We start from the raw sequence: 142604 nt of genomic DNA on the forward strand, positions 1-142604 counted from the left end.
AGTTAAATGCGTAGTCCAGAGCTTTTTAAACCTAGTTATCCAGGCCCCTAAACGGCACAGGAAAATGGAAGCTAACTCCTTACAATTTGCGAAAGAGACAAAGCAGCTGCTGCTTTTTTGTTGCTTATGTCGGATTAAAGTGACATCTTTTTTATCTTCTTTCTTATTTAAAGATTAAAAAACAGGTTGTGTTGACTTACACACTTCTCCATAAAAATACAATATATTGATTCAACATGAAATCTCTACTTTAGTGCCAGATAAATTGAGAATTTGTATGCCAAATTGTAACAAATTTGATGTTCTCAAAAGAAACAGCATTATTCACTTTATTTCAGATGAGACCGGGCTTATGTTCACAACGACACACTCACAGAGATATAATTCCACAGGCACACGTGGTAGAGTGGGCCAAGATCATCACAGACAGTAATGACTTGCAATGCCATTGGACAAATCCTCCAACAGAGCTCTATAAAACCACTAGAAAATGCGCACAATAGCACAACCATCAAAATGAAAACAGTTGTTGTATAGATTTGTATAATAGTTGTAGAGCTGTTAGTAGTTGTATGGAGCATCCTTGACATAAGTAACTCCATCTTAGAAAAAGACTCCATCTTACATTTCGTGGGTCACTTTGCCAACAGGGACAAGATGTTTTGCTTAGTAAATAAATAAGAAGGACTGCATCCAAGCAGATAAGGACATAAACAAGCACATTCTTCCACTATCAGTCCTCCCCAGAGGACTCTGGCCATAAAAGAAGCTGGGCTTCAGCAGCTCAAAATGGCCATCTTAACTGCCAACCGTCCTGCTGTCATTTGTCATAAGCACTTGACATCTGCTGCCAACGTTTCTACCCACATCAAAGATTCTTCCTTGCAAGATCAACAGATGACTCAGCCCAGACCAGGAGACTGTTTATGTTCTCACTCTCCCTAAGCAGGTTCAAATCTGCTGAGATTTGGTTTATCTCTAATTTTTTAGGGAGAATTTGCTCACACAATCACAAGGCAAAGTCCCATGATAACCCATCTGCAAGCTGAGGAAGAAAGAAGCCAGTGGTGGCTTGGTCCGAGTCCAAAAGCCTCAGAAGCAAGGAAGCCAACAGTGCAGCCTTCAGCCTGTGGCCAAAGGCCTGAGCCCCCAGCAAACCACCAATGGTCCAAAGATAACCAGGTCCACACACATTTGTATCTTTCCACAGTGTCAGGCTTTGATTGATGCTATTTCAATCACAAAAGCCATGAGTTGCCTGGAGTTCCCAAAGAGGCATGTGATGGTTAATATTAAGTGGAAACTTGCTTGGATTGAAGGAAGCCTAGGCAGCTGGTAAAGGTTTCTGTGTGTGTCTGTGCGGGTGTTGCCAGAGGAGACTGACGCTTGAGTCAGTGGATGGAGAGAGGAAGACCCACCCTTGATGTTGGTGGACACCATCCAGTTGGCTGCCAGCTCGGGTAGAACATAGAAGGCAGAAGAAGGTGGGATACCTTTGCTTGCTGAGTCTTCTGGCTTTCATCTTTCTCCTGTGCTGGATGCTTCCTTCCACTTCTCCTGCCCTTGGACATCAGATTCCAGGTTCTTTGGTCTTTGGACTCTTAGACTTACAATGATGGTTTGCCGGGGGCTGTGTGGCCTCTGGCCACAGGCCAAAGGCTGCACAGTTGGCTCTCTTGCTTCTGAGGCTTTTGGACTTGGACTGAGCCACTACTGGCTTCTTTTTTCTTCAGCTTGCAGATGGCCTGTCATGGGACTTGGCCTTGTGATCATGTAAGCCAATTCTCCCTAATAAACTCCCTTTCGTATAGACACATATCCTATTAGTTCTGTCTCTCTGGAGAACCCTGACGAGCAATTCTTTTTGGTACTGCCCCTTCATTTGCTAGTCAGAGCCGTAAGCACACAGGTTCAAGACACTTCACGAGTCAGTCAATATTGCAAACCATACATAGTAGTGTACTTAATCAATATATATAAATGTTATAGATTAAACATTTCACAATAAACAAAGTAATGTTTAACACCAAGAGAAAAGAGATAGGAGAAAGGGTTAACAAATCAATCTAGGGAGAGGAACAAAGACAAAAAGAATCTCTTGGTCAGGGCTGGGCAGGCCCATTGGTTTCACAAGGAGAAGTCTTTGAGGCTTCAGCAGCAGATGCCAAGTGCTCATCACAAATGACAGCAGGATGGTTGTCAGTTAAGATGATTATTTCAAGCCACTCCTCCTTTGATGGCCACAGAGTCCTCTGGGGAGGACAGATGGTGGAAGAATGTGCTTGTTTATGCCCTTATCTGATTGGATGCAGTCTTTATTATTTATTTATTAATCAAAACATCTTGTCCTTGTTGGCAAAGTGCCCTGTGGAATACAAGATGGAGTCTTTTTCTAAGATGGAGTTACTTATGTCAAGGGTGACTTATACAGTAGTCTTACCCACACATTCATAGAAACATACAATCTCATCCATGTCATAATCATGGCCAAAAACCTCACAGGCGCCCTCCCTTTCCTCAACTCCAGGAGGCTCCCTGATGAGTCCACACAATCACAAATCCAGTCACACCCACCAATGCTTCTCTCCCAACAACAGCATATATTTTTGAGGACAAAGCACCTCCCACCCCAGTGTTAGTCTAAATTGCACCATTTTGTAAGCCTCCTGCTCTTTCACAGACCTTGGTCAAAGTGAAACATTTCACAGGGGTTCGGGCAGTGAGAAACATCCTGCCTATCGACCTGACTACAAGGCGGACAAAGACCCAATTAAAGAAATATTCTCATCATATCCTACCAGGAAAAGGACCAACTAAAAAACCATCTCTATCATATCTTTCTGGGCAAAGGTCCAAGGAACACCCTGATGACATCCCACCGGAAAAAAGGCCAAACCGCCTGATCCTAAGAACATCTTGTCAATATCCTACCGGGCAGCAAGCCATACAGCCCAGGCCCCTTCCGCCCATACCAAGATAACACTCACAGAGACATTCCAAGAGCCAGGCGGTGCTCTCAAGCCTGGGAGAACATCAGAAAAAACGCAAAGTCCTGCCCTTACAGAGACAGCCTTGACACAGACCCGGTCAGGACTGGGTCACTCCCGTGGGACCTACTCAAGGTCCCTACACACGCGCCTGGAGCTCCCCAATCTACTTGGGGGGGGGGGAAGGGCAGTACTGAAACGTCCCCAAAATCTCACGCGTGAATACCCTACCTAACACTTTCTAGAGGCATTTCCAGCTTGTGGCTGTATTTCCAAGAACCCTCTGGAGGCACAGCTCTTTTTGAAGGAGGGCCGTGTTGCTTGCTGGGAAATTTTTGAACTTTTCCCAAATCAGAGCTTTTAAGCTTTCTGGGTGTATTATTACTATTTTGAGACAGAGTTTTGCTCTTGTCGCCCAGGCTGGAGTGCAGTGGTGCGATCTCGGCTCACTGCAACCTCTGCCTCCCAGGTTCAAGCTATCTCCCTCAGACTCCCAAGTAGCTGGGATTACAGGCACACACCACCATGCCTGGCTAATTTTTGCATTTTTAGTAGCGATGGGATTTCACTATGTTGGGCAGGAGGGTCTCGAACTCCTGACCTCAGGTGATATACCTGCCTCAGCCTCCCAAAGCGCTGTTACAGGCGTGATTTCTGGTCGTTTCAGACTACATTTCCTTCCCAGCAGGACGCGGGGACACGTCTTCCCTGTGGACGGATCCCAAATGCAAGTTGTAAGCAATTAGAACTGTAGTCTCCCAGAGCCTGAACCACTTTTCCCAGGAATTTTTTGTGGTGCGCCTTAGGACAAGCAAAATTTCAGGGGGAGAGAAGGCCGACAGGGCTTCCAGCATTTGAAGATTCTCCCAATCTGAAATACTCTTCCCCAGAAGTCTATGGGGAGCAGCTGCTCTAACAGTGGAAGGAAACACCGACGAAGTGCATTCTGAGAGCAGCGCTTCAAGCGCTGAGGATTCCAGGGCAGTGGGCATTTCCCAGAGGTCTCTGGGGCATGGCTCCATTAGGGCCGTGTGCAGTTGCATGCTGGGAAACACTGATGGGCGCCTTTCCAGATACGTCGATTCCCGGGTTATGGGCTACATCTCCCAGAAGCCCTCAAGGCACGCCGTCCTTAGGGCCGCGTAGAGTTGCATGCTGGGAAACCCTGACGGCTGCTTCCAACTCTGTGGATTCCCGGGTTACGGACTACATTTCCCCGAGGCCTCTGGGTCACGTCTCTATTAGGACCGTGTAGAGTTGTATGCTGGGAAACACTGACGGGCGCCCTTCCAGCTACGTCGAAGCTTCTCTGGTTACGGACCACATTTCCCAGAGGGCCTTGGGGCACAGTCCAATGAGGAGCGAGCCAGGTGGCCGGCTGAGGCGTGCTTCATGTTCGCGGGATATTTAAAAATGGTTTTGGGCCAGGCGCGGTGGCTCACGCCTGTAATCCCAGCACTTTGGGAGGCCGAGGCAGGCGGATCACGAGGTCAGGAGATCGAGACCATCCTGGCTAACCCGGTGAAACCCCGTCTCTACTAAAAAAGACAAAACATTAACCGGGCGCGGTGGCGGGCGCCTGTAGTCCCAGCTGCTCGGGAGGCTGAGGCACGAGAATGGCGTGAACCCGGAAGGCGGAGCTTGCAGTGAGCTGAGGTCGCACCACTGCACTCCAGCCTGGGTGACAGAGCCAGACTCCGTCTCAAAAAAAAAAAAAAAAAAAGAAAAGAAAAATGGTTTTGCTAGGACCATATCCCACCTGCGCCTGAGACTTTGTTTCACCTCCTGATGTCCTGGGTGTGGTTAGGCCTCGAGCCGGGAGCTATTTGCCTCCCAGGAGGAAGCCAGGGCAGGGTTCCGCGGGGAATGGCGGTGAGGGAGCCACTCGGGACGAGGAGGCCCTAAAATGAAAAAGCTTCAGCCTGAGGCTTCGGGAGCGGCGGGCAGGGAAGTGGGAGTGTGTGTGTATGTGTGTGTGAATGAGTGAGAGGCTGCCTGGCGGGGGCCCCGCCGTGGCCCAGTGACTGAGATAATTGTCTTCATCTGTGGGGGTAATGCGAACAAGCCCCTTTCCCGTAGCTGTGATGCATGCAGGGTTGACGCGGCTGGGCTCTGTCCCCTTAAACTGTGACACAGGTGTGTGTGGACGTCTATGAGGGCCATAGCGCCGGGCTGTAAGGGCATCTGTAGGGGTGACGCAGCCGGGCTGTGTCTCTGCACCTCCGCTCAGTGCGAGGTCAATGCTGGTGGGCTCTGCAGGGGTGACACGGCCAGGACGGGTCTCCGTGTCTCTGAAATGTGCCTTTGCACTTCTGTCGGGTTGACCGGGTCAGGCAGTGTCCCTCTGGTGTGAGCGTTCGTGGGTGTGAAAGGACCAGCGAGTGTGTAGCTGTGATGGGTTGGGATCGGGCCTGGATGCATAGCCTTTTGAGTGAGCACAGGTGTGTGCGACCGTGTCTTTCTAGTGTCTCCGTGGCTTCCTGTGCCTTTGCCTTCCAGCCACGTGGTACCTGCTAGGGAGCAGTGGTTGCAAATTGACGTGAGAGCCTCGACGCTGTTGTGAAAATGACCAAGAAGAAGGCTTCACAAGTAGTCACGAGATGACAATTTTGGAGCCAGAAGTGCTCTCCATGCACCCTACCTGGACGACAAGAGGAAGTAACCTCGGGAATAGAATTCCTTTTGGGGAAGATAGAGGTACCTGACATGGGAGGCGGTGAGAGGGGCAGCTCCGTGTTTCAGAACCCCAATTCCTAGAGTTTTCCAGCATTTCTCTGAAAAACTCAGATGCCTGTGCTCTCTTATTTCTGATTGATTTTAACTGTGGTCTGGGGACAGGTGTGCCCTGTTTTCTTTCTTTCTTTCTTTTTTTTTTTTTTTTTTTTTGAGACATAGTCTTGCTCTGTGGCCCAGGCTGGAGTGCAGTGGTGCGATCTTGGCTCCCAGATTCAAGCGATTCTCCTGCCTCAGCCTCCCAAGTAGCTGAGACCACAGGCGCAGGCCACCACACCCAGCTAATTTCCGTATTTTTAGTAGAGACGGGGTTTCACCATGTTGGCAAGGATGGTCTCCATCTCTTGACCTCATTATCCGCGCCCCCTCGGCCTCCCAAAGTTCTGGGATTATAGGCGTGAGCCACCGCGCCCGGACGTGTTCGCTATTTTCTAACGTAGCTTGTGATCCAGAAAGGTCCTGGTGTCTCATTCTTATCTTCCTTTTCCCCTCGGGCCAACTTGCCTTCAGGAAAAGCATCCCGGAGGAGGAAGACGAACTGTATCCGTCCTAAAGTCAAGTTTCAGGTGAGTTACCTTTTTGTTCATTCAGTGATTTGTGTTTATACAACTTAAGACTATTTACTTTCCCTGGGCCCTTATCTTCCCAAATAGCCATTTATCCCACTAATTCTTCCCCAAGGGAGGGACAGGGCTGTGGAGGTCATTCCTCCGTGTATTCTCCCTTGACCCACCCTCTTCTAAAGTGTCTACAAATTGTCTAAGAATCTGATGGTATAGAAGAGATTAATTCTAGCACTTTATATTCCAGTGTGGTTTGGTCAGGAAGGGATTTATTTTTGGGTGGAAGGAAACACCGGATATCTTTGGTCTTTTGTTTATTTTTTATTATTGTAGTATTTATTTTTTTGACATGTTTTTTAAAATTTTTATATAATTGGCAAATACAAATTGTATTTATTGTGTACACGTTTCGATATTTGTATATATTATGAGATGATTAAATCAGGCTGATGAACGTATCCATCCCCTCAGTAATTATTTCTGTCATGAGAACATGTAAACTCTATTCTCTTAGCAATTTTCAAATATACTCTCTCTCTATATATATATTTTTTTTCTTCTTCTTTTTTTTTTTTTTTTGAAACGGAGTCTTGCTCTGTCGCCCAGGCTGGAGTGTAGTGGCCGGATCTTGGCTCACTGCAAGCTCCGCCTCCCGGGTTTACGCCATTCTCCTGCCTCAGCCTCCAGAGTAGCTGGGACTACAGGCGCCCGCCACCTCGCCCAGCTATTTTTTTGTATTTTTTACTAGAGACGGGGTTTCACTGTGTTAGCCAGGATGGTCTTGATCTCCTGACCTCGTGATCCGCCCGTCTCGGCCTCCCAAAGTGCTGGGATTACAGGCTTGAGCCACCATGCCCGGCCTTTTTTTTCTTCTTCTTCTTCTTTTGGGATGGAGTTTTGCCCTTGACCCCCAGGCTGGAGTGCAATGGCATGATCTCAGCTCACTGGAACCTCTACCTCCCAAGTTCCAGCTATTCTCCTGCCTCAGCCTCCCAAGTAGTTGGGATTATAGGCACCCGCCACCATGCCCGGCTAATTTTTGTATTTTTAGTAGAGATGGGGTTTCATCATGTTGGCCAGGCTGGTCTCGAACTCCTGACTTCAAGTTATCTTCCCATCTCAGCCTCCCAAAGTCCTGGGATTACAGGTGTGAGCCACCATGCCCTGCCTTTGTCCCAATTTTTAATCACATTTTTTTTCACACTCTTGAGTTGTGTGAGTTTCTTATATATCGTGAATATTAACTGCTTATCAGATGTATGGTTTGCAAATATTTCCTTCTAATCCATAGGTTCTCTCTTCACTCTGTTGATTGCTCTGCTGTGCAGAAGTTTTTTAATTTGATGCAATTCATTTGTCTATTAGCCACCATGCCCAGCCTCGATTTCTTTTTCAAATAGTTGTTAGTGTATAGGGATACTACTGATTTTTTTTTAATATACTTTAAGTTCTAGGGTACATGTGCGCAACATGCAGGTTTGATACATAGGTATACATGTGCCATGTTAGTTTGCTGCACCCATCAACTCATCATTTACGTTAAGTATTTCTCTTAATGCTATCCCTCCCTCAGCCCCCACTGTCCAAAAGGAGGGTGTGTGATATTCCCCGCCCTGTGTCCAATGATCTCATTGTTCAATTCCCACCTATGAGTGAGAACATGCGGTATTTGGTTTTCTGTCCTTGTGATAGTTTGCTCAGAATGATGGTTTCTGAGGGACAGCTTCATCCATGTCCCCGGAAAGGGCATGAACTCGTCCTTTTTTATGGCTGCATAGTATTCCATGGTGTATATGTGCTACATTTTCTTAATCTAGTCTATCATTGATGGACATTTGGGTTGGTTCTAAGTCTTTGTTATTGTGAATAGTGCCGCAGTAAACATACGTGTGAATGTGTCTTTGTATTAGCATGATTTATAATCTTTTGGGTATATACCCAGTAATGGGATTGCTGGGTCAAATGGTGTTTCTAGTTCTAGATCCTTGAGGAATCGCCACACTGTCTTCCACAATGGTTGAACTAATTTACACTCCCACCAACAGTGTAAAAGCATTCCTATTTCTCCACATCCTCTCCAGCATCTGTGTTTCCTGACTTTTTAATGATTGCCATTCTAACTGGCATGCAATGGTATCTCATTGTGGTTTTGATTTGCATTTCTCCAATGACCAGCAATGATGAGCATTTTTTCGTGTGTCTGTTGGCTGCATAGATGTCTTCTTTTGAGAAGTGTCTGTTCATATCCTTGGCACACTTTTTGATGGGGTTGTTTTTTTCTTGTAAATTGTTTGAGTTCTTTGTAGATTCTGGCTATTAGCCCTTTGTCAGATGGGTAGATTGCAAAATTTTTCTCCCATTCTGTAGGTTGCCTGTTCCCTCTGATGGTAGTTTCTTTTGCTGTGCAGAAGCTCTTTAGTTTAATTAGATCCCATTTGTCTATTTTGGCTTTTGTTGCCATTGCTTTTTGTGTTTTAGTCCTGAAGTCCTTGCCCATGCCTATGTCCTGAATGGTATTGCCTAGGTTTTCTTCTAGGGTTTTTATGGTTTTAGGTCTAACATTTAAGTCTTTAATCCATCTTGAATTAATTTTTGTATAAGGTGTAAGGAAGGGATCCAGTTTCAGCTTTCTACTTATGGCTAGTCAGTTTTCCCAGCACCATATATTAAATAGGGAATCCTTTCCCCATTTCTTGTTTTTCTCAGGTTTGTCAAAGATCAGATGGCTGTAGATGTGTGATGTTATTTCTGAGGCCTCTGTTCTGTTCCATTGGTCTATATCTCTGTTTTGGTACCAGTACCATGCTGTTTTGGTTACAATAGCCTTGGAGTATAGTTTGAAGTCAGGTAGTGTGATGCCTCCAGCTTTGTTCTTTTGCCTAGGATTGTCTTGGCAATGCGGGCTCTTTTTTGGTTCCATATGAACTTGAAAGTAGTTTTTTCCAATTCTATGAAGAAAGTCATTGGTAGCTTGATGGGGAGGGCATTGAATCTATAAATTACCATGGGCAGTATGGCCATTTTCATGATATTGATTCTCCTGTCCATGAGCATGGAACGTTCTTCCATTTGTTTGTGCCCTCTTTTATTTCGTTGAGTGGTGGTTTGTAGTTCTCCTTGAAGAGGTCCTTCACATCCCTTGTAAGTTGGATTCCTAGGTATTTTATTCTCTATGTAGCAATTGTGAATGGGAGTTTACTCATGATTTGGCTCTCTGTTATTGGTGTATAGGAATGCTTGTGATTTTTGCACATTGATTTTGTAAGGGATACTATTGATTTTTTTTAATGTTGATGTTGCGTACTACTACTTTACTGAATTCATTTATTATTTCTAATCATTTTTTGGTGGAGCTTTTAGGGTTTTCTATATGAATAAGATCATGTCATCTACAAACAGGAACAGTTTAACTTCTTCACTTCCTATTTGATTGGCTTTTATTTCTTTTTCTTTCCTAATTGCTCTGCCTAAGGCTTCTAGTACTACATTGATTAGAAGTGGTAAGAGTGGGAATCTTCGTCTTGTTCCTGATATTTCAACTTTTCACCATTGATTATGATGTTAGCTATGTGCTTGTGTTATATCACATTTATTATATTGAGGTACATTCCTCAATACCTAATCTGTTGAGAGTTTTTATTAGGAAAGGCTGTTGAATTTTTTCAGATGCTTTTTCTGCATCTATTGTGATGGTCATATGGATTTTATCCTTCATTCTGTTAATGTGCTATATCAGATTTATAGATATGTATATGTTGAACCATACTTGCATTCCTGGGATAAATCTCACTTGATCATGGTGAATGATCCTTTTTATATGCTACTGAGTTCAGTTTGCTAGTATTTTGCCGAGGATTTTTGCTTTTATGTTTATCAAAGGTATTGGCCAGTGATTTTTCTTGTCTTGCAGTGTCCTTGTTTGGTTTGGTCATGCTGGTCTTATAAAATGAGCTTGGAGATAATCCCTTCTCCTGAATTTTCTGGAAGAGTTTGAGAAGCATTGTATTAGGTTTTCGAATGTTTGGTAGAATTCACCAGTGAGGGCATCAGGTTCTGGTCTTTCATGGGAGATATTTTATTGCTTATTCAACCTCCTTACCTGTTGTTAGTGTGTTCAGATTTTGTATTTCTTCATCATTCAATCTTGGTAGATTGTATATTACTAGGAATTTATTCATTTATTCTACATTATTCAATTTTTTGGCGTAGAAATTTTCATAGTAATCTCTGTGGTCCTGTGTTTTTCTGTGGTATGAATGGTAATGTCTCTTATTTCCAATATTTTTATTTGAACATTCTCTCATTCTTTCACTGTTAGTCTAGTTAAACATTTGTGAATTGTTTATATTTTCAAAAATCCACTCTTGGCTGGGCGCGGTGGCTCAAGCCTGTAATCCCAGCACCTTGGGAGGCCGAGACGGGCAGATCACGAGGTCAGGAGATCGAGACCATCCTGGCTAACATGGTGAAACCCCGTCTCTACTAAAAAATACAAAAAACTAGCCGGGCGAGGTGGCGGGCGCCTGTAGTCCCAGCTACTCTGGAGGCTGAGGCAGGAGAATGGCGTGAACCCAGGAGGCGGAGCTTGCAGTGAGCTGAGATCCAGCCACTGCACTCCAGCATGGGCAAGAGAGCCAGACTCCGCCTCAAAAAAAAAAAAAAAAAAAAAAAAATCCACTCTTAGTTGCATTGATGTTTTTCTATTTTTATCCTACTCTTATTTCTGCTTTTACCTTAATTATTAACTTTGTTCTTTTTTAGGCTTAGTTTGATCTTCTTTTACTAGTTCCTTTCGGTGTGATGTTAGGGTGTTTGAGGTCTTTCTTTTTTAATGTAGATGTTTACTCCTTTAAACTTCCCTTTTAGAACTGCTTCTGCCTCATTCCATAAGGATTGCCAAGACACAGTGAAAGGACGTTCACAATCAGGGAGGTGACATTTGCATCAATCACTTTGTTTTTCCAGTATTAGGCTTACCGTAAGTTTCTTTCTGCTGCTGTAACAATTAAACCATCACAGATTTAGTAGTTGAAAACAGCAAAATTTATCTTAAGCCATCAGAAGTCAAGTAGGTCTCACAGGGCTAAAACCGAGGTGTAGCCGGGCACGGTGGCTCAAGCCTGTAATCCCAGCACTTTGGGAGGCCGAGACGGGCGGATCACGAGGTCAGGAAATCGAGACCATCCTGGCTAACACAGTGAAACCCCGTCTCTACTAAAAAATACAAAAAACTAGCCGGGCAAGGTGGCGGGCATCTGTAGTCCCAGCTACTCGGGAGGCTGAGGCAGGAGAATGGCGTAAACCTGGGAGGCAGAGGTTGCAGTGAGCTGAGATCCGGCCACTGCACTCCAGCCTGGGTGACAGAGCGAGACTCCGTCTCAAAAAAAAAAAAAAAAAAAAAAAAAACAAAAAACAAAAAAACCCGAGATGTAAAGGCTGTTTTGCTTTTTGGAGACTCTAGGAGGCATTTTCTTTCCTTCCTTTCCTGGCTTTTAGAGGCTGGCACTCCTTGGCTTCCAACCCAACTCTGCATCACCAAAGCCAGCAAGGACAAGTCATTCTCACATCACCTCACTTCATCTCTGCCTCTGTCCTCACCTCTTTCTCTTCTTCTGACCCCCCTCATCTACTTCTAATACCCTGTGGTTACATTGGGCCCACTGGCACAATTCAGGATAATCTCCCTGTCTTACCGTTAGCTGATTAGCAACTTCAGTCCAGCTGCAACTGAAATTTCCCTTGTCGTGCCACACCACATATTCCCGCATTCATGAATTAGGGTGCGGACATTTATGAGATACACTTATTCTGCTTACCACAAGCCTATCCATTCAAACATTTATTAATAACTGCAAAGTACCAGCACCTTCATAACTCTGATTTTTTTACCTTGAGTAATCATTTTTTTTAATTTAGAACTTCCTTAAGTTATATTTCTTTTTTTTTTTTTTCCAGATGGCATCTCACTCTGCCACTCAGGCTGGAGTGCAGTGGCACAATCTTGGCTCTCACTGCAACCTCCACCTCCTGGGTTCAAGTGATTCTCCTGCCCCAGCCTCCTGAGTAGCTGGGATTACAGGCACATGCCACCACATCTGGCTAATTTTTGTATTTTTAGCAGAGACAGGGTTTCACCATGTTGGTCAGGCTGGTCTCAAACTCCTGACCTCACGATCTGCCTGCCTTGGCCTCCCAAAGTGCTGGGATTACAGGCATGAGCCACTGCGCCCAGCAAGTTATATTTCTTATAATGCAATTAACGCAGGCCTGGTATAAAAAAATTAGTCCTCTAGGAGCTCATAAAGAAGACACTCAAAACTACTCCTAACTGTACCATCCAGATATACTTACTGTTAACATTTTCTAGGTATGTGTCCTGTCTCCCACTCCCCCACTAAACACGTGTGTGTGTGTGTGTTTCTGGAGCATTAAATCCTGCTAATTGATCATGTAAATGAGTTAAAGACACTTTAAATCTTAGTTTGTGAAAGAAATCCAACTCAGCCATGGGTCACATTACATTTGTGTACATGTGGGGAAGAGAGAGGCAGACCAGTTATCTTTCTCTTGCTTTGAAAAGCCTCACATATTTACACCTTATAGGATTAGAGATACACCATTTCAAACTAATCCCATGACAGCAGATTATAAAGAAAGAGGCCGGGCGCGGTGGCTCACACATGTAATCCCAGTACTTTGGGAGGCCGAGGCGGGCGGATCACAAGGTCAGGAGATCGAGACCATCCTGGCAAACACGGTGAAACCCCGTTTCTACTAAAAATACAAAAAATTAGCCGGGCATAGTGGCGGGCGCCTGTAGTCCCAGCTACTTGAGAGGCTGAGGCAGGAGAATGGTGTGAACCTGGGAGACAGAGGTTGCAGTGAGCCGAGATCGCGCCACTGCAGTCCAGCCTGGGCAACAGAGCCAGACTTTGTCTCAAAAAAAAAATAAAAAAAGAAAGAAAGAGAGCCTTTGAGAATTAGATTTTCAATGATTTTAATGTTTCTTTGACAGAGAATGATAATCAGTGACGTCTAATGCCTTCCAAATATATACTATTACAAGTAACATTTCCATGATTATATGTACAAGTAACAAATCCAAGATATATGAAATCCAAATACATGAAATGACTAAGATGGCAATAATTTGAAATAATTACGTAAGTCTCCCATATGACGTAGAACACATGATTCAGTCTTTTGCTAATATTCTCAATTTGGTATCTCTTCTCAGATTAGATTCTTTAAACTTGATTTCTGATGCAGAATCATGTCTCTATTTCCCTAGTTGCTGGGAAAGAGGGAACATTTTCTTCTTATGTGTCTTAGAATCGTTTTTGCTAATTTTGCTGATTAAAATAAATTCATGCTTAACATCAGGCTTGGAAAGTTATTTTTAGTTAGCATTCATGATTACAGGCTCATGCCTGTAATCGCAGCACTTTGGGAGGCCGAGGCGGGCGGATCATGAGGTCAGGAGATCGAGACCATCCTGGCTAACACGGTGAAACCCCGTCTCTACTAAAAATACAAAAATTAGCCAGGCGAGGTGGCGGGCGCCAGTAGTCCCAGCTACTCGGGAGGCTGAGGCAGGAGAATGGCGCGAACCCGGGAGGCGGAGCTTGAAGTGAGCCGAGCATGCCACTGCACTCCAGCCTGGGCAACAGAGCGAGACTCTGTCTAAAAAAAAAAAAAAACAAATCTGACAGTAGAGGACAGAGTAAATTAAAAAAAAAATTATTCTCTGGAGAAGTGGAATAATATCAATTGACTGCATCAGTGACAGTGTCCTAGTTGTGGTATTATACTGTAGTTCAGCCATCACTGGTGTGAATCAGGTAAAAGGTAAACAGGATTTCTCTCACTGTATCATCTCTTACAACTGCGTGTGAATCTTTATCTCTATTCTAAAGAAAATTCACAGATAAAAATTTCCTGAATATTCTTGCACAAACACTTGTGAATGACTGTAGTTGTGTCCTTCAGATAAATTTTGAAGACCAGACTTTTGAGTCAAAATCAGACTTTTTAAGTGTCTGCAGTACACCAAACTCTGATATTAGCACAAAAAATGAGAGAATAACTAAAAGGACACAGCTGCTACCTGTATGTTGTTTATAACCCAGCCGGCGGGGGGGGGGGAACTGAATAGAAGCAGCTCAGGGCAGCCTGTGATCAGGGATTGTGGAGAATTCCAGGTGCTATGCCCTGAGAGGTGCTAGGAAGGGAACATCATTCTGACCGCACCCACTCGGGTGGGCCATTCTTACATTGCTATCAAGAAATCCCTGAGACTGGGTCATTTATAAAGATTATATTGGCTCGTGGTTCTGAAGACTGATAAGGAAGCATCAACATCTGGCATCCGCTTGGCTTCTAGGGAGGCCTCAGGAGCTTTTACTCCACTTTACTTGGAAGGTGAAGTGGGAGCAGGCATGTCCCACATAGCAAAAGGAGGGGTAAGGTTGGGACACAGCGGTGGCGGGAGGTGCAGGGGGGTACCATGTACTTTTAAATGACCAGATTTTGCAAGAACTCACTCACCATGGCCAAGACAGCACCAAGCCATGAGGGATCTGCCTCCATGACCCAAACACATCCCACCAGGCCCCACCTCCAGCACTGGGGGTGACCGCTCAACTTGAGATTTAGACGGGGCAAATATCCAAGCCCACGGATGTTGAGTTACAACCAATTAATTCTGAATTCACAGGTTCCATGTGTGGGTAAATACAATTTGTTTTATGACTTGTTATTTTTCCAAGAATGTTTGATGCAAAGGGAAGACCAATAGGGTAAGGTGAATTAATGCTTCTCTGCTGGGCCATCATGGCTTGAAGGACAAGTTCAGAAGTAAAATTCACACTCCCCTCAGACGTAAAAGGATGCAACCTCAAAACAACTGTCGGTATGTACAAGCATCACTTGGCATTTTGGCCATTTTTGCCAGTCAGTGCTCCAGCACATGTGGAAATACGTGTCTATGTGTACATGTGCGTTGACATCAGCAGAGGTACCCGGGGCCTGATGTGTGAGTAGAAGACGCACTTGCATGGGCGTGTGTGAGATTGATGTGCCTGCTCTGTCCCCATAGTTGTGACAGGTGTGCAAGTATCTTGGCAGCAATGGGACCCATGCAGGGTGACCATCCATATACAGGGAGGACAGCTACACAATCTACAACCTGTTAATACAGTGTAGACCCCAGGAATCTCTGAAACACTCTCTCCCAGTGCCCTCTGACTTCTGATTGTTATAGATATGGCCTGAGGGCAGGTGTGCCTTATGAGGTATTTTCTAGTGTAGGCTGTGCACCTAGAAAGACCCTAGCTTCTCCTTCTTATCCTCCTCTTTCCCCTAAACCAACATCCTTCCGAAAAAGCACCCCTTGAGAGGAAGAATCATTTACCCATCTTAAAATCAAAGTTCAAGTGAGTTAAGCGATTAGTGTTTATAAGCCACGACTACTTTCCTTGCCCCTAAATATTCTCACTATAACAACTTATCCCAGTCATCCTTTCCAAAGAGCTGTGGGGGTTTCATACAGGGATATCCCTCAATGTACTCCCCATTGACCAAGTCTCTCTTCTGAATGTTATTCACGTGCCCCTTTGGCAAACTGTGTAGCTCTTTCTGTGTGCCCTGCTCTTCTAAGAATCTGATGATATAGAAAAGTACCTCCGGGAGCTTAACATTAGTGCTTGATATTAGAATGTGGTTTGCCGAGGAAAGGATTCTTTTTTTTTTTTTTTTTTTTTTTTTTTTTGAGACGGAGTCTCGCTCTGTCGCCCAGGCTGGAGTGCAGTGGCGCGATCTCGGCTCACTGCAAGCTCCGCCTCCCGGGTTCACGCCATTCTCCTGCCTCAGCCTCCTGAGTAGCTGGGACTACAGGCGCCCGCCACCGCGCCCGGCTAATTTTTTGTATTTTTAGTAGAGACGGGGGTTTCACCGTGGTCTCGATCTCCTGACCTTGTGATCCGCCCGCCTCGGCCTCCCAAAGTGCTGGAATTACAGGCGTGAGCCACCGCGCCCGGCTAAGGATTCATTTTTTAAGTGGAATCAAACACCACCTATCTTTAGTCTTTTCCCTAGGCCTGATTTTCATATCACAGCCAGAAAGTAGACGGTTTGACTATGTGACAAGGTTGTCAGCTTTGTGAGGCTTGTAAGAGTGGAGTTTGAGCAAACTTCTGTGTCATCAAAGGTATAAATGTTTTCCAAGTAATCAATACATTGAAATTTGTTCTGTGTACTAGGTTTTCTTTGAAGCCGACAGCTTCAGAGTTTTTTTTTTTCCCACTTGTTTTGCGTGCACAGTGAGAAGCAATGTGGTTTGATTTTGAATATGAGTTCTGGATCTAGGACGGAGTTGGCAAATTTTTTCTGTAAAAGGTTTGGCATTAAATATTGTGATTTATGGGCCACATATAGTTCTGTATTTTTCCTTTTATTTATTTGGATTGTTGTTTTGTTTATTAAAATGACATCCTTTTTTATTTTTATTCAATAGATAACAAATTATGTGCTTATTATGTACAACATTATGTTTTGATACGTGTTTGCATTATGGAGTGATGAAACCAAAGTGAATAACACATCCTTCACCTTACTAGTTATTTTTGCGATTAGAACATTTAACATCTCTCAGCAATTTTCAAATACACATTGTTATTCATTATAGTCACCAGGTTATAAAATAGATATGCAGAATTTATTCCTCCTCTCTAGCCTTTGTAGCCGTTCATCTCCCTGTTCCCACCCCTGTCCAGCCTCTGATGACCATCATTCCACTCTTCACTTATATGAGTTGAGCTTTTTGACACTTAAATAGGTGAGATAATGCAGGTGGACCTTTCTATGCCTGGCTTATTTCACTTAATATAATGTCCTCTAGGTTCACCCATGTTATCACAAATGACTGGATTTTCTTGGTTTTTAAGACTGAATAGTATTTAATTGTGATATATACCACATTTGCTTTACCCATTCCTCTACTGATTAACATGTAGGTTGATTCTTTTTTTTGTTTTCCCCTTGGGTATTGTGAATAATACTGCAGCAAATTGGGAGTATTCCTTCCTCTATAACTTTTTGGAAGAGTTTCAGAAGTGGCATTTTGTGAATATTTGGTAGAATACAGCAATGAAGCCATCATCAAGTCCTAGGCTGTTCTTTGATCAGAGATTCTGTATTACTTATTCAATCTTTTTACTCATTACTGATCAGATTTTTCTGTTTCTTCATGATTCCATCTTGGTAGGTCGTGTGTTTCTAGGAATTAATCTTCTAGGTTATCCAATTTTTTTGGCATCTAATTGTTCATTGTAGTCTCATGATTCTTCGTATTTCTGTGGTATGAGCTGTCTCCATTTTCATTTCTGGTTTCATTGATTTCGAGTCTTCCCTTTTTTGTCTTTCAAAGTCTCATGGTTTTTTCAATGTTGTTTATCTTTTCAAAAAATCAACTCTTAGTTTAGTTAATCTTCTCATATTGTTTCTCTAGTCTCCATTTATTTTTACTCCAACTTTTATTCTTCCTTTCATTAACTATGAACTTCATTTGTTCTTTTTCAGGTTCTTGAGAAGTAATGTTTGTTTAAGGTCTTTCTCCTTTCTTAATGTAGGTGTTTATTGCTATAAACTTCCCTCTTAGAACTGCTTTTCCTGTGTTTCTCAAGATTTGGGATGTTGTTTCCTTTTGCATTTATTTCAAAATATTTTTAAATTAAACTTTTAATTTCTTCCTTGACCTACTGGTACTTATTATCATGTTGTTTAATTTCCACATATTTGTGAATTTACCTAAATTCCTCCTGTTATTGATTTCTAGCTTAATACCACTTGATTGAAAAAGATGCTCGATAGGATTTCAGTTGCCTTAAATTTCTTAAGGCCTGTTATTTGGCCTAATATGTTATCTGTCTTGGAGAATGTTTCATGTGTGCTGGAGAAGAATGGAGAAGAATATGTATTCTGCTGCTGTTGGGTGCGATGCTCTGTATACATCTGATAGGTCCGTTTGGTCTAAAGTAAAATTCATTTCCAGTGTTTCCTTATTGATTTTCTGCTGAATAAGTTGTCCTTTGTTGAAAGTAGGATTTGAAGTCCCCTTCTGTTATTGTATTGCAGTCTATTTGTCCCTTCAGATCTTGTAATGTGTGCTTTATATATTTACCTGATCCGATGTTGGGTACATACGTATTTACAATTGATACATTTTCTTCATTAATTGATCCCTTTATAATTCTATAATGACTTTCTTTGGCTTTTCTTATAGCTTTTGACTGAAATTCTATTTTGTCTGATATACGTACAGTTGACCCTTGAACAACATGGAGCTGGGGCAACAACCCACCATGCAGTCAAAACTCCACGTTTAACTTTTGACTCCCTAAATATTTACTAGCCTACTGTTGAATGGAAGCCTTATTGATTACATAAAGTCGATTAACACATATAAAGAATGGTATATGTGTTATATGAAATACTCCTACAATAAAGTAAGCTAGAGAAAAGAAAATGTTATTAGGAAAATATGCCAGGCGCAGTGGCTCATGCCGGTAATAGCAGCTATTATAGCAGCCAAAACGGACTAAGACAACTGTATTGCTGAGACACAGTGAAAGGTCATTCAACATCAGGGGGTGGCATCTTAAGTCCTAGAAGTCAGAAGTCTAAAGTGGGTCTCACTGGGCTAAAACCAACAAGTTGAAGACTATGTTGCTTTTTGGAGGCTCTAGGAGGAATTCTCTTTCAGGCTTTTCCCAGCTTTTAGAGGCTGCCCAGACTCCTTAGCTCCTGACCCCATCCTGCTTTTTTTTTTTTTTTTCTTTTTTTTGATACAGAGTCTCACTCACTCTGTTGCCCGGGCTGAAGTGCAGTGGCACCATCTCAGCTCACTGCAACCTCCACCTCCCAGATTCAAGCAATTCTTCTGCCTCAGCATCCTGAGTAGCTGGGATTATAGGCGTGCACCACCATGCTCGGCTAATTTTTGTATTTTTTTAGCAGATGGGGTTTCATCATGTTTACCAGGCTGGTCTCGAACTCTTGACCTCAAGTGATCCACCCGCCTCGGCCTCCCAAATGCTGGGATTACAGGTGTGAACCACTGCGCCCAGCCCCATCCTACACCTTTAAACCCAGAAAAGACAAATCAGGTTCTTCTTCTATCACCTCAGTCCCCACCTGTTTCTGTCATCACATGTTTCTCTTCTTCGGAACTCCCTCATCTACTTTTAAGGAACATTGTAATTGCACCAGGCCCACCTGGATAATTCAGGGTACTCTCCCTGTCTGAAGGGTGGCTGGTTAGCACCCTTTAAGTCCATCTGCAACCTTATTTATCTTGCCTTGTAACATAACATATTCCCAGCTTCCAGATGTAGGATGTGGATATATTCTGCCGGTAACAGGCCTGTCCATCAAACTTTCCTGAATAACTAGAATGTACCCACTCCCCTACAACAATGGTCCTTTTTCCTTGCTAATCTTTTTTTAAATTTGGGGCTCCCTATAATTATGTACTTTATAATGGGATTAATGAAAGCCTGTATCAAAAAAAAAAAAAATTATTCCCCTGAAAGCACACAAAGAGGAAACTAAAAATTACCCTTATTTATTTATTTATTTATTTATTGAGACAGAGTCTTGCTTTTATCACCCAGGCTGGAGTGCAATGGCGCAAGCTCGGCTCACTGCAACCTCTGCCTCCTGGGTTCAAGTGATCTCCTGCCTCAGCCTCCTGAGTAGCTGGGATTACAGGTGTCTGCCACCACATTCAGCTAATTTTTGTGTTTTTAGTAGAGATGGGGTTTCGCCATGTTGGCCAAGGCTGGTCTCGAACTCCTGACCTCAAGTGATCTACCCGCCTTAGCCTCTCAAAGTACTGGGATTACAGGTGTGAGCCACTGTCCGGCTGTAATTACCCATATTTATAGCATCCAAAGATAATTCCTGTTACCACTTAGTATGTATGTTTATTGTCTTCCCCTCCACCTCTAAGAATGTGTGTGTTTTGTTTCTGGAACATTGAATCCTATTAATCATGTAAATGAGGCAAAAACTCTCCAAATCATAGTTTGTAAAAGAAATCCAGCCCAGCCATGGGTCACATTATGTCTGTGTGCATGTGGAGAGAGGAGAGATGCCAGTCATGTTTCCTTGCTTTGAAAAATTAATCATTGATGAATATGAAAATACTCACTGGATACCTTACAAATATGGACTTTGGAAACATTCCCAAGGTTATATGTGCAAGTGACAAATATTGACTGTAACATTTCAAAGGTATATGAAATAAAATTAGATAGCAGTAGTTTAAAATGTTCTTTTTTTTTTTTTTTTTGAGTCAGAGTCTTACTCTGTCACCCAGGCTGGAGTGCAGTGGCACAATCTTGGCTCACTACAACCTCTGCCTCCCAGGTTCAAGCGATTCTCCTGACTCAGCCTCCTGAGAAACTGGGATTACAGGGACCCATCACCATGCCCGGCTAACTTTTGTATTTTCAGTAGAGACAAGGGTTCACTATGTTGCCCAGGTTGGTCTTGAACTCCCGACCTCAAGTGATCTGCCCACCTCAGCTTCCCAAAGTGCTGGGATCACAGACCTGAGCCACTGCGCCCAGCTGATAAGAATCTTTAAACTAGATTTTTAAAGGAACTATCATGTCTCTGTCTCCCTAATTAAAAGAAAATAGCAGACTTGTTACTTTTATGAAAATGGATTGAGATACGTTGTTGATTTTTAATAATAACAGCTACCTTATCTTAATTGTTATATATGACTGTGTGTTTCATGTAGATGATGCTATTCAAACAATCATACATTGTACTATCTTTCTTGCAGTTTTACCAGTGAGGAAATTTTACCACACTGTGAAGTTAATAACTATCAGAGCTCAGATTAATACCCTCAAATCAGACCACAGAGCCTGTGTTAATTTCACCAAACCATCTCTGCTCAAATTATATGTACCTTTCTAACCTACCCTTTTCACTTGTTGATTCATCAGAACTTTTCTCAATTAATGTCAGTATTATTAGGAAATGTAGTATATGTGTCATTGTATAACAGACCATGATTTAATCTGATTTTCCTTTACCCTCCACTGCAAGATTTTCATTTTTAAAAATTATTCTCTACCGGGTGCGGTGGCTCACGCCTGTAATCCCAGCACTTTGTGAGGCCGAGGTGGGCGGATCACCTGAGATCGGGAGTTCGGGACCAGCCTGACCAACATGGAGAAACCTCATCTCTTAAAAATACAAAAAAAAAAAAAAAAAAAAAAAAAAAAATTAGCCGGGCGTGGTGGCGCATGCCTATCATCCCAGCTACTAGGGAGGTTGAGGCAGGAGAATCGCTTGAACCCGGGAGGCGGAGGTTGCGGTGAGCCGAGATGGCACCGTTGACTTGAGCCTGGGCAACAAGAACGAAACTCCTTCTCAAAACAAACAAACAAAACATTATTCTCTAGAAATTCTGGGTAACGTCAGTGGATTACATCAATGTTAACCTTCCGGTTGTGGTATTATATACTACAATCACCAGCCGGGGTAACCAGGTGAAAGATACACAAGATCTCTCAATTTTATTTCTTGTAACTACATATGAATCTAAAGTCTATCTAATTAAAAGAGAAAAACATTTTCAGAAAAAAAGTATTTTGTGAATATACTTCAACATTGTGTACGACTATAGCTACTTCCTTGGCATAAATACCAAAAAGTGGGATTTTGAGTCAAAATGAGGCTGTGGTTAAGTACCTGTAACATCCTGTAGACCCTGTGACATTAGTACTTGGAATGAGAGCGTGACTAACCGGGCATAACTGTGGCCTGCACATTGTTTACAATCCAGCAAGCAAGAGACACCGAAAAGCAGCTCGGGCAGCCTGTGCTAGCTGGTGGCCTGCAGAGAATTCCAGGTGATGCTCCAGAGGGCCTAGGAGAGGATACCCTTCTGAGGACAGCCATGGCTCGCCCGGCATCACCCCACTCAGAGGCCAGACGGGGTCCCAGCTGGGGTGACACAGCCCGTCTCCCAGTCGGGAAGGGGCGTCTGCAGGGAGCAAGATGGACTCAGTGTGGGGCTGCCTGCCTGGAACGCGCCCCGAGGCCCTTGCCTGGGACCGTCCCGGACTACGTTTCCCAGAGATCATCCAGGAGTACGCCGTGCTGCATGCTGGGACATGGGGCTTGGGGCTCTGGTCCCGCGTCCTCCTCTAGCCTCACCCCCCTCCCCAAGACCCCAGCACTGGGGGACCACTGGGTGCGTCTGCTGCTTTGGGAGAGGCGGAGGAGGGAAAGAGATGGGAGGGGTGCACACACACGTCTCAGTGTGTCCGCGTGTCAGAGTCTGTGCACGCGCACATGTGTGTCGGGCTCTGTTGTGCCTGCACATGCGTGTCGGGCTCCATGCACACATGCGTGTCGGCGTCTGTGCATGCGCACACGCCTGTCAGGGTCTGTGTGCCCGCACAGGCACCGCAACGGCTGAGCACACTATGTATCGGGGGTCTGTCGTCGCTCACATACGTGTAGGGGTCTGTGCACACATGCGTGTCCGGCTCTGCTGCTGCTTGCGCGCTCCGGCAGCTCAAAGCGCGAGGCCCCGCCTGGGTCCGGGGTGCGCATGCGCGCTGGCCTCCATGGGTGGCGGGACCGAGTGTGTGACGCACTTGCGTGGGAGTACGAGGCTGACGCTGCGGCCCTGTCCCCGTAACTGTGACACGGGTGCACGCGAGCGTCATTGGGGGCAATGGGGGGCGTGCTCGGTGCGTGTTTGCACCAGTGACGCAACCGCTGCATCTCCGCTAGTCCGCGCAGGTGAGATTGGCGCCCATGGCTCCCAGGGGAGACGGGCACTGAGCTTCTGACGGTGACGCACTTGCTGGAGAGTGTGGGGTGACACAGCCGGGCTCCCCCCATAACTGGTGACCGGGGGTGCCCCAGAGGCTTTGGGTCGACGGAGCCCACACCTGTGAACCTCGGCGGTGCGTCCCGGGGACTCTGCTCTGTGAGGTGCACTCTGGGGGTTGTGTGGGGCGGCGGTCAGGACGGGTCTCCGTGGCCCACGGATGCACCTTTGCACTGTGTGGGGTGGCGGGGCCCACAGCGTGGCCGTGCTGGGCGTTAGTGTGTATGAGGGGCGCAGATGTGTCTCGGGATAGCGTGTGCTGTGGTGAGGCTGAGCCGTCCGTGCAGGCTTGTGCTGGGATGGGTGATCGGGCCTTCTGGGTGACGCAGGTGTGTGTGACAGCGCAACCTGTGGCTCCAGCGCCTCTACTGCTTCACCTCCTAACCAAGTGGTACCTGCCTGAGAACAAGGGCCACGGAGGGACATGAGCCCCTGAGCCCCGCCGGGAAATTCACCAACAACAAGGCAGAAACAGCCATGAGGTGACGCTTTCAGAGCCAGAAGTGCTCTCCATGCAGGCCTCATGAGTGACCTCAGGAGGAGATGGTGGCCTCAGGAGTAGAATTCCTCCTATAGAGGAACACGTGCCTGATGTGGGAGACAGGGGGAGGGGCAGCTCCAGCTTCATCATCTCAGTCATCTCAGCTTGCTCTTCAGGAATCTCCCAAAAACTCCATCTCGGGGCCTTGTATTTCTCTTTGGTTTTATTAGATATGGCAGGTGTTACCCTTCTGGTTCTGTTTCCCCCAGGCCAGCATCCTTCAGGAAAAGCATCCCCGAGGAGGAAGACAAATCATTAAACATCCTAAAGGGTCAGGTGAGTATCCTTTTTTTTTTTTTTAATTAAATGATATGTGTTTATAAGACTTAAGACCAAACATTAAATGTAGATGACCAAGATCTGAGTCCTGTTTCTGCCTGTTAGCTTTTTGAGCCTTCTGAAGATAGGCTTGTGAGGAGGGTGAAATGCGTTAACATGTGTAGAACCATAGACCCGCACGCTGGAGTGTGAGTGCGCAGTGAGTGCTGCTGTTATGTGATGTCTGTACATGAGGAGCAACGTACCTATGAAGGTAACTGGGATGGGTGTTTGCAAGTTCACAAAATGAACCACAGCCTCAAATGGTCTAGAACTATTCTCCTTAAACTGAGGGCCTTCCATCAAGTGAACCACAACCTCAAATGACCTAGAACTGTTATCCTTAACCTGAGGGCCTTCCTTTAACTCCACTTACAACTTTCCAAGGGACGTTGTGTATATATTGACTATATGTGTTTATCAGTGTTAGTGTATTGGTCCCCCACCACCACCACCCTAGGGAGATACTCTGTAATTTCATGGCATTAAGAAGAATGTACCTGCCCCAAAGACATTTAGACCCATTGGTCTAGAATTGAAGACTGTACCTTGACCACAGTTATTGTTCAGGATGGTGGAAATGGTTAAGTAATTATACCACATTCATTTCATGGAATACTCTGCAGCTACAAAGAAGTAACTTTAGTTATAGCCATAAGAAAGAAGAATGCACCTGACATAATATTAAACACTACTAATAGTTATTAACAACAGTAAATGAAGGAAATCCTTCGATTGCCTAGAAATTCCATTGAATGAGATTTTTGTAAATACCTTATCCAACATGACATTTTAATATATTATTTAGGATTATTCATGAGTCCTTCAGAAGAGAGGAGCCTGGCCACATTTATTGAGCACATGTTTGTACCATAGTCTCTTGTGTTTTGCACACACTCCTTAATTTATTCTTACGTTAGTCTGTTTCAGTTGCTATAACAAAGTACCATAGACTGGTGGCTGAAACAACAAACATTTATTGCTCACAGTTCTGGAGGCTGAAAGTCTGAGAAGAGCGTGGTCAAGTTCTGTTGAGGGCCCTCTTCCAGGTTGGAGACCTTCACCATCTTGCTGTGTCCTCTCATGGAGGAAAGAGATGCGAGCTCTCTGGGGTCTTTTTCATAAGGCACTAATTCCATTCCTGAGGGTTCCACCCTCATGACCTAATCACCTCCCAGAGGCCCCACCTCCTAATAGTATCGCATTGAGGGATAGGATTTTAATGTAAGAATTTGGCGGGGAGGGGACAAAATGCTCAGTTAATTAAGATGCCTACAGAGGCAATTTAGCTACATTATTGTGTTGAGGGTCTGATTGTATTACTGAAACCGAGCGAAAGCATGTTTTAGAACAGGAAGGTTGTACCTGTTTCAGTGACACTTTTTTCAATACTAAGCCTTATATCAGTTTATTTTTCCTGCTTTAACAAATTACCACAGATTTATTAATACAACACAAATATATTATCTTGCTATCCTAGACGTCAGAAGTCTGAAGTGGGTCTCACTGGGCCAAAACCAAGATGTTGGCAGGGATCTAGGAGGTGTTTGTGCTTGGAGGCTCTAGGAGATAGTCTTTTTTTATTTTTATTTTTTTTAATTGAGATGGAGTCTTGCTCTATTGCCCATGCTGGAGTGCAGTGGCACAATCTTGGCTCACTGCAACCTCCACCTCCCAGATTCAAGTGATTCTCCCACCTCAACCTCCCGAGTAGCTGGGATTACAGGGTACGCGCCACTATCCGCAGCTAATTTTTGTATTTTTAGTAGAAACGGGGTTTCTCCATGTTGATCAGGCTGGTCTTGAACTCCTGACCTCAGGTGATTCATTAGCCCACCTCAGCCTCCCAAAGTGTTGGGATTACAGGCGTGAGCCACCACCAAGCCCGCCCTGTAGGAGGTGTTTTATGTCCTTGCTTTTGCTGGCTTCTAGACGCTGCCCACACTCCTTGGCTCATGACCCCTTCTTCCATCATCAAAGCTGCAAAGACACGTCAAGTCCATTTTCCATCACATTACTCTGACCCTACTTCTTTCTGTTCATCTGACCCTCTTCTAATTTTGAGGACCCTGGTGATTACATTAGGCCCACTGAGGTAACTCAGGATAATCTTCACTATCTTAGTGTCAGCCCATTAGCAGTTTTAGTCCATCTGCAACATTGATTCCCCTTTGCCATGTAAGGTAATATAATCATAGGTGCCAGCATTACCATATTGACATATTTGAGAGGCAGTGATTTTGCCTCTCATAGGCCAATCCATTCAGAGTTTCCTTCATGACAACAATGTACTAGCTCCCCCATAACCATAATCCTTTTTTTTTTTTAATGTGGTATAATCATAATCATGTCCTTTTTTTTTTTTTTTTTTTTTGAGATGGAGTTTCGCTCTGCCCAGGCTGGAGTGCAGTGGCGTGATCTCGGCTCACCGTAACCTCTGCCTCCTGGGTTCAAGCAATTCTCCTGCCTCAGCCTCCTGAGTAGCTGGGATTGCAGGCATGCGCCACCACACCCAGCTAATTTTGTATTTTTAGTAGAGACAGAGTTTCTTCATGTTGGTCAGGCTGATCTCGAGCTCCCGACCTCAGGTGCTCTGCCTGCCTTGGCCTCCCAAAATGCTGGGATTACAGGCGTGAGCCACCGGGACGCCTGGCCTACATTTCTTTTTTTATATGTTTTTGTTTTGTTTTGTTTTGTTTTGTTTTTTCCTTATAGACAGGTTGTGTTCTGTTGCCCATGCTGGAGTGCGGGGGGTTGATAATAGTTCACAGCAGCCTCAATCTCCGGAGTTAAAGTGATCTTCCCACCTCGGCCTCTCAAGTCCTTGGGGTTACAGGCACAAGCCACTGTACCCTGCTCCTATCTTGTTATATTTCTTATAATAGGATTAATGCAGGCCTGCTGGAGGCAAAAAAAAAAAAAAAAGTCCCTGAGGAGCCCTTAAAGAAGAATCTCCAAATTACCTATAATTGTACCCTCCAGAGATAATCACTGATTAACATGTTAAATGGCCAGCACTTTGGGAGGCCAAAGCGGGATGATGATCACTTGAGGTCAGGAGTTTGAGACCAGCCTGGGCAACAGTGAGACTCCATCTCTACTAAAATAAAAAATTGAAAAAAATTAGCCAGGCATGGTGGTGCATACCTATAGTTTTAGCTACTCAGAAGGCTGAGGTGGGAGGATCACTTGAACTTAGGGGTTCCAGGCTGCAGTGAGCCATGATTATGCCACTGCACTCTAGCTTGGGTGACAAAGGGAGACAATGTCTCAAAAAACAAAACAAAACAAAAAACAACAAAAAAAAAACATTTGAAACGGTATTTATGTTTCTAGTCCTCTCCTTTGCCTCTAAGCATGTGCGTGTTTTGTTTTTGGAGTATTGAATCTTGCTAATTAATCATAAGTGAGCCAAAGACTCCAAATCTTCATTTATAAAAGGAATCCAACCCAGCCATGAATCTCATTACACCCGTGTGTGTGTTGGGAGGGGAAGGGCTATGCCAGTGATCTTTGCCTTGGTTTGAAATATCTCTCACATATTTCTACCGTATAGGATTAGAAATACATCATCTGAATCTAACCTATGGCAACAACTGTTCAACAAAGACAGCCTTTTAGAATTAGATTACAGAATGTTAATGTTCCTTTCCCAGGACATCACAATAATCACTGATGAACACTAATCACGGGGTGCCTTGCAGATACGGACTTTTCATGTAACATTAGCAAGATTATTTGTACAAGTAACGAATATGGGCTGTATAAGTAACATTTCCAAGATAGAAAAAGAATTAGATGACAGTATCTCATATGTATCTCCCTTATCCTGTGGAACACAAGATTCAGCCTCCTGCTAATGTTCTCAAATTGGCATCTTCTCAGATTAGAGTCGTTAAATTAGATGTTTTTTATGCAGAACAGTGTCTCTGTCCCCCAGCTGCTGATGGAACATTTCCTCTTTATATTTCTTAGAATCTCTTTTGCTAATGTATTCGTTTTGTTAAATGAAATGAGTTTCATTCATAACATCAGACTCTGAATGTTATTTTTGGTTAATATTGATTACGCAGACAGCGGGTTCAAGGAAGGCACTTTTGTTTTTTTTGAGATGGAGTTTCGCTCTTGTTGCCCAGGTTGGAGTGCAATGGCAAAAAAAAAAAAAAAAAAAAGTCAATATTATTAGTATTCCTTGCCATCACATAGCAGACAATAATTTAATCTATACTGTGAGATATTTCTGTTTTTTCATTGCTGAAACAATAGTCTCTGGAAATCATAGATAAGATCAAGGATGGAATCTATGTCAGTATCCTGGCTGTGATACTGTACTGTAGTTTTGTTTTTTTCTTGTTTGTTTTTCTTTGTTTGTTTTTTGAGATGGAGTCTCTCTCTGTCACCCAGGCTGGAGTGCAGTGGCGCAATCTCAGCTCACTGCAACCTCCACCTCCCGGGTTCAAGCAATTCTCCTGCCTCAGCCTCCTGAGTAGCTGGGATTACAGGCTCCCAACACCATGGCCAGCTAATTTTTGTATTTTTAGTAGAGACAGGGTTTCACTGTGTTGGCCAGGCTGGTCTCAAATTTGTGATCTGCCTACCTTGGCCTCCCAAAGTGCTGGGATTACAGGCATGAGCCACCGCACCTGGCCTGTGCTGTAGTTTTATAAGCTATCACTACTGGTGTAAGTCAGGTTAAGGGCATACCAGATCTGTCTCTATTATTATTTACAACTACATGTGAATCTACAGTTATCTCAGTTTTTTAGAAAAAGAAATAACTTTCCTAGAAAAACATTTTTCTTGATCACTCTGTCACATACATTTGTGTACTTCTGTTTTCTTGTCTTTCTAACTGTTTCCTCCTCCTGGACCCATAAATTCCAAATGTGGAATTTTGAGTCAAAATTAGATGTTTGTGAGGGGCCCGCACTATACCACACCCTGTGACGTTAGTACTTGGAATGAGAGCGTGACTAACCGGGCATAACTGCTGCCTGCACATTGTTTACAATCCAGCAAGCAAGGGACACGGAAAAGCAGCTCGGGCAGCCTGTGCTGGCTGGCGGCCCGCAGAGAATTCCAGGTGACGCTCCAGAGGGCCTAGGAGAGGATACCCTTCTGAGGACAGCCATGGCTCGCCCGGCATCACCCTACCAGAGACTAGACAGGGTCCCAGATGGGGTGACACAGCCCCTGTCGCATCCACGACACAATAGGCCACGCTCCCAATCACCTAGCCACAGTCGTAGACCAGTCACTGACTCACAGTCTGCCACTTGTATTTCCATTGTCTCTGGGCTTCCTCTGCCTTCACCTTCCAACCGTGTGGTACCTGCCTGAGAGCAGCAGCCCCTAGTGGGACATGAGAGCCAGGACCCTGTCATTAACTGAACCAGCACAAAGGGCACAGCCATCGCCATAGATAACAGTGTTCAAGCCAGACGTGTTCTCCATACAGGCTCCTGTGTTGCAGTAACAGGAAGCCTCGGGAGTGGGAATCCTTGTGGAGGGAGAGGTGACTAACTTGGTAGGTCAGTGTTGGGAGAACGACATGTTCTAGAATCCAGTAAATACAGGTTAGTCCCCAAGAACTCTGAAACTCACAAATGCCAGTGTCCTCTCAGTTCAGATCGGTTTCGGCCATGGCCTGGGGGCAGGCGTGCCCTGGAGGGCATTTGTTCATGCAGCCAGTGCTCCAGAAAGACCCTAGGGTCTTGTTCTTCCTTTCCCCTAGGCTGGCATCCTGCAGAAACAGCATCCTGAGGGGAAAAAATTATTATTTAGGTTGGTGCAAAAGTAATTGGGGTTTTTGCCATTACCTTTAACGTCAATTACGTTTGCACTGACCTAATATATTACATGTCTTCAAGTCAACTCTCCACATGAGGTACCTTTTTTGTTCATTAAATGATTTGTGTTTATATGACTTAGGACTCTTTACTCTTTATGGCCCCAGATACCTTCCCTAATAGCGGCGTATCCCAGTAATTCCTTCCCAGGGGGTGTGGCAAGAACCAGGCAGGTATATTCCTCCCCGTACCCCTGGTTGACCAGCCCTCTCCTCTGAGTATCCACAAACCCATTTGTCAAACTGTTGACGTTCTGCTGCGTGCTCTGGTTTTCTAAGATCTGATGCTACAGAAAAATCCCTCCTAGAGGTTCATGTTAGCACTTTATTTTACGGCGTGCTTGGGTAAGGAGGGATTCGTTTTTAGGTGGAGTCAAACACAGATATCTTTGGTCTTTTCCATGGGGCTGATTTTTAGAGCACAAGAAAAGAGAAAGTTAGCTTGTTTAGTCTGTACCTGGCAAAGTTGTCAGTTTTGTAAGACTTTTAAGAGTGGGGTTTGAGCAAATTTCTTTGTCACCAAAGGGAGGGATGTTTTTCAATATGCAGTAAATCGAAATTTGTTCTATTGACTTGGACTTCTTTGGGCGGACAGCTGCTGTATTTTTTTCAGTTCCCCCTTTGTGTGAGCTGTGAGAACCATATGGTTTAATGTTGAGTATGAGTTGCCGAGGTTGGCACATGTCTTCAGTGACAATTTATGTATGTTTATGGTCTACAGAGCCTTTGATCTGTGTATACACTGCGGATTAAATCAAGCTGACTCACATATCCCTCAACTCACTGATAATCATACTTGCAATGAGAACATTTAAATCTACTCTCTTGGCATAAAGTACACAATACTACTCATTATATTGAGTCACCATGCTAGACAATAAATCTCCAGAAATTATTCCCACTCCTTTAATCTTCTCATTCCCCATCACCCTCCCAGCCCCTAACAACCACCTCTCTTCTTCTGTAAGTTTGATTTTTTTTTTTTTACCATGTAAATGACATCATGCATTTGTCTGTGTCTAGCTTATTTCACTGAGTACAATGCCCTCCAAATTTATCCATGTTGCCACAATAACAGGATTTCCCTCTTTGTAAAAGCTGGATAGCATTGCATTGTGTTGTCTTTACCACACTTTCTTTATTCATTCCTGATGAGTATGTAGGTTGATTCCTTATCTTGACTACTGTGAATAATGCTACTGCAGTGAACATGGGAGCACAGGTATCACCATGACATACTAATTTCATTTTCTTTGGATATATACCCAGAGTGGGATTGCTGCGTCATCTGATAGTTTTAGTTTTTTGAGGCATCTCCATAGTGTTTTCCATACTGGCTATACTAATTTACATTCTGACCAACAGTGTACAAGGATCCTCTTTTCCTCACAGCCTCGCCAACATGTTATTTTTGTTTGTTTGTTTTTTAATAAAAGCCATTCTTACACGTATGAGGTGATATCTCATTGTGGTTTAACTTTGTGTGGCCCTGAATAATAGTAGTGATCTTGAGCAATTTTTCACAGACTTACAGCAATTTGTATGTGTTCTATCAAGAAATAGCTGTTCAACTTTTCTGCCCATTTATTATCAGGGTTATTTGGTTTTTTGCTGTTGAGTTGTTTGAGTTCTATGTTTTGTTGTTTTTGTTTGTTTGTTTGTTTTCTAGACAGGGTCTTGCTCTGTCATCCAGGCTGGAGTGCAGTGGTCACAGCTCACTGCAGCCTCTACCTCCTGGACCCAAGTAATCCTACCTCAGCCTCCTGAGTAACGGGACTACAGGCACATGCCATCATGCCCCGCTAATTTTTCTTTTCTTGTCTACTCTTTTTTTGAGATGGAGTCTCTCTCTGTCACCCAGGCTGGAGTGCAGTGGCGCAATCTCGGCTCACTGCAACCTCCGCCTCCTAGGTTCAAGTGATTCTCCTGCCTTAGCCTCCGAGTAGCTGGGACTACAGGCGCATGCCACCACGCCCAACTAATTTTTTTTTTTTTTTTGTATTTTTAGTAGAGACAGAGTTTCACTGTGTTAGCCAGGATGATCTCGATCTCCTGACCTCGTGATCTGCTCGCCTCGGCCTCCCAAAGTGCTGGGATTATAGGTGTAAGCCACCACGCCCAGCCCATGCCCAGCTAATTTTTCAATTTTTTGTAGATATGGGGTCTCACCATGTTGCCTAGGCTGATCTTAAACTCCTGGGCTTAAGCGATCCTCCCACCTTGGCCTTCCAAAGTTCTGGGATTCCAGGTGTAAGCCACCATGCCCAGCCCTATTTTGGATATTAACCCCTTATCAGATATATGGTTTGCAAACAGTCTCTCCCAGTCTGTAGGCTACCTTTTCATTTTATTGTTTCCTTTGCTGTGCGGGACATTTTTAGTGTGACGCAGTCCCATTTACTTATTTTTGCTTTCGTAGGATGATCTTCTGGTGCGATAGCCAAAAACTCATTGCCAAGGGCCATGCGAATAATTTTCCCTATGTATTCTCCCAGTAGTTTTACAGCTTCTGGTCATACTTTTATGTCTTTAATCCATTTTAACTTCATTTTTCTTTTTTTCTTTTTTACTTTTTTGAGACCGAGTCTCACTCTGTCACCCAGGCTGGGTGTGGCACAATCTCGGCTCACTGCAACCTCCACCTCCCAGGTTCAAGTGATTCTCCTCCCTCAGCCTCCTGAGTAGCTGAGACTACAGGCTCCCGCCACCACACCTGGCTAATTTTTGTATTTTTAGTAGAGACGGAGTTTCCCCCATGTTGGCCAGGCTGGTCTTAAACTCCTGACCTCGGGTGAGCCACCACGCCTGGCCTCATTTTACTATATGAAGTAAAAGAAGGGTCCAGTTGCTTTCTTCTGCCTGCAAGTGTCCAGTTTCCCAACACCATGTATTTAAGAGATCGTCCTTTCCCCGTTGTGTGATTTTGGCACCCTTGTCAGAGATCATTTGACCATGAGTTTGGATTTCTTTCTGGGCTCTATTCTTCCATTGTGTGTTTTCGTGCCAATGTTATAACCGTAGTAGGTCTGTTGCCCCGTGAGCACGGCATGTCTATACAGCAGGTTGCAGCAAAGAAAGAAGGTTTACTGTCAGGCTGCAGAATAAGGAGGTGGGATGAAAATGAAATCCGTCTTCCCAAGGAGTTTGGAGCTGGGGTTTTTAAGGGTTTTAAAGTGTGGAAGTCACTGGTTGAAGAGTGCAGGGTGCAATCATGAGAAAGGAAGATGAAGAAACTATTCTCATGCTGATTCTGTTGCTCTGTGGATGTCTTCAGACTGCTTGGCATCAGCTATTTTGCTGGAATTTGGGACCTGAGAAACATCTTACGCAATTCTTTAAAGCCTAATGATTCCAACATTAGAAATTCTGTCTATGGGAACAGTGGGAACTCTGTCTCAAAAAAAAAAACCTTAAAAATCTTTTCATATTGTTTTTCAGTCTGTATTTTACTTATTTTTTGCTCTAATCTTTATTATTTCCTTCCTTCCTACCGTTGGACTCCATTTGTTCATTTTCTGGTTCCTTGAAATGTTTGTTTGAGATCTTCCTTCTTTCGTGATATAAGTATTTATTGCTATAAACTTCCGGCTTAGAACTGCCTCTCTTGCATTCTTCAAGATTTGAGAATGCTGTGTTTACATTTACGTTTGTCTGAAAATATTTTTACAGTTTCTTCCCCGGCCCATGGGTTGTTTAGCAGCACGTTGCTTAATACCCACATATTTTTTAATTTACCTAAATTTCTCCCGTTATTGATTTCTAGCTTTATGCCCTTGTGGTTGGAAAAGATCATTCATATGATTTCAGTCATTGTAAATTTCTTAAGATTTGTATCATGACCTAGCGTGATCTGTCCTGGAGAATGTTTCATGTGTGCTTGAGAAGAATGTAATGCTGCTGCTGTTAGAGAGATGGTGCAGAATACAGCCATTAGGCGTATCTGGTCTAAAGTGTAATTCAAGTCCAGTGTTTCCTTGTTGATTTTCTGTCTGAATGATCTTTCCTTTGTTGAAAGTAGGATCTGAAGTTCTCTTCTATCACTGTATTAAAATCTAACCCTCCCTTGAGATTTCTTAATGTTTGCTTTATGTATTTAAGAGCTCCAGTGCTGGATGCATACATATCTATAATTAATGTATCATCTTGACTGATGGACTGATTTTATTATATAATGACATTCTTTGCCTCTCTTTACAGTTTTTTATTTAAAGTCTATTTTGTCTTTTTTTTTTTTTTTTGAGATGGAGTCTCGCTGTGGCACCCATGCTGGAGTGCAGTGGCCTGATCTTGACTCACTGCAACCTTTGACTCCCAAGTTCAAGCGATTCTCCTGTCTCAGCCTCCTGAGTAGCTGGGATTACAGGCGTCCCCCACCAAGCCCGGCTAAGTTTTGTATTTTTAGTAGAGATGGGGTTTTGCCATGTTGGCCATGCTGGTCTCAAACTCCTGACCTCAAGTGAGCTGCCCACCTCAGCCTCCCAAAGTGCTGAGATTACAGGCGTGAGCCACCATGCCTGGCCGTTAATCTTTTTTTTTTTATTTTCTTTTTTTGAGACAGAGTCTTGCTCTGTCGCCCAGCCTGGAGTGCAATGGTGCAATCTCGGCCCAACCTCCGCCTCCCGGGTTCAAGCACTTCTCCTACCTTAGCCTCCGGAGTAGCGTGTACCACTATGCCTGGCTAATTGTTGTCTTTTTTAGTAGAGATGGGGTTTCACTATGTTGGTCAGGCTGGTCTCGAACTCCTGACCTCATGATCCACCCACCTTGGCCTCCCAAAGTGCTGGGATTATAGGCTTGAGCCACCGCGCCTGGCCAATCATTTTTAAAAATTAGGACACCCTTAACTTTCATTTCTTGTAATGGGATTAATGCAGGCCAACTGCAAAAAAATTCAGTCCTTTAAGGAGTTCATAAAAAAGAATCTCAGAATTAATTACCCATAATTCCATCTAGAGATAATTACTGTTAATCATATTTTGGTATATATGTTTGTAGTCCTCCACTTCCCATCTAAACATGTATGTGCTTTTGTTTCTGGAACATTAAGTCCTTCTAATTGATAAAGTAAATGAATCAAAGACTTTCCAAGTGGTGGTTTGTAAAAAGCATCCAGCCCAGCCACGGGTCACATTAGACCTGCGAGCGTGTGGGGACGGGAGGGACGTGCCAGTGATCTTTGTCTTGTTTTGGAAAACCTCTCATATGTTTACACCTTACAGGATTAGAGACACATCATCTGAAACTAATCCCATGGCAACAAATTATTAAAAAATATAGTGCACCCTTGGAATGAGTTCTGTATCTGTGGATTCAACCACAGATGGAAAATATCCTTGGCCAAAAAAATAGGATGTTTGCATCCTATTTTACAGACGCAAACATCTGTATTGAACGTGTACAGACTTTTCTTCTCATTATTCTAAACAATACAGTATGAAAATTATTAGCATTAGATATTTATAAAGAATCTAGAGATGATCTAAAATGTACAGGAGGATGTGGATAGGTTATGTGCAGATACTACACCACTTTGTCTAAGGGTCTTAAGCATTCAAGGATTTTGATATCCAGGGGGGTTCTGGAGCAAATCTGGTTCTGGAACAAATGGCTCTACAGCCTTTCAGAATTAAATTTTCTATGATTTTAATGGTTCTTTCAAAGACCATGACAGTAATCACCGATGCCTGTTATCTTACAAATATGCTTGTACAAGTAACGTTTCCGTGATTATATGTACAAGTAAAAAATACCCACTAGACAAATAACAAATCCAAGATAAGTGAAACTGAGTACGATGGCAATTAAAGTGGTTTGCGTGAATGTCCTGTAACACATAGAACACATGATTCATCCTCTTGCTAATGTTCCCAGTTTGGCATCTTCTAAGATCATATTATTTGAGCACAATTTTTGATGCAGAATCATCTCTCTTTTCCCCTGCTTGCTTGTCAGAGGGAACATTTCCTCCTTATGTGTCCTAGAATCTTTTCACCTAATGTGCTTAAACAAGACGAATTTCGTTCTTAACATCAGGCTCTGAAAGTTCTTTTTGGTTAGCATTCACTATATTGACAGCTGGTTTGGCAAGTACATGTTTTAGTATAAGGAAGAAACAGCAGGCCAGGTGCAGTGGCCCTTGTTTGTAATCCCAGCACTTTGGGAGGCCAAGGAGGCAGATTGCTTGAGCTCAGGAGTTCAAGGCCAGCCTGGGCAGCATAGTGAGACCCCATCTCTACAAAAAAAAAAAAAAGAAAAAAATTACAAAAACTAGCCAGAGGTGGTGGTGTGCACCTGTAGTCCCAGCTCTTGGGAGGCTAAGGTGAGAGGATGACTTGAGCCTAGGAGGCAGAGGTTGGAGCCTAGGAGCCTAGGATCAGTGTTTGAGATCGTGCCACTGCTCTCCAGCCTGGGTGACAAAGCGAGACCCTGTTTCAAAAAAATTAAAATAAAAACTGCAGATGAGTTTCTTTTTTAAAACTGGATTCAGGATCAGTGTAATGTTACTGATCTTCAATAGTAACCGCAAACTTAAAAAATCTTTACATATTACTGTATGTATTAGATAGTCTGATAATTAATAGTTGAGACAGTCATACCTTACAGTATTATTATCCCAATTTCATTAGTGAGGAAACCAGCAGTTAATAACTGTTAGGGCTCAGATTCACATTCTGAAAGTTATACTATAGAGCCTGTGTTCTTAGTTTCACCAAAATATCTCCTCCCAAATTATACATACCCTTTCAAACCTACCTTCCTCTCAGTAATTAATGATACATTCTTTCAATTTACATGAATCAGTATCACTATTAGTAAATGTATTTTATGCCATTATATAGCAGACTAATTCATTCTGTACTCTACTGTGATATTTTCCTCTATCTTCTGCAAGATTTTCATTTTTAAAAATTACTGTCTTGGCTGGGTGCAGTGACTCATGCCTGTAATCCTGGCCTGGGCAACAAGAGCGAAACTCCGTCTCAAAAAAAAAAAAATTACCGTCTTGAAATTTGCATAACATCTATGGATGGTGTGAATGTCCTGGAAGTGATGTTATACTGTATACTGCAATCACCAAATGGGGGTAACCAAGTGAAAGTTACATAGGCTTTCTCAGTATTATATGAACAACTACCTAAGACTCTACAATTGTATCAATTTCAAAGAAAAACTTCCAACACACAAGATAATCTCCAAACATATTGGGCATACATGTGTGTACTACTATAGCTGTTTCCTTGGGATAAATTCTAAAAAGTGGGATTTTGAGTCAAAATGAGGCTGTGGTTAAGTACCTGCAACATCCTGTAGACCCTGCGACATTACTACTTGGAATGAGAGCGTGACTAACAGGGCATAACTGTGGCCTGCACATTGTTTACAATCCAGCAAGCAAGGGACACTGAAAAGCAGCTCGGGCAGCCTGTGCTGGCCGGTGGCCTGCAGAGAATTCCAGGTGACGCTTCAGAGGGCCTAGGAGAGGATACCCTTCTGAGGACAGCCATGGCTCGCCCGGCATCACCCCACTCAGACGGGGTCCCAGCTGGGGTGACACAGCCCGTCTCCCAGTCGGGAAGGGGCGTCTGCAGGGAGCAAGATGGACTCAGTGTGGGGCTGCCTGCCTGGAACGTGCCCTGAGGCCCCTGCCTGGGACCGTCTCGGACTACGTTTCCCAGAGGCCCCCAGGAACTTAAGGCGCTGCATGCTGGGACACGGGGCTTGGGGCTCTGGTTTCCCCAGACATGGTCCGGCGTACTCCTCAAGCCTCTCATCCCTTCCTGAAGCCTCTGTGTGTTTGGGCCTGAGTAGGGCATTCGCTTCCTGGGAGGAACCCAGGGGTACATGCCAAGCACTGGGGTAGGGGGACCGCCGAGTGCGCCCGCGGCTTCGGGAGAGGCCAAGGAAGGAAGGAATGGGAAGAGTGCGCGCACGCGTGTCAGTGTGTTCATGTGTCAGCGTCTGTGCACGCGCACATGTGTGTCGGGGTCTGGTTGCACATGCGTGTCAAGGTCTGGCCACACACATGCGTTGGGGGTCTGTGTGCACGCACACATGCGTTTCGGGGTCTGGGTGTACATCTGTGTCGGGATCTGTGTGCACGCACATGCGTGTCGGGCTCTCCTGCTGCTTGCGCGCGCTCGCAGCTAGGTGCTCGAGGCCTCTCCCGGGTCCGGGGTGCGCATGCGCGCTGGCCTCCATGAGTGGCGGGACCGAGTGTATGACGCACTTGCGTGGGAGTACGAGGCTGATGCGGCGGCCCTGTCCCCGTAACTGTGACACGGGTGCACGCGAGCGTCATTGGGGGCGATGGGGGGCGTGCTGGGTGCGCTTCTGCACTGGTGACGCAACCGCTGTGTCTCCGCCAGTCCGCGCAGGTGAGATTGGCGCCCATGGCTCCCAGGGGAGACGGGCACTGAGCTTCTGACGGTGACGCACTTGCTGGAGAGTGTGGGGTGACACAGCCGGGCTCGCACCATAACTGGTGACCGGGGGTGCTCCCGAGGCTTTGGGTCGACGGAGCCTACACCTGTGAACCTCGGCGGTGTGTCCCGGGGACTCTGCTCTGTGAGGTGCACTCTGGGGGTTGTGTGGGGCGGCGGTCAGGACGGGTCTCCGTGGCCCACGGATGCACCTTTGCATTGTGTGGGGTGGCGGGGCCCACAGCGTGGCCGTGCTGGGCGTTAGTGTGTATGAGGGGCGCAGATGTGTCTCAGGACAGCCTGTGCTGTGGTGAGGCTGAGCCGTCCGTGCAGGCTTGTGCTGGGATGGGTGATCGGGCCTTCAGGGTGATGCAGGTGTGTGTGACAGCGCAACCTGTGGCTCCAACAGCGCAACCTGTGGCTCCAGCGTCTCTGTGCTGGGATAGGTGATCGGGCCTTCTGGGTGACGCAGGTGTGTGTGACAGCTGCAACTTGTGGTTCCAGCGTCTCTACTGCTTCCCCTGCCTTCACCTCTTAACCAAGCGTTACCTGCCTGAGAACAAGGGCCACGGAGGGACATGAGCCCCTGAGCCCCGCCGGGAAATTCACCAACAAGGCAGAAACAGCCATGAGGTGATGCTTTCAGAGCCAGAAGTGCTCTCCACTCAGGCCGCCTGAGTGACAGGAGACAGTGGCCTCAGGAGTAGAATTCCTCCTATAGAGGAACACGTGCCTGATGTGGGAGACAAGGGGAGGGGCAGCTCCACGCTTCATCATCTCAGTCATCTCAGCTTGCTCTTCAGGAATCTCCCAGAAACTCCATCTCGGGGCCTTGTATTTCTCTTTGGTTTTATTAGATATGGCAGGTGTTACCCTTCTGGTTCTGTTTCCCCCAGGCCAGCATCCTTCAGGAAAAGCATCCCCGAGGAGGAAGACAAATCATTAAACATCTTAAAAGGTCAGGTGAGTATCCTTTTTTTTTTTTCAATTAAATGATATGTGTTTATAAGACTTAAGACCAAACATTAAATGTAGATGACCAAGATCTGAGTCCTGTTTCTGCCTGTTAGCTTTTTGAGCCTTCTGAAGATAGGCTTGTGAGGAGGGTGAAATGCGTTAACATGTGTAGAACCATAGACCCGCACGCTGGAGTGTGAGTGCGCAGTGAGTGCTGCTGTTATGTGATGTCTGTACATGAGGAGCAACGTACATATGAAGGTAACTGGGATGTGTGTTTGCAAGTTCACAAAATGAACCACAGCCTCAAATGGTCTAGAACTATTCTCCTTAAACTGAGGGCCTTCCATAAAGTAATTCACAGCCTCAAATGGTCTAGAATTGAAATCCTTAACCTGAGGTCCTATTTTTTTGTTGTTGTTTGTTTTCATTTTGTTTTGTGGGATTGTTTTTGGAGACAGGGTCTCACTCTGTTGCCCAGGCTGGAGTCCAGTGGTACAATCACAGTTCACTGCAGCCTTAACCTCCCAGCCTCAAGTGATCCTCCCACCTCAACCTCCCAAGTAGCTGGGACCAATTTTTGTATTTTTTGTAGAGATGGGATTTCACTATATTGCCGAGGCTTATCTCGAATTCCTGAGCTCAAGCAACCTGCCCACCTCAGTCTCCCAAAGTGCCAGGATTAGAGGCATCAGCCACCATGCCCAAGCTGTTTTGTGTGTGTGTGTTTTTTTGTTTTTTTGTTTTTTTTTTAAAGAGATGGGGTCTCACTTTGTCACCCAGGCTGGAGTACAGTAGTGCAATCACAGCTCACCATAGCCTTGAATTCCGGGGCCTAAGGGATTTTTTTCTCCTTTCCCACCTGAGTAGCTGGGGACTATAGACGTGTGCCTACAGGTCCAGCTGATTTTTTTTTTTTTTTTTTTTTTTTGAGACGACGTTTTGCTCTTCTTGCCCAGGCTGAGCTGGAGTACAATGGCATAGTCTCAGCTCATTGCAACCTCTGCCACCCGAGTTCAAGCGATTCTCCTGTCTCAGCCTCCCAAGTAGCTGGGATTACAGGCACCCACCACCACACCCAGCTAATTTTTGTATTTTCAATAGAGACAGGGTTTCACCATGTGGGCCAGGCTTGTCTCGAACTCCTGACCTCAGGTGATCCTCTCACCTGGGCCTCCCAAAGGGCTGAGATTACAGGCATGAATCACTGTGCCCTGCAAGGTCTAGCTGATTTTTAACTCCATTTATAATTTTCCAAGGAATATTGTATATACACTTACTGTGTATGTTTATCAATGTCCTTTTTTCCCCCCCCCGAGGAGATACTCTGTAATTTTGTGGCATTAAGGAGGCCATGAAAGACATTTAGACTTTTTACCTGTCCCAAAGACATTTAGACCATTGCTATAGAATCAAGGACATTTAGACCACTGCTACAGAATCAAGGACTGTGTTACCTTGACCACAATTACTGTTCGGGATGATTCAAATGATTAAGTAATTATACCACATTCATTTCGTAGGATACACTGCAGCTACAAAGAAGTAAATTTAGAGATAGCCATAAGAAAGAAGAATGCATACTGCATAATATTAAGCACTGCTAATAATTATAAACAACAGTATGTGTCAAAATTACCTAGAAATCCCATTGAATTAGACATTGGAAATATCCAACATGACAATTGATTATTCAGTGAAGGAAGAGAGGAGCCTGGTCACATTTATTAAGCACATCTCTGTACTCAACTGTCTTTTGTCTATTTTGCACACACTTCTTAATTCTTGTCTTGGTTGATTCAGTCTGTTATAACAAAGTACCACAGACTGTATGACTAAAAGGGCAAACTTTTTTTTTTTTTCTTAAGAGACAGGGTCTCACTATGTTGCCCAGGCTGGTCTTGATCTCATGAGCACAAGCTCTCCTCCCACCTTGGCCTCACAAAGTGCCTGGATTACAGGTGTGAGCTACCGCGTTGGGCCTTTTTTGTTGTTTTTGTTTTGTTTTGTTTTGTTTTGAGACAAGGTCTCACTCTGTCATCCAGGCTGGAGTGCGGTGGCGTGATCATAGCTCACTGCAATCTCAGCCTCCTGGGCTCAAGCAGTCTTCCCACGTCAGCCTCCCAAGTAGCTGGGGCTCCTGGTGTGTGCCACCACACGTGGCTATATATTTTTATTTTTATTTTGAGGCGGGATCTCGCTTTGTCATCCAGGCTAGAGTGCAGTGGCACGATCTCGGCTCACTTCAGCCTCTGTTTTCTGGGCTCAAGCAATCCTCCCACCTCAGCCTTCTGAGTAGCTGGGATTATAGGTGTGAGGCACCAAGTCTGGCCTTTTTTTTTTTTTTTTTTTTTTTTTTGGTAGATACGGTGTTTCACCATGTTGCCCAGGCTGGTCGTGAACTCCTGAGCTCAAGCAATCTGCCTACCTCGGCCTCCCAAAGTGCTGGGATTATAGGCGTGAGGTGCCACACCCAGCCAATTTTTAAATATTTTATAGAGACAGGGTCTTGCCATGTTGCCCAGGCTAGTATCAAACTCCTGAGCTCAAGCAGTCCTTCCATTTCCACCTCCCAAAGTGCTGGGATTACAGGCATCACCCACCATGTCCCGCCACAACAAGCATTTATTTCCCACAGTTCTGGAGTCTGGAAGTCTGATACCAGGGTGCCAGTGCAAGCAGATTCCGGTGAGGCCCTCTTGCAGGTTGCAGGCGACCCCCCGTCGTGCTATGTCCACACATGGTGAAAGGGAGCCAAGAGCTCTCTGGGATCCTTTTTATAAGGCACTAATCCTATTCCTGAGCACTCCTCCCTCACGTGCTAATCACTTTCCAAAGGCCTCATGTCTTAATACCATCACACTGGGGTACAGAATTTCAATATAGGAATCTGGGGAGGAATAAAATACTTAGTTTATCCGGTATCTTCAGAGGCTATTTAGGTACAGTATTGTGCTCAGGGTCAGTGTGTATAAAACCAACTCATTTTTCTTCTCTCACGCCACAACAATAATCAACACAGAAAACTCCGTGACTTGGCCAGGCGCGGTGGCCCACTGCCCACCCCTGTAATCCTAGGACTTTAGGAGGCCGAGCTGGGTAGATCACTTGAGGCCAGGAGTTCAAAACCAGTCTGGCCAACATGGCGTAACCCTGTCTCTACTAAAAATACAAAAATTAGCTGGGTGTGGTGGCGCATGCCTGTAATCCCTGCTCCTCAGGAGGCTGAGGCAGGAGAATCGCTTGAACCTGAGAGGCTGTGAACCTGTGATGAGCTGAGATCACGCCACCACACTCCAGCCTGGGTGACAGAGCAAGACTTTGTCTCAAAAAAAAAAAAACAAAAAAAAAAAACGCTTTGTGACTAAATGTGTGGGGGAGAAGCAAGCTGTAGTGGGCATCAGCTGGTGTCCTGCAGTTCAATTCTGACACCGTCTACCTGGATGTGGCATCAGATTCCACAGGTTGTGAGCAAGACTGTCCCACTCTGCCCCACTAGCCACAAGACCAGGCCTCTGGGACATCTTGCCAACCCTCTGCAGGTTGGGGTTCTTATAACATACTCTTTGGCTTCTATTAATGTATTTGATTGACTCATAATTCAGGGAAACACATATACCAGTTTATTACAAAGGATATTTTAAAGGATACTAATGAACAGCCAGATGAAGAGATATGTAGGGCTAGGGTTGGAAGAGTCCCAAGCACAGGAGCTTCTGTTCCCGTGGAATTGGGGTGTGGATGAGTTCTTTTGTACCTTCCTATCAGACGCCTCTTGTTCAGCTGTCCAGAAGCTCTCCTCACCCTGTCTTCTCAGGCCGTTTATGGAGACTTCATTGGATCGTTGTGACTGAAGCATGCACGAACGTGTTGAAATGTGATTGGACAAATAGAGTTGATCTAATGCTAATAGACTGAGGGGGGAAACTCAAGGCCCATCTATTCAGATTCTTCTTGGCCTCTCAGTGCAGCATTCCTTCCTACAGGTATAGGGCAGGACCCTCTCTGGAGTGAGAGTCCTGTTTTGGGCAGGTGAAAGGAGGGCAAGAGAAGATGAGAGAGAGAGACTAGAGATTCTGCTTCCTGAGGCTTGCTTCTGAGGCTGAAAGTGCCCTAACATTAAGATTGTACGAAGGGTTATGGGATTATGAGCCAGGAACCATGGACAAGAACATACACACACACATATACCCCATATATACACACCTACATATATATACATCATACACACATATACACACCTACATATAACATATACACACACCCCATATACACACACATACACACCTACATATATAGACACACATACACACCACACACACCCCATATATACACTACATATATACACACATATATACACATACACACCATATATGTACGTATACACACCTATGTATATATACACCATACACACATGTACACACACCCTATATACACACATACACATACTCCATATGTGCATATACACACCTATATATATACACACATATACATGCCATTCACACATACATACCCCATATACACACACACCCCATATACACACATACACATCCCATATATGCACCTATACACACCTACATATATACACATATGATATAAAAACCATACACACACACATATACACACACCCCATATATACACAAATATACACACCTACATATACACACACCCCATATATACATATACACACATATATACACACATATACACACGCATGCATATACACACACCATAACGCACATATACATATACACACTATACACACATGAGCATATACACACACATGCCATACACACACATACATACACACCATACACACACCATACACATACACACCATACACATATATACACCATATATATACACACATACACATACCCCATACACACGCATACCTCATATATACAAACATATACACACCTACATATACCCACACACACACCATACACATGCATATATACACACATCTATATACCCACACCATACACACATATATACACACCATATATATATGCACATATACGCACATCCACACTGTACACACACATACACACACCATATATACACACATATGTAAATACCATACATACATATACATATACACCATACACACACACCATATATACACCCATACCATATACACCATATACACACAATACATATCATACACTATATACACACACACCGTATGTATGCACACATATATGCACACCCACAGATAGACACACATATACACAAACATACACACAATTATATCACAAGGTCTGATTGTATTACTGAGACACAGTGAAAGGGTATGCCATAACAGGAAGGTTATGCCTGTTTCAGTACACTGCTTTTTCAATATTAGGCCTTATATCAGTTTAGTTTTGCTGTTTTAACAAATTACTGTAGATTATTAGCTTAATACAGCACAAATGTATTATCTTACTGTCATAGAGGTCAGAAGTCTGAAGTGGGTCTCACTGGGCTAAAAGTCTGAAGTGGGTCTCACTGGGTGTTGGAGGCTCTAGGGGGTATTCTATGTCCTTGCTTTTGCTAGTTTCTAGATGCTACCCATACTCCTTAGTTCATTACCCCTTCTTCCATCACCAAAGCCTACAAAGACAGGTCCTCGGCCGGGCGCGGTGGCTCAAGCCTGTAATCCCAGCACTTTGGGAGGCCGAGGCGGGCGGATCACAAGGTCAGGAGATCGAGACCACAGTGAAACCCCGTCTCTACTAAAAATACAAAAAATTAGCCGGGCGCGGTGGCGGGCGCCTGTAGTCCCAGCTACTCAGGAGGCTGAGGCAGGAGAATGGCGGGAACCCGGGAGGCGGAGCTTGCGGTGAGCCGAGATCGCGCCACTGCACTCCAGCCTGGGCAACAGCGTGAGACTCCGTCTCAAAAAAAAAAAAAAAAAAAAAGACAGGTCCTTTTTCCTTCACATCACTCTGACCCTCCTCTTCCAAGTTTAAAGACTCTGGTTGTTACATTGCGCTTGCTTCTTCTTTTTTTTTTTTTTTTGAGACGGAGTCTCGCTCTATTGCCCAGGCTGGAGTGCAGTGGCATGATCTCGGCTCACTGCAAGCTCCACCTTCCAGGTTCACGCCATTCTCCTGCCTCAGCCTCCCGAGTAGCTGGGACTACAGGCGCCCGCCACCATGCCCAGCTAATTTTTTGTATTTTTAGTAGAGACAGGGTTTCACCATTTTAGCCAGGATGGTCTCGATCTCCTGACCTCGTGATCCACCCATCTCGGCCTCCCAGAGTGTTGGGATTACAGGTGTGAACCACTGCGCCCAGCCTGCGCTTGCTTCTAATAAGAGAATCTTCCGTATCTTGGAGCCAGCTGATTAGCAATTTTAAGTCCATTTGCAACCTTAATTTTCCTTTGCCATGCAAGGTAACATATTTGAAAGTACTGAAATTACCATAGAGACACATTTGTGAGGTGGATAAAATGGCAAGATCCCATCTCTACAAAAATACAAAAGTTAGCCAGCCATGGTAATGCGCAACTGTGGTCCCAGCTACTAGGGAGGCCGAGGTGGGAGGATCTCTTGAACCCAGGAGATCGAAGCTGCAGTAAGCTGTGTTCACGCCACTGTACTCCAGTGGCAAGAGCGTGAGACCCTGTCTCAAAACATATGTACACACATACACCCATTTGAGAGGTAGGCCTATCCTTTCAGAGTTTCCTAAATGACTACAGTGTGCCTGCTCCCCCATAACTATGTTTGTGTTTGGTATTTTGTTTTAATTTGGGACTATCTCGTTCAATTTCCTTTTTTTTTTTTTTTGAGACGGAGTCTCGCTCTGTGGCCCAGGCTGGAGTGCAGTGGCGCGATCTCAGCTCACTGCAAGCTCCGCCTCCCGGGTTCACGCCATTCTCCTGCCTCAGCCTCCCAAGTAGCTGGGACTATAGGCGCCCGCCACCTCGCCCGGCTAGTTTTTTGTATCTTTTAATAGAGACGGGGTTTCACCATGTTAGCCAGGATGGTCTCAATCTCCTGACCTCGTGATCCGCCCGTCTTGGCCTCCCAAAGTGCTGCAATTACAGGCGTGAGCCACTGCGCCTGGCCTTGTTCAGTCTATTATAATGGGATTAATGCAGGCCTGCTCGCTGGGGAAAAAAAAAAAATTGGTCCCTGAGGAGCTTTTAGAGAACACTCTCTAAATTACCCATAATTGTATAATCCAGAGGTAATTACTGTTTCTAGTCCTCGTTTTTGTAATTAGTGTTTGTAGTCCTCCTTTTTGCCTTTAAGCATGGATGTGTTTTCTTTCTGGAGCATGGAATTTTGCTAATTAATCATGTGAATACACCAGAGACTCTTTAAATCTAGTTTTAAATCTAATCTATAGCAGCAAATTATCAAGAAAGACAGCCTTTAAAATTAGATTCTAAGGCAGAATGATTGCTTGAGGCCAGGAGTTTGAGACCAACCTGAGCAACATAGTGAGACCTCATCTCTCCAAACATTTAAAAAACAAGCCAGGCATGGTGGTGTGTGCCTGTGGTCCTAGCTACTTAAGAAGCTGAAGTGGGAGGATCCCTTCAGCCCAGGAGGTTAAGGCTGCAATGAGCCGTGATCCCACCACTGCCCTCCAGCCTGGGTGAAAGAGTGAGACCATCTCAAAGAAAAAAAAAAAAAAACTAGAAGGCCAGGTGCAGTGGCTTACACCTGTAATCCCAGCACTTTGGGAGGCCGAGGTGGGTAGATCACTTGAGGTCAGGAATTCAAAACCAGCCTGGCCAACATGGTGAAACCTCGTCTCTACAAAAAATACAAAAATTCGGCAGGCATGGTGGCGCACACCTGTAATCCCAGGTACTTGGGTGGCTGAGGCAGGAGAATCGCTTGAACCTGGGAGGTGGAGGTTGCAGTGAGCCTAGATTGTGCCACTGCACTCCAGCCTAGGTGACAGAACAAGCCTCTGTCTCAAGAAATAAAATAACTGGAGATTCTAGAATTTTAATGTTTCTTTCCCAGAACATGACAGTAATCACTGATAAATTCTAAGTAATCATCGGGTGCCTTACAAATATGGACTTTCCAGATGACATTAACAAGGTTATAGATACAAGTAACAAAAACTGTATAAGTAACATTTGCAAGATAAAAGAATAAGGTGATAAGATGACAATAGTTAAAAATGTTGACATGTGCCAGGCACGGTGGCTCAAGCCTGTAATCCCAGCACTTTGGGAGGCCAAGACGGGCGGATCACAAGGTCAGGAGATCGAGACCATCCTGGCTAACACGGTGAAACCCCGTCTGTACTAAAAATACAAAAAAAACCTAGCTGGGCGAGATGGCGGGCGCCTGTAGTCCCAGCTACTTGGGAGGCTGAGGCAGGAGAATGGCGTGAACCCGGGAGGCGGAGCTTGCAGTGAGCTGAGATCCGGCCACTGCACTCCAGCCTGGGCTACAGAGCGAGACTCCGTCTCAAAAAAAAAAAAGTTCACATGTATCTTCCATTTCACATAGAACACAAGATTCACGCTGGGCGCAGTGGCTCACGCCTGTAATCCCAGCACTTTGGGAGGCCAAGGCGAGTGGATCACTTGAGGTCAGGAGTTCCAAGACCAGCCTGGCCAACATGGCAAAACACCGTCTCTACTAAAAATACAAAATTAGCCGGGCATGGTGGCACATGCCTGTAATCCCAGCTTCTTGGGAGGCTGAGCAGGAGAATCGCTGGGACTCGGGAGGTGGAGACTGCAGTGAGCTCAGATCGCGCCACTGTACTCCAGCCTTGGCAACAGAGCAAGACTCCATCTCAAAAAATAAAATAAAATAAAAATAAATAAATAAAATAAAACAAGGTACATATAATGTGGAAAGAGATGTTTTGGTGAAATTAAGAACACAGGCTTGGATGAACCAGCCCAGGTCAGAAATAGAGGAGGTCAAAACTCCTGTGCTGATCAGTAGTGGGATGGTACCTGTGAACAGTCACTGTACTGCAGCCTGGGCAACAGTCAGACCCTGTCTCAGAAAAAAAAGAAAAAAGAAAAAACAATGTAGGCTCTGTGGGTTTTTTTTTTTTTTTTTTTTTTTTTTTTTTTTTTTTTGAGATGAAATCTTGCTATGTCACCAGGCTGGAGTACAATGGCGGGACCTCGGCTTACTGCAACCTCCACCTCCCGGGTTCAAGCAGTTCTCCTGCCTCAGCCTCCCGAGTAGCTGGGACTACAGGTGCATGCCACCGTGCCCAGCTCATTTTTGTATTTGTAGTAGAGATGGAGTTTCACTATGTTGGCCAGGATGGTCTCGATCTCTTGACCTCGTGATTCGCCCGCCTCGGGATTACAGGCGTGAGCTACCATGTGAGCCACTGCGCTCGGACTATACATAATTTTTTAAATCTACCTTCTTCCCTTGGTATTTCATCATAAATTTTTTCTCAATTAATGTGCATCAATATCATTAGTAAATGTATTCTGTATCATTATATAACATTATTTATGTATGTGTTCTCTACCATGAGATATTTCAGTTGTTTTCCTTTTTAAACATTATCTGCTGGAAAATCTGGAGAAGATCCATGGGTTATCATTGTCCTGGTTGTGATATTTTACTGTTGTTCTGCAGGGTGTCACAGTTGGTGTAAATCAGGTCAAGGGTACAAAAGACCACTCTCTATTATTTCTTATAACTACGTGTGTCTACATTTATCTCAGTTTAAAAGACAGTCTTTCCTAGAAAAAAGCTTATTTTTTTTTAACATTCTTAGGCATGCGTTCATATACTACTATAGCTATTTCCTTGTCATAAGTTCTAGAATGTGGAATTTTGAGTCAAAATTAGACATTTGTTCAGTGCCTGCGATAAGCCACATGCTGTGGCTGGTAGTACTTGGAATGAGAGTCTGATTCAGTGGACTCAGCTGCTGCCTGTACAGCATTGATAATCCAGCAAGGGAAACTAAATAGAAAAAGCTCAAGGCAGCCTGCGGTCAAGGCCGGCGGAGAATTCCAGGTCACACACTCAGAGAGGTGCCAGGAAGAGGACATCATTCTGAGGACAGCCCCTGATAATTCACGACCAGATAATTCTGAATATACTGACTCTTTGTTGGGATAAATGGAATTTGTTTTCTAGGCTTTATACTTTATGTCATTTTTTTCCTTTAATTTTTTGTAGAGATGGGGTCTTGCTGTGTTGCCTAGGCTGGTCTCAGACTCCTGGCTTCCAGCAGTCCTCCCACCTTGGCCCCACAAAGTGCAGTGTTGGCATTACAAGCATGAACCCCTACGTCTGGCCTTTTTTTGTCCTTTATCCTTTTTTATTTTTATTTTTATTTTTATTTCTGAGACAGAGTCTCACTCTGTCACCCAGGCCAGAGTACAGTGGCGTGATCTGGGCTCACTGCAAACCCCACCTCCTAGATTCAAGCAATTCTTGCGCCTCAGCTTCCTGAGTAGCTGGAATTACAGGCACGCACCACCACACCCAGCTAATGTTTGCATTTTTCTCGTAGAGATGGGGTTTCGCCATGTTGGCCAGGCTGGTCTCAAACTCCTGACCTCAAGTAATCCGTCCGCCTCAGCCTCCCAAAGTGCTGGGATTACAGGCCACCGTGCCTGGCTAGGAGTAGACTTTTTTTTTTTTTTTTTTTTTTGAGACGGAGTCTCGCTCTGTCGCTCAGGCTGGAGTGCAGTGGCCGGATCTCAGCTCACTGTAAGCTCCGCCTCCCGGGTTCACACCATTCTCCTGCCTCAGCCTCCCGAGTAGCTGGGACTATAGGCGCCCACAACCGCGCCCGGCTAATTTTTTGTATTTTTAGTAGAGACGGGGTTTCACCGTGGTCTCGATCTCCTGACCTTGTGATCCGCCCGCCTCGGCCTCCCAAAGCGCTGGGATTACAGGCGTGAGCCACCGCGCCCGGCCGAGGAGTAGACTTTTTAAGAAAAAAAAGAAACCTTCTTTGTCTTTTGAGAGTCTAATCGCCTCTGACTGCATTTCAAATCAATACACATTTGTGTATGATAAGGGAATGCGGCCGGGCGCGGTGGCTCAAGCCTGTAATCCCAGCACTTTGGGAGGCCGAGACGGGCGGATCACAAGGTCAGGAGATCGAGACCATCCTGGCTAACACGGTGAAACCCCGTCTCTACTAAAAAATACAAAAAAAAACCTAGCCGGGCGAGGTGGCGGGCGTCTGTAGTCCCAGCTACTCGGGAGGCTGAGGCAGGAGAATGGCGTGAACCCGGGAGGCGGAGCTTGCAGTGAGCTGAGATCCGGCCACTGCACTCCAGTCTGGGCAACAAAGCGAGACTCTGTCTCAACAACAACAAAAAAAAAAGATAAGGGAATGCATGCCTGTTGTTGCAACACATAGGTGCACTTAAGAAACTCAGGATCTCAGGGTGTGTCAGGAGTTGTCAAGACCACCACCAGGTTCCTTGTTTCTCTAGATGGACTCACAGGACCCACCATCTAGATCTACTCGTGGCTGATTTATTCCAGCGAAGGGATACAAAGCAAAATCAGCTGAGGGAGAGGTTGCCTAGGACAGGTTAGCAGGAAACCAGGCTCCCCCTTCCTCAGTCCTCTCCCAGGGACATCACACCGGATGTGCCTGGCTCATCCAGCATCGCATTGTGACAACACCTGTTCCATGTTGTCAACCAGGGAAGCGCACCAGAGTCCGTTGGTGCAAGGTTTGGTTTGGTTTGATTTGGTTTTGAGTCGGAGTTTTGCTCTTTCGCCCAGGCTGGAGTGAAGTGGCCTGATCTCGGCTCACTGCAACCTCTGCCCCCTGGGTCCAAGTGATTCTCCTGCCTCGGCCTCCCAAGTAGCTGGGATTATAGGCGCCCGCCACCATGCCCAGCTAATTTTTGTATGGTAGCGAAAGGTTTTGATCAAGGTTCATGCACACACTGCCTCGCACAATCTGAATCTTCTGGACACCTGGAGGAAACCAGGGGTTCTGTGTAAACCACTTCGTCGTCTATACTGATTTATTCCACTGAAGGGATACAAAGCAAAATCAGAGGGAGAGGTTGCACAGGACAGGTTAGCAGGAAACCAGGCTCAGTTTAGGTGCAGCGAGCCACTCTTACACGTGAAAGAAGAGCGCGAACACTCAGATCTGGTTTTCAGACGCCACGGACCAGTGTTGTGAGCAGGCCGAACGATGGCAGTTTCCAGTTCACTCTGTTAACTGTTCTGCATTGGGGTCGTAGAACTTCCCAGCTTTTCCTTTCTGTTTCTCTGCTTTCTATTTCTCTGTTTTTATATCTCTATTTTTTATATTTTTCTACTGATATCTTACTGTTGGTTTGCCAGCGTGTATGTGTCTGCATTCCCTCCTTCCCTCTCTCCTCCTCTCCCTCTCTCTCCATATATATACATGTGTGCATATGTGTATATATAGACAGATGCGTGTGTGTGTTTTTATATATGGCATTTTACAAATGTTATTGTGTCATTCTGTTTTGGTAACCTAACTTTTCTACTAAGAATATGTCTGAAATATCTCTCATGTCTTTAAATAGTTTTTCTTTTTTTTTTTTTTTTTTTTTTTGGAGACAGAGTCTTGCTCTGTCACCCAGGCTGGAGTGCAGTGGCCGGATCTCAGCTCACTGCAGCCTCCGCCTCCCGGGTTCACGCCATTCTCCTGCCTCAGCCTCCCGAGTAGCTGGGACTACAGGCGCCCGCTACCTCGCCCGGCTAGTTTTTTGTATTTTTTAGTAGAGACGGGGTTTCACCGTGTTAGCCAGGATGGTCTCGATCTCCTGACCTTGTGATCCGCCCGCCTCGGCCTCCCAAAGTGCTGGGATTACAGGCTTGAGCCACCGTGCCCGGCCTTTAAATAGTTTTTCTAACTTAACATTCAGTAACCATTTACTATTTTACTTGGATATTCTGTGTGTAATTACGCTGTCAGCTTTTCTGGACCCAGAAGTGCTCTCAGATATCACCTCTGGTATACAAAAAAAAAAAAAAAAAAAAAAAAAGTTGGGTATATTGCCTGAGCAGTTCCTTGTCCACCTGCCATGTTTTGAGTAACATCACCCAATCTAGAGGCCAGAAGAGGTCCAAGTTTGGAGAATACAGCCCCTCTTCACCCTGGAAGCTTGTCTGGAGGGACCAGGGTGGGCTCAGAATGAGACTAAATACTCTTAAACACCCACTCTCAGATCCTAGAGCACAATCCCCCCGTCCAGTGTTAGCTGATCGATGAGGCTCATGGGCACACCACCGTCACTTCTGACACCACTGCGAGGTTGGGGAGATTCCCCAAAGCACCCTCAGCTTGAACAGTTCACTAGAGCCAGGCATGGTGGCTCATGCCTATAATCCCAGCACCTTGGGAAGCTAAGGTGGGAAGATCACTTGAGGCCAGGAGTTCAAGACCCGCCTGGGAAATACAGTGAGACCCAATCTCTACAAAAAAAAAAAAAAAGCAAACAAAATTAGCCAAGTGCAGTGGTGCGGTGCAACCTGTAATCCCAGCTGCTCGGGAGGCTGAGGTGGGAGGATTGCTTGAACCCAGGAAGTCAAGGCTGCAGTGAGCTGAGATGGTACCACTGCTCTCTAGCCTGGGTGAGAGTGAGACCCTGTCTTAAAAAAAAAAAAAAATTCTCTAAAAGTACCCACAGAATTCACTGAAAGATGTTATGCTTATGGTTACAGTTTATTACAAGGAAAGGATACAGATTGTCATCACTCAAGGAAAGAAGTACGTGGCCAGGTGCGGTGGCTCACGCCTGTAATCCCAACACTTTGGGAGGCCAAGGCGGGCAGATCACAAGGTCAGGAGTTCAAGACCATCCTGGCCAACACGGTGAAACCCCGTCTCTACTAAAAATACAAAAAATAGCTGGGCATGGTGGCGTGTGCCTGTAGTCCCAGCTACTCAGGAGGCTGAGGCAGGAGAATCACTTGAACCCGGGAGGCAGAGGTTGTGGTGGGCCGAGATCATGGCACTGCACTCCAGCCTGGGCAACAGAGCAAGATCCGTTCAAAAAAAAAGAAGTACGAGGCCAAGACGGGCGGATCATGAGGTCAGGAGATCGAGGCCATCCTGGCTAACACGGTGAAACCCCGTCTCTACTAAAAAATACAAAAAACTAGCCGGGCGCGGTGGCGGGCGTCTGTAGTCCCAGCTACTCGGGAGGCTGAGGCAGGAGAATGGCGTAAACCCGGGAGGCGGAGCTTGCAGTGAGCTGAGATCCGGCCACTGCACTCCAGCCTGGGCGACAGAGCGAGACTCCGTCTCAAAAAAAAAAAAGAAGTACATAAGTTGAAGTCCAGGAGAGTTCCAGACACAGAGCTTCTGGTGTCCTTTCCCCGTGGAGTCAGGACTCATTACTCTGCTGTCTTCGGTGTGTGACAACAGGCGCCAACTATCGCCAACTAGAGAAGCTCACCTAAGCTCTGATGTTGGAAGTTTTTATTGGGCTTCAGCATGTAGACATGATTGACTGGTTGGTTGATTGATTGTCTACATGGTTAATGTCAGTTTCCAGGTCAGCTGGTACCGCATGACCGAAAGCTCCTACCCTGAATCACTTGATTAGTATTTCTGGCGTAGCAAGCCCCCATCAGAAACAAAGACATTCCTCTTAGATGTAATATTGATTAACTTTCAGCACCAGAGGGCAAAGGCCAGACTACTTTTTGGGCAAGTCCACATTCTTTACTACATCCCACCCATCAGTCCCCAATAGGGAGCTGGCCAGAAATGAAGTCCTCCTGTTAAATTGTCTGGGCCTGTCTTTGAGGAAAAAAAACAAAAAAAAAAGTGAAGCCTCTTCTGCCGTGTGCAGCTAGGTTTCCTGAGGTTTCATTGAGAGCTTGGTTTAGGTTTGATCCATGATGCTCTTTTTTTTTTTTTTTTTTTTTTTGAGACAGAGTCTTGCTCTGTCGCCAGGCTGGAGTGCAGTGGCGCGATCTCAGCTCACTGCAACCTCCGCCTCCCGGGTTCAAGCTATTCCCCTGCCTCAGACTCCCAAGTAGTTGGGACTACAGGTGTGTGCCACCACAGCTGGCTAATTTTTTGTATTTTTAGTAGAGACAGGGTTTCACCGTGTTAGCCAGGATGGTCTCGATCTCCTGACCTCGTGATCCGCCCACCTCAGCCTCCCAAAGTGCTGGGATTACAGGCGTGAGCCACCGCGCCCAGCCTGATCATGATACTCTTAACCTTTCCCAGATATGTCACGGTTATGTGTTTGTTTTGGGAAGCCAAGACAGGAGCCAAAAGGTCATATTACATATTACATCCCCGGGGAATATGGGGACCCCGGGTGCACCTGGTTTTAATCTCTCTTTTTCCGCCCCTAGCTCTAGCCTCTCAGAGTTTGTGTCTTCTTCAGTGGAAACCCCAAGAAGACTGATCAGTTCTTCAATTCTAAAACAATGGCCCAGGTAAGTGTGTATTTCTCTTTCCTTCTTGAGCTGTGAGATTTGCGTTTGGTGTATCTGCTTGTGAATTATCTGAAGCCTTTTATCTAGTCAAGCCCTTCATAATTACCTATTTCCCAGTTCTTTCTATTCCAGTGAATGATAATGCCATATAACTCCGCATTGCCTTTTGGGGAAATCACAGAGCACGTGATTCAGTATCTCCTATTTGCTCCCTTTTGGGGCCAGGGTAATGTTGGAGCAGTGAAGTAGCAAAGTCCATTGAGGAACATATTTAAGTCAAGTCCGTGGTTCGATGAGTTAGATATGTTGGTCCCATTTGACCACGTGAGAAACGAATCCTCCACTGAGCATGCTTTCTGCGTAGATAAGAGGGGACGCTCATATTCACTGGTCTGTCTTAGTATGTGCTCAGATCCCAAGCTTGATGGGACTTTTGGAAGGAGTTGGGGCTGTGATTAGGACCTTTGAACAGAGGTCGTGTTCCTGCCGGGGAAGCTGGGGGGTAAATTTTATTATTGAATGGATCTCTCAGACTGCAAGATGATTCTAAATCATCTGACATCCTTATCCTCTAATTCAGGAACAGGGGGCCAGGCGTGGTGGCTCACACCTGTAATCCCAGCACTTTGGGAGGCTGAGGCAGGCGGATCACAGGGTCAGGAGTTCGAGACCATCCTGGCTAACATGGTGAAACCCCATCTCTACTAAAAATACAAAAAAAAGTCTTTCCCAGGGGAAAGACTGGGTTGGGGATGGTAAGAAACATGAAGATCTTCCAGTATGGAAGTAGGAGATGATTGCGTACCCCAGAATTGGAGAAAGCCTTAGGTGTTTTGGTCAACCTAAGTGAATAACTATAATGAACAGTCTGACTTAACCTGTGTGGGAATTTTTTTAAATGCTTAAAAGGAAGACTGCTTAAAATGTAGTTTGGCATGATGAACCTGAGGCTTGAAAACATTCAAACATGCGAACCCTATTTTCTTTTTCTTTTCTTGGGATAGAGTTTCACTCTTGTCGCCCAGGCTGGAGTGCAGTGGCACAATCTCGGCTCACCGCAACCTCCGCCTCCCGGGTTCAAGCAATTCTCCTGCCTCAGCCTCCTGAGTAGCTGGGATTACAGGCACTCACTGCCACGCCTGGCTAATTTTGTATTTTTAGTAGAGATGAGGTTTCTCCATGTTGGTCAGGCTGGTCTCGAACCCCCGACCTCAGGTGATCAACCTGCCCCAGCCTCCCAATGTGCTGGGATTACAGGCGTGAGCCACCACACCCGGCAAACCCTATTTTCTAAAATAAAAGATCTTAAACAAAAATCTTGATTTTTCTTCCCCCTTAGAAGAAAAAATGCTGTAGGAATCCACACTTGTTGAGAACTTATAAGGCAGACATATAGCAGACACTGCTTGTCAACAAGAAGAAAGCTTGGATTGTCTTATCCACTTCCCGGCCGGTTTGACTAATTGAGGATTCTGCACAGTACAAGCCATTTTCTCTGCAGCAGCAGAGCTCTTCAGTGACATGCAGGCATTCTGCTTCCATCACAGTTACGCTGATGTCCTTACCGCCCCCTGCCCATGTCACAGGTGTTCACCCTACCCAGAGGGGGCCTCTTGTCTCCTTCATCTGGAAGCTGTTTCCTTTCATTTCATCATGCATATGTGGGTTTCTGTTTCAGGGTTTGGTGACATTCGCCGACGTAGCCATAGACTTTTCTCAGGAGGAGTGGGCCTGCCTGAACTCCGCTCAGAGGGACCTGTACTGGGATGTGATGCTGGAGAACTACAGTAACTTGGTCTCACTGGGTGAGTTGCACACCTCAGATAACTTAGACTGCCTCCTGGAATATCCGCTCTCCACTGTGAATTTCAGGACCATCTTTCAAGAAACTAGTTGAATTTCTTCTTCCTGTTCCCAAGGAATGTATTGAGCCGTACTGGTGTGGCCCATGAGCATCAGACACCTTCCCCTCCCATCCATTGGTTACCTTCCCCCCTTCATCGACTCCCCCTGTAATCATCTCTCTTCCTTAATGTCCGTGGAATGCGTTGGAATTCTGGGATGTTTATTTCATGACCATCTTCAAAGGAACCAGTTTGTCCTATGAGGTTATGTTTATACCCAAATTGCTATTGGTGGTCTGTGGTACTCTAGGGACCCACATCTAGGGAAAACATGTGGACACAGTGCCCTGAATTGTTCTAGTAAAGCAGCCTATATGTTTGAAGTAGAGTAGATTAGACAAACAGAATTTGTATAAAACCAAAGTGGGCGTATTTCATGTCTTACGTATCATACCCGAAGTGAGGTTGAAAGTTACAATCCCTGAACTTTGAGTTAAACATTGAATGACAATATCTTGTATACATCTCTGGAAACTTATTTTTCTTCTAGCAAAATAACAACAATGATATTGATAGCTAAGCCGTCTATGGTGACACTGCCTGTAATCCCAGCTACTCAGAAGACTGAGGCAGGAGGATCACTTGAGCCCAGGAGTTAAAGGCTATAGTCATACCACTGTACTCCAGGCTGGGTAACAGATCAAGACCCCATGGCTAAAACAATAAATAAACAAATAGGAATTTATATATGTTTTATATATATACAGAGACACACATATATACACATATTTTTATATATATATATATGCTTACTCTGTGCCATGTACTGTTCTAAGCACTGTGTGTGTAAGTACATTTCATTTGATTCTCACAAGCAGATGAGATAGGCACAATCATTGTCTATTTTGGAGATGAGGATACTGAGGCACAAAGTGGTGTGGTCAGACAGAGGGAGCAGGAGCTAGAATCAAATCTAACAATTTTGGTCCCCAGGTTCCCTCCTGCCAGCTGCCATGTCCCGCTTGCCTCCAGGCATAATGCCTACAGAAACTTAAAATAGGACCTTTTCTCGGCCAGGCACGGTGGCTCACGCCTGTAATCCCCAGCACTTTGGGAGGCTGAGGTGGGTGGATCACTTGAGGTCAGGAGTTAGAGACCAGCCTGGCCAACATGGTAAAACCCTGTCTCTACTAAAAATATAAAAATTAGCCAGGCATGGTGGCACATGTCTGTAATCTCAGCTTCTCCAGAGCCTGGTGCAGAAGAATCATTTGGACCTGGGAAGCAAAGGTTGCAGTGAGCCAAGATCGCGCTATTGTGCTGCAGCCTGGGCAACAGAACGAGACTCTGTCTCAAAAATAGTGAAAAATAAGGCCGGGTGCAGTGACTCACTCCTGTAATCACAACACTTTGGGAGGCGAAGGCGGACGGATCATAAGGATAGGAGTTCAAGACCAGCCTGGCCAACATGATGAAACCCCACCTCTACTGAAAATACAAAAATTTACCAGGTGTGGTGGCACATGCCTGTATTTCCAGCTACTTGGGAGGCTGAGGCAGGAGAATCACTTGAACCCGGGAGGTAGAAATTGCAGTGAGCTGAGATCACGCCACTGCACTCCATCCTGGGCGACAGAGCAAGAATCTGTCTCAGAAAAATACATAACTAAATAAATAAATAAAATATGACCTTTTCCCTACCTATCTAGTTTCCTGTTTGTTCTTTATTCCTTTCTCTTTATAAAGTCTTTATTAATAGCGTTTCCTTTCCTTTTTTTTTTTTTTTTTTTTAAGATGAGATTTTTTTTTTCACTCTGTCACTCAGGCTGGAGTGCAGTGGCGCCATCATGACTAACTGCAGCCTCAACCTCCTGGGCTCAAGTGATCCTCCCGCCTCATCTCCCTGAGTAGCAGGGACCACAGGTGCACACCACGACACCCGGCTAATTATTGTGTTTTTTTGTAGAGATGGGATTTCGCCATGTTGCCCAAGCCGATCTTGAACTCCTAGGCTAAAGCAACTCACCCACCTCAGCCTCCCAAAGAGGGTGGATTACAGGCATGAGCCACTGCACCCGGCTCAATAGCATTTTGACTTCTGGTTGTTATAAATTTGATTAATAATCAAAAACTGTTTAAGGCCAGGCATGGTGGCTCACGCCTGTAATCCCAACACTTTGGGAGTCCGAGGTGGGCGGATCACCTGAAGTCAGGACTTCAAGACCATGGCCAACATAGTGAAAACCCATCTCTACTAAAAATACAAAAATTAGCCGGTGTGGTGCTGTGCGCCTGTAATCCCAGCTACCCAGGAGGCTGAGGCAGGAGAATCACTGGGACCTGGGAGGCAGAGGCTGCAGTGAGCCAAGATCATGCCACTGCAGTCCAGCCTGGGCAACAGAGCAAGTCTCAAAAAGCTGGGCATGGTGGCTGTGCCTGTAATCCCAGCTGCTTGGGAGGCTGAGGCAGGAGAACTGCTTGAACCCTGGAGGTGGAGGTTGCAATGAACCGAGATCACACCACTGCACTCCAGCCTGGGTAACAGAGCAAGACTCCCTCTCAAAAAATAAAAATAAAAATAATTTTTAAAGAATTTTTAAAGTTTTGAGCTTGAAATTTTTCCTCAAGTTCTATGTCCTCTAGCATTTTGTTTTTTTAAAGGAGGGCATATCATTTCTAAGCCAGATGTACTGTCTTACAGAATTAAGGGAAAGAGCCTTGATGGTTGTGAGGGAAAAGACAAGACAACAATACCGAGGAAGGTGAGAGCCAGTTAGCCACCCGTACAAAGGGCATCCCCGCTGGGCAGGGAACAGGCACACCCTGAGGTGTTGGAGAAGCTTTCTCCAAAGGTTCAGGCCCAAAGCCTCTAGGAAAGAAAGATCTTAGCCAGGCGTGGTGGCTCATGTCTGTAATCCCAGCACTTTGGGAGGCCGAGGTGGGCGGATCAGGAGGTCAGGAGATCGAGACCATCCTGGCTAACACGGTGAAACCCCGTCTCTACTAAAAATACAAAAAATTAGCCGGGCATGGTGGTGGGCGCCTGTAGTCCCAGCTACTCAGGAGGCTGAGGCAGGAGAATGGTGTGAACCCGGGAGGCGGAGCTTGCAGTGAGCCGAGATCGCACCACTGCACTCCAGCCTGGGTGACAGAGCGAGACTCCGTCTCCAAAAAAAAAAAAAAAAAAAACTTACCACGAACTTGATCTTCACCCCATTTCCCTGTCACCTTGTTTTTCCTGTCATATTTAACCCCATTTGATGTGCTGCTGGTGCTGCGGGTCTGTGGGCCACGCCTTTAGTAGCAGGGGTAGAGGTGACGTGATCCTCTGCCCTTCATCATTCCTGAAAATGTGTTAGCCCCGCTTTAAGCACCCGTTTTCTTTTTCTTTTATCTAGGTGTTGGCAATACCGCTTCCTGGGTGCTGGTCATGTACCTCCACCATGAGGCACCTAGTATCTGGTTGTAGCTCTTTGCCGTTGGCGGTCATTGGCAGTGCTCACATTCGTTACACTGGGGCTCAAATGCTGCGCGCCTATCACTGCCCCTTCATTTATTAGCCTGTAATTTAAAGAGAAACTTTGTTTCATCTGCTAATTGCTCATGCAGTGGCACTGTTCATATTGGATAACGAGGATAAAAACTTTGTTCTTTTCCTTTGTTGGTTTTTACGTTGTTTTTGTTTTTTGTTTTGTTTTTTTGAGACAGGGTCTTACTCTGTCACCCAGGCTGGAGTGCAGTAGTGCAGTCTGGGCTCACTGCAGCCTTGACTTCCCAGGCTCAAGCCATCCTCCCACCTCAGCCTCCCGAGGAGCTGGGATTGTAGGTGCACACCACCACGCCTGGCTAATTTTTATATTTTTTTTTTTGTAGAGACAGGGTTTTGCTGCTTCCCAGGGTTTTGCTGTTTCCCAGACTGGTTTTGAACTCCTGAGCTCAAGTAATCCACCCGCCTCGGTCTCCCAAAGTGCTGGAATTACAGGCGTGAGCCACCGCACCTAGCCAATTGTCAGTTTTTATAATAGAGGATTGGTTTCCTAGCATGCTCCAAAGCTGGCCATTTAACATTTTGTAGTATCCTTATGAACTCATAGATTTAAACGTTTGCTGTTTCTCAGTCCTTTGCAGTTAGCCTCCTTCTTGATGCTCAAGTTCTAAACTTTTTCTTATTATTGCTCTAAACTTTTTCACATTTTTAATTAAATGTAGTCTTGTAGATTATCTTTTTTGTTGCTTTTGAATGTTGTATTCTTTTACCCAGTTGCTTTTTTTTTTTTTTTTTTTTGAGACAGTCTCTCTCTTGGCTCACTGCAACCTCCACCTCCCGGGTTCAAGCAATTCTCCTGCCTCAGCCTCCCAAGTAGCTGGGATTATAGGCACATACCACCATGCCTGGCTGATTTTTGTATTTTTAGTAGAGATGGGGTTTGTTTGTTTGTTGTTTTTTCTTTTGAGACGGAGTCTAGCTCTGTCACCCAGGCTGGAGTGCAGTGGCACAATCTCGGCTCACTACAACCTCCACCTCCCGGGTTCAAGCGACTCTCCTGCCTTACCCTTCCGAGTAGCTGGGATTACAGTCTCCCACCACCACACCCAGCTAATTTTTGTATTTTTAGTAGAGACAAGGTTTCACCATGTTGGCCAGGCTGGTCTCGAACTCCTGACTTCATGATATGCCCACCTCAGCCTCCCAAAGTGCTGGGATGACAGGCATGAGCCACTGCGCCCAGCCTGTTTTTTGTTTTTTTTGGTTTTTTTTGAGACAGAGTTTCATGCTTGTTGCCCAGGCTAGAGTGCAATAGCATGATCTCAGCTCACCGCAACCTCTGCTTCCCAGGTTCAAGCAATTTTTCTGCCTCAGCCTCCCAGGTAGCTGGGATTGCAGTCATGTGCCACCACACCTGGCTAATTTTGTACTTTTAGTAGAGACAAGGTTTCTCCATGTTGGTCAGGCTGGTCTCGGACTCCCAACCTCAGGCGATCCGCCTGCCTTGGCCTCCCAAAGTGCTGGGATTACAGGCGTGAGCCACCACTCCCAGCCCTTTACCCAGTTGCTTTTAGTAATACTGCTGACATATATGTGTATCAGTTTCAGAATGCTTTACACACAGCTATCCAACTGCATATTGTTTTGTTACAGTACTTCTATATTTGATTTTCTTTGATTTTCCAAGTATACCATCACATCATCTACAAATACTTGTTTTCATCTTCAAAATAGGACATAATAGGACTAATTGTGGGGACCTTTTTCCTGTTTGACTTTAAAACAGATGTCTCCAAGGAATTCTCATTAAGTATTGTGCCAGAAATAGAATCTACATTTTAACAAGAGCCCTGGGTGATTCACATTTATTCTACTGGATAATTTTTATTACTATTAGACAAGTTTTTGGTTTGTGGTTAGGTTTGTTTGTACTTGTGTCCCTCTAAAGGAAACAAACTATGTTCTTTTTTCCCAGATTTGGAGTCAGCATATGAGAATAAGAGTTTACCTACAGGAAAAAACATTCATGAAATAAGGGCTTCCAAAAGGAATTCAGATAGAAGAAGTAAATCCCTTGGCCGTAACTGGATATGCGAAGGTACGCTTGAAAGACCGCAGCGCTCGAGAGGGAGGTATGTCAATCAAATGATCATCAATTATGTAAAAAGGCCTGCTACTAGAGAAGGTACCCCTCCTCGACCACATCAGAGACATCATAAGGAGAATTCCTTTGAATGTAAGGAGTGTGGGAAGGCCTTTAGTCGTGGCTATCAACTTAGTCAACATCAGAAAATCCATACTGGCGAGAAACCTTATGAATGTAAAGAATGTAAGAAGGCCTTCCGTTGGGGCAATCAGCTTACTCAACATCAAAAAATTCATACTGGGGAGAAGCCGTACGAGTGTAAAGACTGTGGGAAGGCTTTTCGATGGGGTTCAAGCCTCGTTATTCATAAGAGAATTCATACTGGTGAAAAACCCTATGAATGTAAAGACTGTGGAAAGGCCTTTCGGCGTGGTGATGAGCTCACTCAGCACCAGAGATTCCACACTGGGGAGAAAGACTACGAATGCAAAGACTGTGGGAAGACCTTCAGCCGTGTGTATAAACTTATTCAGCACAAGAGAATTCATAGTGGGGAGAAGCCTTACGAGTGTAAAGACTGTGGGAAGGCCTTTATTTGTGGTTCAAGCCTCATTCAGCATAAAAGAATTCACACAGGTGAGAAACCCTACGAATGTCAAGAGTGCGGGAAGGCCTTCACTCGAGTCAATTACCTCACTCAGCATCAGAAGATCCACACCGGTGAGAAGCCTCACGAGTGTAAGGAATGCGGGAAGGCCTTTCGCTGGGGTTCGAGCCTCGTGAAGCACGAGAGGATACACACGGGCGAGAAGCCGTACAAATGCACAGAGTGTGGGAAGGCCTTCAACTGCGGCTACCACCTCACTCAGCACGAGAGAATCCACACGGGCGAGACCCCATACAAATGTAAGGAGTGTGGGAAGGCTTTCATTTATGGGTCCAGCCTTGTGAAACACGAGAGAATTCATACCGGGGTGAAACCCTACGGGTGTACAGAATGTGGGAAGAGCTTTAGTCACGGCCATCAGCTTACACAACATCAGAAAACGCACAGTGGGCCGAAATCCTACGAATGTAAGGAATGCGGGAAGGCATGTACCCACCCAAACCATCTCCGAGAACATCAGAGGATCCACAACAGTTGAAGAGCCTCTTGAACACCGTAGCCCGCTCGTATCTGTGGTTTCGCTTTCCACAGTTGGTTATCTGCAGTCCACTGCAGTTCAAAAATATTAAATGGAAAATTCCAGAAATAACGAATGCGTAAGTCTCAAATGGTGTGCCCTTCCGAGTAGCGTGATGAAATCTCTCTGTCCGGCTCTAACCCGCCAGGGCTGTGAATCGTCCCTTGGTCCAGCACAATCACGCTGTCTACGCTACCCACCCTGCTCGTCACTTAGTAGCCGTCTTGGTGATCAGACTGACTGTCATAGCATCACAGTGCTTGTGCTCAAGCAGTCCCTGCTTTGCTTAACAGCGGCCCCAGAGCAAGAGTAGTGATGCCAGTGATTCGGATATGCCAAAGAGAAGCCACAAAGTGCTTCCTTTTAAGTGAAATGTTGAAAGTTCTCAATAAGGAAAAAGAAAAAAAATCATATACTGAGGTTGCTAAGATCTACATGACAATAAGATATTTTGGGAGAGAGAGATACCTACGTTCATGTAATTTTATGACAGCATATTGTTACAATTGTTCTATTTTGTTAGTTACTGTTGGTAATCTCTTACTGTGCCTAATTTATAAATCAAACTTTAGATACGTATGTACAGGAAAAAATGTAGTATATAGTATCGTATATATGTACAAGAAAAAAACAGAGTACTATCTGTGGTTTCAGGTATCCACTGGGGGTCTTGGAACGTAGTCCCCTCAGGTGAGAGGGGACTGTTGTACAAAGAATGTAGGAAGGCCTCTAGACTACATCCATTCCTTCCTCAACACGAGGAAAAATCATGGTACAGTTTAACATAAGAAAGCCTTCACTGATCACTGTTTTTTTATTTTATTTTTTTTTTTTTTGGAGACAGAGTCTCCCTCTTGCCCCGGCTGGAGTGCACCACCACGCCTGGCTAATTTTTGTATTTTCAGTAGAGACAGGTTTCACCATGTTGTCCAGGCTGGTCTTGAACTCCTGACCTCAGGTGATCCACCTGCCTTGCCCTCCCAAAGTACTAGGATTACAGGCGTGAGCCACTGCATCCAGCCCACTGATCACTCTTCTGCTTACAGAATATCAGAAGTCATTCTAGAGGCAAATTTGAATTGTGGAAAAATCACTTTTTCTTAATGATTGTGTTTTTGGTGTAGATGTTTTTATTGTGTAGGTTAGTTTAATGAATACATAAAGACTACCAATACCATTCTGTCTTTATTCCGTGGCATCTGTGGAATAACCCTGCTAATGTAACATGTGAAAAAGCCTTTAGTCATGGCACCCACTCTCTCAGTTGTCCCCACCATCCCCCGCCCTCCTCCCTGTGAGACACTGGGCCAAAGGCTCACTACCCCTGTGCGTTGTCCGGCACACAGACACTATTGTGCATTATTTGTACATAAGGATAGTCACATCTACCTGAGACTGCTATTGTGGAAATTAAATGTTTGGTACATGTAAAGTCTTTGAAAGTGTAACTGGAATATTGTATAAGTTCAATAAATATTAACTGTTGTTTTTATGATCATTACTACCATTTGTGTTGCCATTCGTGAATTTTTACAAGAAAACTCCCTGTGGGTGCAATGAGTCTGGAAAAGACCATTGAGCCTTCTAGAAGAAAACATTAAGAGATTATTGTCACAACCGTGGGTTATGCAATGATTTCTTAGTACACAAAACACAGCAAACATAAAAAGTTGTTACACTTCATCAAAAGTACAAAGTTCTGTTCGTCAAATGATGCTGTTAAGATAGGGGAAAGACAAGAAACAGGACTGGAAGAAGATATTTGCTCTACAGTACACCTGACAAAGGAACTCTCATAGAAAATATAAAGAATCCCTCAAGTTGGAAAAAAAAAAAATCAAATTAAAGGGGAGAAAACTTAAGCACGTCTCAACAGAAAATCACCAAATGGCCAACAAGTAAGTGAAAGTGTATTCAATGTCATTGCTCATCAAGGAACTGTAGAGTAAAACTACAATGTGCCGTCACTGTAGACAGTCACCAGGATGATCAGATTAAAATCACAGTAACAAGGTCGGTTTCTGATGTCTCGCCACAAAGAAGGAGGATAAGGGAGTGAGGTGATGGATGTTAATTAGCTTGATTTAATCATTCCACATTGTATACATGTATCGGAACGTCACCTTGTACTCCATCAATATAATGCAATTATTATTTGTCAACTATTAATAAAGAAAATCAAAGATGAGCAGGTCTCTTGGTTGGATATTGAAACACGACCTATTCAAGAAGGAACCCCGCCAGCAGACTGCACCTCTGCCAAATCCTGGCAGTGCCCCACAGCAGGGACAGGGCGGGAGGGAGGTGAGCGGACTGGTCCTGGGGAAGGGGTAAGGGCCCGGAGTAGAGTTGTTACAGGAAAGGGGTGCCAGTCCAGGCCCCAGGAGACAGTTCTTGGATCTCACACAAGAAAGAATTCAGCGGCCGGGCGCAGTGGCTCACGCCTGTAATCCCAGCACTTTGGGAGGCCAAGGCAGGCAGATCACAAGGTCAGGAGATCGAGACCATCCTGGCTAACACGGTGAAACCCCATCTCTACTAAAAATACAAAAAAATTAGCCGGGCGTGGTGGCGGGCGCCTGTAGTCCCAGCTACTCCAGAGGCTGAGGCAGGAGAATGGCGTGAACCCAGGAAGCGGAGCTTGCAGCGAGCCGAGATCGTGCCACTGCACTCCAGCCTGTGGGACAGAGCCAGACTCCGTCTCAAAAAAAAAAAAAAAAAAAAAATTCAGGACAAGTCCTCAGTGTAAGGCAAAAGCAAATTTATTAAGAAAGTAAAGTGGTAGGGCCAGGTGCGGTGGCTCACGCCTGTAATCCCAGCACTTTGGGAGGCCGAGGCGGGTAGATCACCTGAAGTCACCAGCCTGGCCAACATGGCCAAACCCCATCTCTACTATAAATACAAAATTAGCCAGGTGTGTTGCCTCACACCTGTAGTCCCAGCTACTCGGGAGGCTGAGGCAGGAGAATCACTTGAACCCGGAAGGCAGAGGTTGCAGTGAGCTGAGATCACGCCACTGCACTCCAGCCTGGGTGACAGAGGGAGACTCCATCTCAAAAACAGAAAAGAAAAAGTGGTGAAAGAACAGCTGCTCCATAGACAGTGTAGGACACTCCTGAAATTGGGAGGAACATATCCACCCTAGGTCCAATGCGCACATATATGGGGAGATGTGCTCTGCTACGAGGGTTTGTGATAAAGGATTCCTTTTTTTTTTTTCATTATTTTGCAAGAATTGATATTATCTTTAAAGCAAAACTAGGAATGCCTTTGTTCTCCAGAGATCAGGATATCTGAACACGCCCACATCTGGGTCTGTTCAGTAACCATTATTAATTTGTCCCTTAACTGTAAACATCCAGAGGCTCAGAATGCAGCCCAGCAAGTCTCAGCCTTATTTTCCCAACCCACACTCAAAATGGAGTCACTTTGGTTCAAACACCTCTGACAGAGTCCTGGGGGAGGTGAGGACACAGACTCAGGGGAGAGACCTGAACTATCTTAAGATGGTCCTAGGTTGAGGGTAGGATTATCTTAGGGAAAGGACCAGAGCCCATAGTAGGAATCGGAGAATATAGGCTGGGGAGGACTCTAGACCCCATAGGAGTGAGTTTGAGGGGGCAGAGGAGTGGCTAATGGGCATGGGAGGGCCTGGTGCGTGGGAAGGGACGGTTAGAGCTCGGGGATGAATTCTGGGAGAGAGGGATAGAGTCCTGGAGAGAGGCCTTAGGACTAGGAGAGCAGTGGAGTCCTCCTGAGTGCAGCTGTGGAGATGGAGGGCAGACGCTACCTCCTGCGGGAGAACCTTAGGCACGGGGGTGGTGGTGTGGTTAGAGCTCAGGGGTGTCCTATAAAGGTTGGCAAAGGATGCAGAATATAGGGTTAAAGTCCTGCTTGTTTGATTTACCTCAGGGGTAGGGTTACATTTCAATCAAAGCTGCTTAGTTCTCGGATTCCAAATACTCAGCATTAGGTTAAGGATTCAGATGCTCCAGGGGTGGTGGGGAAGTGAGGGAGCTTGTTCAGGGGAAGTGGTTCCAGACCCAGGTTTCAGAGCTGGGTATCTTTCTGGTCTAGGCTTCAGTACCCTTAGGAATCAACCTCATACGCAGCATCATCCTGCTTAGTGCCCCTTTCCCCTGTGGACCCTACGCCAACATGAGCAGAAGGGGCCCAGGGTCCCCTCCTCGCCACCAAGAGCAACACGCGTGGTGGGGTCACTGCCCTTCCCGGCATTCCCGTGTAAACAGAGGAGGAGCTGGGTGGGGTAGGAAGAGAAGAGCAAGGGACGGAGTGTGAAGAGGAGAAGCAGGTGGAAGATAGTGACAGGAAGCTGGAGGGATGTGGGGGTGGGGGTGGGGAGAATACTGAGAAACAAGGAGACTGTGCAGAAAGGCAGCACTGGCCTGGCCATAGGGGACGCAGCCAAGGCACAGGAAGACAGCCTGGGAGGACACGGTTAGTTCACAGAAGGAAACGTGGGAAGAATGTGTGTCAGGCAGGACTCTTGGTTCAAGGAGCAAAATCCAAAGTCTACATAAAAAGCCCAGAGGTGGGCCGACGCGGTGCCTCACGCCTGTAATCCCAGCACTTTGGGAGGCCGAGGGGAGTGGATCACTTGAGGTCCGGAGTTTGAGACCAGCCTGACCAACATAGTGAAAATCTGTCTCTACTAAAAATGCAAAAATCAGCCTGGCACGATGGTGCACGCCTGCAACCTCAGCTACTCAGGAAGCTGAGGCAGGACAATTGCTTGAACTGGGGAGGCGGAAGTTGCAGTGAGCTGAGATCAAGCCAGTGCACTTTTCTGAGACAAAGCAAGACTCTGTCTCCAAAAAAAAAGCCCAGAGGTGGCCAGGCGCAGTGGCCCATGCCTGTAATGCCAGCACTTTGGGAGGCCTATGCAGGCAGATCGACTGAGGTCAGTAGTTAAAGACCAGCCTGGTCAACTTAGTGAAACCTAAGTTGTCTCTACTAAAATACAAAAAGTAGCCGGGTGTAGTGGCCCATGCCTGTAATCCCAGCTACTCAGCAGGCTGAAGCAGGAGAATCACTTGAAATCAGGAGGCAGAGGTTACGGTGAGCTGAGAGTGAACCACTTCACTCCAGCCTGGGTGACAGAGCAAGACTCTCTCTCGAAAAAACAAACAAACAAACGAAAAACTACAAAAAGCAGTAAGAGCCATGGGGCAAGGGGTGACCATGAAGTCAAAGAGCTTTACTAAAGTAAGTCCTTATTAAGCCAGGTGTGGTGGCTCACACCTGTAATCCCAGCACTTTGGGAGGCCGAGGCGGGTGGATCACCTGAGATCAGGAGTTCAAGATCAGCCAGACCAACATGGGGAAACCCCATCTCTATTAAAAATACAAAATTCGCTGGGTGTGGTGGCAGATGCCTGTAATCCCAGCTATTCAGGAGGCTGAGGCAGGAGAATCGCTTGAACCCAGGAGGTGGAAGTTTCAATGAGCCGAGATCGTGCCACTGCAGTCCAGCCTGTGCAAGAGTGAGTGTCTCCAAAACAATTTTTTAAATTAAAAAAAAAATTACATATATATTATATATATAATATCTAAAAAACAAAATACAAAAGTAGCCTGATGTGGTGGCACCCACCTGCAGACCCAGCTACTCAGGAGGCTGAGGTGGGAGGATCACCTGAGCCCATGAGCCCAGGAGGTCGAGGCTGCAGTGAGCTGTGATTGCGCCACTGCACTCCAGCCTGGGCAACAGAAGGAGACCCTGTCTCTAAATAAATAAATAAAAGCTAGAAGGGTTTTGAATGTTCGCAATACAAATAATAAATGTTTGAGGTAATGGATATGCTAATTACTCTGATTTGATCATTACACATTGTGTACAGAAATCAAATTATCACTCTGTATCCCATAAACACATGTCATTATTATGTGTAAAATAAAAAATAAAGAATTTATGAGAAAGTATTTACTGCAGAGCAGACATCATTTTCTAGAGAGGCAGTAATTACATAGTTACGGAAGCCAAAGGGCAATGGGGAAGGTTCGGAGCTCTTTTAGGCACATGTGGCTGAGTGAAACTCATCACCCAAAGCCGCCCCATCTGAACACATGCACACAGCAAGACCAACAGAATAACTGCACGCATTCCACTTGCTCTTTGGACAAATGTATGGGGTGACCTCACCTGAGTTTGCACTAAACCTGGAGTCATTTATTTCACAAGTTTTCACAGCACCAAGGGTCAGCAAACTGTCTGTTAAGGGCCGGTTAGTAAATCTCACTAGACACGTATTTTGCAGGGCGCATGTGTTCTCTGTCACGTATTCCTCTTTATTTTTACAAGCTTTAAAAAATGCGAAAACTGGCGGGGCATGGTGACTCACGCTTGTAATCCCAGCATTTCCGGAGACCAAGGCGGGAACTCAAGAGACTAGCCTGGATGGCATTGAGAGACCTCGTCTCTACAAAAAATGGAAAACTTAGAAGGGGGTGATGGCGCTCACCCGTAGTCTCAGCTACTCAAGAGGCTGAGGTGGGAGGATCCCCTGAGCCTGAGAGGTCAAGGCTGTGGTGAGCTGTGATTGCAGAACTGCACTCTAGCCTGGGAGTCAGAGTAAGACCATGTCTAAGAAAAAAAAAAAGAAAAGAAAAAAAATAAAAATGTGAAAACCGCTCTTATCCCCTACAATGTACAAAAAGATCCTGGAACAGTGGTACACACCTGTAATCCCAGCACTTCAGAAGGCAAGGCAGGAGAATCACTAGAAGACAGGAGTTTGAGACCAGCCTGGGCAACAGAGCAAGACTCTGGGCCGGGTGCAGTGGCTCATGCCTTTAATCCCAGCACTTTGGGAGGCCTGGGCAGGCAGATCATCTGAGGTCAGGAGTTTGAGACCAGCCTGACCAACATCACGAAACCCTATTAAAAATTAAAAATATAAAAACTATTAAAAATATAAAAACTAGCCGGTTGTGGTGGCGGGTGCCTGTAATCCCAGGTACTCAGGAGGCTGGGGAAGGAGAATTGCTTGAACCAAAGAGGTGGAGGTTGCAGTGAGCCGAGATTGCACCACTGCACTCCAGCCTGGGAGACAGAGTGAGACTCCCAGCTACCAGGGAGGCTGAAGCAGGAGAATCGCTCGAACCTGAGAAGCACAGGTTGCAGTGAACTGAAATAGGAAAGAAAAACAAAAAAGATGGGGGCTTGTTATGTTTCCCAGGCTGCTCTTGGACTCCTGGGCTCAAGCCATTCTCCCACATTGGCCTCCTGACCTCAGGTGATCCGCCCACCTTGGCCTCCCAGAGTGTTGGGATTACAGGCTTGAGCCACTGCGCCCAGCCCACTCCAGGATTTTTATAGTTTGATATCTCACATTTAAATCTTTAGTCTTGAGTCAATTTTTCAATATGGTGAAAGGCAGGAGTCCAGTTTCATTCTTTTTTGTTTGTTTGTTTTTTAGAAAATCCTAGGCCGGGCACAGTGGCTCACACCTGTAATCCCAGCACTTTGGGAGGCTGAGCTGGGTGGATCACTTGAGGTCAGGAGTTTGAGACCAGGCTGGTCAACATGGTAAAACCCCATCTCTACTAAAAACACAAAAATTAGTCGGTTGTGGTGATGGGCACCTGTAATGCCAGCTACTCAGGAGGCTGAGGCAGGAGAATTGCTTGAACCCAGGAGGCGGAGGCTGCAGTGAGCTGACATTGCGCCACTGCCCTCCAACCTCGGTGACAGAGCGAGACCCTGTCTCAAAAAAAAAAAAAAAAAAAAAAAAAGAAAAGAAAATCCCATTAATTGTTCTACCAAAAAGACATGTGTACTCATATGTTGATTGCAGCACTAAGAGTGCTGTCAGTCTCACTCTGTCATCCAGGCTGAAGTACAGTAGCGTGATCTTGGCTCACTGCAGCCTCTGCCCACCAGACTCAAGCAATCCTCCCACCTCAGCCTCCCGAGTAGCTGAGACTGCAAACACGCACCACCATTCCCAGTTAATTTTTCTTTAATTTTTGCAGAGACGGGATCTGGCCATGTTGCCCAGGTTGGTTTTGAACTCTTGGACTCAAGCTATCTCATCTTGCCCTCCGAAAGTGCTGGGATTACAGACATGAGCCGCACTACACCCTGCCCAGTGTCAGCCTTCTGCATGTGGCTAGCCAGTTATTCCAGCACCATTTATTGAATAGGAAGTCCTTTCCCCTTTGCTTGTTTTTGTCAGCTTTGTCCATCATCAGAAGGTTGTAGGTGTGTGACTTTATTTCTGGGTTCTCCATTCTGTTCCATTACTATATGTGCCTTTTTTTTTTTTTTTTTTTTTTGACAGAGTCTCACCCTGTCACCCAGGCTGGAGTACAGTGGCACAATATCAGCTCACTGCAACCTCTGCCCCCAGGTTCAAGCAATTCTCCTGCCTCAACCTGCCGGATAGCTGGGATTACAGGCACGCACGATCACGCCCAGGTAATTTTTGTACATTTAGTAGAGATGGGGTTTCACCATGTTGGCCAGGCTGGTCTCAAACTCCTGATCTCAAATGATCTGCCTGCCTCTGCCTCCCAAAGTGCTGCGATTACAGGCGTGAGTCACTGCGCCTAGCCTATGTGTCTATTTTTGTACCAGTAACATGGTGTTTTGGTTACTGTATACTTTTTTTGTTTTACATTTACTGGCTTATTAAAAGGACATTACAAATGACACAGATGAAAAGATGCATAGCAGGAGGTATGGGAGAAGGGGTGAAGAGTTTCTGCGCCCTCCCTTGGCACACTACTCTCCAGGAGCCTACAAGTCCTCAGCTATCAGGAAGCTCCTAGTTACTGTATCCTTGTACAGTTTGAAGCTGGAACGTCATGCCTCCAGCTTTGTTCTTTTGCCTTAAGATCGCTTTGGCTATTGGGCTCATTTTAGGCTCTATATGACTTTTACAATGTTTTTTTTTTTTTGAAACAGAGTCTCACTCTGTCACCCAGGCTGGAGTGCAGTGGCGTAATGTCAGTTTACTGCGACCTCTGCCTCCCGGGTTCAGGCAGTTCTCCTGCCTTAGGCTCCTGAGTAGCTGAGATTACAAGCACGTACCACCACACCTGGCTAATTTTTGTATTTTTAGTGGAGACGGGGTTTCGCCATATTGGCTACGCTGGTCTCAAACTCCTGGCCTAAGGTGATCTGCCCACCTTGGCCTCCCAAAGTGCTGGTATTACAGGCATGAGCCACCTTGCCCGGCCTACAGTCGTTTTTTATAATTCTGTGAAAAATAATATTGGTAGTTTGATGATTCTAGATTGCTTTGGGTAAATGGCCATTTTAAAATTATTTTAATTATTAAAATTGGGGGTACATAGTAGGTGTACGTATTTATGGGTTACATGAAATATTCTGAAACAGGTACACAATGTACAATAATCACATCAGTGTAATGGGATATTCATCACCTCAAGCATTTATCCTAAAATGGCTTTTGTTTTTCAGATGGAGTCTCTCTCTGTCGCCCGGGCTGGAGTGCAGGGGCACAATCTTGGCTCACCGCAACCTCCGCCTCCCAGGTTCAAGCAATTCTCAGGTCTCAGCCTCCAAGTAACTGGGATTACAGGCGCCCGCCACCACGCCTGGCTAATTTTTGTATTTTTAGTAGAGACAATATTTCACCATGTTGGTCAGGCTTGTCTCTAACTCCTGACCTCATGATCCCCCGGCCTCGGCCTCCCAAAGTGCTGGGATTACAGGCGTGAGCCACCTCGCCTGGCAATGTGGTCTTTTTAATAATATTGATTCTGCTAACCCATGAGCAAGGAAAGTTTTTTCATTTGTTTGTGTCAACGATTTCTTTCAGCAGTGTTTGGTTTGTTTTTTGAGACAGAGTCTCACTATGTCACCCAGGCTGGAGTGCAGTGGTACAACCTCAGTTCACTGCAACCCCCACCTCACGGGTTCAAGCGATTCTTCTGCCTCAGCTTCCTGAGTAGCTGGGACTACAGGTGCACAGCACCACGCCCAGCTAATTTTTGTATTTTTAGTAGAGACGGGATTTCACCATATTGGCCAGGCTGGTCTCGAACTCCTGACCTCAAGTGATCCACCTGCCTCAGCCTCCCAAAGTCCTGGGGTTACAGGCATGAGCCACTGCACCTGGCCCATTTCAGCAGTGTTTTGTAGTTCTCCTTGTTGAGACCTTCCAGTTCCTTGGTTAGATATGTTCCTAGGGGGGTGTGTGTGTGTGTGTCTATTGTAAATGCGATTGCGTTCTTGATTTCACTCTCAGCTTGAACATTATTGGTGTATAGAAATGCTACTGATTTTCGTACACTGATTTCATATCCTGAAATTTTACTGAAGTTGTTGATCAGTTCTAGGAGCCATTTGGCAGAGTAGAGTTTTCTTGGTATAGAATTATATCATCCGTGAAGAGAGATGACTTGACTTCTTCATTCCATTCCCTTTGGGGATGCCTTTTCTTTCTTTCTCTTGCCTGATTGCTCCGACTAGGGCTTCCAGTACTATGGTGAACAAAAGTGGTGGGAGTGGCGGCTTTGTCTTTTTCCTGTTCTTAAGGAAAATGCTTCCAGCTTTTGCCCATTCAGTACAATGTTGGCTGTATGTTCGCCATAGACAGCTCTTATTATTTTGAGGTATGTTCCTTCAATGCCAAGTTTGTTGAGGGTTTTTATCATAAAGGGATGTTGGATTTTTTTTTTTTTTTTTTTTTTTAAGATGTAGTCTTGCTCTGTTGCCCAGACTGTGGCACAATCTCAGCTCATTGCAACTTTCACCTCCCAGATTCAAGCAATTCTCCTGCCTCAGCCTCCCAAGTAGCTGGGATTACAGGCACACGCCACCATGCCCGGCTTATTTTTGTATTTTTAGTAGAGACAGGGTTTCACCATGTTGGCCAGGCTGGTCTCAAACTCCTGACCTCAGGTGATCCACTCGCCTCGGCCTCCCAAAGTGCTGGGATTACGGGAGTGAGCCACCGCACCCAGCCAGGTGCCAGAATTCTTAACACTGGTTCCTTTTCATCTGGAAACGCTGGCACTTCTGATTTTTGTAATTATTTTCATGCAGATAGAACTTTTTCTTTTTGTTTCCCTATATTATTATTGTCCCCCTCCCCTTTCCCCTACTCCCTAGGGAGTGTGATTGTAGAGAACATTGGGTAGGGTTTTTGGCCTTGTTTCTATAGCCCTATGCACTTTTTTTGGCAGGTTCTATTTATTTATTTAGAGATGGAGTCTTGCTCCCGCCACACAGGCTGGAGTGCAATGGTGCCATCTCAGCTCACTGCAACCTCCACATCCCGGGTTCAATCGTTTCTCCTGCCTCAGCCTCCTGAATGACTGGGATTATAGACGCATGCCACCACACATGGCTAATTTTTGTATTTTTAGTAGAGGCAGGGTTTCACCATGTTGGCCAGGCTGGTCTGAAACTCCTGATCTCAGGCAATCCACCCGCCTTGGCCTCCCAAAAGTGCTGGGATTACAGGCGTGAGCCACCGTGCCCAGCCTTTGGCAGGTTTATATTGGGCTGTGCAGTTCAACCTACAGGCCAGGAGATGGCACTTCAGGTTGAATGTTGCCTGCGACAGAAGCAGGTGGGCTTGTACCTGATCTTGGTTTTCTGGGAAGTACTGTCTGTTGTTTCAGGTGCTGGGCTGGAGCATGGAGTGCCTGGTGCCATGAGCTTCCTGTTCCCTGGGGTGGGGGACACAGCTGGGCAGAGCTGGAGCCCATAGCTTGCAGAGGAATACCCCAATGATGAGGGCAGGCACCAGGCCTATGAGGGTGGCTAAGAGGAACTCCAGGTGAAATGTGCTGAGGCCTATGTGTAGGGCTGAGGGGTGGGGGGTGAGGACATTGCACCAGCTTCTCATCTAGACTGGCAGGAACATGAATCGTGTCCCGTCACACCCCTATCATGGGGTTCATGGCTCCTAGTTCAGATGCACACTGTACTCCTTTCTTTCTTCTTTTTTTTTTTTTTTTTGTGAGACAGTCTTGTTCTGTCGCCCAGGCTGGAGTGCGGTGGCATGATCTCAGCTCACTGCAACCTCCGCCTTCTGGGTTCAAGCGATTCTCGTGCCTCGGCCTCCCAAGTAGCTGGGATTACAGGTGCCAGCCACCACGCCTGGCTAACTTTTGTATTTTTAGTAGAGACAGGGTTTCAGCCAAGCTGGACTCCTGACCTCAGGTGATCCACTTGCCTCAGCCTCCCAAAGTCTTGCGATTACAGGCATGAGCCACTGAGCCCAGTCACTGTACTTTTTTTTTTTTTTTTTTTTTGACATGGAGTCTTGCTCTGTCACCCAGACTTGAGTGCAGTGGCACAATATCAGCTCACTGCAACCTCTGCCTCTGGGGTTCAAGCAATTCTCCTGCCTCAGCCTCCCGAGCAGCTGGGATTACAGGTATGTACCACCACACCTGGCTAATTTTTGTATTTTTAGTAGAGATGGGGTTTCACCATATTGGCCAGGCTGGTCTCGAACTTCTGACCTCAAGTGATCCACCCGCCTTGGCCTCCCAAAGTGCTGGGATTACAGGCATGGGCCACATCACCCAGCCAGCACACTACACTCTTTCCCAGGACCACAGTGTGGTGGAGAGCCTCGGGAAATGCCTGTTTCACGGCTCTCTGTGGAGTGGTTTTGGAGCTGCACATGGTCACTCAGCCTGGTCCAGGGAGATTGAGGGCACACCTGGCCTCTCATGCACTGGCACTGCAGCTTCATGTAAAAGGGGCACCACCTCTGGAGCTGTGCAGGTGTGTGTTGTGGTGGTGGCCAGCTGGCTGGGCCTGACCTCAGGCCCTGAGGGAAGTGGTCAGGCACCAGCAGTGTTGGAATGGGGTGGGCAGTTCCCCAGTTCCCTGAGCTCCATGGCCCACTGGAATGCATGTATGAGTCCCAGTGGGGCTGGAATGGAGGTGGGGCTGGCGCAGCATTCAGGTGCTGACTCTGATGGAGAGGGGCGGGCTGGTCCCCGGCTCACTGGCCAACTCTCCAGCGGGTGCAGGCAGGGCACTCTGGCAATAGGAGCCTGGGGGATGATCCCAGGCCTGTTGGATAGGGTTGGCAGATGGGCACTCTCTGGGTCACAGCTGAAATGCCTGGGGGGTGTGGGGGTGAGCACTGGAAGCCAGTAGGTAGTGAGCCCCTCTGGGCAGGGAGCCTGCGGTAGACAGTCAAGAGCCACAGGAAAGTTGGGGCCCCAGCCTGAGGGCAGCAGGGGCAGGACCCCAGTGGCAGCCACCACGGAGGGCCTGTCAGTTACCTCTGGGAGTTCCCTGCCAGCGGAATGTGGAGAGGCCACCGACCAGGGTGCTGAGGCTGGGACGGGGCAGCTGTGCTGGGGGCCCAAGCCGGTCAGCCTGGCCTGGCAAGGAGCAGCGGAGGCAGGGCCTACAGCCCATCCATCCTGTCCTCAGCATGATCCTAGCATAACTTCACCACGGGTTCTTTCCACCCTCTGCATAAAGACAGACCAGGGCATGGCAGGAGAGAAAGAGTTTGAGAGACACGAGGCCGGTCATGACACGTGGGAGATGGAGTTCATACTCAAACCATCCAAGGCTCACAGGTTAGGTTTTCAAAGGCAGTTTTGAGGAAGTAAAATCAAAGGCAACTTGGAAGGGGTGGGGGTCCGCAGGTTACAGATGCTTGCTACTGATTAGTTGGGGCAGAGGTGAAATCCTAGGCCTCCTGGGGGCCGATTCGCTCCTAAGTGGGGACACAGGAGCGGGGCTGTTGGTCCAGGTGCAGCCAAGGGTGTCAGACATGCAAAAAAAAAAAAAAAAAACCTGGAAAGGTATCTGAAAAGACCAAGTGGGGAAGCTGTTTATCTTCCAACCTCTGGAATGTCAGCGCCTTAGCAGGATTCCGGTTCTTCCCCCTGCCTCAGCCTGATGGGCTCCTATTAGCTTTACAAAAGCAGTCGAGTTCAGAGTAAAGCCTATGGTCATTTAAACTGTAGCCTAAATGTCTTCAAAAATTAGCTTGGCCCAACAGCCCAGGATTAATGGAGGGTGAGTTAGCTTAGCTTACTGTTCGCATTTTCCCACTGACAGACAGAACTTTCGCACAGGCGGCTTCACTAGCAGGGGGACAAAGGGCCTGGCCTTCCTTGTTGCTGGGGCTGTGGCAGCTGACACCAGGGTGCTCACGGGGCGTCCAGGGGTCCAAGGCCTGTGGGGTTCCACACGGGCTTGAAGGCTGCTCTGCAGACACTCCAGGCTGCCTCCAGCTTGCTCTGGAAGCTCAGGGGGTCCGAGGGGCTCTTCTCTGCCCAGGATTGCAAAAGACTGTGTCAGAAGTGTGGGTCCCTGGCCGGGCGCGGTGGCTCACGCCTGTAATCCCAGCACTTTAGTAGGCCACGGCGGGTGGATCACCTGAGGTCAGGAGTTCAAGACCAACATGGAGAAACTCCCTCTACTAAAAATACAAAAAAAAAAAATTAGCCGGGCATGGTGGCGAGCGCCTGTAATCTCCGCTACCTGGGAGACTGAGGCAGGAGAATCGCTTGAACCCGGGTAGCAGAGGCTGCTGTGAGCCGAGATCACACCAAAGGGAAAAAAAAAAAAGAAATGTGGGAACCCCAGGGGCTCTCACTCTCACCCTTTCTCTGCATCAGGGAGCTTCCCCCCGCTCCGCTCCAATCCCAGGAGGGCAGCTGCCCAACCTCGCCTGTTCTCCAAGTCCCACCACAGCCCTGGTGAATCCCAGTGTGGGGTCCTGGTCTATGCCCTTGAAGACCGGGCAGTTACCCTGTTTCCTCTCCATGAGAGCAGCATACACTAGCTGTGTCCATCAGCCATCATGAACTGCAACCCACAGTCACATCTGTTAATAGTAAAATATTTTCATACTTTATTTATTTGTATATTTTATATTGATCATGTTAATATTTTATTTTTATATTGATTATATATTAATGCTTTCTGTTGATTAATGTTAACATTTTGGGTATTAGAATTTAGGTATTTTGGGTTAGAATTTCAAGTTATTTTTGCTTTTTTTTTTTCGAGACTCTGTCTCACTCTGTCACCCAGGCTGGAGTGCAGTGGCGTGATCTCGGCTCACTGCAAGCTCCGCCTCCCGGGTTCATGCCATTCTCCTGCCTCAGCCTCTGGAGTAGCTGGGGCTACAGGCGCCTGCCACCACACCTGGCTAATTTTGTTTTTGTATTTTAGTTTCACCGCACCCGGCCTATCTTTGCTTTTTTAATGTGGCTACTAGAAATATTGAAATTACATACTTGGCCAGGTGCGGTGGCTCAGGCCTCTAATCCCAGCACTTTGGGAAGCTGAGGAGGGTGGGTTGCCAGAGGTCAGGAGTTTGAGACCAGCCTGGCCAACATGTTGAAACTAAAAAATACAAAAATTGCCGGGCGTGGTGGTGCATGCCTGTAATTCCAGCTATTCGGGAGGCTGAGTCAAAAGACTCCTTTGAGCCCATGAGGCAGAGGTTGCAATGAGCCAAGATTGCGCCACTGCATTCCAGCCTGAGCAAGGCTTGCTCTGGGCAAGAGCAAGACTGTCTCAAAAAAAAAAAAAGAAAGAAATTACATATTTGATTCTCATCGTATTTGTTTGAACAGCACCAGTTCTAGATAAAAATGTGGCAGTATTTTTCAAAATCTTTTATTTTGAGACAGTCTCACTCTGTCGCCCAAGCTGTAGTACAGTGGTACAATCTTGGCTCAGTGCAACCTCTACCTCCTGGGTTTAAGCGATAATCCTGTCTCAGCCTCCTGAGTAGCTGGGATTACAGGCGTGCACCACCATGCCCAACTAATTTATGTGATTTTAGTAGAGATGAATTTTCACCATGTTGGCCAGGCTGGTCTCCAGTGCTGGAATTACAGACGTAAGCCACCATGCCAGGCCAAAAATCTCCTCCTGTCTATTCGTTTGTGTCAACATTTCCACTTATTACACTTTTTTTTTTTTTTTTTTGAGATGGATTCTAGCTCTGTCACCCAGGCTGGAGTGCAGTGGTGCAATCTCAGCTCGCTGCAGCTCAACCTTCACCTCCTGGGTTCAAGCAATTCTCTGCCTCAGCCTCCCGAGTAGCTGGGATTACAGGCGCTTGCCATCCTGCCAGACTAATTTTTGTATTTTTAGTACAGACGGGGTTTCACCATCTTAGCCAGGCTGGTCTTGCACTCCTGACCTCCTGATCCACCCACCTTGGTCTCCCAAAGTGCTGGGATTACAGGCGTGAGCCACTGCGCCCAGCCACACCATTTTTATAGCATTAATTTAACTTTCTTCCATGACACAGATACATGGACATTGTCATTTACTCAAGGAACTTCCTGTTATATCCTCAGGATCTCCTTTGTAAAAATTACATTGATCACTGACTTTCTGTGCAGTATGTGGCAAAACCCATGAGGATATTGGAGGAACAATCTACCTTCTCTCTTTTGCCAGACTGGACTCACAGTTATTCAGCTATAATGTAGCAAATGAACTAGACAACTGAAACTTTAAATAAGGACACAAAATGAGAGAGTAAGTGTTTTGACAAAAGTCTCAGGTGAAATCAGGCCAGCTGCCTGCAGGCAGGGACCTTAATGGCAAGACACATCCTGAGTAAACAGGTGGAATGTCGTTGTGCTTCAAGCCATGCCGGGAAACAGAGGAGAAGCCGAGGACAGGAAAGACTGAGGGCATCTGTGGAATTTGCAATTTTACTCAGGATGTCAGGTTAAGTCTTGCTGAGAATGTGACTTTCAGTAAAGATCAGATACAAGTCTCTTAGAAGATGCCAGAGAAAATCTGTTTAAAGTAAACATGATGGCCAGGCACGCTGGCTCACGCCTGGAATCTCAGCACTTTGGGAGGCGGAGGCAGGAGGATGGCTTGAGCTCAGGAGTTTGAGACCAGCCTGGGCAACATGGTGAAACTCCATCTCTACTATAAATACAAAAATTACCCTGGTGCGGTGCTGCATGCCTGTATTCCCAGCTACTCGGGAGGCTGAGACAGGAGGATCACTTGAGGCCAGGAGTTCCAGACCACACCCGGCTATTTTTTTTTTTTTTTTTTGAGATGAGTTTCATTTTTGTTGCCCAAGCTGGAGTGCAATGGCACGATCTCAGCTCACTGCAACCTTCGCTTCTGGGTTCAAGCAATTCTCCTGCCTCAGCCTCCCAAGTAGCTGGGATTACAGGCACCTGCCACTGCACCCCAGTTAATTGTCTGTATCTTTAGTAGAGACGGGGTTTCAACACGTTGGCCAGGCCTGACCTCAGATGGTCCACCCACCCTGGCCTCCTAAAGTGCTGGGATTACAGGCATGAGCCACCACACTTGGCCATTTTCAATGTTTTCACCACAAAAAAAATGGTATGTAAGGTAATGAATATGTTAATCAACCTGATTTAGCAATTCCACAATGTATACATATTTCCAAGTATCATGTACAGCATAAACATAGACAATTTTAATACATACAATATATGCAATTGTACATCATAAACATACACAATTTTTATTTGTCAATTTTTTTTTAAATGTAAGTTTTTAAAGTTATTTTGGCTAGGCACAGTGGCTCAGGCCTGTAATCTCAGCACTTTGGGAGGCTGAGGCAGGTGGATCACTTGAGATCAGGAGTTCAAGACCAGTTGGCCAACATGGTGAAACCCCGTGTCTACTAATAACAATTAGCCGGGCACAGTGGCACGTGCCTGTAATCCTAGCTACTCTGGAGGCTGACGCAGGAGAATCACTTGAACCCAGGAGGCGGAGATTGCAGTGGGCCAAGATCACACCACTGCACCCCAGCCTGGGCGACAGAGCGAGACTGTCTCAAAAAGAAAAAATAATAATAATAATAATAAAGTTACTTTGTTAAGCTGGGCATAATGAGGTGCCTGTAGTCCCAGCTACTCGGAAGACTGAGGCAGGAGGATCACTTGAGCCCAGGAGTTCAAGTGTTCAAGTTCCGCCTGGGCAACAGAGCAAGTCCTCATCTCTATAACAAACAAACAAACAAAAAACAAAATAAAGTTTTTAAAAAAGCATTTGCTCACTGGCAATGCACATGGGGCTTTAAATGCATCCCACCTTCACACTCGGCAGAGCTTCACTCTCCCTTCATACAGAGGACACCTCCAGTGGACTGGCCCATCCCTTTTCTGTGGTTAAACTAGTTCAGCGAGGCACTAGGGATGTTTTCATGAGGAGTCTGGAGCTTGACGCAGGTGGCTGTTGATCGTTCTCCAAGCTGTGTCGGATCCCATATCCAAAATATACAGCAAATCCTAACAGGGAAATGAGACAATGAGAGGAAATGTAGTCACCCCTTCCCTTATAAATGCCCTATAGCGATTATACTGTGGTCTGTTTATTTGGAGGTTTTCTTGTTTCTTTTATTTAGAGATAGAGCTTCGCTCTGTTGCCCAGGCTGGAGTGCAGTGGCATGATCATGGCTCACTGCAGCCTCGATCTCCCGGGTTCAAGCAATCCTCCCACTTCAACCTTCAGAATAGATAATGACTACAGGCGGGTGCCACTGTGCCCGGCTAATTTTTTTTTTTTTTTTTTTTTTTTTTTGAGACAGAATCTTACTCTGTCACCCAGGCTGGAGTGCAGTGGCACAATCTGGGCTCCTGTCACCTGGGCTGGAGTGCAATGGCATGATCTTGACTCACTGCAACCTCCGCCTCCCAGGTTCAAGTGATTCTCATGTCTCAGCCTCCTAAGTAGGTGGGATTACAGGAACCTGCCACCACACCCGGCTACTTTTTTGTATTTTTAGTAGAGAGGAGGTTTCACCATGTTGGCCAGACTGTTCTTGAACTCCTGATCTTAGGCGATCCACCTGCCTCGGCCCCCTGAAGTGCAGGGATTATAGGCGCGAGCCACTGTGTGCGGCCAGTTTTTAATTTTGGTAGAGATGGAGTCTCGCCATGTTGCCCAGGCTGGTCTGGAGCTCCTGGTCTCAAGCAATGCTCCTGCCTTCATCTCCTGAGTAGCTGGGACTACAGGCACAGCCCACACTGTCAGCCTGAGACAGATGTAGGGAGAGGTCGCGGGAAGAGTGTTGGACACCCAAGACGCCTCTTTTTTTCCAGGAAGCCACTCACCAATCAACATCCAGACTCCAAACTGGGCCCAGGCCTCAGTGGTCATCTGCATCATCAGATAAACATTCACAGAGATGCTGACCAACCGGAGGACAGGCAACAGGGGGACCTGCAGGCAAGGAGTTAACACTGAGCACACCACAAATGTCTGCAAGGGACCCTTAGCCCAAGGGGCAGGAAGACCACAGCTCTGTTCCAGTTGCATATTCAATGCCTATTCTTTTTTTTTTTTGTTTGTTTGTTTGTTTTTTTTGAGACAGAGTCTCGCTCTATCACCCAGGCTGGAGTGCAGTGGCATGATCTTGGCTGAATGCAATCTCCGCCTCCTGGGTTCAAGTGATTCTCCTGCTTCAGCCTCCTGAGTAGCTGGGATTACAGGCACGCACCACCATGCCTGGCTAATTTTTGGGTTTTTTTTTTTTTTTTTTTTTTTTTTGAGACAGAGTCTCGCTCTGTCACCCAGGCTGGAGTGCAGTGGCGCGATCTCGGCTCACTGCAAGCTCCGCCTCCCGGGTTGACGCCATTCTCCTGCCTCAGCCTCCCGAGTAGCTGGGACTACAGGCGCCCGCCACCACGCCCGGCTAGTTTTTTTGTATTTTTATTAGAGACGGGGTTTCATCATGTTAGCCAAATGGTCTCAATCTCCTGACCTCGTGATCCGCCCGTCTCAGCCTCCCAAAGTGCTGGGATTACAGGCGTGAGCCACTGCGCCTGGCCTAATTTTTGTATTTTTAGTAGAACCGGGATTTCACCATGTTGGTCAGGCTATTCCCGAACTCCTGGCCTCAAGCAATCCACCCGCCTCGGCCTCCCTAAGTGCTGGCATTACAAGTGTGAGCCACCTCACCTGGCTCAATGCCTGTTCCGAGTGGGTATCCCATTGGGTGTTCTGGAAGAAACAGGTTTTGGGAAGTACCGATAGGTGGGGGCTGGAGGGGATGTCCATGAACACTCCATTGGTTTTAGCAACTGCCCTTTTTTCCCCTGGTCCTGTAGAGTAGTTAGAGCTTGAGGCCTGCAGAGTCCACCGACTCAGGAGGGTGGTGTGGGGACCTAAGGTCACCTACCTTGAAGTAGAGAGGAGTGTTGCTCTGGGGCTGTCTCCAGATGGTGAAAGTGAGTCCTGCAATGAGCACCAGCAGTAGCACAGCAGCTGTGACGTAGATCGGCTCTCCAGAGAACAGGCGTTTGGGCCAATGGGCCAGTACCAGGCAGAGCATGGTCAGCAGGACAACTGGAAAAGGCTCAAGGTTGGGGAGAGCAAGTTCAACTCCAGAAGCTAAATAAGTGAAGATCTTGGGCCACGTCCTATCTCCCAAACCACACATATATATGTGTGTATATGTGTGTGTGTGTGTGTGTGTGTGTGTGTGTCCCAGCCTCCCCAGTAAGGACTACAGGCACGTGCCAGCACAACCAAATAATGTTTATTTTTTTAGATGTATTTTCACTCTTGTTGCCCAGGATGGAGTGCAGTGGCACAATCTTGGCTCACTGCAACCTTTGCCTCCTGGGTTCAAGTGATTCTCCTGCCTCAGCCTCCCGAGTAGCTGGGATCACAGGTACCTGCCACCACGCCCAGCTAATTTTTGTGTTTTTAGTAGAGATGGGGTTTCGCCATGTTGGCTAGGCTGGTCTCAAACTCCTGACCTTGTGATCCGCGCTCCCCTCGGCCTCCCCACGTGCTGGGATTACAGGTGTGAGCCACTGCGCCCAACCTAATTTTTTGTATTTTTAGTAGAGACAGGGCTTCACCATGTTGGCCAGGCTGGTCTCAACTCCTGACCTCAAGTGATCCACTCACCTCAGACTTCCAAAGCGACCACCACACCCAGCCTAAACTTATTTCATATATGTATTTGTGTGTGCATATATGTGTGTGTGCATATATATATATATATATATATATGGTTTTTTGTTTTTTTGAGACGGGATCTCACCCCATTGCCCAGACTATAGTGCAGTGGTGTGATCTTGACTCACTGAAGCCTCGACTGCCCAGGCTCAAGCAGTCGCTCCTCCGCAGCCTCCCAAAGTGCTAGGATTCCATGTGTAAGCCACCGTGCCCGGCCAAAAGTGCCCCTACTAAGAAGGGCCACCATAAATTCAAGACTCCTTTCAACTACCAAAGCCACACACTCCCTACCCGGCCCCCTGCCCCTTCCTATCAGGTTCAAAACACCCCGCAGAGAAACCCCACTGCTCACCAAGCAGAAAGGCACCTCCATAGACGGTGCGGCCAGATCTCGGGGTGGGGATGGCGCTGACAGGGCTCCACAGACTCGTCGGAGTGCTGGACGCTTCAGGAACACGTTCTGGGCATTTCGCTTTGGGTACAGAATTCATCTCAACTACTTCCTCCTTCGGCTTCTCATTCTTGCTGAAATTCTGGTCTGGCTGGTACCTGAATCAGAGAGAGGAGGGCAAGACTAACCCATGTCCCTGTTCATCCAACATCAGAGAGCCTAATACACCCATGGTAGCTCCCACGTATCCGAGTTTCATCTACCCGTGTCCACTACAGCCCAAAAATAATACATGGAAAAGTCCAGCAGTAATTCGTAAGTTTTCTTTTCTTTTTTATTCACTCTGTCACCCAGGCTGGAGTGCAGTGGCACAATCTCGGCTCCCTGCAACCACCTCCGCCTCCCAGGTTCAAGCAATCTCCTGCCTCAGCCTCCTGAGTAGCTGGGATTACAGGAGACCACCACCACGCCCAGCTAATTTTTGTATTTTTAGTAGATGCCAGGTTTCACCATGTTGGCCAAGCTGGTCTCAAACTCCTGACCTCAAGTGAGCCACCTGTCTCGGCCTCCCAAAGTTCAGGGATTACAGGCGTGAGCCATCGCGCCCCACCGTAATTCGTAAGTTTTCAATTGTGTGCAGCTTCAAGTAGCAGCATTCCACGCTCCCCACGCCCAGGATGTAAATCATCCTTTTGTCCAGTGTGTCCCTGCTGTGAACGCTACCGGCTGTGTTAAATCACTTTAGACATCTGAGTTATGGATGGGAAAATGATCATATATAGGGACTGGTACTATCCGCGGTTTCGGGCACGGGCTGAGGGTCTTGGAACGTGTCCTCCGTGGATAAGCAGGGGCTACTGTACTCCTCCCACTCCTGTATGTGTAGCAATGCACCGAGGGCCAGGAGGCAGGCAGAGGAGGGCTGGGAACCCCATCAATCTTCACGTGTCTAGGACCCCAGTCTCACCTGAGGACAAGAACAGAAAAGGCCACCAAGGAGTAAGCAAGCATAGTCCCGATGGACGAGAGGTTCACAAGGTCACTGAGCTCAAACAGGAAAGCCATGATTGCTACAGTCAGGGCACAAAACCCGGTAAGTTCCAATGTTCTACAGCATTAGAGGGTGACTGTCGTTAACAACTTATAAGAGCTGGAAAAGCACTTTGGGAGGCTGAGGTAGGCAGATCACCTGAGGTCAGGAGTTCAAGACCATCCTGGCCAACATGGTGAAACCTCATCTCTAATACAAAAATTAGCCGGGCGTGGTAGCACGTGCCTGTAATCCCAGCTACTCCAGAGGCTCAGGCAGGAGAATTGCGTGGAGCTGGGAGACGGAGGTTGCAGTGAGCTGAGATCGTGCCACTGCACTCCAGCCTGGGCTACAGAGCGAGATTCTGTCTCCAAAAAAAAAAAAAAGAAAATGAGAGATGGAAAAATAGGTTTTCAGTGTTCCCAATGCAAGGAAATAATCAATGTTTGAAGTGATGGTTGTGGTATTACCTTGATTTGATTATTACATCTTGTATACATGTATGGAAATATCATACTGTACCCCATGAATATGTACAATTATTGTGTTAATCAATACTAGGAATGTGGCCAGGTGCGGGGGCTCATGTCTGTAATCTCAGCACTTAGGGAGGCCCAGGCGGGGGGACTGCTTGAGCCCAGAGCTTCCACATCAGCCTGGGCAACATAGTGAGACCCCCACCTCTACAAAATTTAAATATTAGCTGAGTGTGGTGCCACTGTACACTGGCATGGGTGAGAGTGAGATCTTGTCTCAACAACAACAAAAGTTAGATTATGTACATTTTCCTTAAATTTTTTTTTCTTTCTTTTTTTTTTTTTTTTTTTTTGAGACGGAGTCTCGCTCTGTTGCCCAGGTTGGAGTGCAGTGGCCGGATCTCAGCTCACTGCAAGCTCCACCTCCTGGGTTCACGCCATTCTCCTGCCTCAGCCTCCTGAGTAGCTGGGACTACAGGTGCCCGCCACCTCGCCCGGCTAGTTTTTTTTTGTATTTTTTAGTAGAGACGGAGTTTCACCGTGTTTGCCAGGATGGTCTCGATCTCCTGACCTCATGATCCACCTGTCTTGGCCTCCCAAAGTGCTGGGATTACAGGCGTGAGCCACCGCGCCTGGCCCTTTCTTTTCTTTAAAAACAGGAATCATCGTACCTCACTGCAGCCCTAACCTGCTGCGCTCAAGCCATCCTCCCACCTCAGCCTCCCGAGTAGCTGGGACTACAGGTGTACCACCACACCCAGCTAATTTTTTGTTTGTTTGTTTGAGATGGAGTCTCGCTCTGTTGCCCAGGCTGGAGTGCAGTGGCATGATCTCAGCTCACAGCAAGCTCCGCCTCCCACAGCCAGCTAATGGTTAAAAGTTTTTTTGCAGAGACAAAAAAATGATCTCAGGGTCTGGCTCTGTTGCCCAGGCTGGTCTCAAACTCCTGGGCTCAAGTGATTCTGCCTTGGCCTCCCAAAGTACGGGCGTTACAGGCATCAGCCACTGCACCCTGCCTTTATTTTATTTTATTTTTTATTTTATTTTATTTTATCTTATCTTATCTTATATCTTATCTTATCTTATCTTATTTTATTTTATTTTATTTTATTTTATTTTATTTTATTTTGAGACAGGGTCTTGCTTTGTCACCCAGGCTGCAGTGCAGTGGCGTGACCTCGGCTCACTGCAGCCTCAACCTCCTGGGCTCAAGCGATCCTCCCACCTCAGCCTCCCAAAGTGCTGGGATTATAAGCATGAGCCACTGAGCCCAGTCCCATTTTCCTGTTAAACTTTTTATTAAATAAACTTTTGTAATAGACAAAAATTTTTTTTTAATTAATGAATAATAATAAAAGTGAAAATGGATGGGCTGTAGGAGAGGATGAGGAACTAACGCATAGAAAACGGATGAAAGAAAGCCTGAATTCTGGGCCTTTACCTGCAACGGTCCCAGAAACAACAGTGGCCACCACAGGGGTGCTGGTGCGGGTGTGGATCTGGGCGAGTCCACGGAAAAGGAGCCCGTCCTCGGCCATCGAGTAGAGCACGCGAGGCACGGGGAACATGACACCCAGGAGGCTGCATGCAGGAGAAAATGGGAACACGCATGGGGACTCAGGAAGCAAGAGGGACTGGGGCTTCCGCTCCATCACCTCTGTGGGTGAAGCGTCTCCTCCCTTTACACAAGGCCCAGGACACCCGAGAACCAGACAGCAGACGGGGAGAGAGCGTCCAGCATTGACCTGGAGGACAGGGCACAGAGGGTGCCGACGGCCACAGCATATCTGATGGGGGCCCATCCAATGTGGACAAAAGCCTCCGGCAAGGGGTTCTCGGGACATATCAGGTAGTAGGGCACCATGAGGGTGAGAGCCGCTGAGACACCAAAATAGGCCAAGAAGCAGATGAAGATCGACGTCACGATGCCCAGAGGGATGGAGCGGTGAGGGTGGAGGGCTTCTTCTCCTGCAGGACAGGGCCAGGAAAACGCACAGAAGCGAGGGTGCGAAACCCTCTTCCCTGTTCCCCATCCGAAAGAAGGGTAGCCTTTAATGAAACCTGTGCCCAGCGGCAGCCCAAACTGTGCCCAACCCCCGATGAGACAGAACGACCGTGTTACCTGTGGTGGCGATGCCATCAAAACCCACAAACGCAAAGAAACACGTAGCTGCTCCATGGAGAATCCCGCCAAAGCCAAAAGGCACAAACCCGCCAGAGCCCAGTGAGCCCAAGCTGCGGGAAGAGAAGGAACAAGAAACATTGGTAAGGTGTGCAGCTGTCTTTCTGGGACGACTCAGTTAACTCCAACTGCTCAGTTAATTCCACAAGCCCTGGACCTCCACTGCCTTCCCCACACCCCGTCATCCGGCTCCGTCAGCCCAGATTCCCCCTGTTCCCACAATAGTCCAGGTTCTGCACCCCAGCCCCCACTCCTGTGTCCAAGAGGGCACCTCTGGCCAGTTGCAATGGCTCACGCCTATAATCCCAGCACTTTGGGAGGCTGAGTCAGGTGGATCTTGAGCCCAGAGGCTGAGACCAGCCTGGGCAACATGGCAAAACCCCATCTCTACAAAAAATTAAAAACTTAGCTAGGTGCGGTGGTGCACACCTATAGTCCTAGCTACTCTAGATGATCGCTTGAGCCTGGGAGGCAGAGGCTGCAGTGAGCCATGATCATGCTAAAGCACTCCAGCCTGAGGGACAGAGCAAGACCCTGTTTCAAAAAATAAAAATAAATTTTAGGCTAGGAGCAGTGAGTGGTTCACACCTGTAATCCCAGCACTTTGAGAGGCTAAGGTGGGCAGATCACCTGAGGTCAGGAGTTTGAGACCAGCCTGGCCAACATGGCGAAACCCCATCTCTACTAAAAAAAAAAAACAAAAAAACCAAAAAAAACAAATTGGCCAGGTGTGGTGGCAGGCACCTGTAATCCCAGATACTCAGGAGGCTGAAGCAGGAGAATCGCTTGAACCCGGGAGGTAGAGGTTGCAGTGAGCCAAGATTGTGCCACTGAACTTTAGCCTGGGCAACAGAGCGAGACTCTGTCTCAAAAAATAAAAATAAAAATAAATTTTAAAATAAAAAAACAGGCCAGGCACAGTGGCTCACACCTGAAATCCTAGCACTTTGGGAGGCAGAGGTGGGCAGATCACTTGAGGTCAGGAGTTCGAGACCAGCCTGGCCAACATGGTAAAACCCCATCTCTTATTAAAAATACAAAAATTAGCCGAGCGTAGTGGCAAGCGCCTGTAATCCTAGCTACTCGGAGGCTGAGGCAGGAGAATTGCTTGAACCCGGGAGGCAGAGGTTGCAGTGAGCCGAGATCGTGCCACTGCACTCCAGCCTGGGTGATAAGAGCGAGACTCCATTTTAAAAAAATAAATAAAATAATAAAATTTAAAAAAATTTTTTTTTTTTTTTTGAGATGGAGTCTCACTCTGTCAGTGGTGCGATCTCGGCTCACTGCAACCTCTGCCCCCCAGTTAAAGCAATTCTCCTGCCTCAGCCTCCCAAGTAGCTGGGACTACAGGCATGTCTCAAATAAATAAATAAATAAATAAGTATAAAATAAATAAATATAAAATAAATATAAATAAATAAATATAAGTAAATATAAATTAAAATATAAATTAAAAAAATAATTAAAAAAAAAACACACACAGTGTGCCCTCACCTGTGGGTGTCGTTGGACCCCAGCCCGGCCCGTTTGTAGTCGGCGTCTGTGAGCTGCCAGTCGTGCAGATCTCCCTTGATGAAGCCGGAGACGACGACGCAGCTCAGAACCAAGAGGTTCACACCCGTGAAGACTTTGGAAACCCAGGCTGACTCCCGAGCTCCCAGAGCCAGCACTCCTGTAGCGAACATGGAACATCCGGAATAAGTAAGCTCACGGAGACAGAAGGCAGATCCGTGGTCGCCAGGGGCCAAAGGGAATGAGGAACGACTGCCTAAGGGGTGCAGGGTTTCCCGTAGGGGTGACGAAAACCTTTCCCAACTAGGTGGAAGTAGCGGCTGCACAATGTTATGAATGTACTAAATCCCACTGAACTGCAGGTTTCAAAATGGTTCATTTCAGGCCGGGCACGGTGGCTCACACCTGTCATCCCAGCACTTTGGGAGGCCGAGGCGGGCGGATCCCGAGGTCAGGAGATCGAGACCATCCTGGCTAACACGGTGAAACCCCGTCTCTACTAAAAATACAAAAAATTAGCTGGGCTTGGTGGCGCGCACCTGTTGTCCCAGCTACTCAGGAGGCTGAGGCACGAGAATCACTTGAACCCAGGAGGTGGAGGTTGCAGTGAGCTGAGACTGCACCACTGCACTCCAGCCTGGGCAACAGAGCAAGACTCAGTCTCGGGGGGAAAAAAAAAAAACTAAACTAAAAACTAAACTAAAAATAAAAAATGAAATAAAATGATTGATTTTAGTGTGGAGTCCCAGCTACCTGGGAGGCTGAGATGGGAGGATCACTTGAGCTCACTTGAGCCCAGGAGTCCGAGGCTGCAGTGAGCCATGATTGTGTCAGTGCATTTCAGCCTGGGAAACAGAGAGACTCTGCCTTAAAAAAAAAAAAAAAAAAAACTGTTCTAAGTAGAGAGGAAGAAACTTCTCTAAGTCAGTGGTTCTTAGCTTCTGATTGTCCTAATTTGGGGCTGGGTACCCCTGGCATCCCATGGGTAGAGGTCAGGGATGCTGCTCAATGCCCTGTAATGCACAGGGTGGCCCCGTGACAAAGAATCACGTGCCCCAGGATGTTAATGCCAACGTGTGGAAACAGTGGTCCCAGTCTTACCTGCCTGTGATTCCCATCATAGGTTCTTCCTTCTGGTTTTCTAATACCCACCACCATTGCCTCCTCCCCCAAGCCTTTCCCACCCCCTTCCTCCTCCATGCCCCCTCACCCCATCTATCTCTGACCCCCGCCTCACCAGTGAGGAGCAACACCAGGCCCAGCGCAAAAAAGTCTGGATACTTGGCCAGAACTTGAGGCACGTGCAGAGAAATGCCCTGCAGGGCAGGGGAGATGCGACTCCCGATCAGGCTGTCAAACGCAAAACTCCAGGCCTTGGCCACGCTGGCGGCACCTGCAGCGGCAGAAGGAGGAATGTGCATTTATGAACATGTGCTGAACCCTGACCATGTGCCATGCGCGATCTCGGCTCACTGCAACCTCCACCTCCGGGGTTCAAGTGATTCTCCTGCCTCAGCCTCCCAAGTAGCTGGGATTACAGGCACTTGCCACCACGCCCAACTAATTTTTGTATTTTTAGTACAGATGGGGTTTCATCATGTTGGCCACTCTGGTCTCGAACTCCTGACCTCAAGTAATCCACCCACTTCGGCCTCCCAAAGTGCTGCAATTACAGACGTGAGTCACTGCGCCCAGCCAGGGATAAATCATTTTTAAAAGAAAAAGGGAAAAGAAAAATACCTAATCTCAAAAAAAGTCTTTTGATGGGATGGGGAGGAGTAGCAGAAAAAGAAAAAGAAGAATAAAATAGGCCAAGTGTGCTGGCTCATGCCTGTGAGAGGCCGAGGCAGACGGATCACCTGAGGTCAGGATTTCGAGACCAACCTGGCCAACATGGCAAAACCCCGCCTCTACTAAAAATACAAAAATTAGCTGGGCTTAGTGGTGCATGCCTGTAATCCCAGCTACTTGGAAGGCTGAGGCAGGAGAATCGCTTGAACCTGGGAGGTGGGGGTTGCAGTGAGCTGAGATCACACCACTGCACTCTAGCCCGAGTGACAGAGTAAGCCTCCGTCTCAAAAAAAAAAAAAAAAAAAAATGGTGGGGGAATGAGTTTGTGGCACGCATCTCCCCCAAATCTACAAGAACCCTATCCCGTACATCCCACAGTTCCCATCTCCTCTTATTGTTCAATCCCGGAAGGGAAGCAGAATGAGACTTCGTAAAGGGCATCTGGGCCTTTTCCTGCCACCATTAGCCACCCTCCCTCCCACAAGGTGGATAAACAAAGCGAGTCTGAAGGCCACCATGGCTCCCCCAGCTCCCCCCTCCCTATGCAGATCCTAATTCCTTTGTGTTTCCCACACCTCCCTCTGTGCCCCATCATCTCACCAATGACGGAGGAGAGTAAGAGGTTCCAGCCAGTAATGAAAACCACCAGTTGACCCACTGTGACGTAAGTGTAGAGATAGGCGGAACCGGAGCATGGCACCCGGGCCCCAAACTCCGCATAGCAGAGTCCAGACAACATAGAAGTCAGGGCCGCCACCAAGAAGCAGATGACGATGGCCGGTCCAGCTTTCTCTTTGGCCACTTCTCCGGCTAGGACATACACGCCCGCTCCCAGGGTGCTGCCCACACCCAAGGCCACCAGATCCAGGGTCTTCAGACAACGAGACAAGCGATGCTCAGAGACCCCCTGGCCCAGCTGCAGGGGCCGGCTACGCATCAGCTTCCCACCAAATTGGCGAATATTCTGCCAGACCATCTGAGATGGAGTTGAGGAGGGCGCTAAGATCTGCAGAGAACACAAGACAGAAGGCCACTCAGAGAGAAAGCCACGAAGACTATTTGTACCACTTTGGCCCTGGGAATCAGGTTTAGAACCAGCTCCTCTGAACAGTGCAGTTCTGGGAAGAGCAGGTAGTGAAAAACATTCTGGGCAAATCATCCATCTCTGAACCTTGCGGCCTTCAAATGTAAACAGGAACTTTAATACTTTTCAAAGTTACATGGCTGGGCGGGATGGCTCACGCCTGTAAATCCCAGCACTTTGGGAGCCCGAGGTGGGAGGATTGCTTGACCCAAGGAGTTCGACACCAGCCTGGGCAACATAGTGAGACCCCCATCTCAAGGAAAAAAAAAAACTAAAAGTTACTGGAAGAGTTTCTTCTTTAAAGAGATGCAAACAAAAGCTTCCAGTATGGTGCCAGCACACAAGACATAGGAGCTGTGTAATTGATATAATTGGAGTTAATTGGCCGGGCGCAGTAGCTCACGCCTGTAATCTCAGCACTTTGGGAGGCTGAGGCGAGTGGATCACTTGAGGTCAGGAGTTTGAGAACAGCCTGACCAACATGGTGAAACTCCGTCTCTACTAAAAATACAAAAATTAGCCAGGTGCAGTGGCACGCGACTGTAATTCCAGCTACTCAGGAGGCTGAGACAGGAGAATTGCTTGAACCCGGGAGGCGGAGGTTGTGGTGAGCCAAGACCATGCCACCGCACTTCAGCCTGGGTGACAGAGTGAGATTCCGCCTCAAAAAAAGAAAAAAAAAAAAAAAAAGAGAGGAGACGGGGTGAGGGAAGGGAAGGGGAGAAAGGGAGTGAGCGAGAGAGAGAAAGAGAGAAAAAGAAAGAAAGAAAGAAAGAAAGAAAGAAAGAAAGAAAGAAAGAAAGAAAGAAAGAAAGAAAGAAAGAAAGAAAGAAAGAAAGAAAAGAAAGAAGAAAGAAAGAAAAAAGAAAGAAAGAGAGAGAAAAGGAAAGGAAGAAAGAAAGAAAAGCAAGCCACAAGAAGACAAATACTGTATGATTCTACTTGCATGAGGAATCTGGAGTAGTGAAACTCAGAGACACAAAGCTGGCTACCAAGGGCTGGCGTAGAGGGATGGAACAGAGGGATGTTTAATGGACATAGTTTTCAGTTTTGCAACATGAAAAACTTCTGGATTTTGCTGCAAACTTAAAACTGCTCTGAAAACAATAGTTGCAGACTGGGTGTAGCGACTCATGCCAGTAATCCCAGCACTGTGGGAGGCTGAGGTGGGTGGATCACTTGAGATCAGGAGTTTGATACCAGCCTGAGCAACGTAGTGAGACCCTGTCTCTACAAAAATAAGTAATTTTTTAAATTAGCCGGGCGTGGTGGTGCATGCCTGTAGTTCCAGCGACTGGGGAGGCTGAGGCAAGAGGATTTCTTGAACCAAGGGGGTGGAGGCCGCATTGGGTAGTGATAGCACCACTGCATTCCAGCATAGGCAGCAGGGCAAGGCCTTCTCTCAGAAAATAAATGAACAAAGAAAATACAAAGTCAAAATGGCTAAGCCAGGCACAGTGATGACCCTGTACTCCCAGCTATTCAGGAGCCTGAGGTGGGAGGATGGATAGGGCCCAGGAGTTTGTGGTCAGCTTAGGCAAGACCTTATCTCAAATAAATAAATAAATAAATAAATAAATAAATAAATAAATAAAATAAAAAAATAATCAAATAAAATAAAAAATAAAGAAAAAATGGAAAAGGTGGTAAATTTTTTTTTTAGACGGAGTCTTCTCTGTTGCCCAGGCCGGAGTGCAGTAGCACAGTCTCGGGTCACTGCAACCTCCGCGTCCTGGGTTCAAGCAACTCTCCTGCCTCCCGGTTATTTTTATATTATGTATTTTCTACCACAATTTTTAAAATGCTGCCGATAATACAGCCGGCCTCAGAGAATTTCTGGGTGGTCGTACAGAAATCACCGATGGAAGGCTGAAATCACTCTCGCATCCCGCAGAGCCCCTGCGTAAGGCTGAACCCAGGAAACGGGTCTCAAGTCTCTGGACACGCATGCAAGCCCAGCGCAATCCCTGCTCACATCCACAGCTCCAAGCTCCTTGGATTCTCATCTGAAAAGTGGGTATCTCCGCAGTCCGCCCAGGGGGCCAGGCTGATGCAACAGCGCGCGCGCATTGCAGAGGCCTCCTTCCGGGACCCCGAACCGTACGGCCCGCGGTCGACAGAGGAGGGGGACACCCAAGACTTTTACCAGACTACTTGCGACGACCGAGGAGCCCTGGATCCGAGGCAATGAGGCTCACTGCAAGCAGACGTGAGCTGGAGCTGCGGGATCTTTAAAATGGCAGCGGGAAACGCTGAGACCCTATGAAGTCCTGCGCCGGCAGGGTGGGACTGACAGGGCCGGCCGGGTGGGCGTATCTGTAGTGATGCAATCAGGCGTTACTTTTTTTTTTTTTTTTTTTTTTGGGTAGGGGGAGACAGGGTCTCTCTGTCGGCCAGGCTGGGGATGCAGTGGTACAAACACGGTTCATTGCAACCTCTACCTTCTGGGCTCAAGCTATCCTCCCACCTCACCACCTCAGCCTCTGGGACCACAGGTGCGCCCACACGCACAGATAATTTTTTTACTTTTTGTAGAGATGGGGGGTCTTCATATGTTGCCCAGGCTGATCTCAAACTTTCTGGCCACCAGCAATCCTCCCGCCTTGGCCTCCCAAAGTGATGGCATTACAAGCGTGAGCCACCATGCCCCGCTGACTTTGACGTTTCTGTAGTTCCCAGCAAGGGGTGATTCTAAGATGTTTGTTTATTTTTACTATTATTATTATTATTATTATTATTATTATTTTTTTTTTTTTTTTTTTTGAGAGGGAGTCTGGCTCTGTCGCCCAGGCTGGAGTGCAGTGGCCGGATCTCAGCTCACTGCAAGCTCCGCCTCCCGGGTTTACGCCATTCTCCTGCCTCAGCCTCCCCAGTAGCTGGGACTACAGGCGCCCGCCACCTCGCCCGGCTAGTTTTTTGTATTTTTAGTAGAGACGGGGTTTCACGGTGTTAGCCAGGATGGTCTCGATCTCCTGACTTCGTGATCCGCCCGTCTCGGCCTCCCAAAGTGCTGGGATTACAGGCTTGAGCCACCGCGCCCGGCCTTTTTTTTGTATTTTTTAGTAGAGATGGGGTTTCACCGTGTTAGCCAGGATGGTCTTGATCTCCTGACCTCGTGATCCGCCCGTCTAGGCCTCCCGAAGTGCTGGGATTACAGGCTTGAGCCACCGCGCCCGGCTATTATTTTATTTTTTGAGACAGAGTTTCACTCTTGTCGCCCAGGCTGGGATGCGGTGACACAATCTCAGCCTCCAGGTTCAAGCGATTCTCCTGCCTCAGCCTCCCAGGTATCTTTGATTATAGGCACCCACCACCACACCCAGCTAATTTTTGTATTTTCAGTAGAGACGGGGTTTCACCATGTTGGTCAGGCTGGTCTCAAACTTCTGACCTCAGGTGATGCACCTGCCTCAGCCTCCCAAAGTGCTGGGATTACAGGCATGAGCCACCACGCCTGGCCATTTTAACCATTTTTACATGTAGTGTTTGGTGGCATTAAGTACATTCACATTGTTGTACGACCATCACCACCATCCACCTCCCAGGCTGGTTTCATCTGGCAAAACTGAAACTCTACTCACTGACTCCCTTTTCTCCTCTCCCTGCAGTCCCTGGCAACCACCGTTCAACTTTCTGTCTGTATGAATTCGACAACTCTAGGCTTTTCATATAAGTAGAATCATACAATATTTGTGACTGGATTGTTTCACTTAGCGTGATGCCCTCAGAGTTCATCCGTGTGGTGGCATGTGTCAGAACTGCCTTCCCTTTTAAGGCTGAATTATATTCCATTGTCTGTACATGCCACATTTTCCTTATCAGTTCACCCACGGATGGATATCTCGGTTGTCTTCACTTTAGGGCCATTAAATAATGCTGCTATCAACATGGGTATCCAAGTATCTTTCAATGCCCTGCTTTCTTTTTTTTTTTTTTGAGACGGAGTCTCACTCTGTCGCCCAGGCTGGAGTGCAGTAGCTGATCTCGGCTCACTGCAACCTCTGCCTCCCGGGTTCACACCAGTCTCCTGCCTCAGCCTCCCGAGTAGCTGGGACTACAGGCACCCGCCACCACACCCGGCTAATTTTTTGTACTTTTAGTAGAGACGGGGTTTCACCATATTATCCAGGATGGTCTCAATCTCCTGACCTCACGATCCACCGCCTCAGCCTCCCAAAGTGCTGGGATTACAGGCGTGAGCCACCACACCCGGCCTTCAATGCCCTGCTTTCTCGGTATATACCGAGAAGTGGCATTGCTGTGTCATACAGTTTTAAGATTTTTTTAAGTGTTTGACTCCATTGATCATTAAGGACCCTATGAAGTAGAGGTTGATCCCATAACATGGGATCCCACTCACACTCCTACTCTCTCTTAGTCTTACCCACATCAGCTTTCCACAGTCTACCCAGACACTCAAGTGTCAGGCACCCCCAAACCAAGCTAGTCACAAACTGGAAAAGGGGGAGCTAACGATTGCTGATATTTGTAAATTCACACAAGAAAAACATGTAACAGGCTGGGAGTGGCAGCTCATGCCTATAATCCCAGCACTTTGGGAAGCCAAGGCATGCAGATCACTTGAAGTCAGAAGTTGGAGGCCAGCATGGCCAACACGGTGAAACCCTATCTCTACTAAAAAAAAAGAAAAAAAATTAGGCGGGCATGGTGGCAGGCACCTGTAATCACAGCTGTTCCGGAGACTGAGGCAGGAGAATTGCTTGAACCTGGAAGGTGGAGGCTGCAGTGAGCCAAGATTTTACCATTGCACTCCAGCCTGGGTGACAGAGCAAGACTCCATCTCAAAGAAAAAAAAAAAGCATTTAGTAAGCATCCTACACACATGTAGCCCTGTGCATAAGGACCTTAGAAGATAAAGGTGAGTGAAACTTGGTCCCATCTTACAAGAAGCTCTGTTTGCCAAGAGAGCTGAGCATGCAGGCAGAGAGGTGCAACATAGGTAAGAAGTACTACTGTTCATAGAAGTCAGAACATGGGAAGGAGAAGGAGAACCTGATTCCCAGATAGAAAAAAACCCAGGGCCGGGTTCGGTGGCTTACACCTGTAATCCCAGCACTTTGGAAGGCTGAGGCAGGCGGATAACGAGGTCAGGAGTTCAACACCAGCCGAACCAAAATGGTGAAACACCATCTCTACTAAAAATACAAAAATTAGCTGGTGTGGTGGCACACACCTGTTAATCCCCGTTAGGAGGCTGAGGCAGGAGAATGGCTTGAACCTGGGAGGCGGAGGTTGCAGTGAGCCAAGATTGTGCCACTGCACTCCAACCTAGGTGACAGAGCAAGGCTCCATCTCAGAAAAAAAAAAAAGAAAGAAAGAAAGAAAAAAGAACCCTGCAATCAATCTACCAGGAGTTGTAGGTATGTAGTCTCTAGGTAGCACGTGCCACCACGCCTGGCTAATTTTTGTATTTTTAGTAGAGACAGGATTTCACCATGTTGGCCAGGCTGGTCTTGAACTCCTGACCTCAAGTGATCCACCAGCCTTGGACTCCCAAAGTGCTATGACAACAGGCACAAGCCATAGTTCCTGGCCAATAAAATTGAAAACTGATATGATGATCATTACCTACTCCATGCATGTATCAAAATATCAAGTGCCCCATAAATATGTAAAATTATTATCTATCAATTAAGAAAAAAAGTTCCACCAGGCATGGTGGCTCACGCCTGTAATCCCAGCACTTTGGGAGGCTGAGGTGGGCGGATCACCAGGTCAGGAGATGGAGACTATCCTGGCTAACACGGTAAAACCCCGTCTGTACTAAAAGCACAAAAAATTAGCCGGGCGTGGTGACGGGCGCCTGTAGTCCCAGCTACTCAGGAGGCTGAGGCAGGAGAATGGGGTGAACCCGAGAGGCAGAGCTTACAGTGAGCCGAGATTGAGCCACTGCACTCCAGCCTGGGCAACAGAGCGAGACTCCGTCTCAAAAAAAAAAAAAAGAAAAAAGAAAAAGAAAAAAAGTTCCCTTCATTGGCTGTTTTAATTTTATACCACCCTGAGTGAAATCTTGCCGCCTAGAAAGTTTAGCTGCGGAGTTTAGATTATAGTGAAAAAGCACAGCGGAGGCAGGAGCTCTGCCAGGGGGAGGGTGCGGGGTTGATGTGGAGTCCCAGCCTGTCCAACCAGCGGCCCGCGGGCTGCCTGCCACTCAGGATGGCTTTGAATGCGGCCCCATACCAATTCATAAACTTTCTTTTTTTTTTTTTTTTTTTTTTTTTTTTTTTTTTTTTTTTTTTTTTTTTTTTTTTTTGTTGAGACGGAGTCTCGCTCTGTCGCCCGGGCTGGAGTGCAGTGGCCGGATCTCAGCTCACTGAAAGCTCCGCCTCCCGGGTTCACGCCATTCTCCTGCCTCAGCCTCCCGAGTAGCTGGGACTACAGGCGCCCGCCACCTCGCCCGGCTAATTTTTTGTATTTTTAGTAGAGACGGGGTTTCACCATGTTAGCCAGGATGGTCTCGATCTCCTGACCCCGTGATCCGCCCGTCTCGGCCTCCCAAAGTGCTGGGATTACAGGCTTGAGCCACCGCGCCCGGCCTAAACTTTCTTAAAACATGATGAGTTTGTTTGCGATTTGGGGTTTTTTCAGCCCATCAGCCATCCTTAGTGTATTTTTTTTTTTTTTTTTTTTTTTTTTTTTTTTTGAGACGGAGTCTTGCTCTGTCACCCAGGCTGGAGTGCAGTGGCCGGATCTCAGCTCACTGCAAGCTCCGCCTCCCGGGTTCACGCCATTCTCCTGCCTCAGCCTCCCGAGTAGCTGGGACTACAGGCGCCTGCCACCTCGCCCGGCTAAGTTTTTGTATTTTTAGTAGAGACGGGGTTTCACTGTGTTACCCAGGATGGTCTCGGTCTCCTGACCTCGTGATCCGCCCGTCTCGGCCTCCCAAAGTGCTGGGATTACAGGCTTGAGCCACCGCGCCGGGCCCATCCTTAGTGTATTTTATGTGTACCCGAAGACAATTCTTCTTCTTCCAGCGTGGCCCAGGGAAGCCAGAAGATTGGACACCACTGATTGTAGACAAATAAGGAGACCACCTTCACACACAGCACGGTACACTGTTTTGTTTTTGTTTTTCTTTGAGATGGAGTCTGGCTCTGTCTCCCAGGCTGGAGTGCAGTGATTTCTCGGCCCAATGAAACCTCCGCCTTCCAGGTTCAAATGACTCTCCTGCCTCAGCCTCCGAGTAGCTGAGATTACAGGCACCCAACACCACGCCTGACTAATATTTGTATTTTTAGTAGAGACAAGTTTTCACCATGTTGGCCAGGTTGGGCTCGAACTCCTGACATCAGGTGATCCACCTGCCTCAGCCTCCCAAAGTACTGGGATTACAGGCATGAGCCACCGAGCCCAGTCACAAAGTGACCTTCTAAAAAAAAAAAAAAAAAATTCCTTTTTGCAAGACAAAAAGTGCTCTTATGATAATTTCTTTAATTTTTATTTTTTTTTTTTTTTTGAGACATAGTCTCGCTCTGTCACTCAGGCTGGAGTGCAGCAGGCTCAGGCCATCCTCCCACCTGAGCCTCCCGAGTAGCTGGGACTACAGTCACACGTCACCACACCCAGATAATTTTTGTATCTTTGGTAGAGATGGGGTTTTGCCGTGTTGCCCACGTTGGTCTTGAACTCCTGGGCTGAAGTGATCCACCCGCCTCAGCCTCCTGAAGTGCTGGGATTACAGGCATGAGTCTCTGCGCCTGGCCCTATTATTTATGGTGGAGATAAGGAGATGATTATGGTATGATTTCATGCCTTCCACAGTTTATTGACATAAAAAGGGATTTAAAACAAACAAAAAAAAAACATTGGCAGTGCTTAAGGAGGAGAAGAAGAACACGAACACGCTTCATGGAATGCACTCCGTAGGCGAAGTACATTAAGCGAATAGTGAATGAGTTCCAAATTGTTAAAGTCCTGATGCTCACAGGATGGAGAAGGACTATGTGAAAAGTAAAATCTAGTTCAAATTTGAGGCGAACCAGCCGGGTACGGTGACCCACGCCTGGAATCCCAGCACTTTGGGAGGCCGAGGCAGGTAGATCACCTGAGGTCAGGAGTTCAAGACCAACCTGACCAACATGGTGAAACCCCGTCTCTATTAAAAATACAAAAATTAATGGCCAGGTGCGGTGGCTCACGCCTGTAATCCCAGCACTTTGGGAGGCCGAGGCGGGCAGATCACCTGAGGTCAGGAATTTGAGAACAGCCTGACCAGCATGGAGAAACCCCATCTCTACTAAAACTACAAAAAAATTAGCCAGGTGTGCTGGCACATGCCTGTAATCCCAGCTATTCAGGAGGCTGAGGCAGGAGAATCGCTTGAACCCGGGAGGCGGAGGTTGCAGTGAGCCGAGATCATGCCGTTGTACTCCAGCCTGGGCAACAAGAGTGAAACTCTGTCTCAAAAAAAAAAAAAAAATAGCTGGACATGGTTGTGGGCACCTGTAATCCCAGCTACTCAGGAGGCTGAGACAGGAGAATTACTTGAACCCAGGAGGTGGAGGTTGCAGTGAGCCAAGATCATACCACTGCACTCCAGCCTGGGTGACAAAGTGAGACTCCACCTCAAAAAAAAAGTAGGCTGGGTGGTGCAGTGGCTCACGCCTGTAATGCCAACACATTGGGAGGCCAAGGCAGGAGAGTCACTTGAGCCCAGGAATTCAAGACCAGCCTGAGAAACATAGGAAGACCCCGTCTCTACAAAAAATTTAAAAATGAGTGGGCGTGGTGGCATACACCTGTAGTCCCAGCTAGTTGGGAGGCTGAGACAGGAGGATGGCTTGAGCCCAGGAGGTTAAGGCTGCAGTGAGCTATGATCCTACCATTGCCTGGACAACAGAGTGAAACCGGTCTCAAAAACAAAACACAAAAAAACAGACAGCAGCATAGAAATGGAATTGGACATGGCCAGGTGCGGTGGCTCATGCCTATAATCCCAGCTGTTTGGGAGGCCGAGGCGGGTGGATCACTTGAGGTCAAGCGTTTGAGACCAGCCTGGCCAACATGGTGAAACCTCGTCTCTACGAAAAATACAAAAATTAGCCGGGCGTGCTGGCAGGCGCCTGTAATCCTAACTAATTGGGAGGCTGAGGCAGGAGAATGGCTTGAACCCGGGAGGCGGAGGTTGCAGTGAACTGAGATTGCGCCATTGCACTCTAGCCTGGGCAACTGAGTGAGACTCAGTCTCAAAAATAAAAAAAGAAAAGAGAAAAGAAAAGAAAAGACCCCTCTCTATGTTAAAGAATATAAGAAAGGAAGGAAGGAAGGGAGGAAGGGAGGGAGGGAGGGACGGAGGGAGGAAAGGAAAGAAAAAAGAAAGAGAAGGAAGGAAAAAAAGAAAGAAAAAGAAAGAGAGAAAGAAAGAAGGAAGGAAAGAAAGAAAGAAAAGAAAGAAAGAAAGAAAGAAAGAGAGAAAGAGAGAAAGAGAGAAAGAGAAGGAAAGAAAAGAAATAGGAGTGGACAAAACGGGTCAGACCTAAAGGTCACATACTGCAAGGGGCGGGCGGATGGGGAACCCGGCAAACCGGTCTCTCTGGATTCCTCCTGGCCTTTCTGAGCAGCCTTCCCTCCTGCTGGGCAGAGGACAGAAGCCTCCCTGGAATGAGAGCCATAGACTTAAAACCAAACAAGATAGGACAGGAATTCTTTACGGTCAGTGTTTACAGGGAAAGAGGGAGGGAAATTAGTCAGAGATTTTAGGTTTTATGGCGGGATTTGGGGAAAAGGGATTCTGGTGTCTACGGCTCACTTTGGGAAAGACTGTTTCTCGTTTCTATGGCCAGCCTTGGGGAGAGAATGAGGGTCAGGAAGAAACTTGCGCTTCTGAAGCTGCTTCGGAAGCCTTCGTTTTGAGGTTTCCGTTTCTGAGCCCCAATATGAGCCTGCCACAGTCTAAGCTTTCAAAGCGTCTGTCAAACTCTTGTGTATCTATCCTTTTTAAAGTCCAGAATCAACAACTCACATGTGGGGTCCAAGAGGAAACGGGAGAACGTGCGAGATCGTTGTTGTTGTTGTTGAGATGGAAGCTCGCTCTGTCGCCCAGGCTGGAGTACAGTGGCACCATCTCAGCTCACTGTAACCTTCACCTCCCAGGTTCTAGCAATTCTCCGGCCTCAGCCTCCTGAGTATCTGGAATTACAGGCACACGCCACGACACCCGGCTTTTATTTTATTTTATTATTATTATTTTTGTATTTTTAGTAGAGACAGGGTTTCACCATGTTGGCCAGGCTGGTCTCAAACTCCTGACCTCAACCGATCTGCCCACCTCAGCCTCCCAAAGTGCTGGGATGACAGGCGTAAGCCACCGCGCCCGGCCTCATGTGTGAGATCTGATAAGAAGTCACGCACCAGAAGGAAGGGAAGAGTGTACTGCACGACCCCAAATGCTGTGTTTGGAATCATTTCAAACCTACATAACAAGAGTTTCCTAGGGAATTGGGACAGAAGATGGCCCCTAATAAGCCCCCCTAAATAATTCTCAAGTACCACTTCTCTAATGACTAAGGAGATTGAGGATTTTTTTCCCCTATGTTTGTTGGCCACGTGGATATTTTGCCCTTGTAAAATATGTGTCCAAGACTTTTGCCCATTTCTCCATTTGGTAGTATTTCCTTTGGTTTTTTTGTTTTTTGGGTTTTTTTTTTGAGACAAAGTTTCACTCTGTTGCCCAGGCTGGAATGTGGTGGCCTCATCTCGGCTCACTGCAACCTCCGCCTCCTGGGTTCAAGCAATGCTCCTGCCTCAGCCTCCGAAGTAGCTGGGACTACAGGTGCGCACCATCACACCTGGTTAATTTTTGTACTTTTAGTAGAGACAGGGTTTCACCATGTTGGCCAGGCTGGTCTCAAACTCCTGACCTCAGGTGATCCACCCACCTCGACCTCCCAAAGTGTTGGGATTACAGGCATGAGCCACCGCACCCGGCTCATTGGTTAGTATTTCTTTCTCTGGCTCCATTCCTCCCTCCCTCCTTCCCTTCCTTGCTTCCTTCCCTCTTTCTCTCTCTTCTTTTCTTTTTTCTATAGAAGTTATTTCTCTCTCTCTTTTTTTTTTTTTCTTTTGAGACAGGGTTTTGCTCTGCTGCCCAGGCTGGAGTGCACTGGTGCAATCTCAGCTAACTGCAATCTCTACCTCCCGGGTTCAAGCGATTCTCCTGCCTCAGCCTCCCAAGTTGCTGGGACCACAGGCATGTACCACTGTGCCTGGATAATTTTTATATTTTTAGTAAAGACAGGATTTCACCACATTGGCCAGGCTAGTCTTGAACTCCTGACTCAGGTGATCTGCGTGTCTCGGCCTCCCAAAGTTCTGGGATTGCAGGCATGAGCCACCGTGCCCGGAATTACATTTTAGATACAATTCCTTGGTTGCATGTCTTTTCCCACTCTGTGGATTGCTTTTTCAATTTCTTAATAATGTCCTTTTAAAACCAAAAGCTGGCTGGGTGTGGTGGCTCATGCCTATAATCCCAGCACTTTGGGAGGCCAAGGCAAGCGGATCACGAGGGCAGGCATTCAAGACCAGCTGGCCAACATGGTGAAACCCTGACTCTACTAAAAATACAAAAATTAGCTGGGTGTGCTGGCGCATGCCTGTTAGTCCAGCTACTGAGGACATTGAAGCAGGAGAACCACTTGAATCTTGGAGGCAGAGGTTGCAGTGAGCCGAGATTGTGCCACCGCACTCCAGCCTGGGCGACAGAGCGAGATGCCATCTCAAAAACAAACAAACAAAAATACAGAAGTCCTAGAAAAAAATAAAAAATAATAAAAACAGAAGTCCTGGCTGGGCTTAGTGACTCACACCTGTAATCCCAGCACTTTTGGATGCTGAGGAGGAAGGACGGATAGAGGCCAGGAGTTCCACAGAAGTCTGAGCCACAGAGGGAGACACTATCCCTAAAACAATCTTTATTTTTTTTTTTTTTTTTTTTTTTTTTTTTTTTGAGACGGAGTCTCACGCTGTTGCCCAGGCTGGAGTGCAGTGGCGCGATCTCGGCTCACTGCAAGCTCCGCCTCCCGGGTTCCCGCCATTCTCCTGCCTCAGCCTCCTGAGTAGCTGGGACTACAGGCGCCCGCCACCGCACCCGGCTAATTTTTTGTATTTTTAGTAGAGACGGGGTTTCACTGTGGTCTCGATCTCCTGACCTTGTGATCCGCCCGCCTCGGCCTCCCAAAGTGCTGGGATTACAGGCTTGAGCCACCGCGCCCGGCCTATTTAGTAAATCTTAGCTTACCTCTATATAATAGACATTCTTCTATGTTGTCTTCTATTTTTGTTTTTTTTTTTTTTTTTGAGACAGAGTCTCGCTGTGTCACCCAGGCTGGAGTGCAGTGGCGCGATCTCGGCTCACTGCAAGCTCCGCCTCCCGGGTTTACGCCATTCTCCTGCCTCAGCCTCCGAGTAGCTGGGACTACAGGCGCCCGCCACCACGCCCGGCTAGTTTTTTGTATTTTTAGTAGAGACGGGGTTTCACCATGTTAGCCAGGATGGTCTCGATCTCCTGACTTCGTGATCCACCCGCCTCGGCCTCCCAAAGTACTGGGATTACAGGCTTGAGCCACCGCGCCCGGCCTTATGTTGTCTTCTAAAAGAAAACATTGTTTTACTTTCTGATTTTAGGTCTGCGGTTAATTTTTATTTGATTTTTTGTGTCTGGGATTAGGTAGGGTTAAGATCATTTGTGGGCCGAGCGCTGTCGCTCACGCCTGTAATCCCAGCACTTTGGGAGGCCAAGGCGGGTGGATCACCTGAGGTCAGGAGTTCGAGACCAACCTGGCCAACATGGTGAAACCCCGTCTCTACTAAAAATACAAAAAAAATTAGCCGGGCATGGTGGCGTGTGCCTGTAATCCCTGCTACTTGGGAGGCTGAGGCAGAAGAATCACTTGAACCTGGGAGGCGGAGGTTGCAGTGAGCCGAGATTGCACCACTGCACTACAGCCTGGGCAACGAAAGCAAAACTGTCTCAAAAAAAAAAAAAAAAAAAGATCATTTGTGGTCAGACATGGTGGCTCAGGCCTGTAATCCTAGCACTTTGGAAGGCCGAGGCAGGAGGATCTCTTGAGCCCAGGAGTTTCAGACCAGCCTGGGGGACATAGGAAGACCCTGTCTCTCTATTTTTTTTTTTTAATTAAATATATACTTTTTTTTTTTTTTTTTTTTTTTTTTTTTTGAGACGGAGTCTCGCTCTGTCACCCAGGCTGGAGTGCGGTGGCCGGATCGCTGCTCACTGCAAGCTCCGCCTCCCGGGTTTACGCCATTCTCCTGCCTCAGCCTCCCGAGTAGCTGGGACTACAGGCGCCCGCCACCTCGCCCGGCTAGTTTTTTGTGTTTTTAGTAGAGACGGGGTTTCACCGTGTTAGCCAGGATGGTCTCGATCTCCTGACCTCGTGATCCGCCCGTCTCGGCCTCCCAAAGTGCTGGGATTACAGGCTTGAGCCACCGCGCCCGGCCTAAATATATACTTTTTTTTTTTTTTTTTTTTGAGACGGAGTCTCACGCTGTTGCCCAGGCTGGAGTGCAGTGGCGCGATCTCGGCTCACTGCAAGCTCCGCCTCCCGGGTTCACGCCATTCTCCTGCCTCAGCCTCCCGAGTAGCTGGGACTACAGGCGCCGCCACCACGCCCGGCTAATTTTTTGTATTTTTAGTAGAGACGGGGTTTCACTGTGGTCTCGATCTCCTGACCTTGTGATCCGCCCGCCTCGGCCTCCCAAAGTGCTGGGATTACAGGCTTGAGCCACCGCGCCCGGCCAATATATACTTTTTAAAAGATCATTTGTGGTGCTATAGTTGTGGGTGTTTAATTTGTAATTTACTTTGCTCTGTTGATCTGTCTATAATTTTTTTTTTTAGACGGATTCTTCCTCTGTCACCCAGGCTGGAGTGCTTCAGCCTCCCAATGCCATCATGCCCGGCTAATTTTTTGTACTTTTAGTAATGACAGGGTTTTACCATACTGGCCAGACTACTCTCCAACTCCTGGCCTTAGGTGATCTGCCCGCCTCAGCCTCCCAAAATGCTGGGATTATGGGCACGAGCTACTGTGCCCAGCCAGATCTAATTTTTTTTTTTCCTTTGAGACGCAGTCTTGCTCTGTCACCCAGGTTGGAGTGCAGTGGCATGATCTTGGCTCACTGTAACCTCTGCCTCCCAGGTTCAAATGATTCTCCTGCCTCAGCCTCCCGAGTAGCTGGGATTACAGGTGTGCACCACCACACCCAGCTAATGTTTGTATTTTTAGTAGAGATGGGGTTTTGTCATGTTGACCAGGCTGGTTTCGAACTCCTGACCTCCAATGATCTGCCCGCCTTGGCCTCCCAAAATGCTGGGATTACAGGCGCAAGCCACCGTGCCCGGCCCAGATCTGTCTAATTTTAAAGAATGTATGAAGATTCAGATTTAGATTCCTGCCGGGCGCGGTGGCTCAAGCCTGTAATCCCAGCACTTTGGGAGGCTGAGACGGGCGGATCACGAGGTCAGGAGATCGAGACCATCCTGGCTGGCATGGTGAAACCCCATCTCTACTAAAAAATACAAAAAACTAGCCGGGCGAGGTGGCGGGCGCCTGTAGTCCCAGCTACTCAGGAGGCTGAGGCAGGAGAATGGCTTGAACCTGGGAGGCGGAGCTTGCAGTGAGCTGAGATCCGGCCACTGCACTCCAGCCTGGGCGACAGAGCGAGACTCCATCTCAAAAAAAAAAAAAAAACAGACTTAGATTCCTGCTATTATGTTATGGGAAATCTTTTCCTAGCTTCTTCTGATTAATGTAAACCCTTAGTTTTATTTTTATTTGTTTTTTTACTACAGTCCTCTCTCATTTATTACTTTTTATTTTTCTTAATTTTAATATAATGAAATGTCCAATTTTTCCTGTTATGGTTAGCATTTTTTTCTTCTGTTTAAGAGGTGTTTCCTGGCTGGGTGTGGTGGCTCACACCTGTAATCCTAGCACTTTGGGAGGCTAAGGTGGGAGGATCACTTGAACCCAGGAGTTTGAGACCAGCTTGGGCAACAGAGTGAGACCCTTGTCTCTGTTTTTTAAAAATTAAAAAAAGAGGTGTTTCCCTAGCATGAAGACATGAAGCTCTTCTGTAAACTGTATTGTTCTGCCTTTAACATTTCAATCTACAACCCACTAGAATTAATCCTCTGTATAAATAGCACGGGGTGGAGGTCAAACACCTTTTTTCCATATGGATGTTCAGCTGTCCCAGTGCCATTTATTTAAAAGACTGTCATGGACCAGGCGTGGTGGCTCACGCCTATAATCCCAGCACTTTGGGAGGCCGAGGCGGGTGCATCACCTGAGGTCAGGAGTTCAAGACCAGCCTAACCAACATGGCAAAACCCCATCTCTGCTAAAAATACAAAATTAGCCGGGTTTGGTGGCGCATGCCTGTAATCCCGGCTACTTGGAAGGCTGAGGCAGGAGAATTGCTTGAACCTCAGAGGCAGAGGTTGCAATGAGCCGAGATCACACCATTGCACTCCAGCCTGGGCAACAAGAGCGAAACTCTGTCTCAAAACATAAGAAAAAATAGAGGCCGAGAACGGCCCTTGCTGCCGCCAGCATGGGAACTTTGTACCGTGTCCCGTTCTTAGTGCTTGAATGTCCCAACCTGAAGCTGAAGAAGCTGCTCTGGCTGCACACGCCGTTGGCCATGACTGTGTATGCTCTGGTGGTGGTGTCTTACTTCCTCATCACCAGAGGAATCGTGTATGATGTGATCGTTGAACCGCCAGGTGTTGACTTTATGACTGATGAACAAAGGCATCAGAGGCCAGTAGCTTTCTTGGCCTGCAGAGAAGGTGGACAACATATTACGGAAGGACTTGCATCCAGCTTCCTGTTTACAATGGGAGGTTCAGGTCTCATAATCCTGGATCAATCGAATACACCAAATATCCCAAAACTCAATAGATTTATTCTTCTATTCATTGGATTTGTCTGTGTCCTATTGAGTTTTTTTTTTGTTGTTTTTTTTGTTTTTTTCTTGAGACGGAGTCTCGCTGTGTGGCCCAGGCTGGAGTGCAGTGGCCCGATCTCAGCTCACTGCAAACTCCACCTCCTGGGTTCGCCATTCTCCCGCCTCAGCCTCTGAGTAGCTGGGACTACAGGCACCCGCCACCACGCCCGGCTAGTTTTTTGTATTTTTAGTAGAGACGGGGTTTCACCATGTTAGCCAGGATGGTCTCGATCTCCTGACCTCGTGATCCACCCGCCTCGGCCTCCCAAAGTGCTGGGATTACAGGCTTGAGCCACCGCGCCCGGCCCCTATTGAGTTTTTTCACGGCTGGAGTATTCGTGAGAATGCAACTGCCGGGCTATTTTGATGGGTTAGAGTGCCTTTGAGAAGAAATCAGTGGATCCTGGATTTGCTCCTGTCAATGACGTGTTAAAGGCTGTCCAATCCTCTAATATGAAATGTAGAAAAGAAGGAACAGCAGCAGTAAAAGAAATATCTAGTGAGAACACAGGAAGTGTATTGAAGCTTGGACGAGAATTTCTTCTTGGTATTAAAGAGACAAGTTTATCACAGTATTTTTTTTTCCTGCTGAGCATATTGCTATACCAACAATGATGAGTGGCATGTTGTTCTTAGTTTTTCATGTCTTTAAGAAACTATAGGCCGGGTGCGGTGGCTCAAGCCTGTAATCCTAGCACTTTGGGAGGATCACGAGGTCAGGAGATCGAGACCATCCTGACTAACCCGGTGAAACCCCGTCTCTACTAAAAAAAAAATACAAAAAACTACCCGGGCGAGGTGGTGGGCGCCTGTAGTCCCAGCTATTCTGGAGGCTGAGGCAGGAGAATGGCGTGAACCCGGGAGGCAGAGCTTGCAGTGAGCTGAGATCCGGCCACCGCACTCCAGCCTGGGCGACAGAGCGAGACTCCATCTCAAAAAAATAAAAGAAACTATAGATGGCCTGGTGCAGTGGCTCAGGCCTGTAATCCCAGCACTATGGGAGGCCGAGCCAGGCGGATCACTAGGTCAGGAGATCGAGACCATTCTGGCTAACACGGTGAAACCCCATCTCTACTAAAATTACAAAAAAAAAAAAAAATTAGCCGGGGATGGTGGTGGGCACCTGTAGTCCCAGCTACTCGGGAAGCTGAGGCAGGAGAATGGTGTGAACCCGGGAGGCAGAGCTTGCAGTGAGCCAAGATTGGGCCACTGCACTCCAGCCTGGGCAACAGAGCAAGACTCTGTCTCAAAAAAAAAAAAAAAAAAAAAAAAGAAAATATAGGCCGGGCACAGTGGCTCATGCCTGTAGTCCCAGCACTTTGGGAGGCCAAGGTGGGCAGATCACGAGGTCAGGAGTTCCAGAGCAGCCTGGCCACCATGGTGAAACCCCGTTTCTACTAAAAATACAAAAATTAGCTGGGCGTGGTGGCGTGTGCCTGTAATCCCAGCTACTTGGGAGGCTGAGGCAGGAGAATCACGTGAACCTGGGAGGCGGAGGTTTCCTGAGCCTAGATCATGCCACTGCACTCCAGCCTGGGTGACAGAGTGAGACTCTGTTTCAAAAAAAAAGAAAAGAAAAGAAAATATACTCCATACCTACAACTATAATAGCAAATAAAGTGATTATTTTTTACAACCCCCTTAACATTTTTTGGAGGTGACGTTTCTGATTTTCAGAAATTAACATAAAGTCAAGAAGCAAGATTCCATGAGCTGAGAACACTGGACAGCTGGTCAGCTTTGCCTATGGTGCTTTGGCTTTAACTAGTGTGTGTGATGGTGGATTATTTCAGATAGGTGTGTAAGACTGTTTCCTGAACAATAACATGTATGAAAGGAGCAGAAATAAATACTTTTTCTAATTAAAAAACAAAATAAGAAAAAACAGGCCGGGTGCGGTGGCTCACACCTGTAATCCCAGCACTTTGGGAGGCTGAGGCGGGTGGATCACAAGGTCAGGAGATCGAGACCATGGTGAAACCCCGTTTCTACTAAAAATAGAAAAAATTAGCTGGGCGCAGTGGCGGGCGCCTGTAGTCCCAGCTACTCGGGAGGCTGAGGCAGGAGAATGGCGTGAACCCGGGAGGCGGAGCTTGCAGTGAGCCGAGATTGCGCCACTGCACTCCAGCTTGGGCGACAGAGCAAGACTCCGTCTCAAAAAAAAAAAAAAAAAAAAAATACTACTGTGGTCATGGTAGCTCATGCCTGTAATCCTAGCACTTTGGGATGCCAAGGTGGGTGGATTGCTTGAATCAAGGAGTTCAAGGAGTTGGAGACCAGTCTGGGCAACATAGCAAGACCCCATCTCAAAAAAAAAAAAAAAGAGTACTAAAGACTCAGAGATAGAAAAATGGAAATTATTCATATTGCCTCCAGATTTTTTTTTTTTTTTTAACAGAGTCTTGCTCTGTCACCCAGGCTGGAGTGCAGCGGCACGATCTTGGCTCACTGCAGCCTCCACCTCCCAGGTTCAAGCGATTCTCCTGTCTCAGTCTCCTGAGTAGCTGGGATTACAGTCATGCGCCACCAAACCCAGATAATTTTGTATTTTTAGCAGAGACGGAGTTTTGCCATGTTGATCAGGCTGGTCTTGAACTCCTGACCTCAGGTGATCCACCTGCCTCGGCCTCCCAAAGTGCTGGGATTACAGGCGTGAGCCACCGCGCCCGGCCAGTAGTCTTTTATCCTTGTAACAGATTCATTTTTTCTAGGGAAATGGAGACCTTTCACTTTCATGTCCTTTTTATGTCCCCATTGATTGCATCTCTGCCTCCATTCTGTTGATCAGAATGACACTGACTTAATTTGGGTTATTTAAAGCAGACATTGATACAAAGTCTTGAGTTCCAGAGGTTTATTTAGAATGTGATCCTAAACCAAGGGGGAGGTAGCAGGGAGAGTAAGACAGGGAAGGATGAGGAGCCAACACCTTATCTAAGGACATGTTGAGGCCGGGCGCAGTGGCTCACGCCTGTAATCCCAGCACTTTGGGAATTCGAGGCAGGCAGATCACAAGGTCGGGAGTTCGAGACCAGCCTGGCCAACATGGAGAAACTCTGTGTCTACTAAAAATACAGAAAAAAGGCTGGGCGCAGTGGCTCACGCCTGTAATCCTAGCACTTTGTGAGGCCACGATGGGCAGATCACCTGCGGTCAGGAGACCAGCCTGACCAACGTGGAGAAACCCCGTCTCTACTAAAAATACAAAAATTAGCCGGGCGTGGTGGCACATGCCTGTAATCCCAGCTACTCGGGTGGCTGAGGCAGGGGAATCGCTTGAACCCAGGAGGCGTAGTTTGCGGTGAGCCAAGATCACACCATTGCACTCCACACTCCAGTCTGGGTGACAAGAGTGAAACTTCATCTCAAAAAAAAAAAAAAAAAAAAACCCAGAAAAAATTAGCTAGGCCTGGTGACAGATGCTTGTGGTCCTAGCTACTCAGCAGGCAAAGGCAGGAGAACTGCTTGAACCTGGGAGGCGGGGGTTGCAGTGAGCTGAGATCACGCCACCGCACTCCAGCCTGGGTGACAGAGTGAAACTCTATCTCAAAAAAAAAAAAAAAAAAAAAGGATAAGTTGCTGACGCCTGTGAAGAGGGCAATGAGGGCTTGATTCCTTTGAAGCCTGTTGAAGACTGTTTACGCTACCTCATATCATCCCTTGCCTCATCCCCTGCCACAGAGATGAAAGGCTGGGACATTTAAGTGCTTAATTTCATCCCACATTGCTTGAGAGTTTCCCTGAGACATGCTGACTTCCTGCCATTCAAAGCTGTTTTCTTCTTAGACAGGGTCTCACTCTGTCCCCCAGGCTGGAGTGCAGTGGCGTGATCTCGGCTCACTGTGAGCTCCGCCTCCCGGGTTCCCGCCATTCTCCTGCCTCAGCCTCCCTAGCTGGGACTACAGGCCCCCGCCACCACGCCCGGCTAATTTTTCATATTTTTAGTAGAGACGGGGTTTCACCGTGTTAGCCAGGATGGTCTTGATCTCCTGACCTTGTGATCCACCCGCCTCGGCCTCCCAAAGTGCTGGGATTACAGGCGTGAGCCACCGTGCCTGGCCTATTTTCTTCTTTAGACAGGGTCTCGCTCTGTCCCCTAGGCTGTAGTGCAGTGGTGCGATCTTGGCTCACTGCTACCTCTGCCTCCTGGGTTCAAGAGATTCTCCTGCCTCAGCCTCTTGAGTTGCTAGGATTACAGACATGTGTCACTACGCCCGGCTAATTTTTTGCATTTTTGGGTAGAGATGGGGTTTCACCATGTTGGTCAGGCTGGTCTCGGACTCCTGGCCTCAAGTGATCTGTCTGCCTTGGCCTCCCAAAGTGCTGAGATTACAAGTGTGAGCCACCCCACCCGGCCAAAGCTATTTTCCATTTTTAATTTTTTGTTATGGTTGTTGTGAGACCAAGTCTCACTCTGTTGTCCAGGCTGGAGTGCAGTGGCACGATCTCTAAATTTTGTGTTTTTCATAGAGATGGAGTTTCACCTTGTTGCCCAGGCTGGTCTCGAACTCCTGACCTCAGGTGATCCACTCACCTCAGCCACCCAAAGCACTCGGATTACAGGCGTGGGCCACCATGCCCGGCCTGCCAAAGCTATTTTCTATGGGATAAATGACATCAGAAAGGACCCCAGAGCAGAATACTAAAAGATGTATGGCACGTGTGTGAGGTGAGAGTATGGTAGGATCAAGTGAGTCTGCTTTCATGAGACTGAACAGCGAGGCTCAGGTTAAAATTAGAGGTGTACAAGAGAGTATAATATGGACATCTACTACTGCGCAATCCTTGTGCTTCTTGAAAATGCTCATTTCCCTATTTTTTTAATTTTTCATTTATTTTCAGATACAAAGTCTCACTGTGTCACCTAGGCTGGAGTGCAGGGGCACAATCAAGGTTCACTAAAGTCTCAACCCCCTAGGTTCAAGCAATCCTCCTGCCTCAGCCTCTGGAGTAGCTGGGACTACAGTTGCGTGCCACAGTACCCCGCTAATTTTTTTATTTTTTGTAGAGGCAAGGGCTTGCTATGTTGCTCAGATTGGTCTTGAACTCCTGGCCTCAAATAATCCTCCCACCTGTGCCTCCCAAAGTGCTGGGATTACAGGCATGAGCCACTGCACCCAGCCCCGTTTCTATATGTAAGTTCATTTAGCCATTAAGCCTTTAAGGAAAGATTCAGCCATGATCTATATAAAATTTTCAATACAGGCCAGGCACGGTGGCTCAAGTCTATAATCCCGGCACTTTTGGGAGGCCGAGGCGGGCTGATCAGTTGAGGTCAGAAGTTCCAGACCAGCCTGGCCAACATGGTGAAACGCTGTCTAATAAAATAATTAGCCGGGCATGGTCAGCACCTGTAATCCCAGCTGCTGGGAGGGGTTGAGGCAGGAGAATTGGTTGAACCTGGAGGTAGAGGTTGCAGTGAGCCAAGATCACGCCACTGCACTCCACCCTGGGAAACAGAGCGAGACTCTGTTCCAAAAAATATATAAAAGGCAATCTTTCCTCGAAAAAAATTATTTTCTGAAGATTCTTGGGCATGCATTTGTATGCTGCTATAGCTATTTAAAATTTTCAATACAATATGTTTACCAGAGCAAACTACAATCCTCATTGTTATGTGGCCCCCAAACCATTACTGATACTCATCTGTTTCCCACACGTCTTCTACATTTCCTCATGTTGGGCCAGTACTTCATTTTTTGTAACTCATTTGTCTGCTGGGGTGACGCAGGCCTTTGTTTCTGAAAAATCTGAGTCCCGGGTTGCTAGGAAGGAAAAGGTTAACTAGTCTATAATCCATTCTTTCTCCCAACCTGGTGATGTCTGAGGAGACATCCCTTGGTCAAACTTCTTTGTAAACATGCTAATCAGATCTCATGGTATTTATTAGAGGAAAGCAACCAGAGATTCTTATCCGTGAGATGCTTTCAGCAGGATACACTTGTTCTTTCTTGATGTCTTGCAGTAAACAAGGAGTTTAGGGGTTTATGAGCATGAGCTGCTGGAAAATGTCAGTGTCACATACTTAGTTATCAGAGAGAGAGAGAGAGGGCTGGGCATGGTGGCTCTTGCCTATAATCCCAGCATTTTGGGAGGTTGGGGCAGGAAGATCACCTGAGCCTAGAAGTGTAAGATCAGCCTAGGTAACATAGTGAGACTTCGTCTTATTAAGAGTCTTATTCCACCATCCCTTGGTTTTATCTCAGTTACTGTACTGTTCCTGGGCTGTGGTTGTGCAATTTCCTGTTGGGCACAGGGAATTCTCTGAGTTCCAGACAAGAACCTTCCTGCCCCAATAAGCAGCAGCAACCCAGGCTCTTCATAACGCTCGTGGTTCATTCTCCATGCCAGCCAGCTACCTCGTTTCTCTGCCCAGTGCTTAATCAGCCTGTAGAGCCCGAAGTCACCAGGCAGAAAATCTTACCATGTTTCTCGGTGGAAGTGTTCCCCCTTCCAAAATGAAGACATCGTGTCAGATAAGGTTTGAGGACAAGAAGCACAATTTCTTCAAGTGGGTCCCTAGACAGGGTATTGCTAAATGCCCATTCTATTTCACTCCCTGGGAGCTACACCTGTGTATTCTAACTACTAGGGTCACAGCCCCTTATACTGACTGTTGGTCATAAGCAGATACAGTATCTTAGAGGACAGCACCCCAACCCCATGGGACGTTATACCTGAGATGACACTTCAGTTGAGTCTTTAAAAAAGCCATTCCTGGGCCGGGCGTGCTGGCTCACGCCTGTAATCCCAGCACTTTGGGAGGCCGAGGTGGGCAGATCATGAGGTCAGGAGATTGAGACCATCCTGGCTAACATGGTGAAACCCTGTCTCTACTAAAAATACAAAAAATTAGCTGGGTGTGGTGGCGGGCGCCTGTAGTCCCAGTTACTCAGGAAGCTGAGGCAGGAGAATGGCATGAACCCGGGAGGCAGAGATTGCAATGAGTCAAGATCACACCACTGCACTCCAGCCTGGGCAACAGAGCGAGACTCGGTCTCAAAAATAAATAAATAAATAAATAAATAGAAAGCCATTCCTGGCTGGGCGAAGTGGCTCACGCTTGTAATCCCAACACACTGGGATTACACTTGCCAAGTTAAGTGAATTACCTGAGGTCAGGAGTTTGAGACCAGCCTGGCCAACATGGTGAAACCCTATCTCTACTAAAAATACAAAATTAGCTGGGTGTGATGGCAGGCACCTGTAATCCCAGCTACGGGAGGCCGAGGAGGACGGGTGATCACCTGAGTTTGGGAGTTCAAGACCAGCCTGACCAACATGGAGAAACCCCATTTCTACTAAAAATACAAAATTATCCTGGCGTGGTGGCACATGCCTGTAATCCCAGCTACTTGGGAAGCTGAGGCAGGAGAATCGCTTGAATCTGGGAAGCAGAGGTTGCAGTGAGCAGGGACCGCACCATTGCACTCCAGCCTGGGCAACAAGAGTGAAACGCCATCTCAAAAAAAAAAAAAAAAAAAAAAGCCATTCCTGACCCAGCACAGTGGTTCACACCTGTAATCCCAACTCTTTGGGATTACACTTGTCAAGGTAAGTGAATTACCTGAGGTCAGGAGTTTGAGACCAGCCTGGCCAACATGGTGAAACCCCGTCTCTACTGAAAATACAAAATTAGCTGGGTGTGATGGCAGGCACCTGTAATCCCAGCTACCCAGGAGGCTGAGGAAGGAGAATCTCTTGAACCCAGGAGGTGGAGGTTGCTGTGAGCCAAGATTGCGCCATTGCACTCCAGCCTGTGTGACAAGAGTGAAACTCCATCTCAAAAAATAAATAAATACATAAAAATAAAAACCATTATGTTATCCCATGATGGCAGCTACTTCTGTGTAAGATAATAAATATGTGATGTAAAGAGTGTATTTCATACTAATGCACTGATTGTTGTACTTTTTTTTTTTGAGACAGAGTCTTCCTCTGTCGCCCAGGCTGGAGTGCAGTGGCGCAATCTCGACTCACTGCAACCTCTGCCTCCCGGGTTCAAGCGATTCTTCTGCCTCAGCCTCCTGAGTAGCTGGGACCACAGGCGCCCACCACCACGCCCAGCTAATTTTGGTACTTTTTCAGTAGAGATGGGGTTTTGCCATGTTGCCCAGGCTGGTCGCGAACTCCTGGCCTCAGGTGATCCGCCCTCCTTGGCCTCCCAAAGGGCTGGGATTACAGGCACAGGGAGCCACCATGCCCAGCTGTATTTTTGTTTTGTTTTTGTTTTTTTGAGACAGAGTCTCACCCTGTTGCCCAGGCTAGAGTGCAGTGGCTTGATCTTGGCTCACTGCAACCTCGGTTCACTGAAGCCTCCCAGTTTCAAGCCATTCTTTTACCTTAGCCTTCCGAGTAGCTGGGATTACAGGCGTGAGCCACCGCGCCTGGCTTTTGTTTTGTATTTTTAGTAGAGACAGAGTTTCACCATGTTGGCCAGGTTGGTCTTGAACTCCTGGCCACAAGTGATCCGCCTGCCTTGGCCTCCCAAAGTGCTGGGATTACAAGGATGTTAGAAAATGTCTGGGGCTGGTGGCTTACACCTACTCAGTAGGCTGAGGCAGGAGAATTGCTTGAACCCGGGAGGGCGACATTGCAGTGAGCTGAGATCAGGCCATTGCTCTCCAGCCTGGGCGACAGTCACAAAAAAAAAAAAAAAAAAAAAGAGAGAGAGAAAGAAAACACATCAATTCCAGGAAGTACAAATCAGATGAGATTGGGCGTGTTCCCGATGGCATGGCCACAGAAACAGGAAGCACAAATCAATCACCTCCACCACTGCCCTTTCCAGGGAAAAGGATCGAACGTAATCAACTTACCACTAACTAGTCAGTCATTCCTCTCAAAGGGCAATAGCATATCAAGGTCTCATCATGGACCCTTTTTTTTTTTTTTTTTTGAGACGGAGTCTCGCTGTGTCGCCCAGGCTGGAGTGCAGTGGCGTGATCTCAGCTCACTGCAAGCTCCGCCTCCTGGGTTCACGCCATTCTCCCGCCTCAGCCTCCCAAGTAGCTGAGACTACAGGCGCCCGCCACCACGCCCGGCTAGTTTTTTGTATTTTTAGTAGAGACGGGGGTTTCACCGTGTTAGCCAGGATAGTCTCGATCTCCTGACCTCGTGATCCACCCGCCTCGGCCTCCCAAAGTGCTGGGATTACAGGCTTGAGCCACCGCGCCCGGCCCTTTTTTTTTTTTTTTGAGACAGGGTCTTGCTCTGTCACCCAGCCTAGAGTGCAGTGGCACCACCATAGCTCAACCTTCTGGGCTCAAGCGATCCTCCTGCCTCAGACTCCCGAGCAGCTGGGGCTACAAGTGCGTGCCACCACGCCCGGCTAATCTTTGTAGTTTTAGTAGAGATGGGGTTTCACCATGTTGGCCAGGCTGGTCTGGAACTCCTGACCTCAGGTGATCCACCCGCCTCAGCCTCCTGTAGTGCTGGGATTACAGCGTGAGCCACTGCACCCCATCCAAAAAAAACTTTTTAATTAGCTGTGCATGGTGGCAGGCACCCTAGTCCCAGCTACCTACTTAGGAGGCTGATCGCTTGCGCCCAGGAGGTCAAGGCTTCAGTGAGCTGAGATCACGCCACTGCACTTCAGCCTGGGAGACAGAGGGAGACTCTATCTCCAAAAAGAGAAAAGGATTAGAGGTTGTGCCCCAGGCACAGATCATATTAATCCCAGTGATGTTTTGGGCGTGGTGGCCAGGCTTCTTCCCAGAACTGGTCTTCCGGTTTGGCAGTGAGTCTTAGTCAAGGCATGAGGCTCTCATGGGCTATCTCAAGCACTCTGTTTGACATCTTTTTACCCAGTCTCTCATGCTGGGGTGCAGGGACACCCCATCTTGGCTTACTGCAGCCTCTACCTCCAGGGCTCAAGCAATTCTGGTGCCTCAGCCTCCCGAATAGCTGGGATTATAGGCGCCTGCCACCATGCCCGGCTAATTTTTTTTGTATTTCTAGTAGAGTCAGGGTTTCACTATGTTGCCCAGGCTGGTCTTGAACTCCCGACCTCAGGTGATCTGCCTGCCTCGACCTCCCAGAGTGTTGGGGTTGACTGTTCCTGGCCCCACTGTTGCACATCTTGACTTCTCAGCCTCCAAGGTGACTCCTTAGGACACCAATTTAATCCCTCTAAACATGGCAACAGAGCCAGCGGCTTCCAGCCCTATTTGCGCAGTAGAAGGATTATTTACAAATCCTCATACTTAGACTCCACCCGCAGAGATTCAAGTGGACTCAGCCTGGAGTGAAGCCGCGGGCATTTTCTTATAATCCTGAGAATGATAATATACAGCTGTGATTGAAAACCACCACTAAGATTTGTAAATTTTGTTCATTCAAGTCTTCTTTTCTCTCCTTAAAAACAGGCTTATTCAGGCCGGGCGCGGTGGCTCAAGCCTGTAATCCCAGCACTTTGGGAGGCCGAGACGGGCGGATCACGAGGTCAGGAGTTCGAGACCATCCTGGCGAACACGGTGAAACCCTGTCTCTACTAAAAAATACAAAAAACTAGCCGGGCGAGGTGGCGGGCGCCTGTAGTCCCGGCTACTCGGGAGGCTGAGGCAGGAGAATGGCGTAAAAACCCGGGAGGCAGAGCTTGCAGTGAGCTGAGATCCGGCCACTGCACTCCAGCCTGGGTGACACAGCGAGACTCCGTCTCAAAAAAAAAAAAAAAAAAAAAAAAAAAAAAAAAAAAAAAAAAAAAAAAAAAAAAAAACAGGCTTATTCTTGAGGTGTGCTTTTTCAGACTCCAGTGAGCATGACTGAGAACATTTAATGAATATACTGAGGCCTCTCACAAGAGGAAAGGTGGAAGAACTCCTGGAGAAGGACTTGGAAGGGGGAGATGTTTTTCTTTCTTCTTTTTTTTTTTTGGAGACAGAGTTTGACTCTTATTGCCCAGGCTGGAGTGCAATGGTGTGATCTCAGCTCACTGCAACCTCTGCCTCCTGGGTTCAAGCAATTCTCCTGCCTCAGCCTCACCAGTAGCTGGGATCACAGGTGCCCACCACCACGCCCGGCTAAATTTTGTACTTTTTTTAGTAGAGATGGAGTTTTGCCATGTTGGCCAGGTTGGTCTCAAACTCCTGACTGCAAGGGATCTCCCTGCCTCGGCCTCCCAAAGTGCTGGGAGTACAGATGTGAGCCACCGTGCCCGGCCAAGATGGTTTTTTTTAACACAAAAAGTTTTTGGCAGTCAGGAGTCTGCAGTTAGGAGTTCAAGACCAATCTGGTCAACATGGCAAATACAAAAATTACCTGGGCATGGTGGTGCATGCCTGTAATCCCAGCTATTCAGGAGGCTGAGGCAGGAGAATTGCTTGAATCCGGGAGGCAGAGGTTGCAGTGAGCTGAGATCAAGCCACTGAACTCCAGCCTGGGCAACAGAGTAAGACTCCATCTCAAAAATAAAAAAAAAAGAAAATTTCTAAAGCAAGCACTTGGGCTGTTCTGATGTCAACATACAGTAGCTGGCCCTACCTTTAACCCAGAATAAGGGGTTAAGATACACGTAAGTGAACTTGCTGGGTGCAGTGGCCCACGCCTGTAATCCCAGTGATTTGGGAGGCTGAGGTGGGAGGATTACTTGATCCCAGAGGTTGAGACCAGCCTGGGCAACACAGTGAGACCCTGTCTCTGAAACCTAAAATAAAATAAAATGAAATGAAATAAAACGTCACTGTACTCTAGCCTAGGCAACAGAGCAAGACCCTGTCTCAAAAAGAATAAAAATAAAAAAATAAGCAGTCTGTAGGTTTAGCATCTTTGGACTAATGGTACCAGCATGAGGGAAAGCAGGTGTTTGTAGCTCCGATAACTGAACTTTGACGCTTCTTAGTGTTCTTTTTCTAATTGTGGTGACATACGAATAACATATAATTAACCATTTAAAAATAAGCGGTTTGGTGGCATTTAGTAATCACAAGGTTGTGCAACCACCACTTCTAGGTAGTTAGAAAACTTTTTTTTTTTTGAGACAGAGTTTCACTCTTGTTGCCCGGGCAGGAGTGCAATGGAACGATCTCCGTTCACCGTCACCTCTGCCTCCTGGGTTCAAGCGATTCTCCTGCCTCAGCTTCCCGAGTAGCTGGGATGACAGGCATGTGCCACCACGCACGGCTCATTTTGTATTTTTAGTAGAGATGAGGTTTCTCCATGTTGGGTCAGGCTGGTCTCAAATTCCTGACCTCAGGTGAGCCACTTGCCTCGGCCTCTCAATGTGCTGGGATTACAGATGTGAGCCACCGTGCCTGGCCCCAAAACATTTTCCTAACTCCAAAATAAAGTCCCATAAGCAGGTATTCCCCGCTCCCTCCTCCTCCCAGCCTGTCCATCCACAAATGAATGGATTAAACAGATTGGTTTATTTATACAATGGAAAATAATTCAGCTGTAAAAAGGGGCCCAGTGCGGTGGCTTAAACCAGTAATCTCAGCACTTTGGGAGGCCCAGGCAGATAGATCACTTGAGGCCAGGAGTTTGAGACCAGCCTGGCCAACATGGTGAAACCAGGTCTCTACTAAAAATATAAAATTTAGCCAGGTGTGTTAGTGCACGCCTGTAATCTCAGCAACTCAGGAGACTAAGGCATGAGAATCACTTGAATCTGGGAGGCAGAGAGGTTGCAGTGAGTTGAGATCCTGCCACTGCACTCCTGCCTGGGCAACAGAGCAAGACTCTGTCTCAAAAAAAAAAAAAAAAAAAGAGGAATGAGATACTGACACATTATACCATGAGGATGAACCTGGAAAACAACATGCTCAGTAAAAGAAGACAGCACACAAAAGGTCACATATTGTACAATGTCATTTTATTTTAGTTTTTGAAAAGCTGGTCTCCTGGGCTCAAGCGATCCTCCTTTCTCGTCCCCCAAACTGCTGGGATTACAGGTGTGAGCCACTGCGTCCAGCCTATAATTATTTTTTAATGAAATACCTGGAAAAGACAAATCCAGAGAAACAGATGGCAGATTACTGACTCTTTTTAAATTGGTTTCTGACACTATCACAAGATAAAAATGTGGCTTAAAATTGTTGTTTGGTATGTCTTATTCACCTCTAAAGATACACTGTTTATCAGGCCGGGTGCGGTGGCTCACGCCTATAATCCCAGCACTTCAGGAGGCTGAGGCTGGTAGATCACGTGAGGTCAGGATTTCGAGACCAGCCTGGCCAACATGGTGAAACCCCATCTCTTTTAAAAATACAAAAATTAGCAGAGTGTGATGGCAGGTGCCTGTAATCCCAGCTACTCGGGAGGCTGAGGCAGGAGAATGGCTTGAACCCGGGAGGCAGAGGTTGCAGTGAGCTGAGATTATGCCATCGCACTCCAGCCTGAGGTACAAGAGTGAGACTTCGTCTAAAAAAAAAAGATGTACTGTTCATTATTGGCAGACATCTTATTTTTTGTGCAGATTAATGGTGTACCCAAGGAGAAATGGCATTTTGTGGCGTGATGATGATGATGATGATTTTAGGCTAGTCAAGCAAAGCGGTGGAGTGGGGAAGGAATGCTGAAATTTGTAAGTGGTTGTGATCAATTATTTGTCAACACCACTGCACTTGGACCAGCCATTATTATTTGTTTACAGCCGAAACATTAGTTGAAGTGGTGGGATGACTAAACCCAAGATAAAAAGTAGGCAAAAATGTAGGCAGAAGTGAACTTTCTAGAAGTACTATTTCTAAAGTATTTTCACTCTTTTTCCAGCTGGAACCCTGCAGAGCACTGATGAGAAGAAAAAAGGCAAGGAGGGCCATGTCCGGCGACTTGGGAGACTGAGGCGGGAGGATGGCTTGAGCCCAGGAGTTCTAGGCTGTAATGTGCTCTGCCAACTGGGCGTCCACACTAAGTTCGGCATCAACATGGTGACTTCCCATCAAGTTGCCTAAGAAGTGGGGAAGTGGTCTAGGTTGAAAATGGAGCAGGTCAAAACTTCCATGCTGGCTAGGCATAGTGGCTCACGCCTGTAATCCCAGCACTTTGGGGGGCCGAGGCGGGCGGATCACCTGAGGTCAGGAGTTCAAGACCAGTCTTGCCAACATGGTGAAACCCTGTCTCTACTAAAAATACCAAAAAAAAAAAAAAAAAAAAATTAGCTGGGCGTGGTGGTGTGCGCCTGTAATCCCAGCTATTCGGGAGGCTGAGGCAGGAGAATTGCTTGAACCCAGGAGGTGGAGGTTGCAGTGAGCCGAGATCATGCCACTGTGCTCCAGCCTGGGCCACAGAGTGAGACTCCATCTCAAAAAAATAAAAACAGTTTTGTGCTGATCAGTAGTGAAATCAGCTTGTGAATAACCACTGCCCTCCAGCCTGAGCAACACAGGAAGTCCTGTCTCTTACTAATCCCAGCACTTTGGGAGGCTGAGATGGGAGGATGTCTTGAGCCTAAGACTTTGAGACTAGCCTAGCCAAAATCCCAACTCTACAAAAATATGAAAATTAGCTGGGTATGGTGGTGTGCACCTGCAGTCCCAGTTACTCAGGAGGCTTAGGTGAGAGGCTCACTTAGGCCCAGGAGGTTAAGGCTGCACTGAGCTATGATTTTGCCACTGCACTCCAGCCTAGGCCTGGGTCTTTGTCGTCACAGCTACTTGGGAGGCTAATGTAGGAGGATCACTTGAGCCCGGGAGGTCGAGGCTGCAGTCAGCTGTGTTTTTTGAGACCTAGCAAGACCCTGTCTCAAAAAGAAAAGGAAAGAAAAAAAATAGCTACAAACTCATTTATGCAAAGGCTAACCACTATCACAAGTAGAGATGTGCAGAACTGAGATTCCAATGGATTGAAATGGCAAGAAAAGCTGCCACTTCTGTGAACCTGAACTCAAACTGCCCTTGTCATCAAGATAAGAGGTATACATGGTATGAGCCTGGGCATCTGAAAGGTGTTGCAGCTTTTTCTTTTTTTATTTTTTTGAGATGGAGTCTCACTCCTGTCGCCCAGGCTGGAGTGCAGTGGTGCGATCTCAGCTCACTGCAACCTCCGCCTCCTGGGTTCAAGCAATTCTCCTGCCTCAGCCTCCCAAGTAGCTGAGATTACAGGCGCTTGCCACCACACCCAACTATTTTTTGTATTTTTAGTAGAGATGGGGTTTCGCCATGTTGGCCAGGCTGGTCTCGAACTCCTGACCTCAGGTGACCTGCCTGCCTTGGCCTCCCAAAGTGCTGGGATTACAGGTGTGAGCCATCGGCCGGGCGCGGTGGCTCAAGCCTGTAATCCCAGCACTTTGGGAGGCCGAGACGGGCGGATCACGAGGTCAGGAGATCGAGACCATCCTGGCTAACACGGTGAAACCCCGTCTCCACTAAAAATACAAAAAAAAAAAAACTAGCCGGGCGAGGCGGCGGGCGCCTGTGGTCCCAGCTACTCGGGAGGCTGAGGCAGGAGAATGGCGGGAACCCGGGAGGCGGAGCTTGCAGCGAGCTGAGGTCCGGCCACTGCACTCCAGCCCGGGCAACAGAGCGAGACTCCGTCTCAAAAAAATAATAAATAAAAAAAAAAAAAATAAACAGGTGTGAGCCATCTGTAATTAGCTGGGCTTGGTGGTGGGCGCCTGTAATCCCAGCTTCTGGGGAGGCTGAGGCAGGAGAATTGCTTGAACCTGGGAGGCGGAGGTTGCAGTGAGCCGAGATCGTGCCACTGCACTCCAGCCAGGGTGACAGAGTGAGACTCCATCTCAAAATAAATAAGTAAATAAGTTTAAAAAATGAGATGATTTCTGAGTGAATTAACTAAATCAGGATATGCAGGACAATGCCAAGCATATATCAGCCACTAAAGAATATGTAAGTTGCCTGAAAGCCCCTGAAGGGTTTAAACTTGGACTTTATTATTCACAATCACATTCCCGGTCCCCATTACGGAGCCTGGTCACCTGGGCACTTGTTAGGTATGGAAATCATGAGATCCCACCTCCGACTAACCGATCAGAAACGTCGAGGGCAGGAGTTCAAGACCAGCCTGGCCAACATGGCGGAAACCCCATCTCTACTAAAAATACAAAAGTTAGTCAGGCATGGTGGCACAGGCCTGTGATCCCAGCTATTCGGGAGGCTGAGACATGAGAATCCTTTGAACCCGGGAGGCAGAGGCTACAGTGAGCCAAGATGGTGCCATTGCACTCTAGCCTGGGTGACAGAGCAGGACTTTGTCTCAAAAAAAAAAAAAGAAAAGAAAAGAAAAGAAAAAATTGCAGCCTCTGCTCAGGAGGTCTGGAGTGGGCCAAGAGTCTGCATTTTAACAACTCCCAGGAGTGTTAGTGGGGCTTGTTTGCGGACTTGCCTTTGAGTCGCTCAATCAATATTAGATAAATGACGGTATTGGGAGAACTCCAGGGGGCTCTGGAGGACCGAGGGATCATATTGGAGGCAGACAGGGCAGAGAGGTGGAGGAGGTGGGAGTCGGGTGTGGCTGTTGGAGGAAGCTATTTAAGTCCGGATTTGATCTTTGCTGGTTCTTATCCCTGGACCTGAACCCAGGCGCACATCTGGATCGAAACATGCCAGGCTCAGAAGATCTTCGTAAAGGTAAGAGAACCGAAGCCAAGACACGTGAAGAAGTGGAAAGCAGCTGGTGGCGGGAAAAGGCAGAGGGACCAGGTGGCTGAAGCCAGTGCTTCGTCCACGTGGGTGGCGGGGACTTCCCACAGAGGCTGTCATCGTTTTTCTTGTTTTTTTTTTTTTTTTTTTTTTTTTTTTGAGATGGACTGTCACTCAGGCTGGAGTGCAGTGGCGTGATCTTGGCTCACTGCAACCTCCACCTCCCAGGTTCAAGCAATTCTCCTGCCCCAACCTCCCGGGTAGCCGGGATTACAGGCACGCACCACCACACCTGGCTAATTTTTTTTGGTACTTTTAGTAGAGACGGGGTTTCTTTCTTTTTTTTTTTTTTTTTTTTTTTTGAGAATGAGTCTCGCTCTGTCGCCCAGGCTGGAGTGCAGTGGCCGGATCTCAGCTCACTACAAGCTCCGCCTCCCGGGTTTACGCCATTCTCCTCCCTCAGCCTCCCGAGTAGCTGGGACTACAGGCGCCCGCCACCTCGCCCGGCTAGTTTTTTGTATTTTTTAGTAGAGACGGGGTTTCACCGGGTTAGCCAGGATGGTCTCGATCTCCTGACCTCGTGATCCGCCCGTCTCGGCCTCCCAAAGTGCTGGGATTACAGGCTTGAGCCACCACGCCCGGCCAAGAGACGGGGTTTCACCATATTGACCAGGCTGGTCTCAAACTCCTGACCTTGTGATCCGCCTGCCTCAGCCTCCCAAAGTGCTGGGATGACAAGCGTGAGCCACTGTGCCTGGCCCAATTTTTGCATCTTTAAACAGAGGGGGTTTCACCACGTTGGCCAGGCTGGTCTCAAACCCCTGACCTCATGTGATCCGCCTGCCTCGGCCTCCCAAAGTGGTGGGATGACCGGCATGAGCCACAGTGCCTGGCCGCGGCTGTCATCCGACAGCACAGGCAAACACAGGGAAGCCCATTTCTGCCTTCGAATCCCAAACATTCTCCCTTGTTGTTGTGTCTTAATTCCTCCCACCCCGATGCTTGTTCTTGAGCTCAGGGGAATCTGATTCCTATGAGGCTGATTAGGTCCTAGATAGAATATAGGCTCAGCCAAGCTGGAAATCTCATGTTCGTGGGCACTTACTAGATTCTGGGGTTGCTGCCAAACCATTTTCAGGCATGATCTGATTCAGATCTTTTAGAGTCAGGCATGCGGTGGCTCGTGCCTGTAATCCCAGCACTTTGGGAGGCCAAGGCGGGCAGATTGCTTGAGCCCAGGAGTTCAAGACCAGCCTGGGCAACAAAACAAGACATCGTCTCTACAAAAAATACAAAAGCCAGGCATGGCAGTGTCCTGTAGTTCCAGCTACTCGGGAGGCTGAGGTGAGAAGATCGCTTGAGCCTGGGGAGGTTGAGGCCGAAGTGAGCCGTGATCATGCCACTGGGCAACACAGCAGTACGCTGTCTCCAGAAAAAGAAAGTAAAAGGTGACATCCATTTTAAAAGAGAAAAGTGATGTTATTTTTCTGCTGATTTCCTTGCTATATTCCTAAGAGAATCTACTTAATAAACATTGAATAAATGATAAGGATAAAACCATGTCCATCCATTTCACCTTGGATTGAGTTGCCTATTTCTACACAAAGAAAATAGAACCCAAGAGGTAAGGCACAAGCGATCCCTGATTTATTTATTTATTTATTATTATTTTTTTGAGACAGTGTCTCCCTCTGTCCCAGGCTGGAGTGCAGTGGCGTAATCTCGGCTCACCGCAGTCTCTGCCACAGGGTTCAGGTGACTCTCCTTCCTCAGCCTCCTGAGTAGCCGGGATTGCAGGCATGCGCCACCGTGCCCGGCTAATTTTTGTATTTTTAATAGATATGGGGTTTCACCATGCTAGCCAGGCTGGTCTGGAACTCATGACCTGATGTGATCAGCCCAACCTGGCCTCCCAAAGTGCTGGGATTACAGGCGTGAGCCACCGCACCTGGCAAGGGATCCCATATTTAAATGATAACAGAAAAAAAGGATGGAGGAACCGAGGGGGAAAGGAACAACCCTTTCCTATGAAAATGACAAACGAGGCTTGGAAAAACAAGGACAAAAGACAGATCCTCCTGATTCAGCCTCCCACAGTACTGGGACTGCAGCCTGAGGCACCCCCCAGGCCGGCGGTGTCTCAATATCTAAGAACCTCAGTCATGGCCGGGCACGGTGGCTCACCTGAAGTCAGGAGTTCAAGACCAGCCTGACCAACATGGTGAAACCCTGTCTCTACTAAAAATACAAAAATTATCCGGGTGTGGTGGTAGGTGCCTGTAGTCCCAGCTACTCGGGAGGCTGAGGCAGGAGAATCGCTTGAACTCAGGAGGTGGAGGTTGCAGTGAGCTGAGACTGTGCCCCTGCACTCCAGCCTGGGCGACAGAGCCTCAGTCACTTGATCCTCACGGTGTACCTCAGTGGAAAGGAAAGGAAAGTTCAGGCTTTTGAGAATGGAGTTGTTAGCAGTTCCCATTTGTGTCTCTTTCCCTTTCTTTCAAGGCAAGGACCAGACGCGTTCACACAGGAAACGAACCATGTTCACTAAGAAGCAACTGGAAGATCTGAACACCTTGTTCAATGAGAACCCATACCCAAACCCCAGCCTTCAGAAAGAAATGGCCTCGAAAATAGACATACATCCAACAGTACTGCAGGTTGGAAAATGATCCCTCTTCTCACTAAACTGCCTTCCTGATCTAATCTAAATTCAAAGTCCCTCTAGGATAATTCCTGAGGTCTCATTCCAATCGCCAATATTTCTCAAACCCACACTCTCCTACCCGCATCCCCGTAAACCTTTCTTCAAACCCCTAGAGCAGGAATGGGAAAATTTTTCCAGTAAAGGACCGGTAGTAAATAATTGAGGCTTTGTGGGCCGTACTGCCTCTCTAGCAACTATTTTAACTATGCCACCACAGCGCAAAGGCAGCCACAGACAACGTAAACAAGAGGCCCATCTGTGTTCCCAGAAACTCTTTTGCTCAGGTTGGAGCGCGGTGGTGCAATCACAGCTTATTGCAGTCTCGACCTCCTGGGCTCAAGCAATCCTTCCACCTCAGCCTCCCAGAGTCCTGGGATTATAGGCATGAGCCACTGTGCCTGGCCAGTAGTATTCTTTTATTTTCTCTTTTTTCTTTCAGTCCCAACACACCTACAACACAAAACAGTATTCTTATTGTGTTTGTTTTTTCTCAACCATTTTAAAATGTGAAGCCTATTCTTAGCACATGGGTGATACCAAGGCAGGGGGTGGTCAGATTTGACCACGAGCCTCAGCTGGCTGGCCTGAGCCCCAGAGCAGCCCCTGCAACTCATCCCCTTGCTCTCCTATCCCCTGCTCTGGGTTTTCTGACCTCTGTCCCATTTCTGTCCCCAGAATCTCTCATTTCTGCTCCTTCCTGGGAGCAGATTGAGAAGGGTTCCACAAAGAGGATATAAGTGGCCAAGCTGTGGCACTAGCTGTTCTCAGCTAGAAGTACTCATATTCTCCACTAAAATGGTGGCTGGGTATGGTGGCTCACGCCTGTAATCCCAGCACTTTGGGAGGCCGAGGCGGGTGGATCATGAGGTCAGGAGTTCGAGACCAGCCCATATGGTGAAACCGTGTCTCTACTACAAATACAAAATTTAGCCAGGCGTAGTGGTGTGAACCTGTAATCCCTGCTACTCAGGAGGCTGAGGCAGAAGAATCACTTGAATCCGAGAGGCGGAGGTTCCAGTGAGCCAAGACCATGCCACTGAACTCCAGCCTAGGCAACAAAGTGAGACTCCATCTAAAAAAATAACAATAATAAATAAATAAATATTTGGATAGGACAGTTTAAGGGCCAAAAAAAAAAAAAAAAAAAGAAAAGTTAAAAACTTAAAGGTTAAAAAGAGAATATAAATAAATAAAATACGTTTAACAAAATAAAAATTAAAAAGTAAAACTTTTTAAAAAATAGAATGACAAGTCTTCTGAATTCCACCCCATTCTCAACCCCTGGCTCTTCTCTCTCTTCCCTTCAGGTCTGGTTCAAGAATCACAGAGCAAAACTCAAGAAAGCCAAAAGCAAGCATATCCATCAAAAACAAGAAACTCCACAACCGCCACTACCAGAGGGTGGTGAGGTTACCACCAGAGTCAGCCTGAGAAACGCAGACACACTACCCAGATTGCCCAGTGCTGCTCACCCGATCGGCCTGGTGTACACGGGTCAACGAGTCCCCTCATTCCAGCTCATCCTGTACCCCAGCCTCAAGGTCCCTGCCGATGACTTTGTTGGTCACAGAATAGTCCATTTTGGCTGCTGCCAAGATCCTAACATATATTGCCTCTACCCCATTGTGGAATCCCAAGTTTGTGCTCCAAACTTCCATGCTGGGCCTTCTGCCTGTTCATCTCTCCAAAGTCGAGAGAGATGATAAATACAAAAAAAAAGAGATGATAATTACAACACGTTGTAATGGTGTGTGTGTGAGATACTGTGACATTTGTAGTTGGTCTTCACGCCTGTTTCCTGGAAAGGAGCTCCAGAATTCCATGGAGGCTCCAAAGTGCCGTCTTTTTGTATTTTGTACGCTAATATTGACTGATAGCTTTAGGAAGGGGACCGGTCTCTGGAAAGACCCCAGTAGGATTAGAGGACAAACTTCTGGGAGGGGAAGGAAGCTGAGGGTGAGGCTGATCACTACTGGCCAATGGTTTCATCAGTCATGTCTGGGTAAGGAATCATCCATCAAAACCCAGGAGGGCAGGGTTTGAAGAGGTTCCTGACAGCTAAGCATGGGGATGTACCTGGAGGGTGGCATATCTGGGGAGGGCATGAACGCGCCGGGCCCCTCCTCATATGCCTCATCCTGGCAGGCTGCAGTGACTCACACCTCTAATCCCAGCACTTTGGGAGGCCAAGGCAGGTGGATCACCTGAGGTCAGGAGTTTGGGACCAGCCTGGCCAACATGGCGAAGCCCATCTCTACTAAAAGTACTAAAAGTAGCTGGGAGTGGTGGTGGGCGCCTGTAATCCCAGCTACTCGGGAGGCTGAGGCAGGAGGATGGCGTGAACTTGGGAGGCGGAGGTTGCAGTGAGCCGAGGGGATCGTGCCACCGCACTCTAGCCTGGGCGACAGGCAAGAATCTATCTAAAAAAAAAAAAAAGGTTAAAAAAAAAAACTAAATAAATAAAAATAGAAAGCACAGAGGACCAGCTGGAATATTTGGAAGACCAGAAAATGTCCTTAAAATTCAAACTGCCTAGGCAGATAGTTCAGGTCCACCTAGCCTTTTGAATCAACACAAACCCTTCTTCCTCAAGTCCTGGAGGTTGGCAACACAAAAACACCCTGTGGAGAACCTGAAGCGTTCCCTCCCTGAGAGTTGAGTCAGTTGGATTCCAACCCCAAGATTCCTAAACATCTCAAGTTCCTAGAAAATTCTCAGAAAAAGCAAGCTGTCCTAAACCTCCCTGGCTGTACTCCCATGCGATTTCACAACCACCAGAGAATCTCCATCCCCTTGAACCTCGGTCCTCTGCCAATGTTCCTCACGCCTGTTGTCCCAGCACTTTGGGAGGCTGAAGCAGGCAGAATGGCTTGAGCCCAGGAGTTTGAGACCAGCCTGGCCAACGTGGTAAAACCTCGTCTCTACCAAACACATAAAAGTTAGCCAGTCTCCTATACTGGTCTCAAAATAAATAAATAGATTGACATTTAAACATAAAATAAACATGAGTGTGTTAGAAAGAACCTACTGGCCAGGCGTGGTGGCTCACGCCTGTAATCCCAACACTTTGGGAGGCAGAGGTGGGCGGATCACCTGAGGTTGGGAGTTCCAGACCAGCCTGACCAACACGGAGAAACCCCATTTCTATTAAAAATACAAAATTAGCCGGGCATGGTGGCACATGCCTGTAATCCCAGCTACTGGGGAGGCTGAGACAGGAGAATCGCTTGAATCTGGGACGGGGAGGTTGTGGTGAGCTGAGATTGTGCCACTGCACTCCAAGCCTGGGCAACAAGAGAGAAACTCCATCTTAAAAAAAAAAAAAACCTACCGTAGGATTTGGAGTTGAGCAATATCAGGCAGAGTCAAAGGAAGAGAAACTTCTGGATTGGGTGGTGCCAGCGGCAGATTCTATGAATAAGTATCTCAATACATCTTATCTACAGGATGGCTGACTAGAGAGAGGACAAAGCTGCAATAGATAAATGGGTGGCAGCCATTGCTTAGCCAGAGGGGAATATTTGGTGGGTTGGGGCTCAGGAGAAATGTTAAAAACAATCTTAATAACAGCATGCCGGCTCGGCGGCCCACACCTGTAATCCTAGGGGATTCCGGAGGTGGAGGGGGAGGCGGGAGGATTGCTCAGGCCCAGGAGGTGGAGGCTGCAGTGAGCTGTGATTCCAGCCTGGGTGACAGAGCGAGACCCTGTATTAAACATTATTGAGAAAAATTATTAAATGAATAACAAAAACAGGCCGGGCACGGTGGCTCACGCCTGTAATCCAAGCACTTTGGGAGACTGAGGTAGGTTGATCACCTCAGCTCAGGAGTTCAAGACCAGCCTAGGCCACATGGCGAAACCCTGTCCCTACAAAAACACAAAAATTAGTCAGGCGTGGTGGCTCGCGCCTGTAGTCTCAGCTACTTGGAAGGCTGAGGCAGGAGGATCACTTGAGCCTGGGAGGTGGAGGTTGCAGTGAGCAGAGATCACGCCACTGTACTCCAGCCTGGGCAACAATGGGAGACCCTGTCTCAAAAAATAATAACAAAAACAGAATTCCTTGGTATAACCCAGTGGTTCTCAACCAGGGTTGATTTTGGTCAACAGCTGACATTTGGCCATGTGTGGGGAAAACGTTTGGTTATCAGGACTCAAGGGGACGTCTCTGGTATCTAGGAGGTTAAGAGTATGGATAGTATGAAACATCCTTCAACACACAGGCTCTCCCCCGCAACAAAGAATTATCTATCCCAACATGTCAACTGCTCCAGGTGGAGAAAACCTGAAATAGCCTGAAAGATTGAATATATGAAGGCCAGTGGCCAGATCATCTAGGAAAATAGGGCCCTGGCCGAGTGCATTGGCGCATGCCTGTAATCCCAGCACTTTGGGAGGCATAGGCAGGAGGATCGCCTGAACCCAGGAGTTTGAGACCAGCCTGGGCAACATAGTAAGACCCATCTCTACAACTAATTTATTTATTTATTTTTTCTTTTGAGAGGGAGTCTCGCTTTGTCACCCAGGCTGGAGTACAGTGGTGTGATCTCGGCTCGCTGCAACCTCCACCTCCTGGGTTCAAGTGATTTTCCTGCCTCAGCCTCCCAAGTAGCTGGGACTACAGGTACGCACCATCACACCAGGCTAATTTTTGTATTTTTAGTAGAGATGGGGTTTCATCATGTTGGCCAGGCTGGTCTCAAACTCCTGACCTCAGGTGATCCACCTGCTTCAGCCTCCCCAAGTGCTGGAATTACAGGCTTGAGCCACCAAGCCCGGCCTCTACAATTAATTAAAAAAGAACCATGACCCCAAAATTTCTACAACCACCAGTCCAGGAAACCAAGTCACAATTTCTACAGCAATCAGACCCAAATGGCCAGGGCTTGATCCATCACTCATAGCTTCCCTAATTTTTGTGCCCACCCCTCAACCTTGATTTCAATTAGGACCAACCAGAGAAAGCCAATGTTTGCCTAAACAATCCCACAGGATCCTACTTCTGGTTTGCTCCCTGGCAGCCTCCCAGCGCCTTTGATCAGGACATATCTGAAGCCTTGGGTTTTTTTCTGCTATAAAGCTTTCTTCCTTTTCTTTTCTTTTCTTTTTTTTTTTTTTTTTCTGAGGTGGAGTAGAACTCTCTCTCCCAGGCTGGAATGTAGTGGCGTGATCTTGGCTCACTGCAACCTCCGCCTTCCGGGTTCAAGCGATTCTCACACCTCAGCCTCCTGAGTAGCTGAGATTACAGGCATGCACCACCACACCTGGCTAATTTTTTGTTTTTGTTTTTGTTTTTTTGTAGAGATGGGGTTTCACCATATTGCCGAGGCTGGTCTCGAACTCCTAACCTCAAATGATCTACCCACCTTGGCCTCCCAAAGTGCTGGGATTACAGGCGTGAGCCACTGCGCCCAGCCATGGAACCTCACTCTTTAATGTGTGCAGGGACCCCAGTCATTCCCCCACTGTGTCGCAGTTCCCATCACAGTGCCTGTCACCAAGTATATTTTCAAAATACATTTTTGGAAGAGAGAGAGAGAAACAGAAGGGAAGGAGGTAGGAAGAGAAAGTGGGAGGAGAGGAAAGTGAGAGAGGGAGACAGGAAGGGAGAGGGAAGGGAGACACAAGATGGAGACAGAGGGAAAGAGACAGAGTCTGGGCGCAGCGGCTCACACCTGTAATCCCAGCACTTTGGGGGGCCGAGGCGGGCGGATCGCCTGAGGTCAGGAGTTCGAGACCAGCCTGGCCAACATGGTGAAACAAATGCCCGTCTCTACTGAAAATACAAAAATTAGCTGGGAGTGATGGTGTGTGCCTGTAATCCCAGCTACTCGGGAGGCTGAGGCAAGAGAATCACTTGAACCTGGGAGGTGGAGGTTGTACTGAGCCGAGACTGCACCATTGCACTCCATCCTGGGCAACAGAATGAGACTCTATCTCGAAAAAAAAAAGAACCACTTCCTAGCATCGTTGGAGAAGGGCCTCACATCAAATCCTGTCTTCCTCCCTCTCATCACCTTCTAGCCCAGTATTTCCCCACTGTAAGAATAATAAGAATCACCTGGGAGCTGTTAAAACCCAAACTCCGAGACCAGACAGGGGCATGGTTCCCAGGTGTGGGCCTGATTTTTCCCTGGGGTTGCATTTAACAAAGTTCAAAACCCAGGAGGTACAATCAAACCCTGAGCCGTCCGGAGACTCAAGACTTCTCAGGGAAGATGAAAAAGAGAGTCCGGCCGGGCGCAGTGGCTCTTGCCCGTAATCCCAGCACTTTGGGAGTCCAAGGCAGGAGGATCTCTTGAGCCCAGGCGTTGGAGACCAGCCTGGCCAACGTGGTAAGACTCTCACCTCTACCAAAAAAAAAAAAAAAAGAGAGAGAGAGAGAGGAGAAGTTTCCAGAGAAAGTTCCCAGAGGAAACAGGAGGGGAAAGGCTGAGGGCCGTACCCGAGGCCGCACCCAGCCAGCTAGGGTGTGAGTCTGTGACCCACAGTCTGGGGGGCTGAGTGTGAATCCCCAGTCCAGGGGGTATGAATATGTAGAGACGCCAGCGCTGGCCCTGCACCCAGCCTCCTTCTTGGGCAAACCATTGACTGAAGCCACCCCTTGGGTCCCCACTGTTCCTGGTCCCGACTTCCTCACCTGATGAATGGATCAGGAGGGTAATTCCCCTGCGGTGGGGCTTTTCTCACTCTGTTGTTACGTGTTCTTATAAAATGTGCTCTCCGATGTCATCTGTCATCTGTATCTCCCTAGAAGGAATCATTAGTTTATGTTTTTTTTTGTTTTGGTTTTTGTTTTTGAGACAGGGTTTCACTCTGGTCTCCCAGGCTGGAGTGCAGTGGTGCGATCTCGGCTCACTGTAACCTCTACCACTTGGGTTCAAGCGATTCTCCCACCTCAGTCTCCCAAGGCCGGGCGCGGTGGCTCACGCCTGTAATCCCAGCACTTTGGGAGGCCGAGGTGGGCAGATCACTTGGGGTCAGGAGTTTGAGACCAGCCTGGCCAACATGGTGAAACCCCCGTCTTTACTAACAATACAAAAATTGGCCACGTGTGGTGGCAGGCGCGTGTGATCCCAGCTACTCGGGAGGCCACTGAGTGAGGAGAATCGCTTGAACTCAGAAGGCGGAGGTTGCAGTGAGCCGAGATCGCGCCACTGCACTCCAGACTGGGGACAGAGTGAAACTGTGTCTCAAAAATAAATAAATAAATAAATAAAAAATAAGAAATAAAAGAATGAGCCACAATGTCGCTTTGTTCTACAGGCCACTGTTGTGGCCTCCGCAGTTGCTAAAACCTCCACCTGCCTTGTCTATGGACGCCCATCGCGGTGATGCCATGAACACCTTCGATCCTATGGACACCAGGGTGGATTTAGCATCCAAGTCCTTGAATTCTTCCCGTGAGTATAAGCTGCCCTGGCTCAGCCCCCTTCTTTGCCAGGAACCCAATCCTTCAAACTTCCCGGAAAGACTGGGTACTTTTCGCGTGACTGCTCTAGAGACTTCATGGTGGGGTTCGAAGTTTAACCTCCAGGGTCAGCAACGTGTTAAAAAGCCACAGAGTAAATATTTTAAACATTCTCTTACACTGACACTCAGCTGAACTGGCAAAGCAGAATATCTGCGTGTCAGTGTACGTTTTATTCAGCCGTTGTTTGGGTGAGGGTCTGTGGGCAGCCCCCCGCAGCTAATGCCCTCCTGTGAGGAACAATACCTCACCGTCAAGCACAGTCTATCATGTATTCCTTTCCTTTCCTTTCTTTTTTCCTGTCCTTTCCTTCCCTTCTTTTTCCTTCCCTTCTCCTTTTCTTTTTTTTTCTTTCTTTCTCTTTCTCTTTCTTTCTGTCTCTCTCTCTTTCTCTCTTCATTTCTTTCTTTCTGTCTCTCTTCTTTCTTTCTTTTGGCACAATCTCTGCTCATTGCAACCTCCACTTTCTTTCTCTCTCTCTCTCTCTCCCTTCCTTTCTCCCTTCCTTCCTTCCTTCCCTCCCTCCTTTCTCTTTCTTTCTTTTCTTTCCCTTCCTTCCTTCTTTCCCTCCCTCCCTCTTCCTCCTCCTCCTCCTCTTTTCTTTTCTTTCGACAGGGTCTTCCTGTGTCACCCAGGCTGAAATGCCAAGATGCAGTCATAGCTCAGTGCAGCCTAGATAAATTTCCCCAGGCTCAGGTGATCCTCCCACCTCACCCTTCGAAGTAGCTAGGACCAACAGGCACATGCCACCATGCACGGCTAATTTTTATTTTTATTTTTTGAGACTGGTCTTGCTCTGTCACCCAGGCTGGAAGGCAGTGGCACGATCACAGCTCACTGCAGCCTCGACAACGCAGCCCCTCTGAGCGGTCTCCCACCTCACCCTCCAGAGTAGCTGGGACCACAGGCATGTACCACCATGCCCCGCTAATTTTTTATTATTTGTAGAGGCGGAGTCTCCCTATGTTGTCCAGGGTGGTCTCCAACACCTGGCCTCAAGCAATTCTCCTGCCTTGGCTGCCCAAAATGCTGGGATCATGGGCATGAGCCACTGTGCCTGGTCTGGTCTTCCTACTTTCATCCTCCTAGTCCTTGACCTGTCCCTCTTCTAGAGTCCTCCCTCTTCATGACCCTCTCCCCCTTGTTGGGGCTCAGAAACTGATACCCCTAAATATAGTACATTAAAGGAGCTTCAAGGGCGGGGCGCGGTGGCTCATGCCTGTAATCCCAGCACTTTGGGAGGCCAAGGCGGGCAGATCACTCGAGGTCAGGAGTTTGAGGCCAGACTGACCAACATGCAAAACTCTGTCTCTACTAAAAATACAGAAAAAGAAAATTAGTCGGGCGTTGTGACACACGCCTATAATCCCAGCTACTCGGGAGGCTGAGGCAGAAGAATCTGGGAGGCGGAGGTTGCAGTGAGCCGAGATCACACCACTGCACTCCAGCCTGGGTAACAGAGCGAGACTCCATCTCAAAAAATAATAAATAAATAAATAAATGAGCCTCAAGGTCTCTGACCTCCCCACATCATCTCTCCCAAAGCACAGGCCTTTATCTGTGTAAGAGCCAGACCTGCTAAGGGGAATAATTGTCTTTTCTTCTCCTCCCTGCGAGACAAAGAATATAACCACACCTGAACAGATCCCATCACTGTGAATGAGAACGATTTCCAGGACCCATTCATGCTCTCTAGTAATCCTTGATTGCCCTCAACGGAATTCCTCTAGCTCCCTCCCATAATCAGTTTGCCAGGAGAACATATAAGCTTCTGAACCCCTTAGGGGGTGGGTGATCACTGTGGCTCTCCCCATGCTCAGGTTAAATACATTTGTAAGTCTTTTCTCCTGCTAATCTGCCTCCTATCAGTTCTTTTCAGCCAACCTTCAGAGAGCCAAAAGCAACCTTCACCTTGACCTCAACACCCTCCCTGCCTCCTGCTTCTCCCCCTCCCCCACAACACATTCCTTACTCCTTGGGTCCCCCACTTCCAAGCATCCCACCCTCCCTGCTATATGTCAACCTCCTCATTCTCTGTTTCTATAACCCTTTTAAAATTACAGGCCCAGCCAGGTTCAGTGAAGCATGCCTGTAATCCCAGTACTTTGGGAGGCTGAGGCAAGCGGATCACTTGAGCTCAGGAGTCCTACACCAGCTGGGGCAACATGGTGAGACCCCCATCTGTACCAAATTACAAATATTAGCCGGGTGTGGGGGCATGCACCTGTATGCGCAGCTACTCGGGAGGCTGGGGTAGGAGAATGGTTTCACTCCAGGAGTTGGCAGCTGTAGTGAGCCAAGATCATGACACTGCACTCCAGCCTGGGCAATAGAGCAAGATCCAGTCTAAAAAAAAAAATTAGGTCAGGTGCTGTGGCTCACACCTGTAATCCCAGCACTTTGGGACGCCGAGGCAGGTGGATCACCTGAGGTCAGGAGTTTGAGATCAGCCCGGCCAACATGGCGCACCGCATCTCTACTAAAAATACAAAATAATTAGCTGGGTGTGGGGTGGCGGGTGTCTGTAATCCCAGCTACTTGGGAGGCTGAGGCAGGAGAATTGCTTGAACCTGGGAGGAGGAAGTTGCAGTGAGCTGAGATCACATCATTGCACTCCAGCCTGGGTGACACAGCAAGACTCTATCTCCAATAAATAAATAAATAAATAAATAAATAAATATCAATTTTTTAAAAAATGCCCGCTACTACACTTTTCCTCCCTCCCTTCCTTTTTCTTTTTCTTTTTTTTTTTTTTTGAGACAGTTTCACTCTTGTCGCCCAGGCTGGAGTACAATGGCACAATCTCTGCTCATTGCAACCTCCACCTCCCGGGTTCAAGCAATTCTCCTGCCTCAGCCTCCAGAATAGCCGGGATTATAGGAGCTCCCCACCACACCCAGCTAATTTTTTGTAGTTTTAGTAGAGATGAGGTTTCACCATGTTGGCTAGGCTAGTGTCGAACTCCTGACCTCAGGTGATCCACCTGCCTCTGCCTCCCAAAGACCTGGGATTACAGGCGTGAGCCACCATGCCCGGCCCTTTCTTTTTTTTAAAATAATATTCCTCTTTCACCCAGGCTGGAGTGCAATGGCGTGAGGATCTTGGCTCGCTGCAACTTCCACCTCCTACGATCAAATGATCTTTTCGCTTCAGCCTCCTCAGTAGCTGGGATTACAGGCACGAGCCACCAATCCTAATTTTTGTATTTTTTGTAGAAACAGGGTTTTGCCATGTTCTCCAGGCTGGTCTCAAAGCAAATGGTGGTATTACAGGCGTGAGCCCATCATGGCCAGGCTCATTTTTTAAATTTGAATTGTAGGAAAACTGAGGCTAGATCAATTGGTCCTGGACATGCCCTGGAACAAACAACATTTAGCTGTGCAATGCACAGTGTCAGTGTCTGGAATTGGGGTGCCCCAGTCTCAAGTCCCAAGAAAAAGGCAAGGCAGACCGTGAATTTTGTGTGGCTCCAACTCAGTTTTCTTCATCTGTTGCTTCACTTGCAGTGCCAGACCAGAACCTCTTTGACCTAAAACTAGCTAGGATAATTAACGTTCAGTACAACTCAATACCTAACAAATTCAAAATGTAAGGAACTATCTTTAGAACTTGTTCTATATAACCATGTTATTAAGGTCTGCTGAGGCTGTTCTATCCAGCTTTTTTTTTTTTTTTTTTTTTTCCTTGAGATGGGATCTCATTTTATCGCCCAGGCTGGAGTGCAGTCGCACGATCACAGCTCACTGCAGCTTCACCCTCCTGGGCTCAAGCACTCCTCCCACCTCAGCCTCCCAAAGTGCTGGGACTACAGGCGTGCACCACTGCACCCAACTAATTTTTGTATTTTTGGTAGAGATGGAGTGTCACTGTGTTGCCCAGGCTGGTCTCCAACTACTGGCCTCAAGCCATCTGCCAACTCGGTCTCCCAAGTGCTGGGATTACAGGCGGAAGCCACTGCTCCCAGTCCCAGATTTTTATTCTCATTTATATTTCCGCAAACCTCCAAAAAAACCCCAAAGGTCCCTAGGTCAGTCAATTCCCACTAGTAAATAAGTCAGCATCTTTGCAAAGATCAAAGCAAAAGCAATTTTCCTTACCAGAGAGCCTCTTACAGGAAAGAGCGCTCTGATTTTCCATATGTTCCCCAACCACGCTAGGGTGTTCCTATGCCCTGATGGCATTTTTACTAACCCATTGTTCCATCCCTTTCCAGCCCTCCTTCCTGTAACACAAGTGCAGGTGGGAGTTGGGGACTGGTCCGCTAACTGGGTATAGAGAAAACAGATGGGTATGCTATTCTTGGTAAGGGAGCTTCTGTCCTGGGGAAAATGTGGCCTCTCCTAAGGAACCCTATCCCATTTCAAGCACCCTGATTCACTTTTTTTTTTTGAGATGGAGTCTCGCTCTGTTGCCTAGGCTGGAGTGCAGTGGTGTGATCTCAGCCTACTGCAACCTCTGTCTCCCAGGTTCAAGTGATTCTCCTGCCTCAGTCTCCCGAGTAGCTGGGACTGTAGGCATACACCACCATGCCTGGCTAATTTTTTTTTTTTTGAGACGGAGTCTCACTCTGTGTCAGGCTGGAGTGTAGTGGTATGATCTCAGCTCACTGGCTCACTGTAACCTCTGCCTCCCAGGTTCAAGAGATTTTCCTGCCTCAGTCTCTCAAGTAGCTGGGACTACAGGCGCCTACCACCACGCCCAGCTAATTTTTGTATTTTTAGTAGAAACGGGGTTTTACCATGTTGGCCAGGATGGTCTCAATCTCTTGACCTCGTGATCCACCCGCCTCGGCCTCCCAAAGTGTTGGGATTACAGGCGTGAGCCACAGTGCCTGGCCCTAATTTTTGTGTTTTTGGTAGAGATGGGGTTTTGCCACATTGGCTAGGCTGGTCTCAAACTCCTGGCCTCAAGTGATCCGCTCACATTGGTCTCCCAAAGTGTTGGGATTACAGGTAAGAGCCACTGTGCCTAGCCTCTCACATTTTCTCTCTTCCCAGATTTGGTTCAAGAATTTAAGAGCTAGGCCATGTGCAGTGGCTCACGCCTGTAATCCTAGCACTTTGAGAGGCCAAGGCAGGCAGATCACTTGAACTCAAGAGTTCCAGACCACCCTGGGCAACATGGTGAGATCCCTGACTACAAAAATTCGCCAGGTGTGGTGGCACGTGTCTGTAGTCCCTGCTATTCAGGAAGTTGAGGCAGGAAAATCACTTGAGCCTGAAAGGTTAAGACTGCAGTGAGCTGAGATGGAGACACAGCACTCCAGCCTGAGCGACAGAGCCAGACCGTGCCTCAAGAAAACAAAACAAAACGATAAACTGGAGAGCCAGAGCAGGAACCAGTCTCCTCTCCAGTCTCCAAACCTGAGACATCAGTCACACTGGCGGCTTTGCCTGCCTGCGATCTCTCTATGTGTGTTGATTCTTGCGGAACAAGGCGCTTTGAGCATCTCCTCTGCCCTATGCCCGTGACCCGGTCCCTCTTCTTGTCTCCACTGCCCCCCAAGCGGGTACATTCGCCCACCTTCTCACCTGGGACACTCTGGGCGTGGATCTCCTCACCTGCAGCGCTAGGTGTGCTCTCGGGGTCTCCACACCCCTCCACGTCCCTAACCCCTGCAAGGCTGGCCTCTTTACCTGCAAAGCCCCCGCCGCGGCCTCCTCCCTCCACCATACCCCGATGCCAGGCTTGCTTCCTGCCGCCTGCCTGGGACGCGGCAGCTTGCACATCCCCCATGCCCTCTGAAGCCCCCCCGGCGCATTCCACGCCCTCTTGCCTGACCCCTGCTTCCGCCGCCGGCATTTCCACACCCCCTCGACGCCGCCACGCCCTGGACGGAGGACTCTAGAACTGCGCGCCCGCTGCACGTCCCACAGGAGTTTCCGTGCGCCACGAGGCGCTGGCGCTCGACTCCGGGTCCATCTACCCCGGGCTCGGCGACACCTTTCTTTGCCACCTGGAACCAATATCTTGGTTCCCTTTTGAGGGATCAGAACTTGTTTAATTGGAATACGGCACAATTTTGATTTTTTCTGCCGTCTCTATTCCAACTTCAAAGTTCTGCTGTCCCGCCCTGCGACAATCTTCCGGTGCCAACGCGGCAGGTCGGTATGTATATCCCATGATGTCCCCCGGGCCATGGGCCCCTAGCTAACGGGTTTCCCTTTCGCCCGCTGCCTGGAAGTATCGCCACCTCCCCCGCACCCCATGCCCCGAAAGCTCTGCAGTCACAGCCCTTCACCCAACCAGAAAGTCCAGGGCCCATCTGGCCCGCTAGACCTTGGGAAACCGCGGCTTTAGAGCACCCATTAAGAGGGGTCCAGGCCGGGCGCAGTGGTTCCCATCAGGGCACCCATTAAGAGGGGTCCAGGCCGGGCGCGGTGGTTCCCATCAGGGCACCCATTAAGAGGGGTCCAGGCCCGGCGCGGTGGTTCCCATCAGGGCACCCATTAAGAGGGGTCCAGGCCGGGCGCGGTGGTTCCCATCAGGGAACCCATTAAGAGGGGTCCAGGCCGGGCGCGGTGGTTCCCATCAGGGCACCCATTAAGAGGGGTCCAGGCCGGGCGCGGTGGTTCCCATCAGGGCACCCATTAAGAGGGGTCCAGGCCGGGCGCGGTGGTTCCCATCAGGGCACCCATTAAGAGGGGTCCAGGCCGGGCGCGGTGGTTCCCATCAGGGCACCCATTAAGAGGGGTCCAGGCCGGGCGCGGTGGTTCCCATCAGGGCACCCATTAAGAGGGGTCCAGGCCGGGCGCGGTGGTTCGCATCAGAGCACTCGTTAAGAGGGGTCCAGGCCGGGCGCGGTGGTTCGCATCAGAGCACTCGTTAAGAGGGGTCCAGGCCGGGCGTGGTGGTTCCCATCAGAGCACCCATTAAGAGGGGTCCAGGCCGGGCGCGGTGGTTCGCATCCAAGCACCCATTAAGAGGGGTCCAGGCCAGGAGCGGTGGTTCGCATCAGGGCACCCATTAAGAGGGGTCCAGGCTGGGCGTGGTAGTTGGTATCGGAGCACCAGTTAAGAGGGGTCCAGGCCAGGCACTGTGGCTCACGCCTGTAATCCCAGCACTCTGGGAGGCTGAGGTGGGTGGATCACCCGGGGTGAGGAGTTTGAGACGAGCCTGGTCAACATGGCGAAACCCCGTCTCTACGGAAAAATACTAAATTTAGCAGGGTGTGGTGACGGGCACCTGTAATCCCAGGTATTCGGGAGATTGAGGTGGGAGAATTGGTGAACCCGGGAGGCGGAGGTTGCAGTGAGC

General features: G+C 47.3%; 3 protein-coding genes, 1 long non-coding RNA gene and 1 pseudogene across 11 annotated transcripts; 3 read left to right on the plus strand and 2 right to left on the minus strand.

Moving 5' to 3' along the window:
- Positions 1 to 6265: 6265 nt before the first annotated feature.
- LOC105497028 (zinc finger protein 331) lies at positions 6266 to 65445 on the plus strand. 7 transcript variants are annotated; one of them, XM_071087739.1, is made up of 6 exons: positions 6266 to 6286; positions 23955 to 24021; positions 39228 to 39294; positions 54573 to 54656; positions 56335 to 56461; positions 61963 to 65445. In XM_071087739.1, the coding sequence occupies exons 4-6, from the start codon at positions 54648 to 54650 to the stop codon at positions 63216 to 63218; spliced, it is 1392 nt and encodes a 463-aa protein (XP_070943840.1). In that variant the 5' UTR covers positions 6266 to 6286; positions 23955 to 24021; positions 39228 to 39294; positions 54573 to 54647; the 3' UTR covers positions 63219 to 65445. The 7 variants fall into 7 exon arrangements, with proteins under 7 accessions (XP_070943840.1, XP_070943839.1, XP_070943842.1 ...); XM_071087738.1 differs by lacking the exon at positions 6266 to 6286 and adding an exon at positions 22960 to 23113; XM_071087741.1 differs by lacking the exon at positions 6266 to 6286 and adding an exon at positions 22960 to 23113 and having other exon boundaries at positions 39228 to 39289.
- Positions 65446 to 80702: 15257 nt separating this feature from the next.
- Positions 80703 to 91270, minus strand: LOC105497026 (cationic amino acid transporter 3-like). Its single transcript, XM_071087748.1, has 10 exons — positions 91006 to 91270; positions 89751 to 89928; positions 88197 to 88309; positions 87820 to 88042; positions 87516 to 87655; positions 85536 to 85638; positions 84530 to 84726; positions 83390 to 83556; positions 82323 to 82431; positions 80703 to 81497 (listed from the first exon to the last, which is right to left on the minus strand). The coding sequence occupies exons 1-10, from the start codon at positions 91187 to 91189 to the stop codon at positions 81388 to 81390; spliced, it is 1524 nt and encodes a 507-aa protein (XP_070943849.1). The 5' UTR covers positions 91190 to 91270; the 3' UTR covers positions 80703 to 81387.
- A 10950-nt stretch (positions 91271 to 102220) lies between these two features.
- On the plus strand, positions 102221 to 129629 carry LOC105497025 (divergent-paired related homeobox). Of its 2 annotated transcripts, XM_071087749.1 has the most exons (5): positions 102221 to 102315; positions 122347 to 122382; positions 125115 to 125162; positions 127677 to 127831; positions 129186 to 129628. In XM_071087749.1, the coding sequence occupies exons 3-5, from the start codon at positions 125135 to 125137 to the stop codon at positions 129579 to 129581; spliced, it is 579 nt and encodes a 192-aa protein (XP_070943850.1). In that variant the 5' UTR covers positions 102221 to 102315; positions 122347 to 122382; positions 125115 to 125134; the 3' UTR covers positions 129582 to 129628. The 2 variants fall into 2 exon arrangements, with proteins under 2 accessions (XP_070943850.1, XP_070943851.1); XM_071087750.1 differs by lacking the exons at positions 102221 to 102315; positions 122347 to 122382 and adding an exon at positions 122393 to 122504 and having other exon boundaries at positions 129186 to 129629.
- LOC112429412 (oligosaccharyltransferase complex subunit OSTC pseudogene) lies at positions 107704 to 108741 on the plus strand (annotated as a pseudogene).
- LOC139360464 (uncharacterized) lies at positions 121435 to 141027 on the minus strand. Its single transcript, XR_011617878.1, has 3 exons — positions 140879 to 141027; positions 134517 to 134626; positions 121435 to 121572 (listed from the first exon to the last, which is right to left on the minus strand). It is a non-coding gene; the product is annotated as an uncharacterized lncRNA (long non-coding RNA).
- Positions 141028 to 142604: the final 1577 nt, after the last annotated feature.

This window comes from Macaca nemestrina, chromosome 20 (assembly GCF_043159975.1).
Source record: "Macaca nemestrina isolate mMacNem1 chromosome 20, mMacNem.hap1, whole genome shotgun sequence".
Lineage (NCBI taxonomy): Eukaryota > Metazoa > Chordata > Mammalia > Primates > Cercopithecidae > Macaca > Macaca nemestrina.

Coding starts and splice junctions, on each gene's coding strand:
- LOC105497028 (XM_071087739.1), top strand. Junction 56,462..61,962: donor CAGTAACTTGGTCTCACTGG/GTGAGTTGCACA, acceptor CTTTTTTCCCAG/ATTTGGAGTCAGCATATGAG.
- LOC105497025 (XM_071087749.1), top strand. CDS start 125,135: ATGCCAGGCTCAGAAGATCTTCGTAAAG. Junction 125,163..127,676: donor CTCAGAAGATCTTCGTAAAG/GTAAGAGAACCG, acceptor CTTTCTTTCAAG/GCAAGGACCAGACGCGTTCA. Junction 127,832..129,185: donor TACATCCAACAGTACTGCAG/GTTGGAAAATGA, acceptor TCTTCCCTTCAG/GTCTGGTTCAAGAATCACAG.
- LOC105497026 (XM_071087748.1), bottom strand. CDS start 91,189: ATGCACATTCCTCCTTCTGCCGCTGCAGGTGCCGCCAGCGTGGCCAAG. Junction 83,557..84,529: donor TGGAGGTGCCTTTCTGCTTG/GTGAGCAGTGGG, acceptor AGCCTTTTCCAG/TTGTCCTGCTGACCATGCTC. Junction 81,498..82,322: donor TGGAGTCTGGATGTTGATTG/GTGAGTGGCTTC, acceptor TTTCCCTGTTAG/GATTTGCTGTATATTTTGGA.